This window comes from Urocitellus parryii, chromosome 8, assembly GCF_045843805.1.
Source record: "Urocitellus parryii isolate mUroPar1 chromosome 8, mUroPar1.hap1, whole genome shotgun sequence".
Lineage (NCBI taxonomy): Eukaryota > Metazoa > Chordata > Mammalia > Rodentia > Sciuridae > Urocitellus > Urocitellus parryii.
Genome location: NC_135538.1, coordinates 116670518 through 116800637, shown reverse-complemented (window position 1 = coordinate 116800637; position 130120 = coordinate 116670518). Strand labels below are relative to the sequence as shown.

The 130120-nt window shown below is 44.5% G+C and overlaps 10 protein-coding genes across 14 annotated transcripts; 3 read left to right on the top strand and 7 right to left on the bottom strand.

Moving 5' to 3' along the window:
- Window positions 1-24954: 24954 nt before the first annotated feature.
- On the bottom strand, window positions 24955-42319 carry Vps52 (VPS52 subunit of GARP complex). The gene is made up of 20 exons (XM_026383464.2): window positions 42008-42319; window positions 41060-41144; window positions 40342-40394; window positions 40091-40166; window positions 39835-39902; window positions 39362-39537; window positions 38821-38971; window positions 38490-38590; window positions 38247-38379; window positions 38049-38106; window positions 37398-37531; window positions 36827-36982; window positions 36253-36371; window positions 35884-36007; window positions 35536-35631; window positions 35310-35417; window positions 35036-35101; window positions 26101-26212; window positions 25782-25900; window positions 24955-25594 (listed from the first exon to the last, which is right to left on the bottom strand). The coding sequence occupies exons 1-20, from the start codon at window positions 42095-42097 to the stop codon at window positions 25448-25450; spliced, it is 2172 nt and encodes a 723-aa protein (XP_026239249.1). The 5' UTR covers window positions 42098-42319; the 3' UTR covers window positions 24955-25447.
- Window positions 42320-42421: 102 nt separating this feature from the next.
- Window positions 42422-46659, top strand: Rps18 (ribosomal protein S18). Its single transcript, XM_026383465.2, has 6 exons — window positions 42422-42529; window positions 43022-43120; window positions 45975-46061; window positions 46146-46247; window positions 46337-46428; window positions 46543-46659. The coding sequence occupies exons 1-6, from the start codon at window positions 42527-42529 to the stop codon at window positions 46616-46618; spliced, it is 459 nt and encodes a 152-aa protein (XP_026239250.1). The 5' UTR covers window positions 42422-42526; the 3' UTR covers window positions 46619-46659.
- Window positions 46660-47395: 736 nt separating this feature from the next.
- Window positions 47396-49324, top strand: B3galt4 (beta-1,3-galactosyltransferase 4). The gene is made up of 2 exons (XM_026383602.2): window positions 47396-47483; window positions 47660-49324. The coding sequence occupies exon 2, from the start codon at window positions 47683-47685 to the stop codon at window positions 48829-48831; it is 1149 nt and encodes a 382-aa protein (XP_026239387.2). The 5' UTR covers window positions 47396-47483; window positions 47660-47682; the 3' UTR covers window positions 48832-49324.
- Window positions 49325-49394: 70 nt separating this feature from the next.
- Window positions 49395-59221, bottom strand: Wdr46 (WD repeat domain 46). The gene is made up of 15 exons (XM_026383601.2): window positions 59105-59221; window positions 58795-59007; window positions 58607-58687; window positions 58357-58469; window positions 57882-57969; window positions 57586-57647; window positions 56761-56865; window positions 56504-56654; window positions 56255-56390; window positions 55835-55934; window positions 50591-50904; window positions 50363-50457; window positions 50102-50197; window positions 49859-49972; window positions 49395-49641 (listed from the first exon to the last, which is right to left on the bottom strand). The coding sequence occupies exons 1-15, from the start codon at window positions 59171-59173 to the stop codon at window positions 49537-49539; spliced, it is 1842 nt and encodes a 613-aa protein (XP_026239386.1). The 5' UTR covers window positions 59174-59221; the 3' UTR covers window positions 49395-49536.
- Window positions 59222-59605: 384 nt separating this feature from the next.
- Pfdn6 (prefoldin subunit 6) lies at window positions 59606-60882 on the top strand. The gene is made up of 4 exons (XM_026383617.2): window positions 59606-59897; window positions 60136-60206; window positions 60288-60412; window positions 60665-60882. The coding sequence occupies exons 1-4, from the start codon at window positions 59834-59836 to the stop codon at window positions 60792-60794; spliced, it is 390 nt and encodes a 129-aa protein (XP_026239402.1). The 5' UTR covers window positions 59606-59833; the 3' UTR covers window positions 60795-60882.
- A 154-nt stretch (window positions 60883-61036) lies between these two features.
- On the bottom strand, window positions 61037-69303 carry Rgl2 (ral guanine nucleotide dissociation stimulator like 2). Of its 2 annotated transcripts, none has more exons than XM_026383428.2 (18): window positions 69189-69303; window positions 68768-68964; window positions 67276-67359; window positions 66842-67020; window positions 66643-66693; window positions 66260-66557; window positions 65744-65995; window positions 65560-65663; window positions 65386-65470; window positions 65240-65308; window positions 64970-65044; window positions 64266-64298; window positions 64024-64163; window positions 63840-63935; window positions 63647-63758; window positions 63246-63539; window positions 62703-62817; window positions 61037-62578 (listed from the first exon to the last, which is right to left on the bottom strand). In XM_026383428.2, exons 2-18 carry the CDS (start codon window positions 68921-68923, stop codon window positions 62367-62369), a joined length of 2355 nt encoding a protein of 784 aa, XP_026239213.2. In that variant the 5' UTR covers window positions 68924-68964; window positions 69189-69303; the 3' UTR covers window positions 61037-62366. The 2 variants fall into 2 exon arrangements, with proteins under 2 accessions (XP_026239213.2, XP_026239214.2); XM_026383429.2 differs by having other exon boundaries at window positions 64024-64145.
- Window positions 69304-70001: 698 nt separating this feature from the next.
- Window positions 70002-82455, bottom strand: Tapbp (TAP binding protein). Of its 2 annotated transcripts, XM_026383556.2 has the most exons (8): window positions 82130-82455; window positions 81811-81981; window positions 81322-81582; window positions 73188-73586; window positions 72544-72885; window positions 72378-72467; window positions 72231-72268; window positions 71130-71231 (listed from the first exon to the last, which is right to left on the bottom strand). In XM_026383556.2, the coding sequence occupies exons 1-8, from the start codon at window positions 82164-82166 to the stop codon at window positions 71220-71222; spliced, it is 1350 nt and encodes a 449-aa protein (XP_026239341.2). In that variant the 5' UTR covers window positions 82167-82455; the 3' UTR covers window positions 71130-71219. The 2 variants fall into 2 exon arrangements, with proteins under 2 accessions (XP_077657860.1, XP_026239341.2); XM_077801734.1 differs by lacking the exon at window positions 72231-72268 and having other exon boundaries at window positions 70002-71231.
- Window positions 82456-82538: 83 nt separating this feature from the next.
- Window positions 82539-86059, bottom strand: Zbtb22 (zinc finger and BTB domain containing 22). 2 transcript variants are annotated; one of them, XM_026383555.2, is made up of 2 exons: window positions 85982-86059; window positions 82539-85092 (listed from the first exon to the last, which is right to left on the bottom strand). In XM_026383555.2, the coding sequence occupies exon 2, from the start codon at window positions 85021-85023 to the stop codon at window positions 83122-83124; it is 1902 nt and encodes a 633-aa protein (XP_026239340.2). In that variant the 5' UTR covers window positions 85024-85092; window positions 85982-86059; the 3' UTR covers window positions 82539-83121. The 2 variants fall into 2 exon arrangements, with proteins under 2 accessions (XP_026239340.2, XP_026239339.2); XM_026383554.2 differs by lacking the exon at window positions 85982-86059 and adding an exon at window positions 85747-85823.
- Window positions 86060-86471: 412 nt separating this feature from the next.
- Daxx (death domain associated protein) lies at window positions 86472-90757 on the bottom strand. Of its 2 annotated transcripts, none has more exons than XM_026383476.2 (8): window positions 90668-90757; window positions 89558-89813; window positions 88572-89403; window positions 88253-88461; window positions 87880-88096; window positions 87257-87725; window positions 86880-87102; window positions 86472-86704 (listed from the first exon to the last, which is right to left on the bottom strand). In XM_026383476.2, the coding sequence occupies exons 2-8, from the start codon at window positions 89762-89764 to the stop codon at window positions 86645-86647; spliced, it is 2217 nt and encodes a 738-aa protein (XP_026239261.2). In that variant the 5' UTR covers window positions 89765-89813; window positions 90668-90757; the 3' UTR covers window positions 86472-86644. The 2 variants fall into 2 exon arrangements, with proteins under 2 accessions (XP_026239261.2, XP_026239260.2); XM_026383475.2 differs by having other exon boundaries at window positions 89558-89816; window positions 90668-90755.
- A 4037-nt stretch (window positions 90758-94794) lies between these two features.
- Smim40 (small integral membrane protein 40) lies at window positions 94795-95037 on the bottom strand. Its single transcript, XM_077801644.1, has one exon. The coding sequence runs from the start codon at window positions 95035-95037 to the stop codon at window positions 94795-94797; it is 243 nt and encodes an 80-aa protein (XP_077657770.1).
- Window positions 95038-130120: the final 35083 nt, after the last annotated feature.

Here is a 130120-nt window from a genome sequence, read left to right as displayed (position 1 = left end):
ATGTTCGTTCCTGGGGATTAAACCCAGGGGCTTTCTACCACTGAGCCACATTCCCAGCATCCCCCTTTTATTAGTTTTTCTTTTCGACACAGGGTCTTGCTAAGGCTGACCTCAAACTTGTGATCCTCCTGTCTCAGCTTCCTGAGTCACTGGAATTATAGTTGTGTGCCACTGTGCCTGGCACAACACTGTTTATTTAATGTCCTCTTCACATTGTAGGAAACTGCTTTGGACAAAGACTCAGCCAGTAATTCCCAGGAGTGTCCCCTCCGCATTAGCCCCCATCAACTCAGCCTGGCACTGAAGAAAGAACTATCATCACTGACCCTTGTAAAATGTTCTTTTAGCAGAGTTACTTGGCTTGGACAACATTTGCAGCAAGTTTATTGTTACTGTTCCTGTTATAGGATAAGTGAAACCTTAATTCTTGTATTAACTTGCCCCAAAATGTACTCTAGAACTTGGCATATTTCTTCTTATCAGAGAGGTTGATAATTGAAAAATGCAAAAAAGAATCTACACTATTACTTTTTACTTAGAGATTAAAAAAAAAAAAAGATCACTTGAAAGACCACTAATCAGTTTCACTGTTCCAGGAAGTGTGTCTACCACATATCAAAGACTGTACTGGAACATGCATATTGCAAACAGACATAGATGTGACCCCTGCCTTTCAAAGCTTGCACGTAGGGGTGTCTGGTGTAAGCATCTCCATATTGAGCCCAGCATCTGGTCCTACCAATTTTATGTGCTATTATATATGTCAAGTCTGTCCACCCCCCCATCCCTCTGCCTCCCTTGCCCAGCCACCATCTGGACCATTTGGCTCTCTTCTGCATCATGCAATAGCCACAGAGGCTGGGAATGGCCGTCCCTGATACATGCAGCAGCACAGGAGGAAGAGAGAGCTTTCAAAATACAAATCGGATTGTTTTAGTGGCTTTCCTTTAACACATTCAATGGTTTTCCTTTGATCTTAGGCTAAAGACCCAGGTCCTTAACCTGGCCTCTAAGGCCCTGGGAGGTATGGACCCACCCCTCCATTGTCACCACCCCTTGGCCTCTACCCCGCCCCCACCCCACTCCACCTGCCCTCTCTTTCAGGGTCAAGTTCCCCTCTTAAGAACTCTCACACCAAGGTGTACCTTTCTTTGGAGGCCTATGGTACAGCTGCAGTTCTACATTAGTAGGCTAATATTTGATTGATGTTTGTCTACCCGTAGAATGTAAGCTCCCTGAGGGCAGGGGTAGGACTGCGCGTGCTCACTCTTCCCTTCCCTAGACCTAGCACTGGACATTCCCAAACACTGGGGGCAGAGGACTAGATAGTTCAGGACTTCAGAGGGGATAGATGGAGGTCACCGATACCCGCTCCAGGAGCTGCAGCTCAGGAGTCCCACGGGCCATTACTTGACACCATTACTTTCTCCATATTTCCTGTCCTTATCTGGCTTCACAACCCCGCCTTCCTCCCAGACCTCCTACCTTACCTGAGTCCCTCAACTCCTTTAACGTTTTGGTGCCCCTTTGTGTTTTACCTTTCGGCTTCAGAGGGCAGCGTGGAAGAAATGTGGCAAGAACACAGGATTCAGAAACAGAAAACCAGGGCTAAATAACCAGGTTTAAAGTAGTAGTAATGGACCGCGTGTGGCGGGGCTCGCCTATAATCCCAGCAGCTCCGGAGGCTGAGGCAGGAGGGTCAAGAGTTCAAAGCCTGCCTCAGCAATTTAATGAGGCCCTAAGCAACTCAATGAAAACTGTCTCAATTTAAAATATTAAAAAGGGGTTGGGGGTATGCCAGTGCCCCAGCCCCATTTTAAGCACCCCTGAGTTCAATCTCTGGTACTTAAAAAAAAAAAAAGTAGTGGGGAGGGGTGACTGAGGATATATATATAGCTGAGTGGTAGAGCACTTGCCTAGTGTGTGAAGAAAAAAAAATAGTAGTGGTGGATCCTGACACAGTGGTCACGCCTATAATCCCAGCGACTATGGAAGGTGAGTTAAGAAGTCTCGAAGCCACCCAGCCAGGACAACTTCTGCACAACTTAGTGAGACTCTGTCTCAAAATAAAAAGTTAAAAAATGGTGGCAGTTGAGGGGGTGGTTGGAGATAGCTCAGTGGTAGAACCCCTCTGGGTTTAATCCCTAGTGGGGGAAAATGTACTGGTGAGACCTCCAGCGAGCTGTTAAACCAGTCTCAAGCCTCACTCTCTTGACTATAGAATGAGGACAACTTTGAAATCAAGCAAAGTGGAGGAATTAAAAACTCTGAAAGTTCTCCTCCCCCCATCACCTGGAAATACTGGATAAAATATGAACAAAAATTAACTATGAAAAAATTAATCATGATTACATCTCAAAAGGAAAGTAACATCCTAGGTGCTAGCAACAGAGTGGAAACTAAAAGCTAGAGGATGAGCTGGCTGTAGAGGGAGGGGAGGCAGGAATCGGTTCTGGAAACTAATGGCTTGAGTTTACCTGCCTCCCAAGGACAAGGGATGAGACTTTGGCCCTAAAAAGGAGGAGAAATTAGATGACAGACAGCCAAAGATGACTCAAAAAGAAATAGAAAAAGTGAATATAGATGTAGAAATTCTAAAGAATTAAAAACAAAACAAAATAGTTTGTTTGTTTTGGGTTTTTGTTTTTATACCAGATATTGAATTCTGGGTGCTAAGTTGCTGAGCTAGACTCAAACTTGCAATCCTCCTGCCTCAGCCTCCAGAACTGCTGAGATCACAGGTATATGCCACCATACCCTGCTCCAAAAGAGTTTTACAGGTATATTCCATCAGTGGTTAAATTAACTATTTGTTTATTATATAAACTGTTCCAGACATCAGGAATAAAGAGCCAATCACACTTCTGAAATTAAAAATTCTAAATGACATATTAGCAAACTGAATCCTGTGGAGTTTGTGTACATATTTGCATATATATTTAGGGAAAACATGCAGAGTTTTTCCCAGGAATGCATAGCTAGTCTACTTTAAAAAGTAACTAATGAACCAAGTGCAGTGGCACATGCCTATAATCCCAGCAGCTCAGGAGGCTGAGGCAGGAGGATGGCAACTTCAAAGTCAGCCTCAGCAACTTAGCAGTGCCCTAAGCAACTTAGGGAGACCCTGTCTCAAAATAAAAAATAAAAAGGGTTGGGGATATAGCTCAGTGGCAGAGCATCCTGGTTCAATCCCCAGTATTGAAAAAAAATTGTAATAGTAAAAATCATAAGATGTAATAGAAAAACTGTAAGATATTTAGGAATAAATATTTTTAAATGTATATTTTGGGGAGTTTGGTTTTGCTTTGTTTTTGTACTGAGGATTGAACTCAGGGGCACTTTACCACTAAGCTACATCCCCAGTCCTTTTTAGTTTTTATTTTGAGACAGGGTCTCATTGAGTTGCTTAGGGTCTCGATAAGTTTCTGAGGCTGGTTTTGAACTTGCCAGCCTCCTGCCTCAGCCTCCGAGCTGGTGGGATTACAGGCAAGTGCCACACACCTGGTGCATATGATCTTTATAGAGAAAATTATACAACTTCATTAGAGAGCATAAAAGGATGGAAAGATATGCCATGTTCGTGAAGAGGAAAATTCAATACAAAGCTGATAATTTTTCTCAAATCTATAACTTCAGTTTAATTCTTTAAAAATGTTTTATGGAACTGGACAAGCTGTTTTTAAAACTAAAACAAGTTTGAATAGAAGAAATACCAGAGTACTTGCCTTACCATATATTATGATTATATTTTTTAAAAAGTAAGAATGATTAAGACCCCTGCAGTGGAATGTGCCTTGTAATCTCAGCTACTGGGAGACTGATGCAAAAGGATGGCTTGAGCCCAGGACTTCCAGGCCAGGGGGCAATGTATGAGACCCCATTTCTTTTCTTTCTTTTTGGCATCAGGTATTAAACCCAGAGGCATTTTACCACTGAGCCACATCCCCAGCACCGCCCTTTATATTTATTATTTTTTGAGACAGGGTCTCCTTAAGTTATTGAGGAGACTGACCTTGAACTTATGATCCTCCTGCCTCAGGAGCTGCTGGATTACAGGCCTACACCAATGCAACCTGGGAGACCTTGTTTCTTGAAAAGAAGAAAAATGTGATTAAGGCAGTATTATCCTCCTGGCACGTGGACAGATAAAGAGACTATAAAATTTTTGAAATCAGATCCTGAAATATATGAAACTTAGCATATGATGAAAATGATATAATTCAATTGAAAAATCATACACTATTTGTTCAATGATCCTGGGTTTACTAACTATCCTTCTTTCCCCACAAAATAGATCTCTACATTACAACATATCCCAAAATAAATTCCATATAGCTTATATATGTGAAAACCCAAACTTAAAACTGTTTTAAAGAGAATATAAGTTAAATAAAATTATTTTGTAGTTTGAATTTATAAATATAATATATTGATGGTATCAGTGTAGGGAAGTACTTCTCAAAACAGGATACAAAAAGCTCATAGAATTAAGAACTTGAAAGACAAAAATAATATGATTATATCAATAAGTGCAGGGGGGAAAAGCATCTGAACTGGAAAGGAAGATGTTAAATTGTCACTGTTTGCAGATGACATGCTCTTATATGAAAAACCCTCATAATAAACAAATTTGGTGAAGTTGTACAATACAAAAATAACAGACAAAAAATCAGCAGCATTAAAAAAGAATCGACTATTGAAAAATATCAGTAGCATTTGTATACATTAATAATGATCTATCTGAAAAGCAACAATGGATTGTATCCAGAAATTTTATTTATAAAAAAAAAAACAGATCAATATGAAAAGAACAAGAGAAAACAAGTCAAAGTGATGAGCAGGCAAGTCACAAAAGAGGAAACCAAAATGGCCAGTAAGTATGTGAAGATGCTCAACTTTACTGGTAACATAGAAGTGCAAGTCAAGCACAAGAAAAAAGTTGTAAAATGTCTAAGTAAGTTATAAAAGGCTTTAAAAGGTTAAATTAAAGGTGGTTAAGATGCCTTCATGGCAGAGGAAAGATTGCGTCATTTGAAGCCTAGTTAATCTTAAAAGCATTACTTTAAAAAAAACATGAAAATGGGAAGATAATAGGATAAAAGATATTTAGATAAAGAAGATTAAAAATTTGAAGTGAAAAACTTTAAAGACAGAAGTACAGAAAGGTTAAAAAAAAAGAGAGAAGATGTAGGAAGACAAAAAATTTAAACCCACAAAATAGGAAGCAAAAAAAAAAAAAAAAACTAGGAGGAAAAAAAAAGCAACTAAGGGTGAATGTACAAACCTTAAAAAACTAGAAGATAGAAACAAGATAAAAAAATGGTTAAAAATGTCAAATAAAGATATTTCAGATAAAAAATACAAAAAGCTAAGACAACTATTAGATACAGACATTCAAGATAGAAAAGGTAGAAGAGAGAAGTTTAAAGTCAAATATTTGATAAAATAGAAGAACAAGGAGATTATTAGTACTTTTTTTCAAAAAGCCCATCAACTTTAATTTCTGGTGGTGCAGAAATTAGAAGTCTCAGATGAGGGTGCTAAAATTTATAGACAAGAGCCAATTTAGAAAATGTTAACATTTAAACATAAATGTTAATTTATGTTTAAATGTTTAAAACCACATCAAAAAATTAAAAGGACTAAAGTAATTCTAAAAACTAAGGCAAAATGCTTTTGGAAGACTTGAATTTAAAAGGATCTTTAAATTTCCAAAGGATGCATATAGGATATTTTGGAACATCATCCCTGAAGAAAAATCAGTTAATGTTTTACTTAACATAAATCCCATACAATCCACAGGGACAAAGCAGAGTTGAAAGAGCTCATCAAACTATTAAAATGTACTTATTAAAGCAAAAAGAGGGAATTGGAAAGGGGTATATATCCCCCAAAGATAAACTTAAAATAACCCTTTTTACTCTCAACTTTTTAAATTGGATTCATCAGGGCTTAGTGCTGTGGAAAGGCATATGTGTCCAAAAACTGTACATAAGCCTAAGGTACTTTGGAAGGATATTCTAACAGGACAATGGAAAGGTCCTGACCCAGTGATTGTCTGGAGTCAGGGGTCTGTTTGTGTGTTTCCACAGGGAGAACAGCAGCCAATTTGGATTCCAGAGAGATTAACTAAAGCGATTTCTACAGACCAAAAAGAAGATGATTTGGCTCAAATCCATAACAGCTGATATTCAGAACTCCAGTTTGGCTATTCTTACATCTGCGACAGTGATTCTCCCACACCTGGAGGCTAATGAATAATGAACACCATTAAGGCCTATTTCAAATGTAAGAAACCTTGGGGCTTACTTGTGGGAATACCTTCAGACTCATATGCAAGTTACAGGAAGAAAGATGGGATATCCAAAGAAGAGTCAAACCCAGGTGGTAACCAGGATGCCTTTTTCAATATCTATTTTATTATTGCCCTTTCCCACATCATAAAGTTCTATTTTATTTTTTGAGCTCATACAGACCTAGGTTAATGTTTTTCTGATCAGTTCTATTTTTTGACTGTGGAGTTTTTAAACATTGCAATGGAAATTTCACCTGTGTAAAGCTAGAAGACCTTTACTATTGTCTTATGTGTTGTATGTTATGTGTGCACATTTGTGTTTTGTGTTGTATGTCTGTATGTGTGTATGTCCATATATCATATATGAGGAGCACTCATGAAAAAATGGATCCAAATATTTTTATTATTCATGTGATTTAAATGGTTTAATTTAAATTGGATAAACAGCTGTTAAGGATTGTTTTAATATGTGAACAAAAAAGGAGGTCAACAGATCTGTTTGTTTACTTTCACCTTTCCTTTTCATTATATCTAATTCTATTCAGGATACTAAATTGTTTAGAAAATTGCTTTCTTTTAGTGCCTGCTGGAATGTTACATAATTTTTTTTTAGCCATCATTGCCAGAATTCCTATCTTCATCCCAGAGTTGGTGAAGACAAAGATAAAACCAAACTGCAGCTTCTTCGATAGCTATCACAGTAAACTGTATAAACTGATGCATCAATGAATAATAACTCAACAAGTGATGCTCAATCAAGTAGTCGATTTACTTTGGGGGGAAATGGACATATTAATGGATTCCTCTGCTTTGAACTGCTTGAAGAACTTGCCTGGACTGTGTATCACTTGCATGCATTGTGAACTATCTGTTGGTGCAGTGAATTGTGGTATTGCTGGGGTATCTTTGCTGATGGTGTCATTTTAAAAAGAGCCGTCATTTGGCTTGGTGCCATGGCATTTTGCATCCTCCTCCCTTTCTGCTTGTGATGGTCTAAAATTTGGGGGCCAACAGAGGTGAGGCAAAGAACCTCACCCCCCCACACTGGTGCAAAGGCCTATCCACAAGTATGGCTGTATGCTGGACCGGTAGCCAATGACGGGTAAGATCCAATTATAATGATACCAACCTAAGACAGGAGGCTGATGCCTTGAGGTCAGCTCATCCGATGACGAGTAAGGACCATATGTAGTATTGGACAACCTAAGACAGGCATGGTCCCTAAGCCACGTGCTTGTTGTTTAATTAAACAGAAGAGGGGGAGATGTTAAGAGCCACAGTTTAGTCAGAATGACGCGTGGCATTTTTGCCAGAGGGAATGGTTGAAAGGTGACCCTGCTCAGGGATTAGGGCGGCTCAGGGATTAGGGTGGATCCTGCTGGGATTAGGGCGTATCCTGCTGCCTTGGGCACCGGGCACCCGCTATTTTGGAGTTCCTGTGGAGTTCTCCCCGGGTTCTGAGAGAATTGGTGTGAGGAGCCCAGTGGAGGCAGTGTGTTCCCGGGAAGTGTGTGTAGAGTGCCGGTGAGAGTTCCGGAATAAAGGTTGCTGTTTGAACCTACAAGGCTGTGTGGCGGCTCAGTTATTTTGTGCCCAGCCAGGCTGCAGCACACTATTTTACACATTTTTTTAATATTTATTTTTTTAGTTATAGTTGGACACAATACCTTTATTTCACTTATTTATTTTTATGTGGTGCTGAGGATCCAACCCAGGTCTCACAAGTGCAAGGCGATTGTTCTACTACTGAGCCACAACCCCAGCCCTATTTTACACATATTGAATAACTCTGGAAACATTAAGTGTTGACAAAAATATGGGACAATAGGATCAATGCATTTTGGGTTAGTAAATGAATGGATATTACAAATTTAAAGAGAATTTTGGCAAAACCAAATGCTGAAAATGCACATGCCTTACAATCAGCAGCCTTGTTTCTAATCAGTTCCTTAAATAACATTTCTACATATGTACAAGGAGGGAAGGTGAGGGTGCTCACTGCAGGGTCACTGGACCAACAAGAAAAAGTCGAAACAACCAACCCATCCTATTAAAGCAGAGGAAAGCATAAATAAAATTTGGTTTATTCTCACAATAGGATACTGCACAGCAGTTAAAATAAATGAATTATGGCTATGTTTATCAATATAATGAATAACAAGCTAGACCTGGTGTCAGACACCTGTAATCCCAGTGACTTGGGAGGCTGAGTCAGGAGGATGGAAAGTTCGAATCCAGCCTCAGCAATTTAGCAAGACCCTGTCTCAAAATAATAAAAAATAAAATGAGATGGGAATGTGGTTCCAGAGGCTGGTAGAGCACCCCAGGATTGGATCTCCAGTACCACAAAACCCAAGCAAAACCAACAACTACAAAAAAACAGAACGTGGTGTTGCATATTATTTGAGTTTTAAAATACACAAAGCAGGGGCTGGGGATGTGGCTCAAGCGGTAGCGCGTTCGCCTGGCATGCGTGTGGCCCGGGTTCGATCCTCAGCACCACATACAAAGATGTTGTGTCTGCCAAAAACTGAAAAATAAATATTAAAAATTCTCTCTCTCTCTCTCTCTCTCTCTCTCTCTCTCTCTCTCTAAAAAATATTGTTAAAAAAATAAAATAAAATACACAAAGCAGTGGTATAAATCATTTGAGAAAACAAACATTTGCTGAAAGTACAAAATGCACGTAGGAATAATTCCCAACAAATTCAGAATGACAATCATCACAAGGAAAGAGGGAAATGGAACAGGATCTTGCCAAATCTGTAACTTTTTTTAATGTTTAAAGAAAAAGAGATACAATGTAAAAGAAGTGATGCAGAGGTGAGGATTTAATTGGGTGGTTGCAATAATAGAATGGGTTAACTCCCACTTCAGCGCTAAATGAAAGTTTGTTGCTAATCTCTTTAGAAGAGTAGATCAAAGTGGAGGTTCAGGGGCTGGGGATGTGGCTCAAGTGGTAGCAGGCTCTCCTAGCATGAGTGAGGCACTGGGTGTGATTCTCAGCACCACATAAAAATAAAATAAAGATTAAAAAAAAAAGTGGCCATACAGGGGGAGGGACTTTAGGCAATCACTTATATGCTCAGTTTCCTCATCTAGAAGATGTGTATCCTGTATTTAAAGTGTCTACCTCTGAGCATTATTGTGAGAGTTAAATGTTAATGTGAAGTGCTTAGAACAGTATGTGGCTCAGAGTAACTATTAGAATACTCTCAGGTCGTTTTTTTGTGTTGTTGTAGATGATGATGATGATGATGATGATGATGATGATATTGTTATTTAGTATCACCTCCAGCTGCATATAAATTCTTTTAAAATTTCTTAAGAACCTTAGAACCTTAACTGGCAAAAAAAGTGCCCAAAAACTGAAAAGACTTGGACTTTTCCCTCAAGGAATTAGATCAATCTGCAAACCCAAATTCTTGTAAAGGCCATTCAGGTAACACACAACCACACACCATGCCCTGCTGAGGTTGTAAGCCTCCCCATCCTGAGGGGCAGCAGCTCCCAGTTGGGTATTACCAAGTTCAGAGCTGATATAACCACAAGAAACGGGAGATCCCAATTTTTCTTTAAGATCTCTCCATTTTTAAGTGTTGCAATTAATTCCAAAGAATAATAAAAAATTCTTTTGTCCAATATGCAACCTGATATATATACTTATTTTGTACCATATACAACAGATAAGAGAAAATCCATGCAAACTTAATATTCTTTATTGATTTAATTACTAATCAAAGCAATGAAGATTATGTAGCCTCCATTTATATTTTTTCCCCAGTTTTTAAAAATTTCATCAGGCAGGAGGAGTTGGAGGTGTGACTCAGTGGTTAGGCGCCTCTGAGTTCAATCCCCAATACCCACCCTGACAAAAATTAAGTAGACAGAGACTGAGAAGTTAGCTCAGTGGTGGAGCTCCGTGGATACACTATCTGCAGTACAAAGAAAAAAAAAACTTTTAAAAATAAATGGCTCCTTTGATTTTTTTTAATCATCAGCTTACTTTTTGAGATTCCACATTTATAGTTTTATTTCTACTACATCTCAATTGTGTTCATTTTCAATAATCTTGGATTTTAAAATAAAATATAACTGTAACCAAAGTTTATAAAAATTATATTTCCACCAAAATGCAAATTTTCAAAACTTAAAATCATTTTTTGTAGGTTTACTGAGGTTAATTTCTTCTACAATATTCAAAACAACCTACTGAAATTCAAAGGAAAATACAAATTATAATTAATAAGTATCAATATTTAAGATCAAACTAATTTAGACAAAGCCATCTGTTTATTTTTTGACATTTTTTAAAGGACACAGCCAGTGCATTTTTAATTTTTTTTTATTTTTTTAGTTATAGTTGGACACAATGACTTTATTCCATTTATTTATTTTTATGTGGTGCTGAGGATCGAACCCAGGGCCTCACGAATGCTAGGCAAGCACTCTACTCACAATCCCAGCGTCACTATTTTTTGACATTTTTATTAAATTTTGTTAAGAAGTGCTAGTGGATGCATTTTGAGTTCCTCCAAAATTCATAAAATGATGATGATGATGATGATGATGATGTTGATGATGATGATGATATTGCTATTTAGTATTGCTGTGGGACTTGTGGATGGTGAGTAGGTCATAAGGGCTTTACTCTCAGAAATGCAGTTAGTGCCTTAATAAAAGAAACCCAAAGGTGCTTGCCTGCTCTTCCACTATGTAAGAATGCAGCAAGAAGATGCCATCTAGGGAACACAGCCAATTCCCCCTGTACACGGAATGTGCTGGCACCTTGAACTTGGACTTCCCACTTTCCAGAACTGAGCAATAAATCTCTTGTCATTTTTATATTGCCCAGTCTGAGATATTTGTTTTAGTAGTACAAACAAAGAGAATAGTTTGATAAAAATTAAACTAAAAAAAAATCCTCATAATAAAAATTAAACTATTCATAAAAAATTTAATTATTCATCTAGTAACAATGTCCATCTACTCACCAATAAAGAGAATCAATATTGTACTTCACATAACTTACATCTAGACCTGCACACCTCAAATCTGACAGTAATGAGAATTATTCAATGGAGCAAAATGTTCCTCAGTGATCATTTGCAACTGTTGTCATGCCGCATCAGATGACTCATTACCTCAAGACACAAAAAGTAGCAAGAAAAATGGAAATGCAACAGTAATTAAGAAGTGAGAAGCTATCAGAAAAACTGAGAGGCAATATCTGACAAGTTAATGAATTTGCATCTTCTCTTACCCAAACTCCTCCACTGGTTAAATCCTCCCTACACTCCAAAGCAGAGTCTTGGAATCCAGCAGAGGCACAATCTCAAACTTGAGGAGAATTGCAGTAGTTACTTTTGCTCCCAGGATACAGCACGAGAGATTGCAGAAGCAGTTCCCTGGGGTCTGAATGGTGTTAATTACAAGAGCAGATGTTTAGGGTTTCAGGTTGTGCTGTGCCAGCACTGAGGGCAGGTCCCAAGTGACAGAGGCACCCAATGTCATTTAACAAGTATTGTGTGAGATAGTTTATTTGTGATGGTGAAGTCCCCTAAAATATGGGGGCCAAGGCAGGGCCCCCATGATCCAGATCTGAGGAGGAGGCTATGCTGCCGGTAGGGAAGGGTCATGATTCCTGTTTTAAATATACCAAGTTTGTGGTTCCTTTGAGATTCCAATTAGGGTATGCCAGCTAGGCCGTTAGATACACAAGCCTGGAGATCAGAGGAAAGGCATAAATGTGAGAGTAATCAGTTGATAGGAACTTAAGCCATGAGACAGGTATGATCCCCTGGAGGGAGAGTATAACTTGAGAAGAGAAGGGTCCAGGACCCGTCACCCTACATGAACTCCACTGTGAGCAGGTAGAGTACAATGAGCCAACAGAGGAGTGAAAGAGCAGCCAGAGGGCTAGGAAGAAGCCCAGAGAGGTGTCAAGTTTTGGAGGCCAAAGAAAGACAGTGTTGCAAGAAAACTTTGGTGGCCAGGTGCAGTGGTACATGCCTGCAATCCCAGTGACTCATGAGGCTGAGGCAGGAATGATCACAAGTTGGAGGCCAGCCTCAGCAATTTAGTGAGAACCTCATCAACTTAATGAGTCCCTGCCTTAAAATAAAAAAATAAAAAGGACTGGGATTTTCATGGGAATTGCATTGAGTCTACATGGTGCTTTTGGTAGTATGGCCATTTTGACAATATTAATTCTGCCTATCCAAGAACATGGGAAGTCCTCCCATCTTCTAAGAACTTCTTCAATTTCTTTCTTTTGTGTTCTATAGTTTTCTTTATAGAGGTACTTCACCTCTTTTGTTATATTTATTCCCAAGGTTTTTGTTTGTTTTGTTTTGAGGGTATTGTGAGTGAGATAGTTTTCCTATTCCTAATTTCTTTTTCAGCAGATTCAGCCTTGGAGTATAGCAACACGATTGATTTATGAGTGTTGCTCTTGTATCCTGCTGCTTTGCTGAATTCGTTTATGAGCTCTAGAAGTCTTCTGGTGGAGTTTTTTGGGTCTATCTAAATATAGGATCATGTCGTCAGCAGAGATCATTTGAGCTCTTATTTTCCTATTTGTATCCTTTTAATTTCCTTCTATTGCCCAATTGCTCTGGTTAGAGTGTCAAGGACTATGTTGACTAGGAGTGATGAAAGTGGGTATCCTTGTCTTGTTCCTGTTTTTAGAGGAAATGTTTTCAGTTTTTCTCCATTCAGAATGATGTGGGCTTTGGGTTTGTCTTATAGAGCCTTTATAATGTTGAGATAAGTTCCTTCTATTCCTCGTTTTTCTAGTGTTTTAAACATACAGAAAGCTCAGTAGAGGGAAGGAAACAGAGGGAGGGAGGAGGGGAGAGAAAAGGGAAGTCCTGGGGACTGAATGAGGACAAATTACATTCCATGCTTTTATAATTATGTCAATGAATCCTACTGTCATGTATAATCAAAGAGAACCAATTTTAAAAACAGAATTACATTTTAGCAAATAAAACAAAAACTGGGGCTATAGCTCAGTGGTAAAGCACTCCTGGTTTCAACCCTCAGTACAAGAAAGAAAGAAGGAGGGCCGGGGCTGGGGCTCAGTGGTGGAGTGCTCGCCTAGCATGTGTGAGGCCTGGGTTCGATCCTCAGCACCACATAAAGATAAATAAATAAAGGCATTGTGTCCATCTACAACTAAAAATTATTTTTAAAAAATAAAGAAGGAGAGGGAGGGAGGAAAGAGACAGAGACAGAGAAAGAGAGAAAGAAGAAGAAAAGAGTTGATAACACTGAATATTAGTGAAAGTTCAAGAGGAAAACTAAAAAAATAGATTGAGTGGCATAAAGATCATTGCAAAAACATTTGAGTGACATGGCAGAGGTGAACAACTTCCTGAAAGGTTTGAGCAGTGAGGGGACACAGAGACAATTTTGCTCAATTTTTATTATGGAAAATTTCAAACGTGCAGAAACATTGAAAAAATAAATATAATAAAATTCTTATTTGTATGTATCCACCACTTTACTGAGATATAACAATTGTTGTTTGTGCATATATACAAATATTTATACATTTATATGTCGTTCTTGAACCATGTAAAAATTTAGGAAAGCATGATGCTTTACACATGAGGACTTCAGCATGCATCTCCTACAAATGAGAACATTTTTCCCTCCATAACCCCAGTATCATGATCACATGACAGGGAGGTATGGACACAGATGTGGAGGGGTGTGGATTGAGCGATAGGTGTTGAAGGGTGCACCTCTGATAGCTCCAGTTTTCCTTGTGACGTAAGAGACCATTCACCCAGAATGAGGTGAGAGAGAAAAAAGAGCATCACAGAACCAAGGATCGGGAAGGTTGAAGGTAGCCACTGTCCAGAGGGATGTGGTTGGTTCACTATACAATGCTGAGAGTCTTGTTAGGGTTGGTGACCGTAAATGAGGAGTGGCAATCACTCCCTGGTTGTAGATTTTCCCCCAGTGCTTCTGAGCTATCAGTAAATTCCTGAAGAAAGCAGATCACCAGGCTCAAGCAGGGTTGAGGTTTGGCCAGCTCAGCGCAAAGGATCGAAGAGGAGCAAGTAAGTGAGTTCAGGATGTCGTCAAGAGAGCTGTTGAAAAGAGGTCATGGAGTGGAGGGACTGGATATGGAGGGACTGAGGAGTTGGAGGGGGGAAGCATCAATGACTGACCCTGGAGGTCCCAGGAGGCATGACTGTGTGGGAGCAGACAATGATGGATGGGAGGACAGGGGATGAGGGCTGAGAGGCGGCTGCTTGAATGGTTCCTGAGATCTCCATCCGGTGACAAGGTCAGGAGTGTGATAACAAGGATGGGTGGCTGAGTGAGTGGCAGTGGAGCAGGTCCTCAGGGATAAAGTCACCAAGTTGTTGAGAGGTCAGGGGGGGAAAGCGATGAAGTCGCCCAGTGGGAGGACTGAGGAGAAGACAGACAGTCGGCTGGGGGTCAGCATTCCCTGAGTGGGGAAGAGAGGCCTGGCAGGTGGCAGATGGCAGCAGTGAGTAGGGGAGAGGCAGTTCAGCACAATGGCTGCGTCTTGGAGGCAGAGGGTTCTATTAAGCTGGAATTGGCGGTTGGGGGAGGAGTGGTCTGGAGGCAGCAATCAGGGGTAGGAAAGCACCCTCGCCTGGAAGAAAATAAACAGCTCTCATTTCAGAAGCTTGCGGAGGAGGTGGTGCCCCCCTGGGAGAGTTAAATTTCAGTTAAAGCCAGGCGTGGGGAGAATGCTCCAAGGAGAAATTAAGGGTATTAGGGGGTTGCAGTTCATTAGAGGATGCGGGGAAGGTCAGGGAGGGAAGTGGAGGAGGAGGTCGCAGACAGAGAGTACAGAGCGTGAAGGGACAATGGTACTCGCTGTCTATACCTCGGCGAGGTCTCTGGGCTTCCATTTCTCCTTCTGTAAATGGGGATGACAATAGTATCCCCTCCACAGGGGTTCTGTGGACAATTCAAGACATAATGTGTTGAATTTTAAAATAGAGCCTGGGCAGCTGCCTCAGATACACTTGGTGGGCACTGCCAGGCCTGGCAGAGCAGCCTAGTCACTCACCTGGAACTTGACCCTCATTAGGTAGGAAATATGAGCAGCAGCAATTTGGCTGGGAAGAGTTTGATGGACAGTTGCCACATATGCAAGAATTACATTTAAGTGCTGCATAATGAGGTTTCAGTCAACAATGGACCATGTAGACCACGTTCCCAAAAGAGTATAAGGGAGCTGAAAAATTCCTATTGCCCAGAGTTGATGTAGCCTTCATAACATTGTAGCACAATGATTTTGTGATGTACCTGTGGAGATGCTGGTGTAACAAAGCTACTGCTCTGCCAGGCAACAGAAAAGTATAGCTTATGCCACTATGTACAGTACATAATATTTGATAATGATAACAGATGAATGTAACTGGTTTATGTATTTACTATAGTCTTTATTATTATTTTAGGGCATACTCCTTCTATGTTTTAAAAAAGAGGTTTACCATAACACAGTATGTATGTATCACCAAAAACAGCCTCATACAGTTCATGTTCTCTCTCTCTATATATATATATATGTGTGTGTGTGTGTGTGTGTGTGTGTGTGTGTGTGTACTTTTTTCCCTTGGTATTGAGGATTAAAGCCAGGGGCATTTTACCACTGGGAATGAGGTTCAGTGGTTGAATGCCACTGGGCTCAATTCCTGGTACCAAAAAAAAAAAAAATTGACTAACAATGCATTTCTCCAAATGTATCCTATTGTTAAGTGCACATGTCTGTATATGGAGGCACTAAGGGTGATGACATTCATGAGCTCAGTGGAAAAATGGATTTTTCAGGCAGCAGCCTGCTGATACCCCCTATAAGTGGGATCTGGACAATAGGGCTTGGTTCCCCCCAAGGTCTCAGATTGGAAAGGAAGCCAGGTCACTGAAGGTTGCAAAGTTAAGGGTTTTCGAATGGTGGGACATCTGGCTCTCCTGTAAATGTACAAGATATCAAAGCCAGGAATGCAGAGGAACTCCCTCAAAGAAAACCCCGGAACCTACCAATCCCCAAAAGAAGGGAGAAAAATAAGAATGGAATCAGAATGGTTTCAGGTAGAAGAACATAGAAATACAAAGGTATATATGTCTGGGTCCAGACATTACAGTGAATAAATTTGTACTGCATACTTCCAAATGTTGCATTATTATGAGAAATCTTCAGAAGAATTTTAGGTCAAGCTATTCAAAGATAATCAAAGAAATCTTAAAGGAGGTGGAATTTGCTGTTATTTGAAGAGGAATCCTGCACGACTGGGCATTAAAGCTTTTAGATGAAGATGAAATTAGAGGCTACAAATTATAAGTCAAGGGGGCAAAGTTTCAACCAAAGGGGGAACATAATACCTAAAAATAGAAGTGCAAAGATCAGAAGAAGCTGTCTTGGCAGCAAAAGCAGCTGGGCTGGAGACCTGAGAGGAGAGCTGGGCCATCTGGAAAGCTCCACAAGTAAGTTGTTTTCATCCAAAATAGGTTTCACCCCATGGACCTTAAGAGTGATCCGTGACCAAGAGCAGAGCAGACCTTTGTGTGGAGTGCTCAAAGTGGGGACAAATTAGGAGGTTCTTCTTCTGTGAGAGTCATGCAGACCGTTTGGACTCTGTTTCCCTAAGGAATTCAGAGAAGACTGATTCTTGTATTCAAATCCTCCATGGAAGGTGGTTTGGAATCAGGCTGTGGATGAGACCCTGTGGCTTCACGGAGATGAATCAAGACAACTCAGGTATAAAAATGGACAGTGACACTTCCAGGAAAAATTACTAGAAAGAAAGGGAAGAAACTCAGTGATCAGAGAAGACCTCAAACCAGTTACTTAAACCTTGGAGAGACCCAGAAATCCAGAGTTTTCTTGAAGAATGGGAAATGTGAACTTTAAGAACTATGTTTTTTTTATTATCTACAGACCCTCTTATTGCTTGCCCTGGGGCAACCTCCCTTCACCCAGCCTTTGGCAGACTGCAGCCTGTGTGGCCTAGGTAAGCAAAGAGTCTGGCTCCCCTTCTGGACTGGGGATGGGGATGGGACACCCCCCCCCCATGTGAGCCAGGATTATTTTTCACATAGTAACACAGTTTTGTACAAGAGATGTGTTTCCTAAGTCATTGGTGAGTGAATGAGTAATTGAACTGAGTAATGGTGGAGACAAGAAAATATGGGCAGAAATTACACAAGCAGACATTTAGTTTAAATGCAAAGAAAACCTTCCCAATTACCATGGTTGTAAAATCATACGAAATAGGAAACTTCACCATCTCCTTAGAGCTCTCAGGGTTCTTAGCTTTATGTGCCTTGGATATGCTTTATGGCAGTCTGGTGAAGTCTGTAGAATCTCAGGAAAGTTTACAGCTGCACAAAGTGAAATACAGAAGATTGCAGAGGAGAGTAATTGTATTGAAGTAGTTATCAAAATGAAAACACAAACATGAGAGGGCAAGATGTAGTGGTGGTTCTAACCGTTACTGTTTACTACAAAATAATGACCCATATGCATGACATTTTGAAATCTCTGCAATAACTGGAAAATTACATGAAGTCTGTGAATTCTATTGGCAATGATCACAATTACTGCAAATACTTGCATAGATTTGTGGCTTACATTTATTACTGAGGGAGGATTACAGGCATGAGCCACTGTGCCTGGCCTTGACTTACCCAATCTTGAGGGCTGTGGAAATAGAATGTAATTTTTCCTATCCTTGAACATGGACCCTTTGGGACCCTGGGATAAGAGCCCTGCACCAGAGCCAGTGATGTCTCAGACTGGAAAGGAAGCCAGGTCAAGAGAATGGGTTACTCCCTGCCCATGAGCCTCTGACAGCAGGAGGTGTTCACCAGCTTTACAGTCAGAGACAATCTCCTAGCAGTCTCTTTTCCATCCTAAACCTTTCTCAGGGCTCAGGGAGTGAGCATCATCTACATATCTGTTGTGCTTCCATTTGAACCCCTATAGAAGACCGTTGCATAATCCAAAGTCCCCAAGGATGTGACATTTGGAGAAAAGATTTGGTACGCTCCTAGCAGTTTAGAGGCTGAGATAGGAGGATCACAAGTTCAAAGTTAGCTTCAGCAACTCAGCAAGACTTTGTCTGAGGATGTAAAAAAGGGTCTGAGGATGTGGCTCAGTGCTTAAGTGCTCCTGGGTTCAATCCCCAGTACCAAAAAAAGAAAAAGGAAAGGAAAGAAAAAGAAAAAGATCTGGTACTCAGTCACACAGTGACAATGTTCTCCAACTGTTTGAATCAGTGAGCCACAGCCCTCAAGATTGGGTAATCAAGGCCAGGCACAGTGGCTCATGCCTGTAATCCCACCAGCTTGGGAGGCTGAGGTAGGAGGATCATGAGTTCAAAGCCAGTTTCAGAAACTCAGTGAAACCCTGTCTCTAAATAAAATACAAAATTGGGCCAGGGATGTGGCTCAGTGGTTGAGCGCCCCTGAGTCCAATCCCTGATACCCCTGCCACAAAGTAAAAGAAACACAACATAAAAAGGGCTAGTGATATGGCTCAGTGGTTAAGCAACCCTAGATTCAATCCCTAGTACAAAAAAAAAAAAAAAAAAAAAAAGACTGAGTAAGTCAGGGATAGAAAATGAATTGGCCTTTGGATTCAGCTCTATTATCATCTCTAAGGTAAATGTTTGTTCAGATTGTTTTCTGGCTCACAGGGACAATGACACCATAATGCTTTTCTAAGGTGAGAGTGTCCTAAAGGCAGAGGACATAGGGTGACTTCAGTGGGACACACAGCACTTGTCAGGAAAGCCACCAGTAAGTGACACTGGTCCAGGAAAGCCTTTCATATCACATGGGAACAGAGAGTTAACATTTCCCGAGGATTTACTCTGTGCCAGAGCTTGTACATTTTGTATCTTATATTCATCATAAATTGCAACTCCATCAAAGAGGTGCTTTGTTTTGTTTCACTTTTTTTTTTTAAAGAAAGAGTGAGAGAGTGTGAGAGAGAAAGAGAGAGAGAATTTTTAATATTTATTTTTCAGTTCTCGGCGGATACAACATCTTTGTTGGTATGTGGTGCTGAGGCTCGAACCCGGGCTGCACGCATGCCAGGCGAGCACACTACCGCTTGAGCCACACCCCCAGCCCTTGTTTCACTTTTTTAAAAAATATTTTTTAGTTGTAGATGGACACAATTTCTTTATTTATTTATTTCTATGTGGTGCTGAGGATCGAATCCAGTACCTCACATTTGCGAGGCAAGTGCTCTACCACTAAACCCCAGCTAGCCCCAGCCCTATGTTTCACTTTTCAAAAAGTTTGTTACACGGCAATTGTGTTCCCACCTGCCCATGGGTCGCTCTCTAACTCCAGGGCGGCCACCTCTAGCTTGCCGAGCTCCAGTGAAAGAGAAAGTGGGTAAGGAGGTCTTTGCACCAAGGCGGGTACAAAGTTGACTGCCCACAAATCGACCAGCGGTAAAGTGCCCAGGAAACAACTGGCTACAAAAGTGGCTGGCAAGAGTGCGCCCTCTACTGGAGGGGTGAAGAACCCTCATTGTTACAGGCCTGCTACTGTGGCATTCATTCCGTGAAATCAAAGGTTATCAGAAGTCTCCTGAACTTCTGATTCACAAACTCCCCTTCCAGCATCTGGTGGGAGAAATTGCTCAGGACTTCAAAACAGATGTGTGATTCCACTGTGCAGCTACTGGTACTTTGCAGGAGGCGAGTGTGGTTTTGGTTGGCCTTTTTGAAGACACCAGCCTGTGTGCTAAACATGCCAAACACGTAACAATGATGCACAATGATGCCAGAAGACATCAGCTAGCACAACACATGTGAGAATGTGCTAACGAATTCACTAGGAAGGCCTCTATCCTCCAACATCAAATAGTGCCACATTTTTTTTTCTCTTCTTCCTGTTATTGGTAATTCTGAACATCAGATAATTTCCCCCATGGGGTCAAAAGGTACCTAAGTATATGACTGCAAGTGGAAAAACTGGAAGCAGATACCAGGTTCTGGTCATTTTTCCACTTTCATTTGTGTGTGAATTTTTAATATAAATGTGGGGATTATAATTTTAAAATAAATGCAGTGAATTTTTAATATCGATGCCAGTCAAAATGTTTCAGTGAACAAGTTTCAGCAATTCAACTTTATAACAATTATAAATAAAATTTATTTTTTTCTGGACAATGCCAGTATTTGGATTTTTTAAAAATATTTTTTAGTTGTAGTTGGACACAATGCCTTTATTTTATTTATTTATTTATTTTATGTGGTGCTGAGGATTGAACCCAGCACCTGGCGTGTGCTAGGTGAGCACTCAACCACTGAGCCACAAACCAGCCCCTTGGATTTTTTTAAACAAGTAAATTTCTTATGGACAGCAACTAAATGGTGTTTGTAGCACTTTTATCATACTGTAGCCTTACTATTCATTTGCTATACTTTTCTGAGTTGTCCTACATGTTTTTAATGTAGGACAACTTCTGTGCTGTTAAAATACATTAAAGTATAAAAAATTGTTACATTTATAAAACAAAGCACAGAAATAAAAGCAAAGGCTTGATTTTGCTCCAATATTACATTTCTATTCTTTTTTTTTTTTAAAGCTACATTTTAAGAAATTTTTTTCCAGAGGAGATGGAGGCAAACTTCTCCTGAGAAGGACCTGGTCAAACTTTAGATTGGGGCAGAATAAATGTATTCTCCATAACACACAGTTACTTCTTCTAAGTTGTACTTGGTTCTTCTCCAGTGAATCCTCTCTATATTGTACTTAATATTACTAGTCTGAATTTAAATTGACCAAGACAATGAACTTTTTTTCTTTGCTTTAAAAAAGCTTTTTGAAAAAACAACCAAAAAGCTGCTTGATTTTGACAGCTTTCAGAAAGCAAAGGTAAAGATTAAAGGTAACTATGGTGTATACCACAATGGTGAGATGAAATGAGATTTGATATTAGTCTCATCAACACTTGAATTGCATGCGTATTAGTGATGGAATCAGGATTTGAGCATGTGGCTATTTGTTGGAGTTTGCCACCTAATTTAGTCCTCATTCTTCTGGCCAGTAGGATTCCATTTTTGTATTAAGGCCTCTATTCTCCAACATCAAATAGTGCTGAGGTATATTTGTCAAGTGACTCTGCCATCTCTCAGTAGAAGGTAGGCAATTGACCAAGCTAGGTCAGTCCGAATTTTTTTCCTTTGATTCAAGGTAGAAGCACTGACCCTAGCTACCTAAATGCCGGAACTGTCTTGAGTTCCCTCCTTTCTAAAGACTCCTGTTCATATTTTCCTCCAAATTCTGTGAATGTCCTTCCAATAACTGATTCTTACTAAATCTGTCACTTCTTTACAACTGCTGCCTCCTCAGCTCCATAACTCTCAACCTGGACTCATGGAACAAAAGGTGAATGTGGACAAAAAGTTCAAAACACTGAGTGGCAGTATAGTTTTGGTCTCATTACTTAAAACAAGCAGAACACCTTATAGGGCTGGTGTGTGAATTCAGTGAGACAAAATATATGCTCTAGGAGATCAGGGAGTATGAGTTAGCCTCTGTTGTACCCACAGTGCCTATTGTAGAACAAAGAAAATGGTATCAATAAGTATGCACTGGTTTGTTGAATACTGCTTTTGAAACACTGTCAACTTTAGTATGTAATAGGAAGAGCTGTGTCCTTATGCCCAGGATGACAAGAATTGATTTCTATTCTCTTTCTCCTCAAAAAATTTGTCTTAGTCTTGATTTCTCTTTCTTTTCCTCGAATCTTTTTAAAAATATTTTTAGTTGTCAGTGGACTTTGTTTAATATGTAGTGCTGAGAATCGAACCCAGTGCCTCACATATTCAAGGCAAGTGCTCTACCAACTAAGCCACAACCCCAGCCTTTTCCTTGAATCTTTATGTTAAGTCTGACTACTTTATTTTGGAACCCAATTAATTTGCCTGTTCTGCATGATGTCTAAAATCCTAAAATCAGAAAAGTCACCCTTCTTGAGTGGAGAGTAGGAAGGTCTATATTTACAGGATTGGAGGGAAGGAGAATATGCCTTCTTTCTTTTGTCTTCAGGATACATGTCCCCATTTGATAGCTCTGAAATATGCTAGGGTGGGGATCACCATAGCATACAGTGACAGTGCTGTTGAACATCTAGTAAATGTTCCCCAGAGAGCCCAGCTTGGAAACAACTGGGCAATGTGAGAGTATGAAGATATTTGTATTATTATTACTTATTATTACTACTATTTTGGCACAGGAAATTTAATCAAGGGTCGCTTTATCACTGAGCTACAACCCCAGCCTCCCTCGACTTTTTTTTTCTTTTTTTTTTTTGAGACATAATTTCACTAAGTTGCAGACGCTGACCTGAGCTTGCGATTTCCTTCTCTCTCAGCCACTGAGATTACAGGTGTGCGCCACTTCACCCAGCAGAAAATGATATTTCTTTAAAGGACAGAAATCCCTGAACAGCACTGGGGGTCATTATAGCCCAAAGAACAACTCCAAGTCCCTCTTATGTGACACTAGGGACATAGGTGTCAGATACAGACACCAATCCCAGGGATTAGCAGAGGGAAAGAGGATACTGACCAGCTCAGTCCCTAGAGTGACCCCAGATGCTCCTGGTCTGAGATCAGTGTTTGTTCTCAAAAAAGAAATAGGTGAGAAGTTTTAGAGGTACTGATGTTCCCCACAATTTTCAAGTTTCAGCTGGGGATCACAGGATCCATATAATCACAGAACAGAGGATTTAAGCCTGAAAGGAAAGCCTCTAGCTGCACAGAGGGCTCAGGGTTTGAGGGAACCAAAAACAGCTCCATCTCCTGGTCCATGCTGACCCCTAGAGGTCCGTATGGGTATTGCGGCTCTCTTCTTCGCTGTCCCCATCTTCTCAGTTCTGGATCAACTTATCCTAAGAGACTATTGGGTCAGAGGTTTCCTATGAATCCCGGGGGAGAATTAAATGTCCCCGAAAACCACATTCTTCATTTTCACTTGAATGCCCACCGGATTCCAGAATCACAAGTTTCCTAAACAGTACTGTAGCCCCTCCGTCCACACTCCAGCATTGCCCCTCTGGTTTGCAGAAACCCACGCTTATGGATTAAGTCTGAATATTTGGGGTTGGAGATGGGCAGGGAAAGGAAAGACCAACCTATGAAGAACCACAGTGTCTGCCTGAACAGTCCTCCCCCTATCAGAGCATTAGTTGAAGACTGTTTTCTTTCTGCTAGTTTTGGGATTGAACCCAGGGCCTGATACATACTAAGCAAGCTCTCTACAACTGAGCTACCCCCTCCAGTCCCATTGGATGAGTTTCAGTGAAGTCACCTATCTAAGCCATCTTCTCCGGGGGCTATCCAGGGACCCCTTCTTTGTCAACTCACCTTCTTTGTCAAAGCAGCCTAAGCTCCTCCCATTCCAAATCCCAAACCCTTGATTTTTCTCCTGTCCTCTCCGTACTGAGGATGGATTCCCAAGACTGAAACCTAGAAGGGAGTGGCGGAGGTGGACAAGGCAGGACAAGAGAGGGGGAGGAGCAGAGGATTTCTGCCGGCCAGACACGCTGGGTAAACCTGAAACTACGTCAAGGTAAGAGGCAAAGCCGAGGTATGGCGGGCGAGGTCAGTTAAGAACACAATTCTGGCGCCGCCCTCAGGGCGTTCAGACCAATCAGGAGTCCCCATCAGACTATCCCCTCTTTCTCCACCCCCCATTTGTCCTTCGCGGTGCTTCTGGGCTTGAAGATTCTCAAAGAGGCAAGGCAGAAGCTCTGAGATAGTTTCCAAAATCAACCAAAGGCTGCTCTTGGATAGGGTGGAATCCTAAAAATGCGGGAACAGAGACATGGACTCCAGTGCCCCCTGCCCTGCCCCCTCTCCACGGCAATTGGCAATTCGAACCCACTGGCAGGGATCTGCCACTGCCCACCGCTGATGCGCCACTCAGCCAAGACACGGGCTCCTTGGAGAGGGAGGCCTGCATCCGAGGACCCTAAGGAAGGACCACCAGGGACTTGAGGAGGGAATGATTTCAGGCAGAAATAACAGAGAAAACGTCCCCAAATTACCATTTTTTTCTGGGCAGCATATGTTCCCTTAGGCTTAAAGGCGCTCATGTGTCTCTAGTCGAGTCTGAGTTCAAATGAGGTGTAAGCCAGAGCGCAGGAGGCTCCGAGTCAAACATAGAAATGAGGATATGAATAAATTGAGAACCTGGTCTATTCCTGGCCCAAAGGTGTGGATGTGGGTATGGGTGCAGGTGCTGCCCTCCAATAAAGGGCTATGATAGTCACAAGCAGAGAGATTGCAGGCTGAGAGAGGGAGAGGGCACAATCCCAGAGTTATTTTGGGATTTTTCCCAAGGTAGCCCTCAGGACAGTGCCAGAAGCTGCACGGTCATGCTCCCAGCTGTTGAGGCTTCTACCATTTTAATCAGAGACCACCTTCTTCCATCAGATTGGTTACTTGGGAAACATCCCCTCCCTGAACAATGCAACCTCCTGTTTGGCCTGAAGTAGCTATAGGCTAGAGGTTGCTGTCCCTGCCCCTCTAGATACCCACCAGAAAGATGTAATCCCTGGAAGTACTCTTGCAGGAAAGGTGACTCTGGAGGAAAGATCCAGAGGGAAGGAGAAAGGAAATGAGGGAGGAGTGCTATGTCATATTAAATATTTATTGTTTTCTGCAGACTGACCTTGGAGTGATTCTCAAGCCGGGAAGGGCTGGTTTAGTGTTCAAGTTGCTGAGATCTTAGGCCAAGATGTTACAGAAATTACTTTGAGTCAAACAAAAATCAGTTTGTTATCCCTGGTCACCAATTCCAAGAGTTCAGCTTCACACCATAGGATTCCAGTTAAGTGAACCAGAGGTTGAGGCAGTAAAGTTTTAACCAGGGGAAGAGAGGAGCCTTGGGTGTGTGAGAGGAGGGTGACAAGACTGGAGAAATGATAAAGACCATTATTGAAGCCAAAGGAAGTGGTTTTGGGAAACCTGAAGACGCTGGGAGATTCGAGGGCTGATCCTGTTGAGGCAGAGTCCTGGCAATGGAGATTGGGTGAGTTTGAAGGGGGACCCAGGTGATGCAGGGTACGAGATGGGGTGCAGAAATCCATGGAGAGGATTGGCAGGTCTCAGTGTGGATCTCGGCATATCAGAAATTGGGCTTGTGCTTCTTGAGTTCCACCATAAGGTGGTGAATGTTGATAAGCTCAGCTCTGGCAGGGAGAGCTCGGAGCTGGGGCTGGGACAGCACACGGTGGAAGCGATGATAGAGCTGGATCAGCTGGGTCAGGGCTCCCTGGTCAGAAAAAGTCACAGAGGAATCAGGCTGTGGGGTGGTGCTAATGATTATGATAGGAATCACGTTAGGACGCATCCAGATCTTTAGGCACAGGTAGTAGTTAAAAACAGAGGTTATTTAGATGATACCGAGCCCAGGGAAAAGAGGGGGAAATAATCAGCAATGGGGGATGGGAGCACGTTACCTGAATGATACTGGTTCCATTTCTGAAGTTGGTGAAACTGCGCATTACATCCTGACTCAGAGACTCCACTGATGATTTCCAGGAACTACCAAAGCCACGAATCAGCTGAGTTACCCGGGCTGATGGCAGGGAAGAAAGAGAGAGTGCAGAGAGAGACCAGGCCAGGAGAAGTTCCACCCCACAAAGTCCTCCCCAAGGCAAGCTGTCCTCCTCATCAACCCCACTTTCCTGGTGTTCTTCCAACCTGACCTCTCCTGCTCTGCTCATTCTTCTTACTCACCTTATCACTGAATGCATCATTAACACATTATTCTCATACCTTCTTCACCTCGAAGTCTCTCAGCCTGTCCACGCTCAATCAGAGCCTCAGCCTCCTTTACAAATGCCACCAGACCTCCAAAAGGAGGAGACAGTAACTCTTCAATGAATTCCTGGAGAGACAGACAGGCAAGCATACACACAGGGTCCAGTGTTCTGGTGTCAGTAGATTTTCCCAGTTCTGGCATCATGACTAAGTGCTTAGACACAGCAGAACAACTAAACTCTAGAAAGGTCACACATTTTCAGATATTGATGGTCTCATAAGAGTAGGGGAAATCTCCAAGAATTCTCCTCTTTAAAAACAAAAACAAAAAAAACTCTAAACTAAATTAAACTTAAGCTGGAAGCAGAGCAACAAGGAATTAGTCAAGGCTGGAGTCCAAGTGGGTGGGTAGTTGGGAGAGGCAGGGCCACTAGAAGGCAAACAGCCTCGGCTCCTTTAATATCTGGAAACTGAACCTGACACCAACTTCAGGTGGGGAAGCTGGGCCTGGGTGTCTTGTGAGAGCCTCAAAGAGGCACCAATAGATCCAGATGGATGCATCTTTGAGCTATTGCAAAAGCAGAGGCAAATCCTTCTCAGAGGAAAATATTCTCAATCCTAATGCAGACCCATATGACTCCCACTGATTAAGGTCAAACAATGAACTTGAAGATCATCACATAGATATGGAGGCACGCTCCCAAAAAAGTCAACAAACACAATAACAGTGGAATTAGACGACCAGGCAGCTGGGGTAGAACTGTCAGGTACATAGCAGTTGGATGTGTGTTTTTTTTTTTTTTTTTTTTTTTTGGTACTGGGATTGAACCCAGGGGTGCTTAACCACTGAGCAACATCCCCAGTCCTTTTTATTTATTTATTTATTTATTTATTTGAGACAAGGTCTCACTAATTTGCATAGGGCCTCACTGAGTTGCAGAGGTTGGCTTTGAACTTGCGGATACTCCTGCTTCAGCCTCCTGAGTCACTGGGATTATAGGTCTATGCCAACACACTTGGCTCAGCTGAATATTCAAAAATGAAATTTTTAAATATAAGGATGCAGACATAAAGATGAAAAATTAATAAGAACTCAACTAGGAATTGTCAGATTTGAAAAAGTGGAATTTTTTTTTAGAAATGAAGAATTAATTTTAAAAATCAACAGGTTAAACAGCAGACCAGCTATAACTGAAGAATGACACACTGATATGGAATTTATAATTGAAGAAATGACTCAGAATGCAGCACAGACAAGGAGCAGGAAATTTTTGAGACAGCAAAACATACAGAAATTTAACTAATGGGCCTAGGCAGTGATAACTGATAGCTATTGACATCACAAGAAGAGAGTCAAGATGACATTACAGGATCCTTGATGGAAGCACATACCAGTACCTCTTAAATATTCTTATTAAAAATCTAACTGAAATCTGATCAAGCCTTTCCATCTAACTACATATTTATGAGAAATACACAGCTAGAGGAAGTTTAACCAACCATGAAATTCAATCAGCAAATTCTAGACCATACGTCAGTCTGCATGACAAATGACTCAACAACTCAGTTTCCTCCACAAATAAGTTGTGGACGAGTAGGGGCAAAGATAGAAATCTATAGATTTTTAAAAAGGCATATTTGTGTCTTACAATTGCCCTGATATGAACCATGAATATCATTTATAACAGACACTTTATTTTTTTATTTTTTTGAGGTACAGGGATTGAACCCAGGGCATGAAGTACTTTACCAATAGCTCCATCTCCAACCCTTTTTAAATTTCATCTTGAGACAGGGTCTTGCTAAGTTGCTGAGGCTAGCCTCAAACTTTTTCCTCTTCCTTCAGCCTCCTGAATAGCTGGATTTACAGTTGTGTGCCACCATACCTGGCACACACCTATAAGGACATATGTGAGGACATATTCTGATAGTGATGAAGTGGTAATGATATATAAGATTAATTCAAAATAAGTAGGAGTAGAGAAGGAGGATGAGGATTGGATATCAGTACAATAAAACTGCTGATGAGTTGTTATTGGGTGAAGATCAGTGGAGGTATTTGAGGGTTCATTGTGCTATCCTATAAACATATACATTTGAAGTTTTCCACAATAAAAAGTTAAATTAAAAAAAAAAAAGTGAGGCACTGAGCAACTCAGCAAGACCCTGTCTCTAAATAAAACACAAAATAAGGATGGGGATGTGGCTCAGTGGTTGAGTGCCCCTGAGTTTAAGCCCCAGTACCTCCCGCTAAGTAAGTAAGTAAATAAATAAATAAATAGAAGGGAATTAAAACAGGAGATAAATAAAAAAATTTTAAAAACCTAAAAAAAAAAAAAAAACTAGTCATGGTAGAATGCAACTATATAGTCTCAACTACTGGGGAAAATAACTTAGAAGTTTAAGGCCAACCTGGGCAACAGAGCAAGACCCTTTTAAGAGAAAGAGGGAGATGGCAGAGCACAGTAGGGCACACCTGTAATCTCAGTGACTTAGGAGGCTGAAGCATGAGAACTGCAAATTCAAGGCCAGCCTCATCAACTCAGTGAGATCCTGTCTCAAAATAAAAAATAAGGGCTTGGGATATGGCTCAGTGCTAGAGCACCTGCCTGGCATGTGTGAGGCCCTGGGTTCAATCTCCAGGGTTTGATCCCCAGCATCACCAAAACAAAAAAATAAAAAATAAAAAGGGCTGGGGATGTAGCTCAGCGGTAGAGGACCCCAGGTTCAATTACCAGTACCAACCAATATTAAATAAATAAATAAAGGGGGATTGGGTGGTAGTTAGGGCTGTAGCTCAATGGTAAGTATGCCCATGACCCTAGGTTTGATCCCCAGCACCCAACAACATACCAAACAATAACAATAAGAAAAATCCCAGAGAGCTAAGATATGAACAGATGAAACTACTAGCCCATTTAAAAATACATTACTTGTATCTTTTCCACTCTTCCCTCAAAATATCCATTTATATCCACTGAGGGTTGCCAGGTAACTAATGTGAGACTTAGGGAGACAGACTTCAAGAAAGAATCTTTCTGTAATTAAGCCATCATTATTTACGATGTGATTTTGGACATAGATTAAATAATAAAATTCAACCTATATCACTGCCTAAATGCAATTATTCTCTCTCAATATTATAATAGTATAAGACCCAGGAAGTGGGCTGCAAAGAAAAAATGAGCTAACTTGTGACAAGTCCATAAGTCACAAGCCACTTATTTTACAAAGCATGGGAAATCTGAACTAAAACAAGTAATAAGCATAAAATATGTACCAGGTTTTGGAGACTTTGTACTGGGAAAAAATTTAAACATATTATTACATTTTTTAACTGATTATAGGTTGAAATGATATTTTGATTAGAGTGGTTAAAATAAAAGGTTACTAAATTCATTTCACCTTCTTTTTTTTTTTTTTTTTCCATGTTTTTATTTTTTGCCATGCTGAGAATCATGAGTTCAAATCCAGCCTCGGCAAAAGTGAGGTGCTAAGCAACTCAGCAAGACCCTTTCACTAAATAAAATACAAAATAGGGCTGGGGATGTGGCTCAGTGGTTGCCCCTGAGTTCAATCCCCAGTACTGGATCAAACCCAGAGCTTTGTGCATGCTAGTAGGTACTTTGCCACTGAGCTATATTCCCAGCCCCTAGATTTTTTTAATATGGCAACTAGAAAATTTTAAGTTACTTGAGGTGGCTGACAAATTGGCATGCATTGTATTTTATTGGACAGTACTTTCTATTTGTCCAGACTTGGATAAACTTTAAACTTTCTGTTCAGCAAAAGAGAATATTTGGTAGCAGAGGATTGGCCAGAGGGAAACAGGGCACTGGACTTAGGCTTTCCTACAAAGTACCAAACAGATGACAACCAAAAGACAGGGAGCATAGATGGCAGCTGGCTCCCATACCCAGTGCTACAGTGTGGATTGTGTATGTCCCCAAAAGGTCCATGTGTATGTGTTAAAGGCTTTGTCTCCAGGATGGCACTATTGGGAGGTGGTGAATGTTTAAGAGCTGGGGCCTGGTGGGAAGTCTTTAGATCATTAGGGACATGCCCTGCAAGGGAATTGTGGGACTCTGGGCTCTTTCTATCTCTCTCTCTCTCTCTCTCTCTCTCTCTCTCTTTTTTTTTTTTTTTGCTTCCTGGCCATGAGGTAGAGTCATGTGCTTCTGCCATGATGAGCCTCACCACAAGCCCCAAATTAACAGGGTTAATCAGTCAGACTGTGAGTCAAAATAAATCTTTTTTTTTTTTTTTAATTTTGGTGTTGGGATTTAACATAGGGTGATCTACCACTGAATCACTTCTTTAGTTTTGAGACAGGGTTCATTAAGTTGCTGAGGGTGGCCTTGAATTTATGATCCTCCTTACCCATCTCTCCAATTCCTGGGATTACAGGCATGCATCACCATGTCTGGCTCTTAACTTTTTTGGTGATACTAGGGATTGAACCCAGAACCTAGCACTTGCTAGGTAAGCAATCTACTACTGAGCTGCATCCCCAGGCCTTTTTATTTTTTATTTTATTTATTTATTTATTTACTTTGGTGCCAGGGATTGAACCCAGGGATGTTAACCACTGAGCCAGATCCCCAGCCCTTTTTCTTTTTTATTTAGAGACAGACAGGATCTTGCTAAGTTGCTGAGGTCCTCACTAAGTTGCTGAGCCTGTCTTTAAACTTGTGGATCCTCCTGCCTCTGCCTCCTGAGCTGCTGGGATTACAGGTATACACCACCATACCTGGCTTACTTTTTATTTTGAGATAGGGTCTTGCTAAGTGGCTGGGGCTGACCTCAAACCTGTGATCCTCCTGCCGCAGTCTCCCAAAAAGATGGGGAAAAAAAAAAACTTATGTCCTCATAAGTTAATTGTTTCATCTTGGTACAGTGATGGAGAGTTGACCAACCTGCCTGGCAAATCCAATGGTACCCCAATGTGAAGGTGAGCTGACATTCCCTCTGATCACAATAACTGTTCCAGTGAGTATAAATGTTTCCTTTCTCATCCAATTACATGCTTATAAAAAAGGGAATAGATTTGGAGATCTAACCTAGAACTAATCAGATTCCCAGGAAGAGAAAAAAAGGAAAGGATGCAGGAGAACAAGGTTACAAAAGATATTATGAATTTCTGAATAAATTAAAAAACATAAATTTGGGGCTGGGATTGTGGCTCAGCGGTAGAGCACTCACCTAGCATGCGCAGGGCCCTGGGTTCAATCCTCAGCACCACATAAAAATAAATGAATGGAATAAAGGTATTGTGTCCAACTACAACTAAAAATATAAATATAACCCCCCCCAAAAAAAAACATAAATTCAAAGATACAAGAAGCCACATCAAGACATACTGTAGTTAAACTTCAGAATACCAAAGAAAAAAGAACTTTCAAAGCAGAGACAACAGATTGCCTACAAAGAAAAACATGGCTTCTCTGCAGCAATGATGTAAGCCAGAAGACGGTGGACAACATCTTCTGAGTGTTGAGAGAAAATAACTGTTAACTTAGAATCTGACAGTAAACTAGCAAAAATCTTTCCCTAACAAAGATGAAATACAGACATTTATATAAATACAAAAACAAGGTTTACCATTAACAAATTTCCAATAAAGGAACTTCTAAAAGATCTACTTCAGGAAGAAGAAAAATGATACCCACAGAAAATCTTTTATTTTAAAAAGAAATAGTAACACTGGGCATGGTGGCACACACCTGTAATCCCAGCAACTCAGGATGCTGAGGCAGGAGGATTGCAAGTTTGAGGCCAGCCTCAGCAACATGGTGAGACCCTGTCTCAAAATAAAAATAAAAGGGGCTGGGGGGATAAGCTGGGGTTGTAGCTCAGCAGTAAAGTGCTTGCCTAGCATATGTGAGGCACTGGGTTCAATTCTCAGCACCACCTATAAATAAATAAAATAAAGGTCTATCAACAACTAAAAAAACCAACAAACAAAAAAGGGGTGGCTAGGAGTGTAGCTTAGTGGTGGAACACCCCTAGGTTCAAGCCCTAGTACCACCAAAAAAAAAAAAAAAAAAGAAGAAGAAGAAGAAGAAAAACTGAAACATACACATGAATATCTAAATATTATTAGTATAAAATACAAAATTTTGGGCTGGGGATGTGGCTCAAGCGGTAAGGTGCTCACCTGGTATGCGCGGGGCACTGGGTTCCATCCTCAGCACCACATAAAAATAAAAAAAAAATAAAGATGTTGTGTTCACCAAAAACTGAAAAATAAATATTTTTCAAAAATTATCTCTCTCTTAAAACATTTTAAAAACTAAAATACAAAAATTAAAGCTAGAATAGAAATAAAATACTGGTCAATAATTAGCAATGGAAGGCAGAAAAGAAGTGATTGGAATAGTAAAGCATTTAAAATTTTTTTTGGTACCAGGGATAAAACCCAGAGGTGCTTAACCATTGAGCCACATCCCAGCCCTTTTCATTTTTTATTTTGAGGCAGTGTCTTACTAAATTGCTTAGTATGGGCCTCACTGATTGCTCAGGTTGGTCTCAAACTTACAATCCTCCTGTCTTAGCCTCCTGCATCACTGGGATTACAGGCATGCACTACTGCGCCCAGCTAAAATGTCTATATATTATTATATATATGTCTATATATTATTTTAGAAAGCATTTAATACTAAGTTTAGGTGTTAAGCTAAATGCAAGGTAAATTTGTGTGTGTGTGTGTGTGTGTGTGTGTGTGTGTTGCTGGGGATTGAACCCATGGCCTTGTGCATGCAAGGCAAGGACTCTACCAACTGAGCTTATATCCCTAGCCCATTTCTTTTTCTTTTTTTTTTTTTTTTTTTTTGGTACCAGGGATTGGTACCAAAAAGCACCAGGGGTGCTTAACCACTGAGTCACATCCCCAGTCCTTTTTTATATTTTATTTAGAGATAGGGTCTCAGTGAGTTGCTTAGAGCCTTGCTAAATTGCTGGCTTTGAATTTGCAATCTTCCTGCCTCAGCCTCCTGAGCCACTGGGATTACAGGTGTGTGCCACTGTGCCCAGCATGCAGGATATATTTTAAAGAACAATTCTAAAAGAATAGAGTACAAAATTAGTGAAAAAATAATGTAGTAAGAACTTAGGCAAGATGAAGACAATGGACAAACAGAAAAATAAAGATGATAAATAAAAGTCTAAATGTAACATCAATCCCAATAAACATAAATGAATTTAAATCATAAGTTAAAAGGCAGAGTTAATTCCATTGAATTTTTTAAAACTTCCAGCTATATGTTATTCACAAAATATACTTAACATGTGAAAACACAAAAAGAGGCTGGGGTTGTGGCTCAGAGGTAGAGTGCTCGCCTAGCATGCATGAGGCACTGAGTTCGATCCTTAGCACCATGTAAATGTAAAATAAAGATACAGTGTCCACCTAAAACTTAGGAATAAATATTTAAAAAAAAAAGAAGAAGAAAACACAAAAAGATTAAAAGAATGGAAACATATTAACAAATATTTAGCAAATATAGCTGATAGAGCTATCTTCTTATCAAACATAATAGACATGAAGACAAAAAAAAGTATTAAGGCTACGCTACAAAGGCTCTTATAATAACAATAAATCGTAACAATTCTAAACTTTTTTTTTTAAATACTGGGGATTGAACCCAGGAGTGTTTTACCACTGAATTATGCTCCAATTCTTTCTATTTTTTATTTTATGATAGTCTAAGTTGCTAAGATTGGCCTTGAACTTGTGATTCTCCTGCCTCAGCCTCCCAGGTTGCTGGCATTACAGGCATGGGCCACTGTGCCTGGCTCCAACAATTCTAAACTTTTAAAAATTTACATAAGATAAGCTGAAGCTTATTTAAAAGTAATATTTGATAGAAATATATAGATACAAAGTGACAAATTTATGCATTTTATTTCCCTCAACTATTGATAAGAAAATAAAAATATAACCAAGTGGGGCATAGTGGTAGACACCTGTAATCCCAGATTGAGGAAGGAGGAGACGAATTCAAGGCCAGCCTAGACAATTTACCAAGACTCTGTCTCAAAATAAAAAAGGGCTGGGGGGAGGGGGCTGGGATTGTAGCTTAGTGGCAGAGCATTTGCCTCACACATGTGAGGCACTGGGTTCGATCCTAAGCACCACATAAAAATAAAAATAAACAAAGTAAAGATATTGTCTCCATGTATAACTAAAAAAAAAAAAAAAAAAAAGGCCTGGTCATGTATTTCAGTGGCAGAATGGTAGAGCACTTACCTAGCACACATTAGCCCCTAGGTTCAATCCCAAATACTATAAAAACAAACCCTGTGAATCTGTTTTTATCACACTAAAAAATGTAAATAATTATTATTTTGGCATACATATAGCTACATTTTTATTTTGCTTTTAAGTTTTCTTTTATAACTTTATTTTTAAAGCAAGAGCATGAGGGGGAAATACCCACACAACAGTGGGAATCAAGAAAATTCTAAATACAACACTTGGGTTATATTTGATACCTCTGCATAAGAAGTAGGGGGTGGGGTGAAGAGGAATTCAAATTTTGATATTGATTTTTGCCAAGGTTTGTTGGATTATGTGATGAATTTGTAGTTGTTCATATCATTAAATAAGTAAATTAATTAAATTAAATAAATGAAGTTGGGTGCTATGGTACAGGAGACAGAGGCAGGAGGAACAAAAATTCAAGACCAGTCTGGGAAATTCAGCAAGACCCTATTTTAAAATAAAAATTTACAAGGTTCCAGGATGTATCTCAGTGGCAAACTGACCATGAGTTCTATTCCAGTATCACCAAAAAATTAAAAAATTAAATAGATCAATAACATACTGTGAATCCAGAAGTTTAAATTAAAATTCTACGTACCTGAGGTTCATAATGCCACATACCCCCAACCCACACACTAAACTGAATACATCACACAACACTGTCCCTTCCCTTTCCCCATCCCCCACCTGTGTCCGAGCATTGAGCAGCTGCTGGAAACTCTCCACCTCTTTGCTGTCGTCCGCAGCCCGCTCCTAAAGGAAGAAAAAAATGAAAAGTCCAGTTTGGGAGAGCAGTCCTTTACTACAGGATGGTCCACATTTCAGACACTGTGCCAGACTCCCTAGAGTAAAACATGGAACAAGCACACAGACATCACCTTCTGCCCTTCCAAAGTAAACAGAGCCCTAGGGGAACCCAAACTCTGTGGGTGGGGAAACAGGCAGGAAGAGAATCCATTACCATCAGCACACCCAGCATCATGTCATAGTTGTTGATCAGAAACACAAGCTGCTCCTTCCTCGAGGAGAACTCAGCTGCCACTCGGAGAACAAAATTCTCCACCTCCACCTGAAAAAGTCAAAAGGACACAGTGACACAATACAACAAGGTCATCCAACCCCTCTTCATGCTCCCCCACAGCAGTGGCTTTGCTGCTGGAAAGTCACTCCTGCACTATAGAAGTCACCTGGAGCTGTCCCAGCAGCTGCATGGTCCGTTCATTGGGAATCGTCTGATTGATGCTGACAAGAGCTGAGGAAAACTCTGCATATCGGCGTGTGATCTTAGAGAAAGAGGGGAGAAGAATCACACCAGCCCAACCAACACGACCTCCCCGCTCCTTTCACCAACCAACCTCCATGTGGCTCCCACCTCCAATGCCTCCTACCAACAGTGCCCAACCCACTGTGAGTCTGACCATACTCTTAGACTATCCCCTTACATGGTGTGGTCCACAACTGTGACAGTGGCAGCCCCACAGTAATCTTACAGCCCTGTCCTCTATACCCTCTTTGGTACCCTTGCCCTCCCTCACATAGTGGGGCCGAGTATCCAGACCCCCAAGGCGCTGGGGGTCAGTGCTTCGAACGCTCTGGACATTCATCTCTAATATCAGCTCAAACCGTGGCCACAGTAAGGCAAGCACCTGTTCCCAGTACCTGTGGGCTTAAACAGAATCAGAGGTCAGCTGGCAAGAAATGTTAGGGGGTGGGGAGGGAATAGGGCATCCTTCAGGTTAATGGATATTGGGGTGCCGGGTGTATATGAAAGGTATGAAAATAGCAGTGCTGCCTCTGGAGCAGACAAATGGGAACAAGGATCAATGACACCAGGTCAGGAGAAGCCCAAAGTTCACACAAATAATTCAAGATCTGCAGAGCCTCAAGAACCAGAACTCAGTGACCTGTCCAGGGCAGGAACATCCCTCTTTGCTGCAATGTTGCGGAACCGAAGAACAATATGGATACAGAGGAAAACAGCAATGGCATCGTAGCAGTCAGCCAGATAGGACTCCAGGTGTTTCTGTTAGAAATAAGCAGAGGATTAAGAGAATGCTAGTTAATTTATTGTTCCCATTTGCTATGGACACATAAATATACGTGTCTTTGGGGATGAGGGACTAGGCAGGGAAAGACCTAAGAGGGAAATACTTCTTCCTTGGTTGGCCACTTGTTCACCAGGGTGTCAATCACAAGCCTATCATAGTTCAGGGCTCAGATTGGTTCATCAGAGCACCAACATTTAGAGGCCTCTCAGTTTCAGGGTACAACTGCCTGCCTTTGAATCAGCAGTAGGGGCAGTATCAGAGGCCCAAACTCTTGAGAATTTCTCATGAGAAGTCACATCTGAGTATAAGGCTTAGACATTTTAGAACAAGGGGATCCTGGTTTTAGTCAGTACCTGAGTTATAACCCCACCAGGTGCTGATGAGAACTAAAGAGACAGGGGTTCAAGAGTCAAGGAAATAAGGATCTCACCAGGGTCATGCTGAGCGTACGGCCCATGACAGCATGAAATAGGTCGTGTGCAGCTGGGCCAGACACCACAAAAAATTCACAGATGAAAAGATATTCACGGCAGGAATTGTCTAGGAGGGCATAGTGCTGGCTGCGGAAGAGGGCCTCAAATGGATACTAGGAGGGGAGGACAAAGGAGAGATGGATCCAACACTGACTCTCCACCAACACAGCTGGAAACTCAACAAACCTGGGTGATAAACTCAGCAGACCCTTCCCATCCAACCTCAGTCCAGGCTGGGAAAGACTCTAAACTGGCAGGCACAGGACACAAGAGGAAGTGCTCACCTCACCTGCTTCTGTAACTCCCGCATCCACCTCAACCACTGCCTCAAAACAGTCATTCCCCTTAACCACTCACTCCCTCCACATGCCCTGAAGTCTATGGCTCCCAGCCCCTCTCACATCACAGCAGACCAGAGGGATGGGAGAAGGTCATTCTATACAGGACAAACAGGCTGAAGTTTTGCCCCAGGTCTGGCCTTCCCTTCCCAGAGTCCTCTTCACAACTGAAGCTCATTCCTCTTCATACCCTCTGCTCTCCCCGCTGGGCTGTGTGGGGCACCAGGATGGGAGCCTCAAGCTCAGTAGGAGAGATGACAGAGCCACGGGTGCCCAGGGTGAAGATGGTGTTCCTGCTACGGAGGGATGGCTTGGAGAAGAAACGTGAGAAGGGTCAGAGTCAGGGAAAACAACGGGAGTACAAAGGTGCCCAAAGATTCAGGACCTCTGGGGATGCCAGGCAGCCAGACAAAGCCTACACATCCCTCTTCCCATGCCTGGGGCCCCATTTCAGATGACCTCTATGAATGAGTTTCTACACCTTCTAGAATCAATATGCAAAACTAGGTGTCAAAATGATGTATGGGCTGGAGTTGTGGCTCAATGGTAGAGTGCAGGACTAGCACATGTGAGGCGCTGGGTTCAATCCTCAGCACCACATAAAAATAAATAAACAAAATAAAGGTATTGTGTGAGACTACAACTAAAAAATATATATTTCCAAAAAAAAAAAAAAAAAAAAAGATTATACACATTTTTCTGGGAGGGAGGCCATAGCTTTCATCACATTCTCAAAGGTTTTGCCCCACAGTAAAAAGGTAAGAAGCAGTGCCTTGGTGGCTGGAGCCAGAAGTTTCATGCTCCCAAGGCCTTGCATGAGAGTTCTCAGCTCCAAGGATATCTTTTTTCGCTGTATCTTCCACACCCATTAGATCATCTTTCTCAGCGACTTCCTCATACTAGAGAGAAGAAATAAAAGAGCTGGTAACCATCTCTTATTATAGTGCAAGAAAAAAAAAATCCCTGTCCCTCCTTGCTCAGAGCTGTCCCTGTCTCCCAGTCCATGTGTCCAGAACTGCCTCTTCCTCCTTGGCCTTACCTGCACCTTCATGAGCCGCCCAAGGTAAGAGCGGTAATAAGACAGGTAGATCTTGCTCAGCGTCTCCACATACTCATCCCTGATTTCCTTTGCTGTTGCTCGTTCATTGCCCAGTAGGAACTGATAAAAGAATCTGTAAAGGCCAGAGATAGGTCAGTCTTTCTGTCTTCCCCAAAAAAGACGCCTGCACTGGGCTACTCAAAAGTTCAGAAGCCATCCCATGCCCTTCCTTGGGGTGATGACCTGTACTTCAGTAGGGCTGTCTGAGGGATCTGATAGTTGGTCATTGGTTTCCTGAAGGAATAAATCTTCTGGAGGATGAACTCTCGGATCTTCGTCACTGCCTAGACACAAGTAATCAAACACAGGGCATGAAGTTGTAACCCTTTTAGTGTGCAGGATAAACAAGGGAAAGTGAAAAATACTAAATATATGACAAAGGGCAGAGAATATTTCTTAGTATCCTGTCATATTTCCAGGGAAATCCAGAGAAACAAAGATGAGATCTCCTAGGAAGAGACAAGGTGATGTTTCCAAGGAGGCCAGTTCTAATAGCCTTTGAGGTATCCCCTACCTTGACCCGGAGCCGATCAAGCACACCTCTGACATCTGCACAGGCTGCAGTGCCTCTAGCCTCCTGCTCCCTGACTGCGGCTGCCTTGGCATCCAGCTCCTGCAACTGTTCCAGGAATCTAGGCTCTGTCACTGGAGCCTCTAGAATTGCCCTGGGTAGGGAGGATGGGTGGGATGGATTAGAAGGGAAGTCCAGATGTCTCTAAACCTGACCCAAACAGTACATCTAGCCTCATCCTCTCCACCTTCTTACAGTGTCTCACATAGTCTAGATGTATGTACAACAAAGGTTTCTACTCCTAGACCTCTACTTCATACACACCTAAACCTTGGGCCCCCTTCCTTCATGACCGACCTTGGATCATTCCTAATCTCTGATGCCTAGAACATAAAATGAGGTTAGAAATGACTATCAACCTACTCACTAATTTCTAGGAGGAACAGAATGACTTGAGCCAGGAGACTTAGATGGTAAATAGGGAAGGTCACCCCGGCCCATCTACCTGCTGTAGACATTCTGACCTTTCAAACCAGTGACTCACGTGACCAGAGCAGAGGGCACCACCAGACCATCAACAAGCTCCCCAAGTTTCCCCCGAACTGCCTGGCGGTTTCGAAGTCGAATGTTCATGGCTCCTGACTGTTCCTGCAGTATCCGGATCTCAGAGCTGATGGAGCTGAGGTCACTCTGAAAAGCTCCTAACATCTGCTCCATGCGCTGAGGGAATAGTATAAGATGTGGCTAGAGTGTCACAAGTTTGGTAGAGGACAAGTGGGCCACCTGAGTCTCTTGGTAAATAGTCTAGTATCTACCAGTCCACGAGGGTGGCAGAAGATACTCCAAAGGACACAGGAAAATAACTTGAGTTATAGCAGTAAAACCAAAAAAGTCTATTCGAAGTCATCCTGAAAGTGACCCTCACCTGGGGTCACTGAAGATAATGATCTAAAGAATGGCACAAGAGACCATAATCAGGTTCAGAGTTATAAGAGGTCACAGGCGAAGGTTACTAACCTCCAGGACAGCATCACAGGCTGTGATCTGGTTGTGCAGAGATGCTATATTCTCACTCTCTTGGATATCTAATCCACAAAAGTCAAGGGCCTCACAGTGAAGATAGAGATCCTCAGACCTGTGGTACATCTCCAATTTCTCCCTGAAGTAACTGAAAACCTCAGAAAGAAAATGTCAGCCACAGCTGGGCAGTCTGCACCACACCCACAAAATCCCCAAGTCAATAACAATGTCTTTTCCCTTTGCTGGAGGATACAATCCCGAATGGATTTCTGCTCAATCTGTTGCAGCTCCAGTTCAACCTGCTTTGAGTAGTGGCGTAGATCCACACCCTGGGAGAACATAAATATGACAGGTCAGAAAGAAATCACAGTGAAGGGACACCAGAACAGAATCAGAAAAGGACAAGAGGGTAAGACACCAAGGTGATATTGTAAGAGCAAGAGATTATTTTCTTCTTTGGGGGAGCGAAGAGGGAAGGGAAAGATTAATAGTGTAGATGCTCACCGTTTTGAGAGCTTCCTTCACTAACTCATCCTCCAGATTTGCCTGAATGTGAACTGGAAATAGAAGTTTATCATAAGGTCCAGCACCACAGCTTCTTCTCCCCACGTTGAACATCAGAACATCAGTCCCTGTACTATTGCTTCTAACCCTATGCCTCTCAGATTACAGGTATAACCCTCTCAGATAGTTTCACTTTCTGCTATTTCAGTCTCTTGTGGTCAACCATGAACCCAAATAGAAAATTTCAGAAATAAACAACTCATAAATTTTAAATTGTATGCCATTCTGAGTAACTTAATGAAATCTTGTGCCATCCTGTTTTATTCCAGGATGTGAATCATCCCTTTGTCCAGCGTATCCATGCTATATATGCTACCAGCCACATAGTTACTTAATAGCCTTATCAATTATCAGATCAATTGTCTATTTATGGAAGTACTACATTCAAATAACCCTTATTTTACTAAGTGAAGGCCCCAAAATGCAAGAGTAGTGAAGCTGGTGATTTTATTACAACATAGTTACAATTGCTCTATCATTAGTTATTGTTAATATTTCACTATGCTTAATTTATAGTTATGCATATACAGGAAAAAACATAGTATGTATAGGGTTTGGTACCAGGGCTCATCTACTAGACACAGGGAAGTCCTGTAACATATTCCCAGAGGATAAGAGGAACTAGCGAACTCTGATCCTACCCTATGCCATTACTTACCATCTACTTCATCCAGGATGAACTCATCAGAGGTGATATCCAACTCCCCAAGTTGCAGTGTCTCCTGAAGCCCAGGACCACCCCCCTGGGAAGGGATACAATAATGAGAAGGGGATACAGGAGAGAGGAGAACAAAATATAATTGGATCTCCCTAATCCTTTAAGTGAAGGGAGGGTGTTTTTAGTGGGAAACCGTAAGTACTAAATCAAGAACTTCTAATTTTTACAATATACTCTCCTTTGGGCTAAAGGGTACCAAAAAACCCAAAATTAGGCAATCCATGAAGACAGTGGAGGTGTCCAAAATCAGGAAAAATAGAAATCGCAGAGGAATGAGCAAAACTTGCATTTCACTTTAGTACCCTCAAACTCATATCTCAGCAGTTCTATCATACCTCTGGGGAACCCCAGACTTCCTAGAATTGTCAGCACATAATGTTCACCTGTACACTAGGTGCAGTCTTACACATACTTATTCATCTAATCCTAACGACTACCTATTTGGTAAGTCCTCTTATTTTCTCCACTTTATGGAGAAGTGGTGGAAGGTGATGGCAGAGAGCATGGTTAATTTGCCCAAGAACACATAGTGTCTAAGTAGCAGAGGGTGGAATTACAACCCAGGCAGTCTGGCTGCAGAGGCTATGTTCTTAAGCTTTATACTAGATTGTTTCACTATTCTACAGAAGAAAAAAATTATATATATATATATATATATATATATATATGAATGCGAAATTGAGACTGTGCTCCTGGAACCTGAGTTCCAGACATCCTGGTCCCCACTGAGGCTCGGGTCCTATCCCAAGGATGGGTATGAGGAGCCAAACACATAGCATCACCGGTGGCAGGCAAGCTCCAACCCTTGGGCTTAAACTCGACCCAGATCTTTCGGACACGAGGACGACCGGACGAGACTACGGAGGACCAACAGCCCCGCGCTCTCACCAGCGGGCCCTCCTCTTCCTCCATATCTAAGGTCCCAGCCCGCAACACCATCTCCCGGGCAGCTGCCGCCATGGTCGCCGCGGCGGCCATTCCCCGCAGCCTCACTTCCGGCAGCTGTCAGTCCCAGTGAGGCCGTTCCCGAAGTAGAACTACAAGTCCCAGAGTGTCTTGCAAAGCACAAAATGGTTCCCAGGTATTTGAGTTAGATTGTATGGCTTCAGCTTTCCCCTTTCAGCTCTGACCACTCAAGCGCGAAGAGAAAATTTGGAAATCTTGAGCACAGTCTCGCGCCGGAACTTTCTCTGCTTTTATATTCAGGAACTTCACGCCTGGAAAGGCCACAACGGAAGTTGTGGTACCCAATCCAGACTCTCAGAAGTCAACTCCCGTTGGAGCAGTGTCCGGAAGTGCTTCTCCTATATTGCTCCGCCTCTTCCGTCTAAGAACTATATAAGGTTATTACGTAACTTCCGCTCTCTCTTCCACAGGAGGCCTACACGCCGCCGCTCTGCTGCCGCCATGGTAAGACTGTATTCGGTGCCGGGATCCAGCGACATCGGAACCGGGTCAGGGAAAGTTTGCTGCCAGGATACCAAGAACGCCCTATTTGGGGGGCCTGCAACTTTCTATGTGGAGCCTTGGATCGCAACCCTGGGAAGGGACGCCAAAACCTTGAAATTCCGGGGAGTAGGGTTCGAGGAAGAATCGCTCCCCGGGCACCCAAAGGTGCCAGAGTCTTGGGCGTCTGTGGGGACTCCGGCTTCCCCCAGAGTGTACTTTTAGGAACGGCCGACGTGCAACCTCCTTCAAGAGGTTGCATTTTCCCAAGCTTGAACGATTCACATTCCCGCTCCCTGTGGACTGAGGTGTTAGATGTGGCTTGAAATCTTAAAAAGGGAGGGGGTATTCGCTCTGACAAGCCTAAAGTTCCTTTTGGGGGTTGTTTCTTCTCCTTAGCGACCTTAGGGTTTGATGCTAGTTGACGATGCCTGTATCTCCCCCATATCCTTTCAGTCTCTAGTGATTCCTGAAAAGTTCCAGCACATTTTGCGAGTACTCAACACAAACATCGATGGGCGGCGGAAAATAGCCTTTGCCATCACTGCCATTAAGGTAAAGTAGGGTAAGGAAACCCAAATGCAACCTGGGTAATTAAGACCTTAGCTCTCTAGAAAAGAGGCAAGATTGAGGAGACACAAGTCCGTCTATGTTATTTCAGTTTCAGGGTTAAGAAATGAAAAAGAGAATGACTTTATTCCCTTAACCCTTAGCATATTTCTCACAAAAGGGAATTAGTAAAAGCCAGAATCGAATCCAAATTTTCTTGGATTATCAGTTTGTGAGATCCTTTCTAGATTCAGTTTCTTCAGGACCTTTTCTCTTCCCCAGTGCATTATAATATAATTTCTGTACTGTACATCTTGAGGGGTGAATAGAAAGGTTAACAGATACCAAATGTGAAGTGGGGGTGTGTGTGTGAGCAGGATGCCAGAGGTGAAAAGTACAGCTCCTAACCAGTTGAAGTGGAAACCCATCACTAGTCAATGGCTTGTAAGAATTGAAACAGTGAAAGCTTGGATGTTTCTCTTCACAAAGAATTTCTGATCTTCCAGATGGAAACTTTGTATGGGGTGCACTGGAATTTGAACTTGGTCTGTCACATGCTGTGCACCACCAAACCTCATCCCTAGCCTCTTTTTCCCTGTTTCAGTCAAAACATATATTTAATTGTGGGATTATCTGAATGTTTTTCCTGCCTCCATAGGGGTGGGGCTCAGCATGTCTTAATCACCTACAGCTTCTGATATATGGTAGTTGTACCTGTTGGGCAGTGGATGGTACTTGGGTAAAGATGGGTGTATAGTTATCAAAAAGATAACTTATGGAGTAAGTCTTTATTAAGGTTTGTAAAAATTTTTATTTAATACTTGTGTAGAAAACCATCAAAGTCAGCTAGAACTTTTCCCTGGTGGAAGAACTAAAGATTGTCTATTTTTTAGTTGTCAATGGGGCTTTATTTATATGCGGTGATGAGAATCTAACCCAGTGCCTCACATGTTGGGCAGGTGCTCTACCATTGAGCCACAAACCCAGCCCTAAATATGTCTTTGTGGGTGTGTGGTGTTAGGAATTGAATCAGTGGCCTTGTGCATGCAAGGCAAGCACTGCCAACTGAACTATATTCCCAGCCCTAGAGATTGTCTTTTTAAAGGATTTGTATAGGGGATGGGAAGTAATTGAAAGGATACTGAGAGGTTGGTTATTGGGGGGTGGGGGTCTCCAAAGATGTGATAGCAAAATAAGGACAAAGAAGTTTACATGGACAGAAGAGGGTATTTATTGAGAGACAACATAGATCCTGTGAAATTATTTCATGCCATAATGGCTTCCTCGGTTTTTTTTTTTGTGTGTGTGTGTGTGTGTGTGTGTTTGTTTTTGTTTGGTACCGGGGATTGGGGCTTGAACTCAGAGCACATCCCCAGTCCTTTTTCAGATTTTATTTAGATATAGGATCTTACTGAGTTGTTTGAGCCTTGCTAAGTTCCTGAGGCTGGCTTTTCGGCTTCTTCATTGTTGCTTGTATTCTTTAGGGCTGGCCTATGCCTTCATCCCAGGGTGTTAACTGCTAATTGTTGGCTATTTGGAATTGGAAGATTGGTAGAGGGGAGATTGAAATTAGGAAATGCCCATTATCCTTATTTAAAAGAAATTCTTGTCCTACCCAAACCCCTGTACCCCCCATGAGTGGCTCTGCTTTAAATACTTTGAAAGAGTAATATCAAGTTGGTGTTAACTCTTCTATAATACAGTCAGGCTTTTGGATTACAAAGATGAGGAAATGAAACATTTCATAGTTGTATATTCTAACTAAAAATTGGGCCAGGAGCAGTGGTGCTCACCTATAATCCCAGTTACTTTAGATGCTAAGGCAAGAGGATCTCAAGTTCCAGGCCGTCCTGGGGAACTTAGCAAGACCTGGTCACAAATTAAAAATTAGAAATCTTGTTTCAGTCATACCCATTTTCGTTTTGAAGTAAATATGAGATAATAAATATTTTTAAGTAAATTTGAGAGGCACTCTACACAATATTTGATATTTGGTCCTAAGTCACTTACAGAGAGGAAGTGCCATATGCTTTCTTTTCCTAGGGTTACTATTACAAGTTACTGCAAATGTAGCTTAAAACAACTAATTCCTCTCTATCTCCCATCATCGTCTATCCTATGTCTGTGTGTGCTCATAAGTTCACCAATCATCGGAATTGGGGCCCACCCTGATCCAGTGGGACCTTACTTTACCTAACACTTCTACAAAGGGGATATAGGTCACATTCTGGCAGTCTAAGTGGACAAAAACAGGTGGGGAGTACTATTCAACTCAGTACAACATTCAATATCCAAATTAGTTTGGTTTATAGATTCAAAGAGTTGGGTGCTGGTTGCTGTGTTTTGACAAATGTGAACATTAGTTTTAATTTGGGCAGGCTCCCTATGTACTAGAAACCAGGGCAAATTTTGATTTTGTGAACATGGAAAACTTTGGTCACTGTTGACTTGCCAAAAGAATTGTTAAACTTAGAGATCCTGACAGCTGGCAGTCCAGCATCTTAATCAACCTTGTTAACTCACAGGACTCCAGTTTTGCTATATCAGCTTAGAGAAAGAGGCCTTTATTCTTCATGATGGAGGAATTACAAAGCACACCTACATACACTGGGCAGTGAGGAGGAAGAAAAGGACTCATCTTGGATTTCTTTCTTTGGTCCAGCCCTTACCCTGAATCAAGTTCTTTCTCCTTATTTAATGGTTAGGCTTTATATCTGGGAATGTGAGAGAAGAGTGATCTAGGAAATTGCAAAGCATTAAATTATTGCTTTCCTATCTTTGCTGGCTTTTTTAATATTGGGGCTTTAAGGGAAACCAAAAATTCAGATTCAAATCTAATTCTGAAACCTCTTAACCTCAGGGTGTGGGGCGAAGGTATGCTCATGTGGTGTTGAGGAAAGCAGACATTGACCTCACCAAGAGGGCTGGAGAACTCACTGAAGATGAGGTGAGGACACTGAAGGGGGCTGGAAGTTGGGCCCACCTTAGAAAGGGGACCGGCCATCTAAATTTAATTTGTCCTGCCTACCAGGTTGAACGTGTGATCACCATTATGCAGAATCCACGACAGTACAAGATCCCAGACTGGTTCTTGAACAGACAGAAGGATGTAAAGGATGGAAAATACAGCCAGGTGTGTATTGAGATAGGAGGATTTGGGGGTTCCTATAGAGCTGGGCACAGGTCAGGGAACAAAAATACATCTCTTGTCTCCAAATCTAGGTTCTGGCCAATGGTCTAGACAATAAACTCCGCGAGGACCTAGAGCGACTGAAGAAGATTAGGGCCCACAGGGGACTGCGCCACTTCTGGGGGTAAGTGGGAATGGGGCTTTTACCTCCCTGCCTGCTCCTAAATTCCCACAGCGATGCCTCATTATTATTCCAGATCTTTGTGCTGTGTATGACACTTCTTTTTTCCACCTGCAGCCTTCGTGTCCGAGGCCAGCACACTAAGACCACTGGGCGCCGCGGCCGCACCGTGGGTGTGTCTAAGAAGAAATGAGTCTGTAGGCCTTTTCTGTTAATAAATAGTTTATATACCGATGGTTTCCTTCTTCGTGCTTCTCTTCTGGTGTCACTGATACACTGGGATGTCATGATGATGCTGGGCCCTGTCATTTCTCCCTTTCCACTTAATCTGGAGGTGTCCCCCTCTCCTATTCAAAAGTAGTGGTTGTGCTGTTTATCCGTCGCTATCTGAAGCAACCCTGTTTCCAGCTGGCAGTTAGTTACCTCACCCTGTAAAAGTTTGAGAAAGATAGAAACAGTGAACACTTGCATCCTGGAGGGGGAGCCTAAGCCAGGTTCTGTGGGGTTGGTGAGTGGTAACTGGAGCTGGAGCGTGGCAAACAGCCCAGCAAGCTGCAACTCTGGTGAGTTACTGCCCTTCTCAACCGCCCCCCCCCAACCCAGGCGCCTTTTACCACTGACTTCCAGTCCCAAGTGCTTTTTTTTTTTTGCTTTTGCTTTTTGAGGTAAGGTCTCCTTAAATTGCTGAGACTAGCCTTAAATTGATCATTCTACTTAAGCCTCCCAAGACGCTGGGATTACCGGCATGCACAACTGTGCCAGGCTTGTCTACGGTTTTTAAAGGATGAAATCTTCAATGGGGAAATTGGGGTAACCTGGTACGCCCAAAATCCTGACTTGGGGCAATAAATGGCTGGCGTTTGGGTCCTCTTCCCCCTGGCGCAACGCGTGCCATGCTGCTGCTCCAGACCGGGCGTGTATCCTGTGCACCGCTTCCTTCCGCGGGGGATGATGGGAACGCAGCGCATTACTGGGAGAAAGGCGGGGAAGGGGCGGCAGGCACTGCAGTGGGCCAGCCATGGAGCCGAGCTTGGTGGCGGCGGGGCCGGGGCGACAAGGTAACGGTCCCCACAGCTATAGCAGTGGTCTGCCGCCGGGTTACTTCCCCACACCCCTTGTGGTGCGTTGGTACCTGCCACACGCCCTGCAACCTCCCTACCCCCATCCCCGGCGCGGCTGCGGTTGCTTATCCAGCCGGGCTTTCCACCCTCTAACCGCCCTCCTTTCCCTCCAGATCCTCTCTGACCGCGTCACACCATGCCCCTCAGCCTCTTTCGGCGCTTTCTCCTTGCCACCCTGCTGCTGGTGATCGTCTGGACCCTCTTTGGGCCTTCAGGGGTGGGGGAGGAGCTGCTGAGCCTCTCGCTAGCATCCCTGCTCCCAGCCCCCGCCTTGCCGGGGCCGCCGCTGGCCCTGCCCCGCCTCTTGATCCCCAACCAGGAGGCTTGCAGTGGGCCCGGCGCCCCTCCATTCTTGCTAATCCTGGTGTGCACGGCCCCGGAGAACCTGAACCAGAGAAATGCCATTAGGGCCTCGTGGGGCGGACTGCGCGAGGCCCAAGGGTTGAGGGTGCAGACACTCTTTCTGCTGGGAGAGCCCAATGAGCAGCATCCCAACAGTGGTGCCCAGAAGAATAATCTGGCATGGGAGTCAGCGGCCCAAGGGGACATCTTGCAGGCCGCTTTCCAGGATTCCTATCGCAACCTGACCCTCAAGACCCTCAGTGGGCTGAACTGGGTCAACAAACACTGCCCCATGGCCCGCTACGTCCTAAAGACAGACGATGATGTTTATGTCAACGTTCCTGAGCTGGTGTCAGAACTGATCCTGAGAGGGGGTCCTGGGGAGCAATGGGAAAGGGGTGTGGAGCCCCAGAGATCAGCTGCTGCTGTAAACAAAGAGCCAGAAAGCCAGGCACTGGGGAGTCAGGCAGTGCCACTTCTGTACCTAGGCCGGGTACATTGGAGGGTGAAACCTTCTCGGACACCCGGGGACAGGCACAGAGTATCAGAAGAGCAGTGGCCTCCCACCTGGGGCCCCTTTCCACCCTATGCTTCTGGTACAGGGTATGTGCTGTCAGTTTCTGCTGTGCAGCTCATTCTGAAGGTGGCCAGTCGGACACCCCCTCTGCCACTGGAGGATGTCTTTGTGGGGGTAAGTGCACGACGAGGAGGCCTTGCCCCAACCCACTGTGTGAAGCTGGCTGGTGCCACCCACTATCCTCTGGACCGGTGCTGCTATGGGAAATTCCTGCTGACGTCCCACAAATTGGATCCCTGGAAGATGCAGGAAGCCTGGAAGTTGGTGAGCGGACTGGATGGGGAAAGGACTACACCCTTTTGCTCCTGGCTCCAGGGAGTCCTAGGCATCCTGCGGTGTCGGATGATGGCCTGGAGGCACAGCTGAGTGTGTGGGGCCATGAGGGGACTGAGGAACTGTGGGTCCAGCCAGCACCCCAAAAAATACCTCTTTCCCAGGCCCAAAGCAGGAGCCCTAGTTGGCTGCAGCTAATTAGTTTCCTCATACCCGACCGACCCTCAGTCTGTCACCAAAGATCGTGATCCAGACTAAATGTAGGGGCTTGGTCTGCCAGCCCCAAAGATGATCACCAACGAGAGGGGGAAAATGTTGGTAATTCCCTCCAGCCAGGGCAGGAGAGGCACAAGAGCCCGCCAATAAACTTGTCTCTCCAACTGTTCAAATGCATTGTGTCTTCACCAGGACTCCCAGAACAAAAACCTGGAGAGCTAAGAGGCTCTAAGCCTCCTGGATAAGGACATTCTTAGGGCCAAGGGAGAGAGAGGATGGCCCCTCTGGGGAGGAAAGCCCCTAATAGACAAGGCAAAAGCCACAGCATTCATAAGGTATAGGACAGGGATGGAGGCAGGACACTGACCCCTGAGCCTAGAACAGTCCCACTCTGGACAAGGAAGAGGGGAGTAGGTGCACAGGAAGATCCAGACCCATGTAAAAAAGTCCCACCTTCTTTAATACTTAACCACCCAAGGAGCCAGGTGTCCAACACCAGTAGGGAAAGAGGGCACACTGTCACTTTATTCTAGGGAATAGCCATTTCCATACAGGTGATCCCACGCCACCCTGAAGCCTGGCTCAACGCACAAATCTGTCCAGGGCAGATGGCCGGCTCCCCTTGGGCTTGGCCTTCTCTTGCTTCTGCTGCTTCTGCTGCTGTTCAATGTTCTGCTTGACTTTGTCCTGGGAACAAGAGATGGGTTGGAGCGCGACTGGGGATATAGCTCAGTTGGTAGACTGAGGCCATGGATTCAATCCCCAGCACCACCAAAAAGGAAAAAAAGAGAAGGGGGGTAGAGGACACAGGGCCAGGTGAGCAGTGGTGGACTGACAAAGCCCAAGGTACATGCATGAGGTGGGTGCAGCCAGAGGGAAATCTGGACCCCTCGCACGCTATTACCCTGTGCTCCTTGTCCATGACCTTCCTCTTCCTCTTCACCAGGCTCGCTGTGGAGCTGCGGCCCTTCTGTTTTGGCTTTGGCTGGAAGGCAGTCTTGGCCTCAGGGTCATATCCCTGAGGAAGGAAACAGAAGCAAAATCAGCAATAGCCTCAGACTGAGGGAACCATTTCTGGGGATAGGCCTGTGGTGGGAGAGGAAGTGGGGATGAGGAAGGGCCTGGGCACTCAGGGGCCACTCCATACCAGCCTCTCTATCCGTTCCTTCTTTTCTTGCTCCAAAGTGATGACATCAACCGCTGCCAGGGCTCGGGGGTCCAGACAAATGAGCTCTGCAGGTACCTGGGGGTGTCATAGGTGGACAGGAATGGATAAGGGGTCATAGGATCCTGACAAAAGCCAGAGAAGCTACTATTCCCAAGACCCCTGGTCCAAAAGCACCAAGAAGGTCCTTACCCCAGCCTCAAGCCACATGGGGGACACCTGCCCCAGCAAGGAGCAGCTCACCTTGTCTAGCAGGGCCTTCACCTCCCACTCCTGGCGCTGCTTCCGGCTCCTGTATGGGTTGCTCTCCAGGCCGTCAAAGTTGGGCTCGGCAGCCCCTGGAGGGAGGAGCATGGAGCCATTTATCTCCAACCCAACTTAGTCCCTTGCCTCTCCCCTGGCTGTCTCAGGGCCACCCAAACTTTCATCCAGAATTCATTCACTAAATGCCCCATGCCCTGGCACACTTACCAGGTACTAGCATGCTGGTAATGCCTCCACTGTGCCCCACCCCCAGCACATCTTCAAAGGGGCAGAACTGAAGACCATGCACATGGCCAGAGAGCCGGTGGGTGAGGTATGACTTTTCCAGGGAGGGTGGGCTGGCTTTGCCCTGCCCTGCCCATATGTTAACGACGTCACCCATTCCTGCAGCCAGCAGTCCCCGCTGGGAAAAGGCCAGGTGTCCTGCTCCCTGTGGCAGGGTTCGAGCACTCAGAGGCTGGAATGTCCCTCTCAAATCAAAGATCTTTAGCTGATGATCCAGGCCAGAAGTAGCCATGTACCTAAGGGAGATGGAGAATGAATTTGTCTGTTGTTATGGGTTTACTAAGGCCTGTGGTCAAGTCCAAGTGTCAGATCTGGAAAAGACGGTAGTAACCACTAATATCACATTAAACACTCCATTATGCTTCACACAACTCTGTACTATTTTCCTTTTATAGCTGAAAAAAGCTCAGAGAAAGGCAATCTGTGTTAGTAAATGGTCGGAGTTGGAGGTCAAGTAAGGCCCATTTCTTTTGTGTCTGCTTTCCTTGTACTAGCACCAAACTTCCCTTTCAGGATACATGGATCTAATGACAACAAATGCCAGTATGCACTTAAATGTGGTGTCCCACTGCATAGAGGGCAGTAGAGCAGCTCAGCAAGGGGAAAGAGCATCTGCAGTGGTCAGGGAAGCCTTCCTGGGAAAGGAAGAATTAGCTAGGCTGTGCTAAATAATTCTCAAGAAAGCACAAGAAACAGAACAAATCCAGATACACCAGCACCAGAGTATGCACACAATGAGATGGAAGCAGAGGTTTGTCTTCAGGATTTATGGAAATACAAGGGAGGAAGGGAAAGAGGGAGAAAAGAAAGGGTGGAAAGGAATAAGGTGAGGGAAACCAGGAGGGGATGAACTGTAGGGTTTCCTTAAAGTCAGATTGAAGACCATAAATCATTATCCCAACATTTATCTAGCAGTGCCAGATCACAAGGTGAAGACCACATGGATTTGAGAAAAACCACTCAGAAAGTTGTAAAGTTGCTTTCCCAGCAAGGCTGGTGATCAAGTCCTCTCAAGGAATCATGCACTCCATAAGTTGTTTACTTTAAAAGGTTGGAATTTTCATGTTCATTTTGTTTCTCAAACAGGGAGGCTAAAGGGAGTTCAGCCAGACCAGGGACATATGTTTTCCAATGGACCAAAGAAATTCTTTTTGGCCTTGGCTGTGAACCCAGGAAAAGGAGACTGAAGGTTTCCTATGAGCAGACTTGCCTTGTGATGGAGCCCAATAGAAGCCTAGCTAGACACTTCTGACAACAGGAGCAAAAGACCATTAGTGCAAACCAGGAATGACCAAGGGCTCCTGGGACACAGGGCACGCCCTGAGAGAACCAACAATTCAACTCAGGAGCATATATGCAGGCTCACCACCACCACATACCCATTTATGGGACTCCTGGGTAAATACCAGCCCAACAGCCAGATGGGAGTTTAGGCTACTACTACACTTACAAAAAGCAGTTCAGCCTTCAGAAGCCAAGCCAAGCCAAGCCAAATCTAATACAAGCTTCCAGAAAGCCTCTTGTAGAAAAGGTCAGCTTCACCTTTGGAGCTGTGAGGCTTATCTGAAGAGCTCCTGAGGGGAATCAAAGATAAGCAGTGATGTCCCTAAGATCAAGGAGGACCAGAGTTGTTCAGCACCAAGGTGCTAACTAAAATCCAGGCCTCAGTGAACGAAGTGATCAAGCTCTTGGCAAAGAAGTGGGTGGCCTAGACAGCTCAGGGGTAGCAAGTCACAGGTTAGGCCCAGTGGCCCACAAATGGCAGAAAACCTCAGAAAGGCTCCCTCACTCTCCAGAGCCAGTTTGGCATAGACAGGGAATAAAATGGGCAAAACCAAATCACACTAGTCCACAACAGAAAATTATGGCAGCCAAAGGTGTCGGAGAATCCTGAAGGCTTTCTTAAGGTGGTGACCACTGGGTTTTATCTTTTCCCATGCATTTGCTTACTGATTTCTTTTAAAACAAAAGTAAAGCTATATACTCTGTATTTAATGCAGAAGACTCCTGAGCAGCAATGTAAAAGGATAAGAGCCTGTAGGAAACATCATTCTGACCACAATACCTGACAGGAAGACTACAAACTGGCTATACTGCTCATGCCCACAGGAGACCACAGTATACAGAGAGAAAAACACCCGAGGAGGGCCTTGAGAAAAGTTCATTAGGACTTCGGAGGTGGTCATGAGTACCACCAAAGTGATGCTACCAAAGCAAGTATCAGAGCCCGGGCACCCAGAAAGCATTCAGTAAATAGTGCTTTTGATTTCTTATAATATAGATTGCTGAAGAACTTGGGGGCTGTGTACCTAGCTTCAGGGGTCAAAGAAGTCAAATTTTGGGTGACAACACAAAAATCCTGGGCAAATGGGAGAAGGAACTTTGGGAGTCAGGTGACAATTAAGTGACATATTCAGTGATGGACACATTAAATCTGGTAAGAGAAGGCAACTGAATAGAAACAAAATGCATCGCCTGGTCAATCATTCATAAACTACAGCCACCTGTTTTGTTGTTGTTGTTGTTGTTTACATAAAATGCAAACGGACCACCACCTAGGGCAGGTGCAATGACTCATCCCTATAACCTCAGAACCCCAGCAGAGTCCAGCCCACAACATGTCCTGTGAATGCCTAACCAAGTAAAAGGAATTAAAAGGAAAATACAGATCAGATAGAACAGATGTAAAAATGCAGATGCGCTCTCAGGAACAGCAGAAATCCAAAGCAAACACACCACCCCCACTTCTTACATGACCAGCTAGATCAGAAAACAGTGATCGTTTTTATTGGGGTAGGGGGAGCAGGAATTAAATTCAGGGGCATTCGACCACTGAGCCACATCCCCAGTCCTATTTTGTATTTTATTTAGAGACAGGGTCTCACTGAGTTGCCTAGCACCTCACTTTTTTGCTAAGGCTGGCTTTGAACTCGCAATATTCCTGCCTCCGCCTCCTGAGCTACTATGAATTACAAGCATATGCTACCACATCTAGCAACAGTGACTATCTTTGATGATGTTAAGCACGACACTCCTTATTTGCTAGGCACTGTGCTAAACTTTATGTGTCTAAAGTCTACACCAGCTTTATGAAGTCTTTAAACTAGGGCTCAGCACACTGCCACCCAAGGGGCAGATCTGGCTCACCATCTATACAAGTCATATGCTAGGAACAGGATTTACATTTTTCAGTGGATGAAGAAATCAAAATAATATTTTGAGACATGAAAATTTTATGAAATTCAAATTTCTGTATCCACAAATAAAGTTTTATTGCAGCCAAGACCATTTACTTCAGCATAGCAACTTTCATACTATAACACCACTCAGGGGGTGCTGTACATAACATCTTTTTGTCCATTTTTTTTTTTTTTTTTTTGGTGGTGCTGGGGATTGAATCCAAGGCCTTGTGCGTGCAGAGGAAGCACTCTACAACTGAGCTATATCCCCAACCTGCATCTTTTTCATTTTTTAAAAATATGCCGAGAATCGAACCCAGTGCCTCACACATGCTAGGCAAGTGCTCTACCACTGAGCCACAACCCCAACCCTGTTCATAGCATCCTATTGATTTGCACTGCTGCTCTGTAAACTACAAGTCTCAGTGACACAGTTATAATTCATGGCCTTTGGGCACCTTGCATACATCTATCTCATCACATACCTGTGTGAAAAGATAAATTAGTAGATGAACATTTGTGGTCAAATTTGATGACTTGGAACCAATCTTGAACCTCAATTAAGCAAATATTATCCTCAAAATAAGCAAATATTATCCTCAATTCTTCCCATATAATAGACTTGTAATATAAGAATACCATATTCAGAGCTGGGGATGTAGCTCAATGGAAGAGTATTTGCTAGCATTCATGAGGCCCTGCACCACAAAAAAAAAAAAAAAAAAAAAAAAAAAAAAAAAAACCATTATATTTTTAAATTTCACTGCTTAGAAATTTGTGATAACTATTTTCTCCTCATTAATTATTTAAACAATATCTTTTATTTTAGCTTTTAGTGAAGCAAAACCTAAAATATTTACTATCTAGCTTATTAAAGGAAAAGTTTATTGACCCTGGGCCACACTCACATTCCCACTCTTAGGATCAGTAAACTGTGGCACACAGAAGTACTGTTGTGTGCTCACATTTACATGTCTGGTCAGTAGCAAATCCAGGATGTCTAGCCAGGCAGCCTGAGTCTGTGGAACTAAAGGCATAATGCCTTCCATACCCTTCTGCCCAGCTGTGACTTCTGTTATAGTTTAGAATGTGAGGTGTCCTCCAATAAGCTCAATTCCTGCATTGAATGTTCAGAGGTGAAATTAAGGCAGGAGAAAGGGTTAAAATGAATAGGCAGGAAACTTGGGCTCCTTCAAGGAGGGAGAGAAAATACAGACACAAGTCAGGCCTCATCAAGGTCAGGCTGATTCCTGTTTAGGCAGAAAAAACTGATAGTGGGACATCTGCTGTCTGGTATCTGCACCCCATCAACAAAGAGAGACATCTAATTTGACTGGACCAAAGGGCATGTGAAGAGTTCATGGACACAGTGCCTTTACCCAGGAGTGGGTAGGGAACTAGCTCTTTGAACCCTGTAGAGCTATGTAAACCCCTAGACAATAACCACTCTTTGGAATCTCTCTCTGGAGCCCATCCCTTTGGGAACTCCACTTTCTGTTATTCTAATAAATCCTATTACTTTGCTCTCATCCTTGTGGGTGGATTTCATTCTTTGAATTCACCAAAGAACTCAATTCTATGCTCTGTGCTACAAAATAATTAGATTGTGAGAGATGTGACCTGATCAGTCATCCTAATTTGAATGGACTAACTGGTTGTTAACTATAGGTAGTAGGTTGTGACTAGAGGAAGTAAGTCACTGCGTGCCTTTGGGGTTCATATTTTTTCCCTGGCTCTTGCTTCTCTCTGTTTCCCATCTGCCAGGAGGTGAACAGTTTTCTTCCACAACATCCTTCTGCCATGATGTCCTACATCACCTCAGGTCCAGAGTGATGGAATTGGCCAACCATGGACTGAGACCTCTTAAACCATAAGCCAAAATAAAACTTTCCCTTCTCTAAGTTGTTCTTTTCAGGTATTTTGGTCACAGAAACGAAAAACTGACTGACACAATCCCTAACACCTCATCCCTAAATAAGTGACTTACGTGCCTGTAGAATCCACAGCTACAGCCCGGACCCCTCCACGATGACAGAGAATCTTTGCCAGTGGCTCCTTTACAGCTGGACTCCATAAAGACACAGTACCTAGAAGTAAGAAAAGATCTAGAATTATTAATACAAACCTAACCCTGAAGTTATTAAACCTGGGGAAGATGGGGCTTCAAAGACAAGAGAGAAAAATAAAAAGGATAACTTTAAAGAACTCATTAAAGTATTTTTTTAAAAAGCAGGTCAGGATGGTCAGAAAATCAAAGTTAAGCCAAGAGCTGAGTGCAGTGGCATGCACCTATAGTCCCAGCTATTCAGGAAGCAGAGGCAGGAGAATGACTTGAGCCCACGAGTTAGAGAACAGCCCAGGCAACAGTGATACCCTGTCTGAAAAACCAAGCTAAGTCAGAACTGACCATTGCCATGTCCAAGATGGATGACAGCATTGTAAGGGTTCTGAGCCATGACACTGAGTCGTCCAGCCCGAGCATTCAGAGCTGCCACAATCTTCCCTACTGACACATCCAGGTAGGTCAGAAACCCTGTCTCTGACTGAGAGAGAAAAACAATGAATGAGTGAGTTTTGACTGCCCATGTCTCCCTTAAGAGAATGATGTTCCCAAGGGCTGCCACCCGGTTGGTCCCTGTGCTCTGCAGCCACTCACAGCTGTAGCCAGAAGGAAATGGAAGGGCAGGAACTCAAGCCGGGTTACTCGGTCACAGCGGCGAATGCAGTGGAGCTCAATGCCCTGGTTGTCATAGATGTGGAGCCAGCGATTTTGAGCAACAGCAAGCAATGTCTCAGAATGAAGAAACCTGAGGGAACAGAGGAGTAGTCAATGAGGAATGGGATCAGGGGCTATCATTCAATCAGAAATGGGTTGTCTCACCCCCACTGACCACCAACAGCAAGGACACTGACCGGATATCTTGCACTGCCTCCATGACATTGATCTCACACATGAGTTTCTTTGTCACCCAATCAAGGGTAGCCACATGACCCCGACGCCCTCCAAAAGCCATGTGTCTGTTAGAGATGAAGGAAAGGTAAGGCATTAATGTAGGAAAACACCCTGACTCAGATAATTTTTTTTTCAAATATTTATTTATTTTTTTTTAGTTTTTGGCGGACACAACATCTTTGTTTGTATGTGGTGCTGAGGATCGAACCCGGGCCGCACGCATGCTAGGCGAGCGCGCTACCGCTTGAGCCACATCCCCAGCCCTGACTCAGATAATTTAAGGTGTGCCTCACACAAGCTCCTTCTTTCCAAGTGAGAAGAAATATGTTACGACAAATGTGCACACTCCTCATGAATAACCCATTCATACATATATAGCTGAAGAGGGCACAGGTGGTATAGCTAAGTAAACACATCCATATCTTAATTCAAGAGTCACTGGAGGCCAGGCACAGTGGCACACACCTGTAATCCCAGCGGCTCAGGAAGCTGAGGCAAGAGGATCCCAAATTCAAAGCCAGCCATAGAAACGGCGAGGCGCTAAGAAACTCAGTGAGACCCTGTCTCTAAATAAAATACAAAACAGGGCTGGGGATGCGGCTCAGTGGTTGAGTGCCCCTGAGTTCAATCCTTGGTACTCAAAAAAAAGAGTCACTGGAGCCTAAGAGTATAAAGTATGGTTTAGTGGCACAGCATGGGCTAGACATACATGTATGAGGCCCTGGGTTCAATCCCCAGAAACAAACACACATGCACAAACACCAGTGATTGGAATTCAGTCTCACCTCCCAGTTCGAGAGTAGTTAAGTCTATAGGGTCCAAACTGTCGCAGATTCAAGTCAAAGTGCTGAAAAAGGAAAAGAGTAAAAAAATGTATCCAGAGCCTGGGGTTGTAGCTCAGTGGTCAAGTGCTTGCTCAGCATATGCAAGGCAGCGGGTTTAATCCCAAGCACCATACACAATCAAGAAAATCAAGAAAAAAAATCAGCTCCCCTGGGTAATTTCCTCTGCCAAGTCACCATTCCTCTCTTTTCCTGCACCATCAATCAACCCACTGGCCCCTTTCCCTCCACAAGCTCACCTTGGCTGCACTTGCAATATCCACAGCTTCCACAATATCAGCCTGGCGTATCTTTGCTGTGTCTTCCCCATCCTCCCCTTCCAGAAACCTGAAAGTAATGATTACAATTGCAGCAAAGCTTCCTAATATTAGATGGGTATAAAAACATAAAAATGAGGAATGGAGCCCATTGTGGTGATGCATGCCTGTACTCCCAGCAAGTGGACAGGCTGAAGCAGAAGAATCTAAAGTTCACAGCCAATTTCAGCAACTTAGCAAGGCCCTAAGCAACTTAGGGAGATCCTGTCTCAAAAAATAAAATAAAATGAAATAAAATAAAAAGGATTGGGGACATAGCTCAGTTGTAGAGCTTCAAAAGGATTCAATCCCCAGTACAAAACACACACACACACACACACACACACACACACACACACTGTCAAAGGAGAGTTCTGTAAAGCAGTTGCTAGAGAAGGTCAGGTTGGGGTCCACTCACCCAGGTTCCTCAGCAAGCAGCAGCTGAGAACGAGCAGCTTTGACACTTGTCTCTTCTTCCTCTGCTTCAGCCACCTCAAGTTTGCTTCGGGTTTTGGACTTCAAACGTGTTAACTACAACGTTGATGGGAAGGAACAGGTAAAGAACCAAAGAATAGACAGGTTCACGGGAGACCCAGTCCAGCCAGCCTCCACCCAACTCATAGAGACACTCCCAATCTCAATCCTTCCCCACTGTCTACTGTCCTCACCTTTTGGGATTTGTCAATACGACAGAACTTCCGGGCTACTTCCACAGGGACGGGGGCGGGGCCTGGAAATGGGTCCTGGGCCTGGGATGGGAATGAGGCAATGAGGTACAGGCTCTGTTTGACCCCATACCTCTCACTCTCAAAGCATAAAAGATCTGTCCTGCCACCCTATCAGGTCCTAGGCTCACCCCGGACAAGCTCCGCTGGGGCTCCGGCTTCTTTCGTTCTTGGGGTTTCTTTGGAACCTGAGGCTTCTTGGAGATCCGAGACTTCTTGGAGATGGGAGTGTTCTTTGGCTTCTGGAGGCGGTGCTCCCCATTTCTCTTCTTTTTACGAGGGGGCCCCGGAGAGGCCCCCGCAGCGGTGTGAGCAGTCTCTTCCTCCCAGTATCGCCGCGTTTTCTACGGGCAGATCAAAAGGCCTGATATTCCTCAGCCCAAGCCCTGACTCCCGACCCCGCAGCAAATAACTTATTTTCCCACTCAGGGAGGTCTCTACCTTCCTCTTGGCCTGAAGTTTGTCCTTCTTGAGTGGGACGTCCCTGCCAGGCCTGGGGGCTGTCTCCATCTCGCCCACCCGAACAATCCGCGTGCAAAACTCTTGGCAGTCCCACAGTCAACTTGAGACTTCCGGAAGTCCTTTCTCTTCATCCAATCAGCGCCGGTCATATCTGAAGCCTCTTGGCGCCATCTTGAGTGAGGGCACGTTCTCCTTTGAGGGGCGGAGCAGGTTCTTCCTAAGGGCAGCTTCTTCCTAAGGGCAGCATACCCGAGCAATGAAACAAATGCAAGTGGAAGGCCAAGGACAAAGTAACAATGCATTTCCTTTTCTGTGTTCGGTTCCTCAACTTTTCTAAAACTACCGAGAACAATCATTTTAGCAGAAGACCGCTCATTAAACAAGACAGAACTAGATACTACATTTCCCGGCATGTATTAAATGGTAGCTTCCGGCGCCATGCTTTTCCCAGAATTCCTTGTTTACTTCCGGGTTTATTAATACAGAAGGGAGAACGTGAGTAGGTCAGGGTTTCGATCGAGGGGTTTGGGGTCTCGTTTCACTCTCCATCTCCTGGGACGAGGATACCGTCGATAACCCGGAAAAGGAGAGACTGCCTTTCAAGAGCTGTCATTTTCGCAGGCCCGGCCAGAAAAGGGAGGTCGGGCTTCTTACAGGGCTTGAGACCCAGCCCCCCCAACCAGCTCCCAGCAGGCTTTCGTCCCCGCCATGGCTGAGTTGATCCAAAAGAAGCTGCAGGGAGAAGTGGAGAAATATCAACAGCTACAAAAAGGTAAGGAAGCAGGTTCGGTGTGGCCTCGCCCCAATGCATACACAACCCAGCCATACCAATAAGATTTACCGCTCCATTCGGGCTATGGCGTGCAGGCGCTTCCCCGCCTTAATTTTCTGCCCTACCATTGACCCCATCCTTGTCTAATTATTACATCCATTTTCTTCTGAAAGGGTTGTGGTAGTCAGCAGCATGTTTGATGTCTCTAATCGTGTCTTTCCTCCCTCCCACCCCCCAGATTTGAGTAAATCCATGTCAGGGAGGCAGAAGCTTGAGGCACAACTAACAGAAAATAATATCGTAAAAGAGGTGAGGGACTGGGATTTACGGGCTAAGAAGAGACTTGTATTGGCAGTGGTTCTGATGATATATTTTCCACCCCTTCATTAGGAACTGGCCCTGCTGGATGGGTCCAACGTGGTCTTTAAACTTCTGGGTCCTGTGCTGGTCAAACAGGAGCTGGGGGAAGCTCGGGCCACAGTGGGGAAGAGACTGGACTATATAACAGCTGAAATGTAAGTCTTTGTTCTACCACCCTGTGCCACAACTGACACTGTTGGAGTATAAATGTTGAGGGACCTGTGTAGAGTGGCTCTCCATCATATTCCTCAGTTATACAGTTCTCCCAGCTCCTTCCTCTTTGGTCCCCTTCTCTGTCCCTTAGATCTCAACTTTTCCAACAATTTCTTTCTTTCTTCAGTACCCTCTCAAAATGGTAAGTCCCACTAATTTTTCCTTTTCTGCTTGTTTCTCTTGCATTTCATCAGTAAGCGATACGAATCCCAGCTACGAGACCTTGAGCGACAGTCTGAGCAACAGAGGGAGACCCTTGCTCAGCTACAACAGGAGTTTCAACGGGCTCAGGCAGCAAAGGCAGGGGCTCCTGGAAAGGCCTGACCCCATGGCTGGGGGAAAGGGGATGGGAGGGAATGAGGCAGCTCTAGGGTCTATAGTATTGTAGCTAATAAAATGTAAAAATACTTGACTCTGTTTTTGACCATCCCTTTCTGTCATAATTGTCTCCAACCTTTCCCAGCCCTTTCACCTTATACATACACCTTCTGCCTTACTCCCTTAGGTCCAGATTCTTTTTTTTTTTTTTTTTTTTTTTTAAGAGAGAGTGAGAGAGGGGAGAGAGAGAGAGAGAATTTTTGATATTTATTTTTTAGTTCTCGGCGGACACAACATCTTTGTTGGTATGTGGTGCTGGGATCGAACCCGGGCCGCACGCTTGAGCCACATCCCCAGCCCAGGTCCAGATTCTTGATACTGGAATCTGACAGAGTGAGCCTTCTTTTCTTGAAACTACTCTGAAATGTTTCAAACCTGCTTGCCTGTGTATACAACCATTTACTTTCCTTTATTTTGGCTAGCTTGACCCTTTAAGAAGCCTGAGAAGGATATACATGATATAGCATATTTGGGGGATCAGTTTAATTGAAGAAACTCACATTTTTCTCATCTGGGACCCCAGGACAAAAATGTGTTTAGCCTCCTTGCTATTAATACTTGTCAGCCTCCAAACGGCCCTGGTATCTCTTTTAGTTCTTTTTAGCCTCTTAAAGTTTATCTGAATGTAGCTTAAATTTATTTAAATCTCCTGCAAGTTTGTGTTATCTACAAACTGTTGTTCTTTGATTTGTCCTAAACTTGTTTCTTAACAAATTTGCCCCCAGTAGTTCTCCATACTGATCACTTTGTTTTTGTGGTACTGGGGATTGAACCCAGGGCCTTGCACATGCCAGGCAAGCACTCTACCACTGAGATACGACCCCAGCCCCTTTATACAGATCACTTTAATTTGGTGTCTACCTCTTGATAAGGCCTGACCAGTGAAGAGAAGAATTTTAAGAGTAAATAAAGGAATAAGGGGTGGAGAAGTTCCTGAAGGGAAACAAATCATTCTAAGGAAACCATTTCCACCAATACCTTACTTGCAGCTTTTCATGGGAGAAAACATTGTGTACATCTTCATCAAATTCCCCACCCCCACTACCAGTAGCCAGTTCATATGCACCGCAAGGACGGGGGAGTAAAATTCAGGTAGTGTTTTGGTTTATTATCTTAGTGTTGTCACAGTGACAGGAAGCCCCACAGTGGGAAAAGGAATTCCCACTAGAACCTACTTCTTGCCTTCCCCTCTGCCCTGGGGCTCAGAGCCTGTAGGCCTTTCCTTGGCCTTTCACATGCAAGGATGTGGCAGGAATCAGAAACTGGTGCTCTTTTCTGTGTGCCGTATTCTTGAGAGGTGAGGAGCTGTATACAGGTATCTGACTTGGTTACAAGATTACCAGCTCCCACATGGCTGAATTTCTCTGCTGCCTGATAAATGAGTGGCACTTCACTGCCCCAGGGTGGCTAGCCACCTTTCAGAATTTGTCCCAATGTGATGTAACTGACACCATTCAGGATGGCTACCCACATCTGGTTTGAACACCATGACCTCTGTAAGCCAATAGGGCTTCTTCCTCAGAATAGTGCCCGTGCAATCTTCCTCCCTGTGGCCTTGATCCTGGGAAAAGAGCCCCCTCCACCCTCACTTGGGGGAGTTCCTGAGGCAGAGGGGCCACTGGCAGAACCCGGTGTGGCAGTGGAGGGCTTTCGCCGCTGTCGGAGGAGGAAATCATGAGATGCTCCATCCATAGCATAGAAGACATTAGCTGAAGGTGGAATGGTCAGCTCTGTAGATCAGAGGTGGGTGTCAACATAAATAGTCATCCCCTCCAACAACCACCCAGTTGTTGAAGCATTCTACTGATGGGTACCAGTCCCCCCATAAGTCTCTTTTCCCTCCTGGCCTCTGACCTCGCTCCCCTGGTAGCAGCTGTACCAGCTCAAACTCTGAAGCCACTGCAGAATCACGATTGTTTTTCTTGAGAACACGACTGATGACACTTGGAGCCTTGTCCTGGCTTGTCACCTAGCAGGACAGGAGACCAAAAGAGCAATAAATCAACTATAATGATCCATTTCCCATCCTACCAACCTACTATCTTTCAACCTCCTACCCAACAACAAAAAAAACAGGTTTACCTGTGTCTAACACTTTAAAAATTAATAGGAAACCCAATATGGTGGTTCCCTGTACCCTAAAAACAAGCTCAAATGGTGTCCCATGAGATAGGGCTATTTCCCTGTGGGGTAATTGCTGTTGGTTCTGAAGTCTAAATGACTTTCAGAAGTTCAAGGTAATGCATAGTAGCCTTCAAAATAAACCAAACTGCTAAAACTAAAGGACAAAATTAAAACTACATTCAAATCGATTTAGCTCCCCAAATTTAAGACAACATTTTTGGTTCAACAAAGCACCATCCTTTACCCCCCAGCCCCAGCCCCAGGCTTCCTCACCAAGATGCTCTTGTAGACACTGCCATCTTCCCCCAGTTCCATCTGGACTCGGATGATTCGGCAATCAGAGGCCCCTGGACAAGATCCCCCTCCCCCATATCCAGTTCCCCTGGAGGCTCCTTCTCCTGTACTCCCACTCAATGGGGACCCACAGGAGGCTGAGCGGCGGTGGCCTCGAGAGGGCCTAGGAGAGGAGGCTGGGGGCGAGAGGTGGCTGGGGTCAGCTGGACTATGCAGGGAGGGACTGCTTTCCAGGGCAGAATCCAGAGATGAGACAGATGGCCACTTCATATGCTAAGACAAATGACATGGAAGACTAGCATGAAGACAGGGAAGTTAAGGAAAACACATTTACAGAGTCAGGGTCAGTGTGAAAACCAGAAGTCAAGAGCAGAACTCACCTGGGCTATTCGGGTCAGCAAAGGGGCAGGTGTTCCAGGAACTTCATCTCCCCCTACACCGGGCCGGTCCCAGGATACAAGTGGGGTGGGGCCCCCAACAGAGCCCAGAACCCTACAGTGGCAGGAAATTGGGAGGATCAGAGAAGAATGACAAGTTCCCAAGGAACCACCCCCCAGCTGCTGACTCCCTCACTCTGTCCACTGCGAGATGACTAGTGTTGGCCGAAGCACCCGTGGGGCAGGATGATCACTGGTACCAGGTGGTTCCACCTCACAGGACACATGATGACTGGGGAAGGGAACAAAGGGTAGAGGTCAGGATGTGAAACCAAGCCCCTGTACCTAGACAGAACTCCCAACCTCATCCAGCCAGTCACCTCTGAGCCTCAGTCAGTGGCTGGAGCCCCTGGAGCCACTGTTGGATATCAGGGTCAGGTCGAAGGTCATAGCCACGACATTCATTCTGGAGCCGTTGCAACTCAGAAAGGACAGCAAACTCCTGGGAAGGAGTCCTCAACTGCAGGAGCCAAAACTCTCAGGGACCCCCAATTTCCCCCCTCATTCTCTTCTTGGGACACAGATAAAGATGTCCAACATCCAGCCCACGCATTCCTCTCACCTTCCTACGCTTGTCAAAATTGATGTAACCATTCTGCAAGGACAATGGGATAAGAGTAAAAGTCTTAACCCTGCCTTCCAAGCAACAGAGAGAATGTTCCCTCTCCTAAACACCACACCACCACATCCAACCCATAAACACTACACTCCGCTGGCCTCTTTGACTCTTCCATCCTTCCTGTCCCACTTCCTTATCTCTCTCATGCCCTAAGCACTCCATTTAACCCTTTAAGTTAATAACTCAGGTAAAAAACGTGTCTACTTTACAGATGAGAAAATGGGGCTCAGAAAGGACAAGGAACTTGCTCAAGGTATCTGTTGTTGTTTTCTCAGTGCTGGGGATCAAACTCAGAGCCTAGTGCATGCTAGGCAGGTAAGCTCCTACTGAGCTACTCCCCAGTCCTCAGTACTTGTTTAATTAACAAATTCTATATACCAACATTTCAAGCATGCTATAAGTACCTAACAAATATGAATCCATTTAACTCATAAATAATAGATTGATATAGATATTGCCACTAGTTTCCCATTTACAGATAACAAAATCGTGAAGCATCTTGTCACAGAAACAGAACCAGAGCCCAGCAACCTGGCTCCAGAACCCTGGGCTCAGCTGCTTAGGCCTCCCAGCTCCTTTTGGAGGGAGGTCTACCTGACTGTAAGGCCCCTTGTTACATCATTACAGTGCAAACACAAACCACTGACCTCCAGCTCATCCTTGGAGGCTGCATCCAGCATCACGAGGTCCTTCAGGAAGGTACCAAGGTATGGGACCACACCCTGAAGTTAGACGTCAGGATCAGAGGCCCTGTCTCTGGCCTAAGGATCCTATATCCCTCCATACTTTCCCTCCTCATTGCCTCTGAGAACAACTTTTTATTCTCCTCAATCACCTATGGTTCCCCTTCCCACCCCTCAGACTTCTCCCTATGAAGGCACTCCATACCTCTCCCCAACCCTCTGCTAATCACTCACCCCACCCCGGGAACCAGACCTCGGGGACTTCTTGGAGTGTGGCTCCAGAGGGGGCTGCAGTTTCACCTCCTGGTGGTGACAAAACAAGGAGATATGTGGCAAGTAGGCACAAGAAAGTTTGGGTATGCCAGATAATAGGGCCTCACCTGCAGGAGGAGCTCCCTGCTCTGGGAATAATTGTCCTCCTCAGAGAAAATCTGGCAGAGGCTAGAAAAGACTCGGAGGCTGTCCCTGGGGGAAGGAGAACAAAGGCCCTGAGGACAGGCCTGTCTTAGTCACCCTGTCTTCCCACCCTCAGTCCAGCTCGTTGGCCTCCCCACCTGGCTGCTTCTCCCCAGGCTGCCCGAAGCCTATGGATGGGGCTGGACTGCAGGGCTGACACAACAGCATAAACTGAAGAGAAGTTTCGGAGAAGTCGGCACTCCTGTGGGAGTCCAAGAGGAAAGCCAAGGCTGTGGGACCCCTCTCCACACCATGGTCCCCAACAGGACAATCCTTACTTACGTCTGCCACACGGATCCACTTCTCTAGGAGCCGGGCCCTCTGGGGAGGTCGAAGTGGGCGTATGGTCACCTCCCCAGGTCCCTCTCCTGTTGAGGTGGCCCCCAGGACAGAGCTAACCACAGCCCCTGCCACCTTGTTGAATTGTGTGACAGTTGCTCGGACAGATGGGCAGAGATGGGAATGTCCTGGCCGGTCTCTGTGACCCCACAGGCCCCCCAAGCACTGAGAGGGGACCAGATTGAGAAACAGTTCCTGCAGGGCAGAGGGCAAAGGTTAAAGTTCACAGTCAAGTGAGTTGAGCCTTCCAATACCAGGGATCTGAGGATCTCAGGTGGCCAGGGAACCAGAAGGGTACAGGGTTTGAAAGGGTAACCACCAAGGGAAAAAGTCAAAACAGTAGATGGAGGAGGCTAGGAACTGGATTAGGAATGGGGTGGAAGCAAGGACAAGGATCTGGAGTCAAGGAGAGGTTAGTAAGGGGTCAAGGGACATAGGGATCAAAGGTCAGGGTCTCACCGCATCTAGCAGGGTCAGCTGCTCGGCCAAGTGGTCAGCGAGGAACACCAGGACATCCGTGGGGTCAGCAGGGGGGTCGCCGGGGAGGGCCAGGGGCTTAGGAAGGTCGGGGGCCTGGGGGTCCACCCGGGACCGGAGGTTGCGGAAGAGGTCAGCGCTGCCCCCCCCAACACCCTCCCCAGCTGCATACCCTGTCCGATGCAAGAAGCCCTCAAGCCGGTCAAGCTGACCCTTGACCTCAGAGCCAAAATCCTCAGGGTGAGAGGCCAGCCAGGTTGACAGTACAGAGATGGCTACCCTGGGAGACGGGGAATCAGCCAGGGGTCAGAGGTCCAGCCACAGCTTGGGCAGAGGAGACTGAGGTTGAGAATAGGATCACTCACCCTGTTGTCCTCTCTAGCTCATCAGTAGGATGAGACTCAAGGGCTTCCAGCCTGAGGGGAGAGAACTTATCTGTGCATCTTTCCAACTCCCTCAACCACCTCCGCCCCTGCCCACCCCCTTCATGGCTCTGACTCCTTTGGATGGATGTTCCAGCTTTAGAAAACACCTCCGTGACCTTTGGCTCCTTATGACCCTGACCTGTCAGCCACAAGCCCAAGCAGGGCAGGCGTGGAGGTGAAGGCCCTGTGGGTGGCTAGGAAGGTTGACATGAATGTCATGTCAGCCCCTGATGTCCGGGGATCCAGCAGGTGTCTGACCAGAGCCTCCAGGGTGCCAGCTCGGAGCCGTCGGGAGGACCGTGGTGGAGGTGTGGGGGCCTGGAGGACACAGACAGTTGGTCACTGGCCTTTCCTTCAACACTGCCCCCTAGATATCTGGGGACAATTCCAGACTTAGAAGTTGATCCAGAATCATTTTGATGAGATTCAAAGTGGGCAAAGGACTTAGCCTATGTCACACAGCAGAGTGGTAGGCTCTGGACCTCCAACCCGTACTCTGGTCAGAAAGTCAGCCAGAGGAAAGGGACTGGGACACGAGGGGTCAGAGGTGAGAAGCCAAAGTCATGATCTCACCAAGGGATCAAGAGGCCGATATTGGCGGCTTGTGACAGTAAAGGTGGCACCATCCTCCTCCTCATCCCAGACAGACACAGGGGCCTGGAGGAGCAAGGAAGAGGAAGTCAGATAACTCCATACCATCTCCATTGTCCCTCCCTCTCACCCCAGGCCCTGCTCCTCCCTCTGTACCCCTCACCTGTGATGGAGGGGGACAGTACCAACGAGTGCGAGGGGTGGGGGGGGCTGGTGACCCCAGGTCTCCCCCACGGGGGCCCAGACAGCCCCCCCCCAGCAGCCTCAGGACCCGGTAAAGTCGGGGGGGTTGCAGTGGGGGATTGGATGGAACGCAGAAACCAGGATCCTGGAAATCCCCAATGCCCCTTCCCCCCAGAGCTGAACCCCAGCACAGTAAAAAGCAGGGTACAAAGGGCAGAAGAGGGAAGAGAAACAGGCAGAGAGCCAGAGACCTTGAGAAGCAGAAAAATCAGGCACAGGCACAGCAGCGTGCCCCGCCCTCCCCGCCAAAAACCGGACAAGCCAGAAGAATTAGTCTGTCCCCTTAGGCCCCCTTTCCCCAGGTCTCTCGGGTGGGGCTTCCACTATCCCAGCCCTGAGGACCCCCCCTGAAGGTGGCTGCTCCAATCCCAGTACTGGAAGGAGAAGGGGAAGTGGGAATGATGGTGGGGGAGAGGCTGGTAGACTCAGAGTCACGTGGTCTCAGCCCCTCCCCCTGGCCGGTCCCGAAAAACCAGCCCTGCTAGTCACCCCGCCTTCACCCAGTGTCTGGACCCAGGAGTCCAGGGCTTCTGGGCCTTAAATATAACATCTGGGACTGGAAATGTAGCTCAGTAGTACAGCGCTTGCCTAGCATGCAGAGCCCTGGGTTAGATCCCAAGCACCATCAAAGTGGGGTAAAAATCTAACTTCCTGAAGCTCCAAACCGTGCTTCTAGCCACCACCATTAGTCCCTAGAGAAAACAGATAACCACACTCTACCCAGCTGAGATTGTCCCTCCAGGTCCCAGAACCCAGGCTTCCCGGCCTCTATCTAACATCAAGGGTAGAAGAGGAGGAGAGAGGGAGGGAAGGAGGGAGGGGTCACGAAATCTGAGGGCTCCCTCCCCAATCCCAGAGTCTGAGGAATTGGTTACTGTGGAAACAAACCCCTCCCCTCCAAACAAAAATGAGGAAGACCGGGACCAGGACACAGCTACCCCGGGAGACAAACTCAGGCAGGCAAAGGCAGAGAGGCCCAGAGCCCCGTAGGGACTGCCAGCCAGACGTTCCAGACTGGAACAAGGCAGGTTCCTGCGGGCAGATCCTGAGTCACACTGACAGAGAAGACAGAGACTCCAGGACTCCCCGCTTCAGGAAGACAGATACACAGCAATAGGCGTGAAAATGACTGAGGCAGGGAGGAAGCGCTGTAGGAACCCAGAGACACCGAGAGAAAGGCGGAGAGTCTCCGAAATATGTTTGCCCCTGCTTCCCACCACCCGCGTCTCACCTCTTCTTCTTCCTCCTCCTCTTCCTCCTGCCCCCCGCCCACGGCCCGGCCACCTGGGTCCCCACCCTCTTCGGGATCTCGGCTCCGGAAGCTGCTCAGCACGACTCCCCCGGGGGGGCTCGTGTCCAAAAGCAGCCGCAGGGGCCGCGGGAGCATGGCCAAGTGAAGGAATCAGCGGGGTCGGGCCATGGGGGCGCCTGGGGAGAGACGGGGATGGGGGTGGGGTGGAGTCAGGCGGGCGTGGGGGAGCGGGACAGGGAAAGAATGCGGGTGAGTGTAAAGGTAACCGGATGGGAGTCCTGCAGGAAGGCTGAGGGAGGGAGCAAAATAGGGGTGGAAAACGAGGGCCCTTGGTGCATTTTAGGGATGAGGGGGTCACAAGTACAGGACGGGCAGGGTCATTCGGTGCTCTGGCTCTGACCTGCTCAGTGGGGGCAGCGCGGGTCCCGGGCCGCTGTTCCTGTCGGTCTCCGGCCCTCTACAGAGTCCCTGGACCGAGTCCCCTCCGCGGCTTTTCCGCACCCCCCTACACCCCCCCGCGGGGCTCCCGGGCCCTCCCGCCCTTTCCGCTCCCCCCCGCGTCCGCCCGCTCCGAGAGCAGGAGCCAAAAAGGGAAGGAAGTGAGGACAGGAGCCAGAGCCGCGGACTAGGGGAACGTTGGACGTCCTGGGGCCGAGACGCAGGGGCTCGGGTCCCCACCTCCACTGTCCTCCGCCCCTCCTCTCCAGGATTCTGGAGCTCACATCGCTCCTCACTGAATTGGAATAAAAATTCCAGTCTCCAGCCTCCGGAGGAGGGCAGGAGCAGAATTTGACATTCGTTTCACCAGCAAGAACAAGGCCAACACTATTGCGGAAAGTGCTTTAGCCGGGAAAAGACCCGGTTACTGCACCCCACAAGGTTACACTCCCAGCCCCAACCCACGAGTGCAACGGACCGAATCCACGCCAGGTTTTCTGAGGAGCACTCAGTTCCCGCCCACCCCCTGGGGGCGGGGCAGGAAGCCGCCACATCCGGTTGAGACTCGGCTCTGGGGCCTTTCCGGTCCTCGCGGCTCGTTGGAGGTTCCAGGTAGCGTTTGCTTAAGGCGTCTTTGGAGCCTCTGGGTGTGTGACTCTGCACTGTTGCCACCGGAGATTGGATATCTCCGAGGCGTTTGGGAGACGGGGTAATTGAAAGAGACCAAAGGTGACTGTGCTTGGAAAAGGAAGAGAATGCGACATCCGGTTGGAAGCACTGGAACACTACTTTATTCCCACACTAGACCCGTTCCCCATCCGTCGGGCCGACGACCGTCCAGCCCCTTGTGCTGCGGCTTCCTCGGTTCTAAGTTCAGGAGCTGTTTAATGAGCGCCCTCCAGTGGGCGCCAGTCATACAGCAGAGGACACACAGGCTTGTCACGCTGAGCCACAGGAGCCACAGTCCGGGAGGGTAGACGGGCGTTTAACCACGATTCTCACAATCACTTAACTACAGCTGTGGTGAACCTCACAAGACAGACACGCGACTGTCTGAGGGGAATCACGAGGCAGACCTAAGTCGGGGGCCCAGGGAAGGAGCCAGGCAGAGGGAATCAAGCTGCGGAACACGAGGCTGGTGGGAGGCCTTTGGTTCATCGAAAGAAAGGAATAGCTGTGTGTTAATGAGCATTGAGAGGAGGGCTGGGGAGCACCTGGTAGGACTGGAGAGGTAGGCAGTGTTCGGGCAGGGTGGGGGGACTCACAGGACGGAGCAGGAAGAATGAATTTACCCCAGAGCACTGGTTCTCCAAGGTTGGTTTCTGTCCCAGAGGTCCCCAAGACAATTTCAGTGGGTATTTGAGGTTAAAACTTAACAACTCTATAAAGATGTTATTTGCATTTTTCATTATAATTTTCTAAGAGTGTACATGCGGGGTTTTCCAGAAGCTACATGATATGTATTGACACCATGGCTTTCAAAACTAATAGAATGTGTATTTATGTATTCTCGTGTTTAAAATCTTTCTATTTTAGGTTTTAGTACAATAAATATCAATAGTTATAGCACAGATAACAAAAGCTTTTGAGAGTCTTTGATTTTTGGCCCTGAGGATTGAGCCTAGGGCACTTTACCACTGAGATACATCCCCAGCCTTTTTTATTTTTTATTGAAACTGGGTTTCACTAAGTTGCTTAGGGCCTCACTAAATTGCTGAGGCTCACCTAATTACAGGCATGTGCCAACAGGCCTGACTTTGATAATTTTTAAGAAAGTCCTGATACCAAAAATTTTGAGAACCACTGCCCAAGAGTTTTAAGAAGACAAATGCAATAAGATTTGTCTTAAAAAAAAAAAAAAAAAAATTCCAGCCATCCAGTGTAGGAAGTTTTGAGAGAGTAGGAGCAGGTGATGGGGTACTGTTTGGGAGAGCTGCTACAGTAGCTAGGGCCAGAGATGATGGTAGCTTCCACAGGGTAGTGCTGAGTGCCTTCACTGTGTTTTCTGGAAGAAAATAAGAAGGAAGTGAGGAATTTGGGGGTTTCAGGAGGTGGGGTGAGGTACTTGCCCATGGTCAGTCCAGCAGGTGGGAGAGAGATGGGGCTCACATTTTCTGTCTGCCACTTACTGTACTGAGTGCTTTGTCTCCTGCATTTTCTAACAGATCCTAATCCCCCTAATAGTCATCCAGAGCTCCTCTGTGCAATGTGGTAGCCACCATTTTGTTAGTCAAGGTACCACCAATGTGGAAGCCACATATGGCTACTGAGCATTTGAAATGTGGCTAATGTGAATTGATGTGCTGATAGTTTAAAATCAACTCCAGCTGTGAACACTTAGGTTAGAAAAAAGGCTCTCTCTCCCTCTCTCTATATATTTTTTTTTTCTTTTTGACACTAGTGATTGAATCCAGAGCCACACCCCCAGCCCTATAATTTCTTATATTGTTTATGTCTACATAACAGTATTTTGGATTTGATTAAATAAAGCATCAAATTAATTTTACTTTTTCCTTTTTTGCAATACTGGGAATTGAACCCAGGGCCTATAAACATGCTAGGCAAGCACTCTACCCTGAGCTACACACCCCCTCCCCTTTTTTAAAATTTTATTTCCAGTCAGAGACTTAAGTTGCCCAGGCTGGCCTGGAATTTGTGATCCTCATGCCTCAGCCTCCCTAGTACAGATGTGCACCACCACAATCAACTTCTTTTCACTTTTTTAATATGATTACTAGATTATTCAAATTTTCATATGTGGCTTACATTATATTTCTATTGGACAGCACTGCCTAAGTAATTTTTTTAAATCAAGACATCCAAGGAAACAGATGCAGTTTAAGCATGTTCAAGGGGCCCTACAGTTAGAATGTAGGGCAAGTCTCTGTGAATTCCAAGTCTGATTCTGCCCACCACAGCAGCAGCCTCCCTCCATGGGTGATGAGTTGGGAAGAGAGGGATTAAATAAGGGGAAGAAGATAAGAGGAAATGGAGCACTGTTTACCTTCTCCTTGGAATCCTTATGAATGATCAGGTAGGCAGCTGTGGAGAAAAATTAAGAGGGGTTGGGATGTGGGAATATAGAGGGGGAGGGCAGAGGAATGGTGTCTAGCTCCTGTCCTTCCCATGGTAGGGATAGTGTCACACTCACCGACCCAGCCCAGCACCTTGAAGAGTCCCAGGAGGAGGAAGGCAGACAGGAAGAGCCCTATGCCATCCTCAAGGGAGGGCCCAGAGAAACCTGGCAGATGGAAAAGAGAGTGAACTTCGTGTCTTCCGAGGCATCACCTGGGCTCCACAGTGCCCCTAGGTCTTACCTGCCACCTCCACAGTGACCTCAGCACTGCGCCCTGAGGCGGGCAGGCTGGAGTGGTGGACACGACAGATGTACCGAGCCCCATGCTGCTCAGCAGTGATTGGAGGCAGCTGTAGGTGTCCGGAGAGACTGACAGAGCCATCTGAATGGTGGCGCAGAGAGGAGAGCCACCTCTGCCCCTCAGCCTTCTGAGATCCACTCTCTGAGCCACCCCGGAGCTCCCACTCTACCTCCAGGCCCTCAGAAGGGTAGAAGTGGGACACAAGGCACAGCAACTCTGGAGGTGCCTCCCCTGGGGCAGCCCAAACAAGGGGTGCTGGTGACAGGGACACTTTGGGGGGCTCTGGGGAAAGAGAAGGAAATGAACATGAGAAGTCAGTCCACAATGTCTTACCTCAGCTTACTCTCCAGCTTCCCCCAAAATGACAAGGGGTATTCTCCAAGAATGGGGAACACACTGTCCCCATGAGTGCTTCACAGGAATCTCCAAGCCAAAGTCCATCAGATCCCCAGGGACTCTCCACCCCACACTACTGCTTCTCTGATTCCCAGGGCCCCTCTTTTTCATCACCCCTCCCTCTGTCATTGTATCCTCCTAACCCCAGTGGCCACCCTCTACCCCCAGAGACATCTGGCCCTACTCACTGTGCATAGTAAGCTCCAGGGAGACCTGTCCTTGCAGGTATGGCAGGTGTACAGTGGCCAGATAGGTGCCCTCCTGAAAGGGTCGCACAGCAGGCAGCCAGAAGGTCCCATTCCCAGTCCATGGGCCCCATGGGTCATCATCATCCCAAGCAGCAAACGCCACTGCTCCTTCTCGGGCTGCTGGCATCTGCCCACCCAGCCCAGGAGTTGCAGCCAGGAGCAGGTGCCCCTTACCCAGGTGCTGTCGTCGCCACTCCAGCCCAAAGGGAGGGGGACTTGGGGCCAGAGATGCAGTAGCCTCGAGGGTTGGGGGCATGTAGGCGAAGCTCAAGTCCAATATAGCATCTTGTCCCAGTCGGATTCGGGGGGCAGGGGTGTGGGTGAGGACAGTCAGCACCACTGGGGAAGACAGCGTGAGAGGGGAGGGGAGGAGATATGAGAGAAAAGCAAATTGCCAAAAATAATATGTCATGTGCTATTCTCATCACAATCTCATACCTGTTTACAACTCAGGTACTTTACAACATACATTTGGACAATTACAATAGCCTCTTCTCTGGTCTCTCAATTGTCATTCTCTCCTTCAACCCCTACTTTACCCTGTAATCAAACAGTGTGGCTACATGTCTGCTCAGGTCACTTGCCTGATTAAAAATTCCAACTGCCAACTGGTGCAGTGGTGCTCTCCTATAATCACAGCAACTTGGGAGGCTGAGGCAGGAGGATTGCAAGTTCCAGGCCAGCCTGGGCAACTTAGCAAGTCCTGTCTCAAGAAATAAAACGGGCAGGGAAAGTAACTCAGTGTTGGAGTGCCTCTAGGTTCAATCCCCAGTACCACCACCTCCCCCCAAAAAAATCCCAACTGCCACCTAGACATGTTGACACACACCTATTGTCCCAGCTACTCAGGAGGCTAAGGCAGGAGGATTAATTGAACCCAGGAGTTCAAGGGCAGCCTAGACAATCTATTAAGACACTGACTCAAAAAAGAAACAAAAACCCCTCAAAATCCCAGTTACCAAGGAAGTCAGTAGCTAAAGGTACGCAGGCTAGAGCTACATAACCTGGGTTCAATTTTGAACCCTTCTTTTTATAAGCTATATTCCTTGGTTAAGTTACCTAATTACTCTCAGATTTCTTCATTTGCAACATGGCAATAATACTAACACACCCAGGCTGGGGTTCTGGCTCAGCAGTAGAGTGCTCGCCTAGCACGTGTGAGGCCCTGAGTTCCATCCTCAGCACCACATAAGAGTAAATAAATAAATAAAATAAGGGTATTGTGTCCAACTACAACTAAAAAAGAATTTTTTTTTAATATTTATTTATTAATTTTCAGTGGACGCAACATCTTTATTTTTATGTGATGCTGATGATAGAACCCAGCGCCCTGCGAATGCCAGGTGAGCGCACTACAGCTTGAGCCACATCCCCAGCCCAAAAAAGAAATATTAAAAAAATACTAACACACCCATGTCCTATGACTTTTGAAGAAATAAATAAGATTATGCATATAGGGCTGGGGATGTGGCTCAAGCGGTAGCGCGCTGGCCTGGCATGCGTGCGGCCCGGGTTTGATCCTCAGCACCACATACAAACAAAGATGTTGTGTCCGCCAAATACTAAAAAATAAATATCAAAATTTTCTCTCTCTCTCTCTCTCTCTCTCTCTCTCTCTCTCTCTCTCTCTCTCTCTCTCTCTAAAAAAAATTTAAAAAAATATTATGCATATAAAGTATTTAGAACAGGGCCTAGCATATAGAAGATACTCCACAAATGTTAGCAGTTACTAATTTCACTACCTTCATCATCATCATGGACTTCCTAGATACATCACTTAACCTATATTTTCCTCACTAGTCCCATGAGCCAATTCTTAATATATTTTGTGACAATCAAAGAAAAGAACAGGCTTTGGGGGATAAATGACTCCTCCGCAAAAACAAAAACAACTTCTTATGGTCCACTAACGTCTACAGAATACAACGCAGCCTTCAGGTATTTGAAAACTCAATCCCCAAACGACCTTTCCAGACTGCTTCACATCCTGAAAACTAGTCACATTAGAATCCCTTTCTTTGCTTATACTTCCAGCAGCTAAGGAGGCTGTGGCAGGAGGTTCACAAGTTCAAAGTCAGTCTAAGCAATTTATTGAGGCCCTAAACAACTTAGTGAGACCCTGTCTGAAAATAGAAAATAAAAAGGGATGGGGATGTGACTCAGTGGTTAATGTCCCTGGGTTCAATCCTTGGTACAAAAAAAAAAAAAAAGCCTTTCTTGTGACTAAATTTTAATTGTTGGCCATCTTTTTGCTTTGGTTATGAGGTTCTACAGTTTCTAATGTCTTTTGTTTTATTTTGTGGTGCTGGGGATCCAACTATCCAACTCAGGGACTCAAGCATGCTAGGCAAGTGTCCTATATTGAGCTACATCTCTAGTCAGTATTTCCTCTATTTCTTCAGACATCTAAATACCACTTCATGTCCTTCAAGGCCAGTTCCACTGCTACTTCTTCCCAGAAATGTCTAGGTCCTTGATGTAGAAGTAACTTTTCTTTTCTTATCATGTTTTGGGGTGCTGGGGGTTGCACCCATAAGCACTCTACCACTGAACTATATCCCCAGCCCTTTCTATATTTGATTTTGAGACAGAGTCTCTGCTAAGTTGCCTAGGCTGGCCTCGAACTTGGGATCCTTCTGCCTCAATCTCCCAATGACACTGGGATTACAGGTATGTGCTACTGCTAAAAATTTTTGTTTCCTTATTTACTATTATTTCCTATTTGCTATTATTTACTATTTATGTTTATTATTATTATTATTATTATTATTATTATTACTACTACTACTACTACTAGTACTATTTTGGTACTGGGGATGGAATCCAGGGAAATTTAACCACTGAGCCACATTCCCAGCCCTTTTTATTATTTATTTAGAGACAGGGTCTTACTAAGTTGCTTAGGGTCTCACCAAATCGCTGAGGCTAGCTTTGAACATACAATCCTCTTGCCTCAGCCTCCCCAGTCACTGGGATTATAGGTGAGGGCCACCACACTGGGCACTATTTATTTATTTTTGAGGCAAGGTCTTGCTATTTTGTTCAGGATGTCTTGAATTCCTAGGCTTAAGTCATCCTCCTGCTTCAGTCTCCCAAATAGCTGAAATTACAGGTTCAAGCACCACACCTTGGTTATTTATTTTTAATATTAGTTTCTGAGGCTTATGAAGTTAAACTTTCCTGAAAAGTTTAGTTAAAGAGAGAGAGAGAGAGAGAGAGAGAGAGAGAGACTGACTTGGAGCCAGAGATGCAGTGGCCTCAAGGGTGGGGAGCATGTGGGCAAAGTTCAAGTCCAACATAGCATCTTGTCTCAGTCAATTGTTTAGTTAAAAAAAAAAGTGCAATTTTACTTAATCCTGATTTAAAAAAATAAATAAAAGCAATTCAAAAGTATGTTTCTGGATTTTTCTTAATCCTGATTTAAAAAAAAAAAAGCTATTCAAAAGTAAAACTCAGGATTAGCCAGGTGCAGTGTCTGCATGCCTATAATCCCTGTGGCTCAGGAGGCTGAGACAGGAGGATCACGAATTCAAAGCCAGCTTCAGCAATTTAGCAAGGTCCTAAGCAACTCAGTGAGACCCTGTCTCTAAATAAAATACAAAAAAGGGCTGGGGATGTGGCTCAATGGTTAAGTGCCTTTGTGTTCAATCCCTGGTACAAAAAAAAAAAAAAAGAAAATCAGGATTAATAAATATCTAAAGATTTTACAGTTTAACTCTCAATTTAACAGTGACATTTTTTTTTTTAACTGGGAATTGAACCCAGGGGTATTCTGCCATCCTCCTGCCTCAATCCTCCAGTATAGCTGGTTTTACAGGTATGCCCCACCATGCCCTGCAATAGTGATCTTTAATAAGCACTATGGAAAGCAATTTTAGACCTGCGTCCTTCAAATTGTACTCTGTAGGAATACAGAAGTAAACCCAGCCAGGCTTGGTGGTCTGGTCCTGTATTCCCAGCTATACCAAAGACTGAGCCAGAAAGATCCAAAGTTCCAAACCAACCTGAACAAATTAGTGAGTCGCTAAAAAAGGACTGGGAATGTAGCTCTGTAGATCGCCCCCTGGCTTCAATTCCCAGTATAGCAAAAAAAAAAAAAAAAAAAGTGAATAACAACTAATTATCAAATATTACTGAAAAAAAAAAAATCAAAGCTAGCCAGAGGTGGTGACGCCTGCCTGTAATCCCAGCCACTCAGGAGGTGAGGCAGGAGGATCACAAGTTCAAAGCCAGCCTCAGTAACTTAATGAGGCCCTAATCAGTAAGACCCTGTCTCTAAAATACAAAAAAAGGGTGGGGATGTGTCTCAGTGGTTAAGTGCCCCTGGGTTCAATCCCCAGTACCAATAAATAAATAAACAAACAAATCTAAATCTTTAGATCTACCAATTTATAGGAAATATAGAGGAAAGTGGAATAAGATAAATGACACAGGAGGAAAAAATTGGCCAACTTCAGGATGAAGAAAATTCTACAGAACAAGTGACCACTTTTCCCCCCAAAAATCAATAGGTGTTTGTTTTACAGTTCTGAGGATCCAACCCAGAGCATGCTAGGCAAGTACTCTACCACTAAACTACATCCCCAGATCAAGATGATACTAAGGAATTATTACTTGTTTTGTTGGGTATGATAAACATATTGTGATTAAGTTTTCTTAAAACCCTTATTTAATAGAGATGCATTCTGAAGTACTTATGAGTAAAATAATATGGTGCTTGGAATATACCTTCAAACACTTCAAAAAAAAAAAAAGAGGCTGGGTTGTAGCTCAGTGGTTGAGTCTTGCCTAGCACATGTGAGGTACTAAGTTCGATCCTCAGTACCCGTAAAAATAAGTAAATAAAAAGAGGGAGGGTAAGTGAAACAATTTGATAAAATTTTATAACTCTCCAACTGCATAATGGGTAGAAATGGACATAGAGGAGTTCATTCACCATGTTCTCTAATTTTATGGGGAATTTTGTTTGTTTTGCTTTTGTGGTATTAGAGATCAAACCCAAGACCTTGACAAGCACTCTATCACTGAGCTACATACATCCCCAGCCCTTTTGTGTATCTTTAACATTTACACAAAAATATTCTAAAAGAATGGTGAAAATTAGCCAGGCGCAGTTGTGCATGCCTGTAATCCCAGTGACTCCTGAGGCTGAGGCAGAAGGATTGTGAGTTCAAAGCCAGCCTCAGCAATGGCGAGGCACTAAGCAACTCAGTGAGACCCTGTCTCTAAATAAAATATGAAAAAGGGCTGGGAGTGTGGCCCAGTGGTTGAGTGGGCTGAGTTCAATCCTCCCCCCCCCAGTACCAAAAAAACAAAAACAAAAACAAAAAGGTGAGAATTAAATACTATATACCCAAAATATGCCAAAAAAATATATTTGAGGGGCTGGGGATGTGGCTCAAGTGGTAGCGCTTGCCTGGCATGCATGCGGCCCGGGTTCAATCCTCAGCACCACATACAAAGATGTTGTGTCTTCCGATAACTAAAAAATAAATATTAAAATATATATATATATTTGAGGGCTGGAGTGATAGCTCAGTGGAAGCTCTTGCCTAGCACACATGGTCCCTAGCACCACATGACACGAACAAACAAACAACAACAAAAAAACCCAAGAAAGTGTATTTATAATACATAATGTAGTGGTCTACACCTGTAATCTCAGCTACTTGGGAGGCTGAGGCAGGAGGATTACAAGTTTGAGGCCAGCCTGGACAATTTGGTGAGAGTTTCAAAATAGAAAATAAAAAGGACTGGGGATATAAGTTAGTGGTAGAGCACTCCTGAGTTCAATCCTCAGTTTCACATAATTTTTTAAAAAAAGTAAAAATTAATTATCAATGATATCTGACCCTAAAGAGATTCCATTTCTAATGTTACATCATAATAATAGCTTTTATAGTCCCTAATCAATTAGAAATGTTTTTTTTAGGACTGGGGATGTGGCTCAAGTGGTAGCACGCTTGCCTGGCATGCGTGCGGCCCGGGTTCGATCCTCAGCACTACATACAAAGATGTTGTGTCCGCCAAATACTGAAAAATAAATATTAAAGTTCTCTCTCTCTCTCTCTCCCTCTTTCTCACTCTCTCTCACTCTCTCTCACTCTTTCTTAAAAAAAAAAAAAGAAAAGAAAAAATTTTAAAAAAATTAAAAAAAAAAAAAAGAAATGTTTTTTAGAAGGCCATTAGAAATGGGCCTTCAGTGCATTCTAAGCACTGGCACTAAGTACCACAAAGCTACACCCTCAGCCATACACAAGTCACTTTCTTTCTTTCTTTCTTTCTTTTTTCTTTTCTTTTTTTTTTTTTTTTTTTTTTTTTGTGGTGCTGGGGATAGAACCCAAGACCTTATACATGTGAGGCAAGCACTCTACCAACTGAGCCCCACAAGTCACTTTCTACTTTATGTTAGGATTATCTATGAGAAATCTGAGAACCTCTTTGAGGGCACAATCTACACCTGATAACGTTTGTGACCTTAACAGTATTCAGGACCACCCCACATATTGTTGTTGTTTTTTTTTTTTCCAATGCTGGATTTGGAACCCAGGACCTTAAGCATAACAGGCAAGTGTTCTACCACTGAGCTACACACACAGCTCCCATATATTGATTTAATTTTCCTATAAAGGGACCCAGGTTTTGTTGTGTACACACACACACACACACACACACACACTTTGGTACTGAAGATTGAACCCAGGGATGCTCAACCATTGAACCACATCCCCAGCCCTTTTTATTTTTGAGAGGGCCTCACTAAGTTGCTGAGACTGGCCTTGAACTTGTGATCCTCCTGCCTCAGTATCCCAAGCTGCTGTGATTACAGCAGTGCGCCTCAATGCCCTGTGGTTTGGGGATATTTTAGAAGTTTCCAACATAAGTGTTATTTGCAACCTTATCAAAGAACTCCTGAGCCCTTTTTCTTAGTGCTAACAAATATTTATTCAATCAGTGAATAAATTAACACAATGCTTCCCTTGATAGTCACAACTAAAAGGCAGGTGGGAAATGGTATGCACCTTTTACAGGTGGAAGAACAAACTCAGAGAGAAATATTCTCATCACCACCTCATAGTGAAGCCAGCAGCCCTAGGAAATATTCCTCTGTTGAGCACTACTGTCCCCACAAAGAGCAGTTTTCTTCTGCCTCTGCCCAGTGTGGGAGCTGCTGACACAGTAGAGGTTTTTGGAGTCTCAGACAGTAGTGGGGACAGTAGTGCTCAACAGAGGAATATGTGTGATATTCCTATGTGTGATTCTCTACCAGTGATTAAGGGAAAAGGAAGCGGGGAAGGGAAGCAGGAGCTCCATTGCGGCTGACCTATCTATCAGGTTGGGACAAGATTGAGAAGCCAAGGACTCTACCTGTAACTATCTGGCCTCACAGGGAGAAGAAGCAAGAGCTCATAGACATCCAGGTCAGATCTGCTCCAATCCAGACTTAGAAACCCACTGCCCAGCAAGGTGTCAGACGTCTGGACCCTAGGACCGCACTGTACCACGCCATAGGTGGTCTCCCGCCACGTCCCTTTAGCCCACTAGAGCCCACTGTTTGGGGAATCATAGCACATACCAACGTGCCTAAGGGAAGGAAAATGCACTTTAGAGCAACAGCCATTGCTTTGTTGATTGCCTCATTGGGCTTGTGGGAGCGGGTGAGGGTCGAAGATTGGTATTTGAAACAGGGTGTACCGCAAAGCTAGGGGGTAGCCTAACAAAATACAGACCTGAGAGGAGCGGAGAAAAAAAGTTCCAGCTTCTAAACACCTCCCTACTCCATAACCTTACAAATATCCCAAAATTTGATGCCCAGAAACCTCGCCTCTCCAAAGCCCCGCCCTTCAAAGCACCACGAAGTCCAGCCCCCAAACCGCGGTTGGTTTTTATCTTACTGGTTCAGGGCTAGGAGGAGCACTAGAGGCCGATTAATTCTAGCTAAACTATCTCGCTTTACAAAACGGAAACTGAACCCTGAGTGCAGAAATGATTAGCTTAAGACCATACTGCGAGTCCAGGTAATCAGAATGGTTAGAATTTCCCCCTCCATCTCTTATCTCCCCTCCCCAGCTACCTGTTGCCACGGTGATAAGAACAGGCTCCTGATGAGGCTCTGGCTGGAGACGCAAGAGGCTGGAGAGGCTAAGAACCGAGCTGGACATGCTGACGGTCAGCCAAGCCCCGTCCAGGGCCCGCGGGCAGCTCCGCTCCGGGGTCAGGCCGCTGGCCCAATTTGCGGAGGCAGGGAGCGGGATGTATCGGCTTATCTCGCAGTGTGGTGCGGGGACGCCCCGGGGGTACCTCCTGAAGGCAGCCTGCAGGGTGCCCGTGGGGTCTGTGAGATCGGGGAAGAAATGCAGCTGTAGAGTCACTGCCCGGGACTGGAAGGGTACGGTTCAGTAAACTTCAGTTGAACAGTGTACCTCGTAGCGAGAAGCTTTGAGGTAATCCAGACTCGTTTAGATAAGAGGGAGAAACTCAGGCCCGAGGTCAATGCGCGTTCTAAAGAGGAGGGATTTTCGGCAGAGTACACAGAGATGGGGGCGAGTCCCGGAAGACTCACCGTCCACTTTGAGGTAGAGCTTAGGGTCGAGGTCTGGCCGGGGTGGCGGTCCCTCGGGTCCCTGGCGCAGAAGCAGTGCAGCGGGTCTCTTGGCCAGGCCGCCCCCGCCCACATCCTCCACGAACCAACACTCGATCGCAGATGGTCCTGCTGAGACGGTGGTCGCCAGGCCTGGGGGAGCGGGCCGCGGGTGACTGGGCGGCCGATGTCATATGACCCAACCCCCGCCCCCCACACACACAGTGCCGACGCTCGGTGGGGCTTCCTTCTCCGCTTCCCCACCCCTGTTCCTGGGCGAGAAGTCGCGGGGTTCGCTCACCCAAAGTCACAGCAAGGAGCAGGGACAGGGGCTTCATGGCGCTGCGATCTCCTCAGCCCCGAGAAGCCTTCTCTTCCTCCTTTCACTTTCGCTTTCCTTTCCTCCAAAGGACAGCAGGAGGAGCCGAGGAAATCCCCGCTCAGGTTAGGTGAGGACCGTGGAGGTGGATGTATCCCCCACTGGTCAAGCAGGGATATTCCGGTTACTTCCTCTCCAGGTTTCAGTGGACGCCTCAGCCCTGCCACCACCTCCTGGACTACCCAGCATCGCCGGATTTGAGCCCTCCCCAAACCTAAACTCCCCTCTAGGATCTTCCCCGCACCATGCACTTCCCTGAGAACTATTACTCCCGCTTCGCACACCGGTGTCAGGTCCCCAATAAGCACGTAGGGGTTATAGGGAAGCCAAGTGAAATGACCAATAAATATTTTAATCACTGTTTAAAAAATTAAAAGCTTGTACTACGACTTACTCCCTCCTATTTCCACCCATTCCCTATTGAGAACCAAGTTGAGTGAGGATCCCCAGGGGAGGTGTGTTTGTGAGAGAGCATAGAAATAAGGGTCACATCCTGCAGGAAGGGGTAGGTTCTAGGACAACAGTGGGGCTCAAAGGCCTTGTCCCCACAACACAAACACAGACTTCAGGCACAGACTACAACAACCTGACCCTTGACCCTGTGAATTCAAGATGCTCTACACGCCCCTTTCCCTCCCCCACCATGTTGGCCCTCCTATATGGAACTGGGGCTTTGGAATACCCACCAGAGGGGAAAGAAAGGTGACTTAATTCCGGATACCTTGGAAGGAAGGGGCTAAAGAGTGGAATGGGCTGGCGGTGGTGCAATGTGGTTCCCCCTCCACAATATATACAAGTCCAAAGAGATAAAGGAAGACAGTGAGTGTGATGGGAGATCACCAGGGGGCCATGGTGCCCCTGGATCGTGCTCCCTATTCCCTCTTCCCCCGAAGTAACCCCACTTGCTTGCCCCTTCAGTTTGCTCCGCCGCCCCCATTGAAGCCCATCTCCACCTTGTGGACAGTGGGTGGGGACCAGACTCGTCTGCTGGATGGGGGCGTGCCACTTGCCTCGTCACCACTGCCCCCGCCTGCACTGGCAGACTCTCTCTTGGGAAGCAAGGCTGGTCCAGTGGGCGCTGCAGGTCCAAGTGCCGCCCCGCCCCCACCCATGCGGTGCCGGCGCTCACAGTGTCCCCGGTGACGCATGAAACTGTCTCGCCACATGAACTTCTTGGCACAGACACCGCACTCGTAGGGCTTGAGACCTGTGTGTGTCTTCATGTGTTCCGTCAGGTGGTGTTTCATCTTGAACTTTTTGTTGCACACGGGGCAGTCAAAGGGCCGCAGGTTGAGGTGCATGTTCACATGCCGATCCCTCATACTCTTGTGGGAGAAGGCCTTCCCGCAGTGACACAGAAAGATCTTATTACCGTCCCCGCTGCTGGTCCCTCCAGGGGCTCCACCAGTGCCACCTGGCACACCCAGGCCTCCCCCTGATGTGCCCCCCAGGGTGACAGCCCCGTGTTCTGCCTGGTTCCCTGGTGGCTGGCCCGGAGCCTGTGAGGAGGAGGAAGAGGAAGATGATGGGAAGACCAAAATCTGGTTGCCCTGCATGTCTAAGGGAAGGAGGGGTCTTGGGGGATGGGTGGGGGCATAGGAGGAGGGGGTGGGTCCCCCTGAGTCATCAAGCCCTGCCCCAGAACCCCCACTCTCATAAGGGCCAAAGTCATTAGAGGACTCACAGAAGTTGACCTGCTCCTCGCCCTTGTCTGGGGGCTCAGTCAGGGTCCGGACATCACTGATACTGAGAGTAGCCTCAGGCCCTCCCCCAGCTGGAACCCCAGAGCCACCCCCCAGCTCTTCATCTTCATCATCCTCACAGGTCAACACTAGGTCTTCCTCTTCCTCCTCTTCCTCTAGATCTGGGTCCTGGGAAACCAGGGGTGCTGGTGCAGGGCAATTTCCACCCCGTTTCACATATACCCAGTGTTTCTGTGGCATGACACTGGCAGGTGTATAGGTGGGTCGCCGAAGCCCAGCCCCAGGGACCACCGCCCCCCTCCCATCCCCACCATCATCACATAGCTCGTCTGCCTCCAGCAGCAACTTCCCAGAGGTGGCACCCCCACTGCCAACTACAGGGGCTGGGAATACCGGGCCACCTCCTCGTCGCTCCCCACTGCCCACTGCAGAAGTTGCAAATGCCTCTTGGGTGGAAGATGAGAAATCAGTGGACTCCCGGGGACTGAAGTAGTTGCTGCTGCTGGGAGACTGATTCTCACTGGCCCGGCTGGAGGTATGGGAGCGCACAGAGCCTGTGGTGGTAGGGGCCACAGTACTCCCACTCCCTGATGGGGCCCCAGCACCAGGCACAGTGACAGAAGTGGCTGCAGCAGTACTGATGGTTGTGGTGGCTGATGCTCGGCCCTCTCGGAGGAGTTCAGTGCACTTGTCCACAATGTGCCACATCTGGAGCACAGATCCCACAGTGAGGAAGTTGACAATGTCAGCAGCAGCCATGCTCAGGCGGCCAGTGTAAGCAGAGGCCAGGACAGTCTCAAAGGCACCTGGGTCCATGACGCTGGGCAGTGAGATGGAGGTCATGCCCTTGAGTAGGACCTGGTCGTGGAAGTAAGGAGAAGAGGCAGCCAAGACAGCCCGATGAGCCCGAAACTCCCGGCCTTGCACTCGGATGGATACATCACAGAGCTGGCCCTGAAGCCGCTGCTGATTGAGGGACTCCAGAAGGGCACTGGTCACTTCAGGGAAGGACACGTGTACCACTGCAGCGGCTGGCAGGGGCAGTGGGGGTGGAGCCAGCGATAGAGGCAGGGGGAGTGCTGCCCCACTGGGTGATAGACCAGATGGCTCCATGTTGTGGAGGGAGGGGACACCCCCCCAGCCACTGGAACAAAGGAAGGAGGAGGGCGGCCGGGGGGGTCTCTGGGGAAAAAAAAAGAATAACATTTTATAAAGACACAGACTATCACAGTTTAAAAACATGTTCATGCTGGTCTCTAAGCAACTCCTTACAATACTGGGTAAGGTATACCTCTCAACCCCATTTGACAGATGAGTAAACTAAGGCTCAGGAAGATTAAGAGATTATCCAAGGTCACACAACCAATAAATGGCAGCACCAGAAAACGCAGGTGTCCAGACCCCAAATTTAGTAGCCTTTCCTTGAAGGTTAGAGAAATAAGGGACTCTTAGGGAGTAAGGGTAACTTCATCTTGGAATTACATCCTATTTCCCATTTGCCTGAGAGCCTGACTTTCCAAAAATCCACCTTTTTGGTGTTTTGCACCCATTGCTTGAGGCGGGGCAGGTCTGCTCCTCTACTGAAAACCACCCTTGGCTCCATCTCTTGGGGCTCTGGCCCCCTCTCACAGACCACGCCCCTTTCGCCCCGGCGCACCACTAACCCCGCCCCTTTCGAGACCCTCCCCGTGCTCCGCCCCCACAGGATCTTTCGACCCCGCCCCTTGGCTACCCCCGCCCACATCGGACCCCGCCCCCCCTGCTCCGCCCCAAGCACTACCTCGGCCTCTTCTCCCACCCGGAAGGCGCCCCCCAGTCCCGCGCGCCCCCGCTTACCGGGCCACGCGCCCCCGGGCCCCCCCCGCCCCTCACTCGGCGGCCAGAGCTGCAGCCTGGGCCCCTCCCGCCGCCATCTTGCGCCGACTCCCTCCGCCCTCCGCCTCCGCTCCGCCTCCTGCCCCTCCGACTTTAAAGGCACAGGCGGGCACCCGCCCGTGCCGCTGGGCAATACTCCGCCGACTCAGCCACTTCTCCTTTAAAGAACCGTCGCCGCATTACACCTTAAAGGTACCTGGTTCCCTCTTCTGTTGAAGACCCGGGACTTGGTTTAGCCAAATCCTTCATTCCCCTTTAATTCCATAAGCCACTGGTGACGGGTCCTGGTCTTCGCTCCTGGCTCCGCCCCCAAGCTGTGGCCATTAGCGGCTTTGGAGGATCTAATAACCCTCTTCCCTGCTTCTGACAGTCTCGTTGAAGCCCCGCCCCCTTCCTCCGGGCCTGGATTGGCCATGTAACCTTGAGTCGGCCTCCGATTGGCCTTTTCCTTCTTATAGCTTGAAGTGAGAAAGTACAGTGCGTTAAGGAGGCTGAAGCACTTTTTGTTTTTTTAAGTGCCTAGTGGAGTGCACCAGGAAGGCCTGAGCGCTAGGAAGCCTCAAGAGAGGTGTGCGGGCCAGGGTAAAAAGGGCAAATCTTGCACTACTTGGGGTCCTGGGCTAACCTGAGCCAAAGGGCAGCTGATACCAAGCTGTGACAACAGAAGGACAAGGAAAAGACAGGAATACAATAAGAAAAGAACTTTATTAATGTTTCTGTGTAAAACTTAAGCTTTGTTTAAAAGAATCACCACCAAAAAGGAGATTAGCTCAGTCCATCCCTTCCTCGGTCATCTGCTTCCCACCATCCTCCAAATGCTATCCCAAAACATTTTAGAGGCAGGGAGAGGAGGAGGCAGCTAATCAGAGTCTGAGAGTACGATGATCTCCTCTGGATCACACTGTGTGGCCACACTCATCTGCAGGGAAGTGAGAGAAAAGTCTGGAGTACTGGAGGAGAAGTATGAGGGAATGACTTAGGAGATTAAAAAAAACAGAATGGGAAAAAGGGAAGATGTGGCAGGTGTCATATTTACAGAACTGAAGCAATGAAAGAGAATGAACTGTAAGGGGAAAAACAGCCTCCCCTCTTACCTTGTAAGTGCCAGGCCGGGGAGGTTGTAATTGGGGAATTTGGGACAACCGGGCTGGAGAAGGACTACAGAGGGAGCTGGTCACCAGGCCATGACTGGGAGAGTCCACCCTCGTGGAGGAATCGGCAACTGGGACTGTGGAAGCCAAGGGGGAAGGTGGGCTGGACAGGGTATATATTTTCTTCCCATTCTTCTCATGCACTGCCTTTTGATCTTCTACAAAGCTGAGGACAAAACAAATGCATGAAGAGTGTGAGGACCTAAGGCTGGAGGGAGAGTGCACAGGCTCTCCCAGCAGACTCAGTTCTCCAGTATTTCTCTGAAGAAAGCCCCCGGCAATCCCTCCTCAACTTCTCTTCTTCCTCCTGTTGTTTTTACCTGTTTTCTAATGGTCCAGATCCTTTATGCTTCCTCTCCTTCCGAGATTTCTTGCAGGGGGGACTGGAACCTCCCCAAATATGGGGAGAGACACCTCCATTGAAGGACGTGGAGGTGACCATGGCTGCCCCATTCTCCAAGACAGTGGTGAGGGGATCCTCTGTCTGCTTCCTGGATGAGGAAATATCGCTGCCTTCAGGGGAAGGGGTAGTATCCACGGGCAATGCTTCAATCTCTAGCTCAAAGATCTGAGACATAGGGCTCTCTTCCTCCAGGGGCAACTCTTCAAGATGTTCTCCACTGTTTTCTGCATGAATGCTGGAGGGAGCCAGAGGTTCTTCCAACTGTGAAGCTGGTGACAGTGTGAGTTCTTTGTTTTGCTGCTCCCCTGAAGACCTGCTGATCTCTTTGCCAGATTCCAGCTTCTTTTCATGTGGTGGGGACATGGAGCTCTTGTCTCCATCCTTACCTGAGAAAGAAAAAAAGAAGGGAGGAGTAGTATGAGGACTAAGAGGGAAATACTACTGAAAATAAACTAGGAATAAGAGGAAAGAAAAGAGTCTCAACAGGTGGCTGATGCCCAAAAGAGTAGAACTTACAAGAAGGAGGTTTCTCTTACATACCTGCTCTCTCCTCCTTCTCTTCTTCTTCCTCTTCTTCCTCTTCATCATCCCCCTGACCTTCTGGTATCTGTTCTAGATCCTCCTCTTCTTCAGAATCAGTGACCTCCTCTTCCTCTTCCTCCTCCTCCTCATCATCATCAGTTTCCTCATCTTCTTCATCATCTGTCTCAGCCTTGGAGGTAGCAGGGCACTTTGGAGATGCCATTCCACTAGGGCCCTGAGGGAAAAAGCAGTTTTCCTAAGAAATTCCTTGCCCCAGAGGGTTCAGTTCTTGCATTCCTTCTGCACACCCCCTCTTGGTCACCCTGGAATCCCTGGTGGTTACTGTGGGGGAGAGGATAAGGTCTCTCTTAAGGGTGTATCCCTTCCACACCTCACCAGAATCCAAGGCTTTGCGGGGTTCTGCAGAGGGGGAAGAGGTGCCGGGAAGCCGGGCTCTTCTCCTCTGTCTCTCGCCCTCCTCACTTTTGTCTTGCATCATTGCATATTTGGTAATGACCTCATCCAGCCGGCTCAAAGCCAAGCTTCGGTTTTCCCGAAGGCGCCGGGCCAATGCAGGATCCGATAGTGCAGGATCAATGCCTATGTGGGAAGATATAGTGAGAGCACTCAGCCCAAACCCTGGAAGGAATTAGGGACATGCCCCCTCTGCTACTAAAGAATCACTGATGAGCATCCTTCTAACTCCCTACCTGGCCTATAGTCATCTGTGAGGTGACAGCCAAAGTTGTAGATGAGATCAAGGTGGCGTCGCTCCTGTAACCTGACACCCACATCTCGGAAGGCATCTTGAGCCAGGACCTGGAGCTGCTGTCGTGGAAGTCCAAGACTGTGACGAGTAGCTGCCTTCTCTATAGCCCTCAACACATCTCCATAGTCAGGGAAGGTATCAGGCCCTGGCTTGTTGATGAGCCGCTCAATGCGCCTATTAACCTCTGGGTAGCGAGTACCACGGTAAGGGATGCGCTGCTCTATGACACGGCCTGTCAACGAAGAGCAGTCCTTCAGCTCACACAGACGCCCAAAGAGGCGAATCAGTTTACGCTTCAACCGGGCCTCCTGCAGATATGTGGAGTCTGGGTCATCCAACTCTGAAAGATCCAGCTCTTTCTCCTGCAGTCGACGAATCTCTGCAACGTAGAGTGCCAGCAGCTGCTCTAAGCGCTGGATCTGCCTCCGAGAACCACGGGTCCTTGGGGTCTCAGAAGCAGTAGTTTCAGCATTTGCAGGGTCTGAAGCAGAATCTGTAGGAGGGTTATTCCCAGATGGCTCACTAGAAGTGGTGGCAGCAGGGGTAAGGTTCAGCTTCTTCTTGGATGAGTGGGCCTTGAGAACAGTGCAGAGCTCATTGATGTAGACATAGAGCTTAGATGGCCGGTTCCGGGCCCGAGATAAGACCCGAGAAAGGATGTTGCAGAACTCCGCAGAAGCCAAAAACAGAGAGTGGGCACGCTGCTGCCGGTTATAGAGGAATGGGACCACCTCAGGGTGGTCCGATGTCTGTGTCTTACACAGTTCAAGGAACTAGACGATTCAAGGAAAAAAGGGAAGGGGAAAGAAACAAGGGAGAGGGTTGAGAGAAAGAAGGCAAGTTGGGGTTAGTGAGGAAGACAAGACAGGAGAGCCAGTCAGCCATCCCCCTCCCTAGGGCACAAGAATCTTCTCCCCTAAAGCTCACCTCTTCAAACAGCTTCTCATTCTCCAACTTGTAGCATTTCTTGCCGCCCGAACTACTGCTTCCTCCGGCCCCATGGGGCTCAGAGGAGCCAGGGGCTTCTGGCCGGGGTGAGGTCGAATTGGGGAGTGGGTGGGAGGGCCCTGGCTGAGCAGCTGCTTCATCTTCATCATCATCATCCAGCACAATGATGCTATTAGCGGTGGCCATGGGGGATCAAATCCCCAGGAGGGAGGAAGTGTTGGGGATTTCGGAATTCCTGCTGGAAGGGGATGGGGCCTCAGAAAGAACCCCTCCAGCATAGACAGCCCCATCCCTTCAGCTCGCACATATTCCAATCACCTTACGTTTCAGTACCTCCTAGCTCTGCCAAAAGTGTCCTCACTGCCTATCTTCAGCAACTTTACATGAGGGCAAACCTCTTCAAACCTTAAGGCCCCGCCCCCAGCTCCACCCCTCATGTCAATTTCCGGTCTTTCAGTTCCATTTCCCCACTTTTTCATAGTTGGCAATTCTTACTCTCAATTCTAGTACCACCTCCTACACTGCATCCCAAGTTTCCCTGAAACCCGCTTCCACAGGGAACAACCCCTCCTGTCAATGCCATCTCACGTGTTTACCCCTCACCCTCAAACACGCCAAACCCACACTCCATCCCGAATGATCACCCCAACTTCTAGACTGAGTGAAAGAGGTCCCTCCCAACAACCCATTCTCCTTTCCCCTCCATTTATTATCTTCATATTTCACCTTCTAATTGGTTCCTCTCAGGTTCTAAAGAACCTTTAGGTTGGAGATTTTTCAACAAGTCCCCTCCCTCCCACCCCACCCTAATTTTCCCCATTCTCTCAGTGACTAGTAACCGACTGTGAGCACCCAGCCTCCAGGCTCTCCTGATTCCTCTCGGACTCCAACACTGAGTCAGGCCGGGTCGGTGTATGAGCTTCCCGCCAAGTACCCCCTCCCCCAGTTCGGGCCCCGGCCGCCCCACTCCCCTTCAGGAACGGGAAGGTACTATAGCTTGCTCCTCAGACTCAGTACCCAGGTTTCCCCAATACCTCTTCCTCTATATCCCCGCCCCCGCCTTAACTCCCCGCATGGTCAGGCCCCCACCTCAAAAACGGTCTCTCCAGGCGACCCTCGCCGCTGATCTCAGAACCTCGCATGGTTCCCTGCGCCTTTCTTCCCCCTCCCACCGCAGGCCCCACTCCGGACCGGAAGTCGCAGAGTTTCCGCCTACATGCAACCAAGCGCGGCCATATTGTACGGAACTCAGGCTTCCAGTGGCCGGAAGTGGCTGTAGGCCCGCCCACATACTCTAAGATTCTCTTCCCTTTAACCTGTAAGGGGCGGGGCTTGTCCCCGCAAGGCGTCCCAAAGTACCTGGGAACCACCATTTTGCCGTACGGCACTGGCTTCTTGGGGACTGGGGCCTGCAGCCTTGGAGCTCTTTTCATCCGGTGCTTCTACGACTTGACCAATCAGAAACTTCCTGGTCTCGGGCCCAACCGCCCGCGAGTCGCGTGCAGGGAGGATTAAACCACCTTTCCACGGAGGGGAAGAGGGCGGTGCAGGGTGGATAAAGCATTGGGCACTCTAAGGCTGTGCAGCGTTTCCTGAAAAGGCTGGAGTGTCTGAAGTGGGAAATAAAATCTTTTCCTTTCGCTGGGCTGTTGGCACGCCTTCCGGCCCCGCTTTCCCTTCTCGGAGGCACCTGTTTCCACCGCTTAATCGACTGCGCTTGCCCCTTCACTACAAAGGCAGCGCGCTGCTTGCCGCTGTCCAGCAGCTACCTTCCCTGCCGGAAGCTGGGTCTCTGATTGAGAAATCATCATACATACAAATGAGCACAACGCGCTACACAGATGGGTTGTGCTTATTATTGCTATTGCTGATTTGCTGTTCAAGCTCCACTAGAGAACTACAGACCAACCAAGCTGATGGGGCCCGAGTGGCTCTTCTCTGAAGGACAAGAAGGGCCGGCGGTGAAGACCAAGACCCTGCTTTGTCGTGGAGGTCCAGAGCCCGGAGGGCGGGTGATGAAGGGGCTGGGACTTTGAGAAGAACTCGTGCAAATTGCCGCCAGGAGAGCTGGGAGACGGAATGAGGCTCATAAAATACCGCAGGTCTCGTCTCCTCTTCTTGAGAGTCCAGTAAAGAACGAAGAGGGAAGAAATCGGGTGTGATGCCCGCCTCGCCCAATTTAGGGAGGTTGAAGGGGCTCCTGGAGGCAAGGCTGGGTCGAGAGGTGAGAGATGAAGAAACCAGAAAGGTTAATATGGTCCCAGTTACTGAGAGCCCCGCCTGTTCATTCTTCCGCATTCCACAAGTGGTGGGCACCTTGCCAAAATCCAAGACCGCAGACCTTACGTTCCTGTCACTCTCAGGACTCCCAGAACCTCAAAGTCACCCTTCAATTGAAGAATCCCACATCGCTTCTCTACATTGTCTAAACCTACAGCCTTCAAATTGGGGAACAGGAAAACCTTCCAAAAAGTTGAGACTTGAGATATAAAGAATTTAATTTTCAGATTCTCGATTTTCCTGAAACTGGTCTTCCTAAATAGACGCGGACATTAGATTCCCCCTTTCCCCTTCCTTTTCATGATGGACCTTCTTCCTCTTAAAAAGAAAAAAAAAAAAAAGAGAGAGAGGTAGTTCTCAACTATGAAATCCTCTGGGGCAATCTTACCTCTTAAATATAGAAGCATGTAGCCTATTTCTTTCATCAAAGCTCTGTGAACACTACCTCTTCTAATTTATTAAAATTTCGCTTTAATTTAAAAATTTGCATATTTTTTACGCTATTTAATAGTTTTTTTTTTTTTAACCCGGGATTGAACCCAGGGCCGTTTAACCAAGGAGCCACATCTCCAGCCCTTTTATATATTTAGAGACAGGGTCTCATTGAATTGTTTAGGGCCTCACTAAATTGCTGAGGCTGACCTTAAACTCAGGATCCTCCTGCCTCAACCTCATGAGCCTCTAGTATTACAGGGGTAGACCACTGGGCCTTGCGGATTACTATAATGATAACACAAAAATTTTTAACTGGAGTCCTACAATCATAACAAAGAGTTTGCTTCTCAATATATATGTATATACAGAGAGATATGATTGGTCAGTATAAAAACTACAGGGCTAGGGGCTAGGATATGGCTTAGAATCCCCACTTAGCATGTGCAAGGCCATTGGTTCAATCCCCAGCACAAAACAAAAAACTTTCAAGTATAAAAACAGACGGCCTGGGGCTGGGGATGTGGCTCAAGTGGTGGCTTGCTTGCCTGGCATTCACACTGCTCTGGTTTCATCCTCAGCACCACATACAAATAAAGATGTTGTGTCCGCCGAAAACTAAAAAATAAATATTAAAAAAAATTCTCTCTCTCCCCCTCCCTCTCTCCCTCCCTCCCCCCCCCCTTTCTCCCTTAAAAAAAAAAAAAAAAAAAAAAAACAGACGACCTGGCCAAGCCGGCACCGTGGTGCTGAGGCAGGAGTTTTGAGTACAAAACCAGCCTCTCACAAAAGCAAAGTGCTCAGCAACTCGCTGAGACCTTGTCTCTTAAAAAAAAATAAAAAATAGGTCTGGGGATGTGGCTCAGAGTGGTTGGGTACCACCCCCCTCAAAAAAAAAAAAAAAAAAAAAAACAATTGTCAAGAAGTGAAATGGTGGGCTGGGGATGTGGCTCAAGCCGCGCTCGTCTGGCATGCGTGCGGCCCGTGTTCGATCCTCAGCACCACATACCAACAAAGATGTTGTGTCCACCGAGAACTAAAAAATAAATATTAAACATTCTCTCTCACTCTCCTCTCTCACTCTCTTTAAAAAAAAAAAATTCTAAAAAAAAAAGTGAAATGGTAATAAGAGTTCAAGAAGAAAAATTGATGAAAGAAAGGGATGTGTTCTGGGCTGGGAATATAGCTCAGTTGGTTGGGTGCTTGCTTGCATGCACAAGGCCCTGGGTTCAATCCCCAGCACCACAAAAAAAAAAAAAAAAAGGAATGTGTCCCAATTCATAAGTGATTATTTTAAATGGGTGGTGGTAGGTACCAAGATGCTGTGGTATTTTAAACCCCCTGGACTTTCAAAAAAGCAATTTTTCTTATCTTAAAACATGAATATTTTTAACATGCCAGGAACTACAACCTTGAAACAATTTTAATTGATAATGAAAAATTTTGGATGCCTACTTTGAAATATATGAAGGTTCCAGCACAGCAAAGGGAACATCCAACAGAGTGGACAGACAGCCTGCAGAAACAGCAGAAAATATTTGCAAACTATCATCCATCAAGGGATTAATATCCAGGATATACAAAAATCAAAATACAGAATCAGGGCTGGGGTTGTAGCTCAGCAGTAGAGTGCTCACCTAGCATGTGTGAGGCGCTGGGTTTGATCCTCAGCACCATATAAAAATAAACAAAAATAAAGGTATTGTGTCCAACTACAACTAAAAAAAATTAAAGATACAGAATCAACATTGGTGTCCATGAATAATGGATGAATGGGTGAAGAAAATACCAAAATACCATGTATATATCCATATATATGGATATATATATATATATATATCCATAAATATATATATATATATATATATATAGAGAGAGAGAGAGAGAGAGAGAGAGAGAGATCAGCCATAAAAAGGCAACATGAATGAACCTGGAGGACACTATGTTAAGTGAAATAAGTAATGAACAAATATTACATGTTCTCATATGTGGAAGCTTAAAAAGTTGACCTCATAGAAGTAGAGAGTAGAATAGTGGTTGTCAGAGGCTGGGAAGGGTATAGGGGGATAGAGAGTTTAAAAAAAAAAGGATTATTAAGTTCTAGTGTTCTATAGAATAATAAGATGACAATAGTTAATAATTTATTGTATATTTCAAAATAGCTGGAAGACAGGACTTTGAATGTTTCAACACAAATGATAAATATTTGAAGTGATGGATGTGATAATTACTCTGATTTGATCACTGCGCATCATAAATGGGTCAAAATAACAGTGTTCCTTATGAATATGTACAATAATTCTGTGTCAATTTAAAAGTTTTACAAAATATGTAAGGGAGCATATACTTTAAACAAATTGTTACCCAGACTGTAGGTGCAGAAATTTTAGACTGCTGACATAAGCTGTCCAGTATCCCCACCACAGGCCCCAACAGTCCTATTTCCCTCCTGTCTCCCTTCTCACCTCTGTGGCAAGGAAAGAGGAAGTTTATAGGAATGGTGGTCACAATTCCAGCTCCTCCTCTTTCTGAGGTGTCCCTAGGAGCCAGTCCCCCAGTTTTGCGCATGGTAGAATCCACAGCAGCTTATAAGCAGCCTCCAACATCAGCAGTGTCAAGAACAGAATCAGGAAAATAAGGAAGGCTTTGTCCGAAGCACGTTGCAGGGGACTCCTGGGAGGAGAGGGACCTTGAGCAAATGCCAGGAACACATCTCCCTCGTCCACATTGCCTTCCTCCTGTGCCATTTTCACCCATAGTCTGACCAGCAGCTGGCTGGATAAGTGGGCCTGGGATGGAAGCCTTGGCTCAGCACTGCCAAGATTAAGGGACGCGGCAGTGGCAAGTCCTGCACCTGCCGTTCTTGACCCTAATTCTGACACCGGAGAGAAAGGAGAAAAGGGTCTCTGAATCTTGGGAGCAATTATTCAATCATCCAGGGTGAGGTGACAGGCCTACAGTAAATGATTTCTCAACTCTGATCAGCTTTACCATAGTATAATCCAGTGATTTGAAAACGGAGGGACCAACCTAGAGACATAAACTGCAACTGTCCATCATTTTGAGTCTAGGCTCAAGGGTCAGTCTTGGGCCCCCACAGTGAGCAAGATGACCTAGTGTGAGCCGCGGTCAATCAGGCAGCTATAGCCACTTCCGGCTTTCTGGCGGGTAGCCACCGCGTTAGGTGGTCTGGGCCGAGCCACTGGGTAGGGAAGGCGCGGAGGGCTCGGAGGCAGGGGGCGGGGGCGGTGTCCCAGTTCGCGCAGGCGTGGTGCTTTCGGGTTCTGTGGGTGGCTGAGGGTGGGACTCTTTAAAACCAAGAGGACTCCCTAATTCCTGTTACCTGCGATGCCCCGGGAGGATTATAACTGGACTGCCGGAGTCAAGAGAAGTTCTTGAAGTAAGAAAGAGCGTGATTGGTCAGCGGGGCGAGGGCGTGTGTCTGGAACTCGATTATTGGGGAAACTCTAAGGAGGACCGAGAGTTTGCCTGCGGAGCGCTGTGCTCTGAGCGGTAGCTGATGGAGAAAACCTGGAGGGAGTAAGTTGTCACTGGGGCACCAGAGCTTATGCTAGTGGGGTGACTTAGTGGGACCCCTAGTTAGCCTGTGGAGTCTGGTCTCCGGAAAGACCAAGGTTTCAGTCCCATCCACCAACTTCAGGGAAGGGAGGCGGGCTGGAGATTAAGCTCCATTTAAAAACTCTGGAGACAAGATTTGATGAGTTTTCCGGATGGAGAACGATCCATCCCAACTTCACCGGGACAGAAGCTCCCTGTCCCTTTCCCTGCTCCTTTCCAGATCTTGCCCTGTGCACTTTTCATGTGGCTATATCTCTGTATTGAAATAACCTTTGTAATAATCAAGAAACGGCTGTCCTTAGTCCTGTGAGCTCCAGCAAATTAATTTAACCCAAGGAGAGAATTGTGGGAACCGGGTTTGTAACTAGTGGGTCAGAAGTATAGGTGGTACTCCACTCTTTTCCATTGATACTACAGGTAGAGAGCAGTCTTGTGGGACTGAGCCCACACCCTATAGGATCTAACTCCAGGTAGTTAGTGTCAGAATTTAATTAAAGATGCCCAATAGCTGGGCACTATCGCTCACGCCTGTAATCCCAGCAGCTGCTTGGGAGGCTGAGGCTGGAGGATCACAAATTCAAAGCCAGCCTCAGCAATTTAGTGAGGCCCTAAGCAATTTACCGAAACCCTGTCTCAAAATAAAAAATAAAAAAGGACTGGGGATGTGGCTCAATGATTAAGGGCCTCTGGGTTCTATCCCTAGTGCCAAAAACAAAAACAAAAACAAAACCACCCAGTAGATGTCTATTGGAGAATTTCTTGGTGTGCGTGTGGTGGGGGGAGGGACCCCATAAAAATCTGGTACCAGAAGAGAGCGGGAGTAGGGGGAGAAAAAAATTGGTTCTTTGCCCCTCACAGGTACACAATTAGAAAAATATTTAAATGATCACATTTTTTAAAATTATTGCATGTATTTAGGAATTCTGAGGGTAGACCAGATATGGTTGAATGAGTAATAAAACAGAAGCACATTATTTATAAATACACACACACACACATATACACACTACAAATTTGTTTTTCTTATCTTCATTTCAGTGAAGTTACTAATTATGTTGCTATAATCAAGATTTTCACATAATCTGTGTTCAGTTGATGGTAATGAACTAAAAAATTAAAAAGTTAAATCCAACTATGATCAAACGTTGCATAATTTGTAGCCAGGCATAATGGCACACACCTGTAATCCCAGTTACTGGGAAGGCTGAGGCAGAAGGATTGCAAATTCAAGGCCAGCCTCAGCAATGTAGTGGGACTCTGTCTCCAAATAAAAAATAAAAAGGGCTGGGGATGTAGCTCAGTGGTAAAGTACCTGATCAGGCCCTGGGTTTCATTCCCAGTACCACAAAAATAAAAATTAAAGTACAAAATTGCAAATTATAATTAATAGATATTAGAAGTTAAATTGTTTACAGAAATCTGACATTTTATCAAAAGTTTTTAGAAACTACATGTAATTCAAGCTTTGGTCACCCATCTACTGGCTAGTGTAACTTCAAGAGTCATGCTTGTTATATCTAGGTTTATGTATACAGACAGTTCTGACTTATGGTTAGACTTACAGTGTTTTCCTTTACAATGGTACAAAACTGATACACACTCAGTAGAAGCTACACCTTAAAATCTCAATCTTGATCTTTTCCCTAGTTGGTGATATGTGGTATTCTTTGCAATGCTGTACAGTGGCAGAGAGCCTCAGGGCCCAGTCACCCACATAATCACAAGGGTAATACACAAGGATAATAAGTACTCTATAGTGTACTGTGTTGCTAAGCTATGGCATTTGATAAGTTGGGTGTATTTCTTTTCTTTTTTTCTATACTGGGGATTGAACCCAGGGGCTCTTTACCACTGAGTTACATCCCCCAGCCCTATTTATTTTTTATTTTAAGATAGGGTCTTGTTAAGTTGTTGAGGCTGACTTCAAACTTGTGATCTTCCTGTCTCAGTCTCCCAAATAGCTGTTATTACAAGTGTGTGATACTATGCCCAACTGGTTAGATACATTAAATGCATTTTCAATTTACAATATTTTCAACTTCCAATGCATATAGAGAGATGAGACCCCATTGTAAGAAAAGAAGCAACTATGGGGCTGGGGATGTGGCTCAAGCGGTAGCGCGCTCGCCTGGCATGCGTGCGGCCCGGGTTCGATCCTCAGCACCACATACCAACAAAGATGTTGTGTCCGCCGAGAACTAAAAAATAAATATTAAAAAAAATTCTCTCTCTCTCTCTCTCCCCTCTCTCACTCTCTCTTTAAAAAAAAAAAAAAAAAAAAAAAAAAAAAAAAAAAAAAGGTATTGCATTGCCTATTGACTGAGAATGTGGTTTTGGAAAGTTCATTAATTTGTCTTTCTTCTTCCCTATTCAGTTGTATTGCTCAAATTCTGCCTTGAATTTTAAACAAGGGTCTTTCTCTAGAGTCAGCAGCAGAACAACCCATAAATCTTCACAGCATTTGGTCATTTTTTTGTTTCAACAACAGGACAAGAGGTATGGAGACACATTTCCCTAGGTTCTGAGTAGAATCAATTATCAACTTCTGTTTAGATTGCCATTGCATATTGTAAGCAGCCTTCTAAAATGGTTCCAAGCAATCCTCACTTCCTGGCTTTATTCATGCCCTAAGGTAATCCCCTCCCTTTGAGTGTGCACTGTACCTCATGACTTGTTTCCAACAAACAGAATATGCTAAAAATGATGGATATCACTTCTAAGATTAAGGTAAAGTTATAAAAGATATGGCTTTCATCTTGCTGGAACTCCCAGTTTGCTGTTATTGTTTTGACTAGGGATTGAACCCTGGGGCGCACTACCATTGGGCTATATCCCCAGTCCTTTTTATTTTTTATTTTGAGACAGCTGTCTTGCTAAATTTCCAAGGCAGGGCTCAAACTTGCAGTCCTCCTGCCTCAGGCTCCTGGGTCACTGGGATTGCAGACCAGCACCACCACACCCTGTGAACTATCTGTTGGTGCAGTGACTTGTGGTAGTGTTGGGGTATTTTTGCTGATGGTGTCATCGGTGGTACAATTTTTCCAAAAGGAGCCGTCAATTGGCTTGGTGTATCTTCCTCCCTTCTGCTTGTCATGGTCGTTCAGCTAAAATTTGGGGGCCAACAGAGGTGAGGCAAAGAACCTCACCCCCCCACCCCACCCCCACTGGTACAAAGACCTATCCACAGGTGTGGCTGTATGCTGAACCCTGACCCCCTTTGTCTACCCTACTGGTCTTCCTTTTATTTTCATAAGATGCCCCTTTTTTTTTGGGGGGGGGGCTGGGGATGTGGCTCAAGCGGTAGCGCGCTCGCCTGGCATGCATGCAGCCCGGGTTCGATCCTCAGCACCACATACCAACAAAGATGTTGTGTCCGCTGAGAACTAAAAAATAAATATTAAAAATTTTCTCTCCTCTCTCACTCTCTCTTAAAAAAAAAAAAAAAAAGATGCCCCTTTTTGCTTTTTTCTCTCTAGCTTCCACATATGAAAGAAAACATATGACCCTTACCCAGGTATGGTGGCACAGGGCTATAATGCCAGCAACTTGAGAGGCTGAGGCAGGAGGATCACAAATTCAAGGACAATCTGAGCAATTTGGTAAGACCCTGTCTCAAAATAAAAAGGATTGGGGATATAGTTCAGTGATCAAGCATGTGGGTTCAAATCCCAGTACCATAAACAACAACAAAACCTTGATTTTTTTTGAGTCACTTATTTTGCTTAACATGTTGCTCTCCAGTTCCATCCATTTTCCTGCAAAAGGCATGATTTTGTTCTTCTTTATGGCTCAATAAGATTTCATTGGGTGCCAGGAGCAGTGGCGCATGCATGCCTGTAATCCCAGCTACTTAGGAGGCAGAGGCAGAGGCAGGAGGATCACAAGTTCCAACCCAGCCTCAGCAATTTAGCAAGGCCCTGAGCAACTCAGTGAGACCCTGTCTCTAATAAAATATTAAAAAATGGGCTGAGAATTTGACTTGGTGGTTAAGTACCCCTGGGTTTAATCCCTGGTACCAAAAGAAAAAAAAAAAGATTTCATTGTGTATACATACCACATTTTCTTTATCTGTACCTAGGTTGGCTTTTGTGAATTGTGCTGCTATAAACAGGTATGCATGCATCTCTACAGTGTGCTGACTTTAATTCTGTAGGATAAATACCAAGGAGTGGAATAGCTGGGTCACATGGTGGTTCCATTTCTAGTCTTTTGATGAAACCCCATACTAATTTCCATAGTGGCTATACTAATTTACAATTTTTACAATCCCACCAACAGTATATAAGAGTCAGTTTCCTGCCCCCCCCCACATTCTTGCCAGCATTTACTATTGTTGGTGTCCTTGATGACTGCTTTTCTTTTTAAAGAAGGTTTTTTTTTTTTTAAGAGAGAGAATTTTAATATTTATTTATTTTTTAGTTTTTGGCAGACACAACATCTTTGTATGTGGTGCTGAGGATCGAACCTGGGCCGCACACATGCCAGGCGAGCGCGCTACCTCTTGAGCCATATCCCCAGCCCCTGATGACTGCTTTTCTAACTGGACATTAGAATTTCAGTGTTTTGTTTTGTTTTCTTTTCTTTTTTACCAAGGAATTGAACCCAAGGACACTTAAACACCAGGCCACATTCCAACACTTTTTACATTTTATTTAGAGACAGGGTCTCGATTGCTTAGGGCCTCACTGAATTGATGAGGTTGGCTTTGAATTTTTTTTTTAACTTGCTAGTGCTCTACCACTGAGCCATAACCCCAGACCCCCACCCAGACCCCCATCCCCACTGCTTTGAATTTTTAATCCTACTGCCTCAACCCCCCAGAGAGTGGGATTATAGGCATTGGCCATCTGGCCTGGTTTCAGTGTGTTTTTGATTTGCATTTCCCAGATGACTAAAGATGTTGAACATTTTTTCATATATTTGTTAGCCTTTATACTTCTTTTGAGAAGTGTCTATTGAGTTTATTTGCTCATTTACTGAATGGGTTATTATTATTTTTTTAACATGAAGACTTTTTAACTCAAATGTCTAGAGCCTCAGTTTGGAGGGCTTGAATGGCTGGGGGGTGACTGGCACTACTCATCTGGGTCACAGAGGAGCCTCAGACAGGAATGGAGATAAAAGTAGGAATCAATACCTGTTGTTTTTGTAAAATGTCCTATAAAATGATATGACTTTTTGTTCTTTGGTTTCTTCATTGATTTTTTTTATTAAAATATAACATGCATACTCAAAGCATACATAAGTATACAACTTGATTTTTTTTTTTTTTCCAGAAAGTGAACCCAGCCTGGTAATTACCACATAGATGAAGAAACAGACCTGGGCCAGGCATAGTGGCACATGCCTGTAATCCCAGTGATTTGGGAAGCTGAGACAGGAGGATAGAAAGTTCAAAGCCAGCCTCAGCAAAAGTGAGGGGCTAAGCACCTCAGTGAGATCCTGTCTCTAAATAAAATACAGAATAGGGCTGGGGATGTGGCTCAGTGGTTGAGTGCCCCTGAGTTCAATTCCTGTTACCAAAAAAGAAAGAAACAGAGCTTGGTACAGTGGCATTCACCTGTGATCCCAGTAATTTGGGAGGATGAGGCTGGAGGATCATAAATTTGAGGCCAGCCTCAGCAACTTAGTAAGGCCTTGTCTCAAAAAATAAAAAGGGCTAGGGATGTAGTCCTGTCTTAGCAATCAATAAGTAGACAGAAAATCAGCTGAAGATATGGAAGACCTGAAAACACTATCTAATTGACATTTATAGAGAATTTCATGCAACAACAGAACACACATTCTTTTCAAGGGTACATGGAGCATTTGTCAAGATAGATTGTATTCTGGTCCATAAAGCCAACCTCAACCAACTTAAAATAATTATAATAATAAAAAGGATATTCTCTGACCACAACTGGATTAAATTAGAAATTAATATCAGAAATGTCTGGAAAATCTGCCAAATATTTGCAAGTTAAGCAACACATGTATGAATAAGCAATGGGTCAAAAAAGTCACAAGGGAAATTAGAAAATACTTTGAATTGAATAAAAATGAAAACATAACACACAAAAATCTGTGGAACATAGCCAAGATTGTACTTAAATGGTTTTTTTTTGGTTTTTTTGTTTGTTCGTTTTTTGTTTTTTCAGTGCTGGGAAATGAACACAGGGCATTCCACATGCTAATCAAGTGCTTTACCGCTGAGTCACATCCCCAGCCTTTAAATGGGAATTTAAACATTACATTAGAAAATAAGTTTCAGATCAATGACTAAACCTTCTACTTTTAATAAATCAGAAAAAAAGAACAAGGTAAATCCAATAAGAAAGAAGATTAAAGCAGAAATCAATGAAATTGAGAACAGAAAAAAGAGAAATATCAATGATAAACAAGAGCTTGTTCTTTATAAAATGATCATTAAATCGATTAACATCTAAAAAAAGCAAAGAAAAAAATCAATTCATTTCTAAACAGACACATAAATAGTAAAAACTATTTTGAAAAATCTATAAAGAGAGAAATCAGGTCAGAGTGCATCAAGATCAGCAGGTTGCAAATTGGGGGAGGGGACTGAGTGTAAAGAAACAGAAGGGAACTTTCAGGAGCTAGACAGGCTCTACATCCTGATTCGGATGATGTATATGATTGGGTACATTTGTCAAAGCACAGAGAACTATTTATCTAAACAGAATGAATTTTATAGTATTAAATTATCTCTCAGTAACCTGATGATAAGGAAAATATAAAGGCCAGATGGGGTGGCACATGCCTGCAATCTCAGCCACTTGGAAGGCTGAGGCAGGAGGATCCCAAGTTAGAGGTCAACCTCAGCCACCTCCCAAAGCCCTAAGCAACTTAGTTGGACCCTGTCTCAGAATAAAAAAGTAAAAAAGCCGGTGGATGGGGGATGGGGATGTGGCTCAAGCAGTAGCGCGCTCGCCTCGCATGCGTGCGGCCCGGGTTCGATCCTCAGCACCACATACCAACAAAGATGTTGTGTCCGCCGAGAACTAAAAAATAAAATATTAAAATTCTCTCTCTCTAACTCTCTCTCACTCTTTCTTAAAAAAAAAAAAAAAAAAAAAAAAAAAAGCTGGTGGATGTAGCTCAGTGTAAAACACCCTTGGATTCAATCCCCAGTTCCTCCCCACTCAAAAGAAAAAAAAAAAAAAAAAAAAAGGAGAGGGGAAGATAAAAAGAAAAAACAAGAGGGCATTTTAGTATTTTATGTAGAAGGAGTTTTATTTTTCAGTGCAGGGGATTGAAACCAGAACCTCAGTATTGCTAGGAAAATGCTCTACCGTTAAGCTACATCCTCCATCCTACAGTGTATTTTTTACTCCATGAATTGTGGTTTAAAGAAGAAGGAAAACCAGTGCTTTAGAACATTTCAAGGTCTTTCCTGTCTCTGGACTTTGCAGTAACTGCTTCTTCCTCTGCCTGTAATGCTGGGACATTCTCCTGCTTCAAGCTGCTTCCTTAGGGAGCCCTTCCCAAACTATTCTGAAATCTATCTTTGTTTTCCATCTATAGGAGGACTTTGAAGCTCTGGACTTGGAGATTGCTATCATCTAGGAGTTCTTAGCACCCCGCCCTCTGCCATCCCTCACCCAACAGTAAATCAGCCCTCAGGCTGGTGGCCTAGCTCAGGATAGAGCACTTGCCTAGTTTACTGGAAGCCCTAGGTTCAATCCCAGGCATTACCACCACCACCAAAACCCTAAAACCTCCTAACTTAGAATGAAGTGTCTTTTCTTATCCAGCAAAGACTGGCTTGACATGGGCAAGTTGCAGGCTATCTCTTACCTCCACTCCCAAGGTTTCAATTTGTCTAGGTGTTAGACAATAAACCTGGGTGCAGATTTATTAATTTTCAGTGGGCCAACCACCACCAGGCCTGGGAACAGGACTGGTCAGATCTGAAACAGATACTCCCTTCCTGGTGGTAAGTGGTTTCCCTCAGGAGACCAGACTGTTTATCAGAGTGTGTGTAGGAGAAATTCCAGCTAGCTATTCTAGAAGATCACCACTTCAAACCCTAATTCTTTTGATCAGGTCAGAAAGATTTCAGATAAGTCATTCTGAGTAACAGGAATGAGTTTATCAAAGGGATAGGAAAAGCCAGCAAACAAGTTCAAGCAAGTTTTATGGATGATAAGATATGTGGTTCAGGCAGGCCTTGCAATCCCAGCAACCTCTAGAAGCAGAGCTGTCTAGCTGACCAGCAGCTGACTACTAAAAGGGAGAGAGTGGGTCCTCTCAGAGAGGAGAGGGCTAATGTGCCTCTCCTGCACTCCAGTTGTACTGGGATCCCAGAGAAGTTTTCAGAGAGTCCCACCCAAACCCACCTCTTAACTTTTGACTAAAAGCAAGATGACATCAGATTTTCAAGTACTCACTGCCATGGCAACTCTAGGTCACTTTGGCCCATACTGGCCTGTTCTGATTGGATTCTTAACCACATATTCTTACAGATTTTATGGTTAGGAGAAATTATCCTTCTTTCCCAGAGTTTCAGGATCTGGTCACAAAAGTCTCTGCCTTCAAGGTAATTTGAGTCCCTCTTATACACATCATCTTGGGCCTGCATTTCTCCTAACGATAACAAATAGTTCTCAGAGGAATGTGACTCAGCCTGTCCACTTAGGCTAGGCAGAGCTACAGGTAAGTTGCCTCTTGGAAAAGAAAGTATGTAGGGGTCAGCACAGGGGGTCCATTTTATAGAATCATTCCCTTAGCCTCCTGTTCCCACCATTTACACCCGTCTGTCTCCTAAAGCTCCCATCACAAGGTAGTTTGTTCTTCCATCCCTTCACCTTTATTCTTTTTTTCCTTTGAGATAGAGTTTTGCCCAGGCTGGCCTTGAACTCCTGAGTTCTCTTGATCCTCTTGCCTCAGCCTCCCAAGCAGCTGGGGTGAGAATGTGTGCCACTATGCCCAGCTTGCTCTGCATTTCTTGAATCTGGATTGGCCTTGTGACTTGGATTGTGCCATTGAGCGTGGCAGAGCAGCACTGTGCTGGCTCTGAGCCTGGGCCTGGGGAAACCTTGTTCACTTTGCTCTCTATCCTGGATCACGACGGCCAGCAAACAAGTTCAAGCCAGTCTTGCGGAGGATAAGATATGTGGTTCAGGCACACCTAGTCATCCCAAAACCTCTGGAACAGAGCTGTCTAGCTGACCAACAGCTGACCACTAAAACCTTGTTGAGATGAAAAGAACTGCCTGTGGGAGCCCAGCCCATACTGTTGACCCATAGAAGCCTAAGCTAACCGGGCACGATGGCACATGGCTGTAATCCCAGTGGCTCAGGAGACTGAGGCAGGAGGATCATGAGTTCAAAGCCAGTCTTAGGAACTCAGAGAGGTGCTAGGTAACTCAGCGAAACCCTCTCTCTAAAAAAAAAAGGGGGGGGGGTGGCTGGGGGTGTGGGTACTTAACCACTGGTACCAAAAAAACAAAAACAAAAACAAACAAAAAACAACTCTTTCAGATCAACAAGAAAAAGATAACCAATAGAAAATTGACAAAGCATGTAAGCTATTCATAGGAAAGGAAGTTTGAATGGTGAAAAACCAAGAAAAAAAATAAAAGGCTTAAGTTTTCATTTCCCCTCCATGTTGATCTTACAGCTCCTCCTTTTTGGTTTCTCATAATACCCTGTTTTTGAGTCACTCTCACTCTGAGGAAGTTTGTTAAAGTTGATGTCAAGTGTTTGTCTTCTGACTGTCTCTCTTTCCTCTATCTTGATTTTTACATGTAATTCTGGGTTTTTTGCTCATGTCTTCCTCAAATATCTGGTGGTCCTTAATGGAAGACTCACACTTAAGAGACAGCCACCAACAGATTGATGGGCTGCTCTAGCACCTGGGCAGAAACCTAGTGGCCCTCACTATAATGGGATTAAGAAAGAACCTTTTTTTTTTTCCTAAGAATTACACCCAAATGTCAATTTTTGAAGGTATTTTCTCTTTTCTTTTCTTTTTTTTTTTTTTTTGGACTGGGTCTTGCTAAGTTGCCCAGGCAGGATCCTTCCTGCCTCAGCTTCCCGAGTCGCTGGGATTTACAAGCATGTCCCCCACTGCACCCAGCTCCTCTAGGTATTTTTCCTAGGTGAGGTCAGTTCCTCAGAGGTTCAGAACACAAGGAGGGAAAGATGGATTGCCAACCTTCTGGAAACCAGTTCGAAAGGGGTCTGCAGAAGGCTTCACTGCCCGGCACACCTTTACTAAGTTCCCTGTTTTCAGTTTGGAGCCTTATTTTGTCTTTCTGCTGGGCTTGATGTCCCCAAAGCCAGACTATCTGGTTTGTCCTTTCCCACCCACTTCTCCCATGTGACTAGGTGGGGTGAGGGGAGTGCTGCCTTGTCATCCAGTGTGGGGGAGTGTGACTAGCTCTGCAGGCATCTTGATCCCTTCAAGATTTTAAGTCCATCTTCCTATTGCGACACTGCACTCCTCTATCAAAGGAAATGGGGCCTTGACTTCTGTGCCTTCCCCCAGTTCTGCCTTTAGAATGGACTTGATTTTCTTTTATCTTTTTTTTTTTTTTTTTTGGTGGCGCTGGAGATCAACCCAGGGCCTCATGCATACCAGGCAAGAGCTCTACCTCTGAGCTGCAACCCCAGCCCCAAAGCCCCAGTCAGCCTGCTTCTTGTTGCCTAGCAACCACTCTCCCCACTCAGGTTTTGTTTTCTCCAGTGGAGAAGTTGGTTAATACTTTTCTCTCACTCTGAACTCTCTCCTTCTAAAAGTTGTCCTTTCTTGTCTGATGTTGATCTCTTCTGCTGTTCTCTTTGTCCCTGTAGGTCTGTGCCTTTTTTTTTTTTTTTTTACATCCTTACTATCCCCTTTAGGGAGGTTTGAGGCAGGATCTCACTGAGTTGCTTAGCACCTTGCCATTGCTGAGGCTGGCTTTGAACTCAACATCCTCCTGCCTCAGCCTCCCAAGCCTCTGGGATTACAGACCATGCCTGACAATTATTTTGAGACAGGGTCTTGCTAAGTTGCTGAGTCTGGCCTGAAACTTGTGATCTTCCTGTTTCAGCCTCCCAAGTGGCTGGGATTAGAGGCCTGTACCATCACACCTGGTTCTATATTATCCTTTATTTCTCCTTGTCTTTTTCCTAAAACTGATTTGTCTGGGAATTGTTGTGCAGATCTGATATCTCTCCTTGACTTCTATCATTGCCCCATTCTCTCTCAAGGTAGGAAAATGTAAAAAACACGTGGGTTGCCAAACAAAAATGCAATTTGAAATATTGGAAATACCGCTTTTGAAAGTGAATGAGTCTAATGATTGAGTAATGAGCCCTGTTAGCAAGTCAAGTGGTTTCCAGATTCTTTGCTTTCGAAGATGTTGTAGGAGAATCTAATTGAGTTGTCAGCTTAAATATGATTAAAAATAATTTTAATGATAGCTCACAATGTGATTCTTGACATATACTTCAGAAGGAGTTCAAAGAAGGGAGTGTCATTGATAGAATAAAAATCTTTCCGTTGCCAGTTTTTTATGTGAGCAAGGACTCAGCCCTTATAGTAATAAAAAAGAAAAAATTCAGAGAATTGATATTAAATGCCATGTCATTGAGCAATACAATCAAATGACACACAAACTACTTGAAACTGACAACAAATGTACTTCTGATAAAATTTTGAATTTATGTTGGATAATTATTTATAAACCATTATAGTATTCTTGATTTTGATCAATTTGTGCTACTAATGATTCCATACAGAAGAAATTTGTTTGGTAGTGGAGACTGAACACAAGGATGCTTGCATACTAAGCACATTATCTGCTACTGATCTAGCTATACCCTTAGCCCAGAAGAAAAATTTAAGCACTTAAAGAGTGTTACAGTTAAAAAAAAAATTTAAAGTGCTAATGATTTATTTATGTTTTGGTATCAAGCATTGAACCTAGGGGTGCTTACTCACTAAACATATCCCCAGCCTTTTTTTATGTTTTATTTTGAGACAGGGTATCCCTAAATTGCGTAGGGCCTTGCTAAATAGCTGAGGCTAGTTTTGAACTTGCAATCTTCCTTCAGCCTCCAAAGTAGCTGGGATTACAAGCATGAGTCACATAGTGCCTGTCTTTCCAAAATGTTTTTAAGGAGCATGCGTGCCAAAAATTTGAAGACTGATGAATTAATCCTAGTACAGTTCTTATACTGCATAGGAAGAGACTTGCTTTTAGCCCCACAATTTAGAAGGCCCCAGGTAGCTGGGTGTGGTGGTGCATGCCTTTAATCCCAGTGACTTGAGCCTGAGATAGAAGGATCTCAAATTCAAGGCCAGTCTCAGCAATTTAAGGAGATTCTTAGCAATTTAGTAAGACCTTATCTCAAGATAAAAATTAAAGAGGGCTGGGAATGTGGTTCAGTGGTTAAGTGCCCCTGAGTTCAATCCCCAGTACCAAAAAGGAAAAGGAGGAGGAGGAGGAGGAGGAGGAGGAGGAGGAGGAGGAGCAGCAGCAGCAGGAGGAGGCAGCGAAAAGGGAGACAGTAAAATACCAAGTCCCTGAATCCTGTCTCTCTGTTCCTCAAAACCTAGCCAAGTTAAGGAACACTGAGAGCAATCTTGAGCAGGAATTCAGATATATATTATCTTGAAAGACAATGACTTTCTCTTATACACACTGGAAAATAGGGAAAGTTGGTGTTATCTCGTAGAGAGCTATTTTCTTGCATCTACAAGAGGACAATTTCTCCTTGGGATGCAGGTCCTACAGGCATATTAAGCACACTAATGTCACTGCTTCTGCAGCCTCACATATAAAACCCCCCTCAGAGTGGGATAGGCAACAGAATTGAAAACACTGTGGAAAGGATATGTATCACTTGTCCAGCTGACCCCTCTGGACAGGGCACCGTGAGAGAAAGGAGGCACTGCTTGGGAAAGCATGGTGAGGGATGGAGATGCCATCTGTCTACCTGTCACTCCTGAATTCTTCTTGGAGCAGTCACTGATCTCCTGTAAGTGTTCCTCAATAAACCATGTCTTCCAGACTGCCTTGGGCATTCATTTTATTTATTTATTTATTTATAGTTGTAGATGGACACAATGCCTTTATTTATTTATTTATTTGTTTGTTTGTTTGTTTGTTTTTATGTGGTGCCGGGATCGAACCCAGTGCCTCATGCATGCTAGGCAAGCACTCTACCACTGAGCCACAACCCCAGCCCCCATATTTTTAAAATTACTTTCCTGCAACCTATCCCATTGCCCTAGCACAACTGGAGTGAAAAGATGTGGAGATTATATATATATATATCAGTATATCGAAGTGCTCCAGTGTTGACTGTAGCACTATTCACAATAACCAAGATATAGAATTAATTGAGGTGTCCAATGATGGGTGAATGGATAAATGTGATTTATCTATCTACCTGTCTATCTATTCATCCATCCATACACACACACACACACACACACACAGGAATATTATTCAACCACAAAAAGGAACGAAATCTTGTCATTTGCGGCAATGTGGGTGGAACTTGGAGGACACTATGTTAAGTGAAATAAACCAGGCAAATGCAGACAAATATGGCATGCTGTCACTCATATGTGGAAGCTAAAAAAAGCTGATCTCATAGAATTAGAGTAGAAGAGTGGCTACTAGAGGTTAGGAAGGGTAAGAGGGAGAGGGGGTAGAGGGAGGGAGGTACCAAAGTACAAAGTACCAAAACACAGTTAAAGAGAAAAAATAGACTTTTTTCTTTTGCAATATTGGAGATGGAACTTAGGGCCTGCAAGAATGCTAAACAAGTGCTCTACCATGTTAGTCCAGTGAAAAATAAGTTCTACTATTCTGTAGCACAATAGCATGATGATTACAGTTCACAACAACTTACTATACATTTTACAAAGAACTATAAAAAAAGGAGTTTGAAACTGCCTAACATAAAGAAATGATAAACATTTAAGAAGATGGAAATGATAATTGCCCTGATTCGATCATTATACATTGCATAAACAGATCAAATTATTATACTGTAACCCACAAATGTGTACAAATATTACATCAGTTTTTTAAAAGAATTTTAAAATTGAATTAACAGTCAGAAAATATAATTTTCACCAAAAGTTTCTCTCAAAAATTTAAAACTGATTAAATAAAATACATGTGAGGAAATAACATGTTTGGAAGAAGATATTAGTAATATTCAAAAAATTTACAATCATCACTGTTTTTCTACTTTAACCCAGTTAGCACTTTCCTCATTTTTTCTATAAAAAAACAAGCATGTTTATCTAAGAATTTGTGTTCAATAATATTCATTTAGGTCTTATTAGACATAATAACAAATGGGAAATAACTTTTCAGTCCATCAGGAGAATGGTGACGTTAATTATGGAACATACATCCTCTAGATAAAAAACACACAGAGGCCAGGGGTGTAACTCAGGGGTAGAGTGTTTGCCTAGCATGTGTGAGGCCTTGGGTTGGATCCCAGCAATAAACAAACAAACAAACAAATAAATAAAATGGGTAAGCAATAAAAATGATGGGGGTGGGGAGCAGACATGCCCTGAGGGCAGTAATGCACATCAGTAATCCCCTTACTTCAGAGGCTGAGACAAGAGAATCACAAATTCAAGGTTGCTTCCTCAGGCAATTTTGGAAGTCTGTACCAAAACAAAAAGGGGCTGATGAAGTAGCCCAATGGCAGAGTGCTGGCCTCACGTGTGTGAAGCCTGAGTTTGATCCCCAGCACCAAAACCAAAACCAAATCCCTGTTATCTCATGGTTTTGTGTGTCAGGAATCTGGGTGAATCTTTTTCTGGGTCCATCTTTTACTGGCTCTTATAAAACTGCAGTCAAGAGATCTCATCTGAAAGCTCAAAAGGGAAAGAATATGTTCTTCTTCTTCTTCTTCTTCTTCTTTTTTTTTAAATATCTTTATTCTATTCATTCATTTTTATGTGGTGCTGAGGATCCAATCCAGGGCCCTGAATGTGCTAGGCAAGGGCTCTACCACTGAACCACAACCCCAGCTCCAAGATTCTGTTCTTAGCTCACTTAAATATTGGCAGGATTCAGATCCTTAAGGGTTCGATCTCAGCTCTGCTACCAATCAACCTAAGGTTCTTTTTCTCAATTTGAGATGAAAATCATAAAAAGGCAAGCAGTATCAACCAAAAAGGCTTTATTGGGTCTTATGCTTGAGTTCAAGGAAGACAGCATAAGGGATAGGGTTCCTGAACTGGCTCTCAGAGGAGACTTTAGGGCAAAGTTTTTACAGCTCTGCTTGTGCAGGTGTACTTGGTGGCTATTGTACAAGGTCCAGGATTTCTGCACATGTCCTGTCTTCGCGTAGCTCCAAGGCTTGCACTTGTAAAGGTGATCTGCTCATGCACATTGGGTCCATAAGCTCTTGACTGGTAAAAGATGGCAGAGGTGCTTACTACTGCCACCCCAGGAAGGTTACATAGCAGACAAAGCCAGGCATTCTGGGCCTAAGGAGTTGCTGGACCATCTATTTACAAGCTGAGAGGGGAGTTGATTGTTGCAACATAATTATCTGGAGAACATAAAACCTTGGTAGGTGGAGAGGTTGGGGAGTGAGGGGGTGGGGATCAGAACCTCTGGATTTAGTCTGGATTCCATATTGCATGTTGTCTTGAGGCCATGTTCAGTTTCTTGCCAAGTAAGCCTTTCCCACTTGGCAGATTGTTTCTTCCAGAGTCAAGTGTTGCCGCAGTCTGGCTGGGCACAATTCAGGAGCCACTTGTCAAAAGAAACGAACTTTATTTTTAGAACCCCAACACTACCACACAGCTCCTCAGGAAAAACCCTCAGAGCCCAACTGCCACCACCGGCTTCTCCCAAGCCTCTCCATCTCCCCCACTCCTCCTGCTCTTGAGGCCAATTGGCTGGGTTGTGTGGGCGGAGCCAAAAAAAGTCCCCCAATGAGCAGCTCCGTAGTCTGAAAGGTTGGGGAAACAGCCCAATGAGCATCACCACAGAGGAGCCAATCAGCTAGAAGTTGCTGGGGCCGCTGTGAGCCAATCATCAGCCGGCAGCTGGAAGTTTGCTGGCAGCTGGAAGTTTGCTGGGGCCCCTTCGGCTGTGGCTCTCAATATCTCCCCCTCTCTGTTTAAACAACAAGCATGTGGCTTAGGGACCGTGCCTGCCTTAGGTTGTCCAATAGTACATATGGTCCTTACCCGTAATCGGATGACTTCAAGGCATCAGCCTCCTATCTTAGGTTGGTACCATTGCAATTGGATCTTACCCGTTATTGACTACTGGTTCAGCATACAGCCACACCTGTGGATAGGTCTTTGTGGGGGGGGGGTGAGGTTCTTTGCCTCACCTCTGTTGGCCCCCAAATTTTAGCTGAACCACCATGACAAGCAGAAGGGAGGAAGATACACCAAGCCAATTGAGGGCTCCTTTTGGAAAAATTGTACCACTGATGACACCATCAGCAAAAATACCCCAACACTACCACAAGTCGCTGCACCAACAGATAGTTCACAGGGTGTGGTGGTGCTGGGTCTGCAATCCCAGTGACCCAGGAGCCTGAGGCAGGAGGACTGCAAGTTTGAGCCCTGCCTTGGAAATTTAGCAAGACAGCTGTCTCAAAATAAAAAATAAAAAGGACTGGGGATATAGCCCAATGGTAGTGCGCCCCAGGGTTCAATCCCTAGTCAAAACAATAACAGCAAACTGGGAGTTCCAGCAAGATGAAAGCCATATCTTTTATAACTTTACCTTAATCTTAGAAGTGATATCCATCATTTTTAGCATATTCTGTTTGTTGGAAACAAGTCATGAGGTACAGTGCACACTCAAAGGGAGGGGATTACCTTAGGGCATGAATAAAGCCAGGAAGTGAGGATTGCTTGGAACCATTTTAGAAGGCTGCTTACAATATGCAATGGCAATCTAAACAGAAGTTGATAATTGATTCTACTCAGAACCTAGGGAAATGTGTCTCCATACCTCTTGCCCGGGTTCGATCCTCAGCACCATATACAAACAAAGATGTTGTGTCCGCCACTAAAAAATAAATATTAAAATTCTCTCTCTCTCTCTCTCTCTCTCTCAAAAAAAAAAATTAGTTCCTATAAGGTTGAAAAATCTTTATAGAGCCTTCAACATATAGTGCTAACACATTTTCTCTTAAGAATACTATTGTAGGTAAAGGATGGTGAGGTTACCAGTCATGGATGAGAGTTGGAATCCTACCTCTTTCATTCTGTGTGGCCCTGGAGAAGTTAGTCAACCTTTCTCAGCCTGTGTTCCCTCATTCCTAAAAAGTGAGTTCGGCGATGCCTACCTTGCAGGATTACCTTGAGGAAAATGAGGTGATGGATATAAAAGTGTATCATATATTGCCTAGCATATCACTGACACTCAAAAATAGCTTGGTTTTATTTTCCTGCATTGGCAGGCTGTTCCAACCATCGTTATGATTCAGTCAATGGCTGTTTGTTTGGGTTACCATTGTTCTCTTTCCATCCCTTCTGGGGTTGAGCCTAGAGAGAGAAATTTTGTTTTGATACTGGAAATTGAGCCCAAGAATGCTTTATCTCTGAGCTGGGTTCCCTAGCACTTTTTATTATTATTATTTTCATGGTGCTGGGGATTGAACTGAGGGCCTTGTGCATTCGAGGCAGGTACTCTACCAACTGAGCTATATCCCCAGCCCACACTTTTTATTATTTTAAGACAGAGTCTCAGGGCTGGGGTTGTGGATCAGCAGTAGATTACCCACCTAGCATGTGTGAGGCACTGGGTTTGATCCTCAGCACCACATGAAAATAAATAAATAAACTGAAGGTCTTGTGTCCAACTACAAATATATATATAAAGACAGGGTCTCACTAAGTTATTCAGGCTGGGATTAAACATGTGATCCTCCTGCCTCAGCTCCTGAGTTGCTAGGATTTCCTCTGGAATCTCTAAATTATAGGCATGTTCCACCACGCCCAGCTCAAAAGAGAATATTTTTTTAAATATTTATCTGTGGGGCTGGGGTTGTGGCTCAGTGGTGGAGCATTTGCCTAGCATGTGTGAGGCACTGGGTTTGACTCTCAGCACCATATACAAATAAATAAAAACTAAAGGTTCATCAACAACTACAAAATATTTTTAAAATATTTATCTGGTAGTCTCTGTTTCCTGTAACTCTTCTCCTTACCTCCCATAACAAAACATACACATACACATACACACACAAACACACACACACACACACACACACACACACTCACACACAAGAATTCTGGCTTTATTGTCTAAAGAAATGGCAGCAGACATCAATTATAAATGAGTCAAACTATTAACTTTGGAGTTTTAAAAGCCAAGGACTCATTATGAATACATACAGCTTTGGAAGAATAATTGAGTTCATTTTTCTTAACATTGTCACATATACACTTATGTACACACTCTCACACATGTACCTGTATACATTGAAAAACTAGATAAAAATTCTCCAGACTTTGGAGTGGGGGAAGTCTGATGGAAGCAGGTAGTTGGGATAGAAAATGTATGAAGGGACTATTTTTTCATTTGCCCTCAGCAAATAATAAGTTCCCCCTTATTTGGCTGTAGCATCCATTTGTTTCTGAGAATCAGTTTGTTTTAGAAGCAAAAAGAGAAGGAAAAAAACCTTATATGCATCTACTAAAATTCAAAATAGGGGTTTGCACAAAGACAATAGATCGAAAACCGAACTCTGTGAGAAAGAAACAATTTTCTGCATTCATTAAGCTCCCTTTTAACATAATCAAGATCCAGATCTAGAATCAAGTTTCTCCCAAAGGAGGAGGTAATTGACTCTCTCATCTCTGATTTCCAATCTGTCCATGATGAGGATAGTAACACTTACCTCAAAGGATTGTTTCTAAAAGGAACCTTTGTCTGCTGAACGGGCCACTATAGCCAGGAAGCTGAAGATATGATGTGAAAGCAGTAAAAGCAGGTTCAGGGTGTGGCTCAGAGGTAGAGTAACTGCCTGCTATGTGTGAGGCTCTGAGTTCAGTCCCCAGCTTGTGTGTGTGTGCGTGTGTGTGTGTGTGTAAGAGAAGCCTACCCTACCCTTTCTTCTTCTTCTCTAGGATTGACTGGGAGGTTCAAGTAAGATAGCCATCATTGGGCCCTAACTTGGGAAGTGCCTTCAGAAATATCTAGAAAATTCAAGAAATTATTGAAGCTAGTAAAACATTTTGCCTGGTACAGGTAAGTGGGCACATCAGGATGAACTGGCTGAAAAAAAGGGTCTAGTTTCCTTTTCCAGCCCTTCCCCAATGGTGAGTCTACCGTGGAGTGTGGTGTGGCAGGAAGACTGTGACCTTGTAGCAGAGGCATGTAATCTCATAATTAGCCAGAGTCACAGAGTCTGACAAAATCTGGAGTCCAGAATATCCTGTTTGCCCAGTGAGGGCCTCTGTCCAAGGCACTGCCTAGTATTGAGTTTACATTCTAAATGAGGTGGTTGTTGAGCATGAGTTAGAGAGGCAAGGTCATGGTGACCTGCAGAAGCCATTGACTCATCCTGGCTTTGAGTGGATTTGGGAGTTTTGGGTTTCATTTGTGGTGCTGGAGATGGAACACAGGGCCTCTTCCATGCTAAGCACCCTACCACTGACCTATACACCCTACCACTGACCTATACCCCCAGCCTGGATTTGGGAGGTTTTTTTTTTTTTTTTTTTTTTTTTTTTTTTTTTTTTTTTTTTTTGTGTGTGTGTGTGTGTGTGTGTGTTGCTGGGTATTGAACCCAGGGCCTTGTGCATGTGAGGAAAGCACTTTACCAACTGAGCTATCTCCCCAGCCCTGGATTTGGGAGTTTTAAAAATGTAATCTAATCCACAGGCTTGGATACAATTTGACCGTAAAGTACAAAACAAACACACAAAAAACACTTAAGCTGATATTTGGGGCATGGGGGACCTGCACTATTAAGAGAAATCTAGCCCCGTTCCAGCCCTAATCTCTGTGAAGGGAATCCCTAGGAAGCTCTGCTGTGGGCCCCATGACCCTGCATTGTTGTCCCTCCCAGGTGGCCTGATGAGTCCCAGACTCTCTTAAGTGTTTAGCTGTGCTGCATCTGCTGAAATTCCTTGATGTCCCTGGCCTCCAGTGATGATGGGGTCCCTGTTTTTATACCACACTCCTGTACAGAGGGGTCGGGACCACTCATTCCTTCCACAGGCCTCTGCTCTGCAGAGAGGCTGCAACCTGCCTGGATTCTTGTCTTCTCCCTTGTTCTGAAGCAGGAGGCCTTCACAGGGAGCGAGGTTTGCCCGTATGGAGGGACAACTTGATTTATGTCCTCTTTTGAGGCTGTTCCTTTCATTCATTCACTCAGTCAACACATTTTTATCGATGGCCAACTTGTGACATCAACATGGTGAACACTGGGCTAGTGGTGAACAAACATTAGGCCCCTGCCTTCCTGTAGCCTTTGGTCTGGTTAAGATTACCAATGTTTAGTGATGCGCACCAATGAAATGCAGAGCCAGGACCCAGGAAATACAGTGTGCCATCAGCGTGAGGAACAGGAACACTGACGCCAGGGCAAGAGACAGCAAAGATCTTTCTGAGGATGTGAGGTTTAAATGAGAACTGAGGGATGAATAGAAATTAGCCCAGAGACGGAGCCGGGGAAGGGAGGCTCACTGATTTATACAAATTGCTTTCAATAGCATAGAAACACTTCATGAGACTATTATCCCCTCACCCAGAGTTATAATCAATGTTAAAAAAAAATTATAATAAACAAACAAACAAAAAAAAGACCAAAAAATACACCTTTCCATAAAAGCTTAAAGGAAGTATACTTTCAAGCTATTTTATAACACAGTTTCTCCCACCCCCCTAAAAAAAAAAAACAAAAAAGAGGTTTGAGGGAATAGAGAGAAAGAGGAGAGAGAAGGGCTGGGGATATGGCTCAGTGATAGAGCACTTGCCTAGCATTTGTGAGGCCCTGGGTTCAATCCCAACACCACCACCACCACCACCACCCCCAAAAACAAAAACACAGTTTCTATGTTAGAAATTTAGTTTGTCTTTATCTTCCTGGCTAGAGTTTGATCAGAAGAGAATCTTTGTCAGTCATATGCACTTTTGTTGAACTTTTTTGAAGATCCTGATTATCTTTTGGCACCTTTTGAAATACGTGTGTACAGGTGTGTGCATTTTTTTTTTTTTTTTTTCTTTTCAGTGCTGAGGATCAAACCCAGGGCCTCTCACATGTTAAAGGGCTTTACCGTAGAGCATCATGACCAGACCCAGGTGAATGTACTGATAATGCAAAAATTAAAAATTAAAATGAAAGGCACAGCGTAGTAAACACCATATATGGCATTGTTACGGGTTGGATCTGGAATGACCCCGAAATCTCATGTGGTGAAAGCGTGTTCCTCAGGGTAGCAATGTTCAGAGCTATGGATTTGAGGAACCAATTACATCATGAGGGCTCTGACCTCATCAGTGTATTATTTATTGCTTAATTTAGAGACAGAGTCTCACTAAGTTTCTTAGTGCCTTGCTTTTGCTGAGGCTGGCTTTGAACTCGCTATCCTCCTGCTTCAGCCTTCTGAGCCACAGGGATTAGAGGTATGGGCCACTGTGCCCAGCCCCAGCCCTTTTTAAAATTTTGAGAGAGGGTCTTCCTATATTGCTGAGGCTGGCCTTGAACTTGAGATCTTCCTACCTAGAAACTATTTTTAACACCCATAAACACAAAAATAGATACTTTATTTGTGGTATATTTATATAATTGGATATTATAGAACTGCACTGTCCAATATGGTTCCACAAGCTACATGTGGCTATTTAAACTTAAATCTAATTAAATTTAAATTCATTAAAATTAATTCTATGTTTTAAATTTTAAATTCAGTTGCTGAATCACATTAGCCACATTTCACATGCTCAGTAGCCACGTGTGGTTAGTGTGTACCATAGTAGACAATGCAGATATAGAACATTTCCATCAGTGCATAAAATTCTATTGGACGGCACTGCTAGGGAACAAAATGAGCCATCTGGATCTACATATTTCAAAATATAGGTCTCAGAAATATAAAGCTGGTTGAAAAAAGTAAGCAGGTTTCAGAAGTATACTTGGAATATCTTCACATTTAAATAAAGTTTGGAAGGAACTGATAACATTAGTTGCCTTCAGGGGAAGGAAGTATGTGGATGAGGGACAAAGTGGCAGAGAAACTTTTTACATACACCATTTTGCATCTTTTAATTTTTTTTTTTCTGAACTTGTGGACTCAAGTGATCTTCTGCCTCAGCCTCCCAAATTGCTGGACTATAGGCTGTATCTTTTAAATTTTGAACCATGCAACTGTATCATCTATTCAAAAATAATCAAATAAATTCTCCTAACCTCAACCAAGTCCAAGAAAAAGAGCCAATGCTTGCACAGCTTTTTTGGATTTTATCAAAAACATTTTTATTGGTATTTATTGAAACCCTTTCACCACGTAAAAGAAATCTTGTTTTTCTTCTCAGTGATGATTTTATACTGTCAACGGAATATGAATTTTTAAAAATATTTATTTTTTAGTTTTAGGTGGACACAATATCTTTATTTTTATGTGGTGCTGAGGATCAAACTCAGTGCCTCATGGATGCTAGGCGAGCACTCTACCACTGAGTCACAACTCCAGCTCCCAGAATGTGATATTTGAATATTTGCACCCAAACTTCTACAGCAAACTCTTGCTCAGTTCTCTGCATTTGTTTCATATGGAAATGAAAACCTTTGGGTATAGCCAAAAGTCTTAAAAGTGCTTGTAAAGGAAGAAGGAACAGACAAATATAATTTGAATACAAAATTAAACTTCGATGTGTTAGCTCATAAATAAATCCATTTAAAAATGCAATGGTTGAGTGTGTACCTGTAGTCCCACTACTCAGGAGGCTGAGGCAGGAGGATCACTTGAGTCAAGGAGTTCAAGGCCAGCCTGGGTAACATAGTGAGATCCTGTCTCCTTTGGGGAAGAATTGACAAGCTTCCTGTTTGTGAACATGTGGATATACTGGGAAGGTGGCATGACTAGAGAGGGCATGAAGACTGGGAACCTCTGCTGCCTCATACCTCCCCCTACACACCTCTCCTATCTGATGGTTCATCTGTATCTTGTAAAATATCCTTTATACTAAACCAATTAAAATGGTGCCCTGGGCTGGGATTGGGGCTCAGCGGTAGAACGTTCACCTCCCAGGTGGGAGGCCCTGGGTTGGATCCTCAGCACTACATAAAAATAAATAAATAAAATAAGTGTATGTGACCAACTACAACTAAAAAATAAATATTTTTTAAAAATGGTAGGGGCTGGGGATGTGGCTCAAGCGGTAGCGCGCTCGCTTGGCATGCGTGCGGCGCAGGTTCGATCCTCAGCACCACATACCAACAAAGATGTTGTGTCTGCGGAGAACTAAGAAAAAAAAATATTAAAAAAAAATTTCTCTCTCTCTCTCTCTCTCAAAAAACAAAACAAAACAAACAAACAAAAAAAGTGCCTTTAGTTCTGTGAGCCATCTTGGCAAATTGTGGAACCCAAAGAAGAAGATTGTGGGAATGCTGATTTATAGCCAGTTGGTCAGAAGCACAGGTGACAACGGGAACTTTTTTTTTTTAATATTTATTTTTTAGTTGTGGTTGGACACAGTACCTTTATTTCACTTATTTATTTTTTTATGTGGTGCTGAGGATGGAACCCAAGGTCTTGCACATTCGAGGCCAGCGCTCTACCACTGAGCCACAACCCCAGCCCAACAAGAACTTTTGATTGACTTCTGAAGGGGGCGGGCAGTCTTGTGGGACTGAGCTCTTGCCCTGTGGAAGCTGACACTATCTACCTGGAGATCAACTGAACTGAATTAGAGGGCACTCAGCTGGTGTCCACTGGAGAACAGTTCAGGAACCCCCTCCCCCACATCTGGTCACAGTATTCTGTGTCATGTGGGAGCTTAGTAAGAGAAAAACAGTTTGGTTTTTCCTTTTACAGTTGGATAAGAGGATGGAGGCTCAGACATTCCTTAGAGCTATTCTATAGTTTTCTACTTAAGTATTTTATAATTCCCAAAGCGAAAGAGATGGGAGAACTTTTTTTTTTTTTTTTTTTTTTTTTTAGTTTAAGCATGAAGGCCTGGATGTGAGAGAGAATGTGGCATTTTGGAGGAATTTGGGAAAAAAAAAAAAAAAAGCTTCTATGGCTGGATTTTGCTATGAGAAAACTTGCCTGGCAGAAGTCTGGCTATGGGGGTACAAATCATCTGGTACTGAGGATTCAACCCAAGGCACTCTACCACTGAATTACATCCTAGCCCTTTTTATTTTGAAACAGGGCCTTGCTAAATTGTCCAGGCTGGACTTAAACTTGTAATTCTCCTGCCTCAGCCTCCAAAGTCATTGGAATTATAGGCCTGGCTAAGGCCTTCTTTTAAAAGAAAATATAAGATCAGATATATGAATTTTCCTTTGAAGAGTAGAAGTATGTTTTTAATTAGCAAAAGGATCATTGGCTAGATTTAGGAAACCTGAAAAAGCTAAAAAAGTTTTCAAAGCAAATGCATTTTTTTTCTTGGATTGCACTCACTGCTCTCAAGATCCTAGTATCCAAGGGGAAAAAAAAAATAAGAATTATCAGGGCTGGGAATATAGTTCAGTTGGTAGAGTGCTTACCTTGCATGCACAAGGCCCTGGGTTTGATTCTCAGCACCAAAAAAAAAAAAAAAATTACAATGTTTGGGGCTGAGGCTGTAGCTCAGTAGTGGCAGAGCACTTGTGTAGCCTGTGTGAGGCACTGGGTTAGATCCTTAGCACCACATAAAAAATGAAACAAATAAAAGCATACTGTCCATCTACAACTACAAAAAAATAATAATAATAATAAAAAAGAATTCTCCTAGGGCTGGTAATTTGTGAAGACCTGTTATTATATGATTCAGTTGTTTCAAATGCTTCCAGCACATTGTTTAGAGAAATTATAAGGGTGTCTGTGAAATTTAATGGTGGTTTAAAAATTTGTGTTAGTTAATTAATGAGGCATAAGTAAATTTACTAGGTTTTCCCCAAAATTGTGCTATTTTTTTAAAGACAAAACAAAAACTGGTGATAAAAGTAGTTAAAGACTACTTTTTTAAATTTTTTTTTGTCCATCAGTGCATTTCATTGTGTGTAATGTATCAACTCCCTAGAAAGAAAATCCTGAGATTTTCCTTTCTGTGGGTCTTTGTCTTGTTTTTTTGTGGTCCAGGATACCTTGAGATTGTCAGTACAATGAAATCAAACTGACAGGATGGGAGTAGATTATTCTGCCATTTTTCTAGGTCTTTGAGTTGCACATTAGATCTGGAGCTGATCACTCCATACTACCAGTGAAGTTCACGATTTCCCCACCTTTGTGATAATCAATAATTTCAAACTTGCCAATATAATCATGTTTTATCATCACAATTAGAAATCAGACAATAAATTTAGACATGACCTAATAATAACTTGGTGTTTGCCTCTTTTTTTTTTTTTTTTTTTTCAGCATTGCTGATTCTCTTGACAACAGCTAGGATATTCTTGACACCCTATAGTGACATGGAAAGATGGAGGACAGAGCTCCATGCAGTAAATGTTTAACCCCCTGAATCCCAAACGTGGTACAATGCTTTTTTTTTAGTTGCAAATGGACACAATACCTTTATTTTATGTATTTACTTATTTTAATGGAGTGCTGAGGATCAAACTCAGTGCTTCACTCCTGCTAGGGAAGCATTCTACCACTGAGCTATACTCCCAGGCCCTTGGAACAATGCTCTTTAGTACTCTCTTTTAAGCCCTGTTAAGAAGTTTGGACTTTACACTTTAGCCATGAGAGGCAATGCTCTTAATCCAGGGTCAGATGTTGTAATAGGTTGGCAAGAATTAGGAAAGGATGAGGGGAATCAGGATGCTACTGTAGTCATGCAGATGAGAGGAAAAAGAAACCTAGATAAAGGTGCAAGCTTGCAGATTCAGAGAGGTCAGAGATGCGGAAGGAAGCTTAGTAGGTAGAACCTGCAGAACTTGGAGATGGATGAGATTTGAGGCGGGTGTTAGAGGAGAAAGCATAGTTGGAGGGGGAATGTTAAGTTTCTAGATTGAGAAACTGGGTGGCAAAGTTCATCACTGATGAAGGTCAAGGCCTATGTGAAGTATAGTGATGTATTGAAGAAAGTCTAGATTAATGGGTAAAAAGATGTACTTATGCATTTCTAATTGTCTAATTAATGCACATGAAGATTGTTTGAAGATAGCATCTCTTCCCATTCTGGTTCAAGGACCATTGCTTCATTTTCTTTATTGTCAAATATGCTACTCTTGGATAATTTCATACCTTCTACCAAAGGAAACAGACAGCAATGATATTATCATGCACAATGTCATGGCTCTTTGTATGAAATCATATAAATTTCTTACTTTTGCAGTCCTCTCATACCATTTACTTAATGTTAATATGTCATTACTCATGACCCTGCATCATATTATGATTCTTGCTTCTAAACACTCTCAACAGTTATCACAGAGCTTCACTGATATTGACCACAATTGCAAGTCTTATGCAGGGTATGCAGGAAAATGTAAGGGATAATTGTTTGTTTGTTTTTTTTTTTTTTTTGGTCATGTTAAGTTTGTTATGTGGAATTTGATAATGTAGACATAGAATGACCCTTTTCTCCCATTTATTCTCTTGAGGTTATAGACCATAATCACTGCATTCCTAGAATATGACCAGTTTCACTGATGGTGGCATTCCTGCCTTTCCCACACTGCCAGCAGGGTGGATAGGAGATGGCTGGGCTGGTAAGTGGAGTAAGAATAGTCCCATTTACACAAGGAATGCCCAGCCCTTGGCCTACATAGCTAAAGACTAACCCAGCTCTGAGAGCTTGGAGTCACCATATCAATTGAAGGGAACAAAGGACATTATTGGGAAGAGCATGTTGGGTTGTGGAACAATTATCCTGAAAGTTCTGAGAGGAGACTGGCAGAAGACAGCCTACCATGTAGCACAGAGACTTGGGGGGTACTTGTGGTGATTTCCCTGGATGCCAGCAGAGCCTATGGAGTGATGCCAATAGTGGGGGGCACACAGGGTATGTCAACCACCTGCCACCCTAGGGTGGCAGAGATGCAGAGAGCTGGGATCGGGAGCCAATGCAAGGGCTGACACACAGAGCTCAAGCCCAAGGTCAAGGTATACCATTTAGTAGCTATTTTAGTCATCCTTTTTTGCTGCTGTGACTAAAAGACTGACAAGAACAACTTTAGAGAAGGAAAAGTTTATCGGGGAGCTCACTTTTAGAGGCCTCAGTCCACAGACAGCTGACTACATTCCTCCTGGCTTGAGATAAGGCAGCAAATCATGGTGCAAGAGTGCGGTGGAGGGAAGCAACTCACAGGATGATCAGAGTGCAGAGAGATCCTAGTTTCAGCTCACCAAATATATACCTGAAAGGCACGCCTCATGGACCCATGTCTCCAGCCACACCCTACCAACCTTTAGTTATCACTCAGTTAATCTCCATCAGGATTGGGTTAAGGCTGTCATAACCCAATCATTTTACCTCTGAATGTTTTTGCATTGTCTCACACAGGAGTTTTTGGAGGACACCAAATATCTAAACCATGACATTAGCCTGATAATGTATGATCTATGAACAAAATACTACTCCGGACTGCAGGACCAGAGTGGTTCTGTGGGGTTACAGAACCCCATAATCACCCCATGGAAGTGAATCCTATGCTGGCCTAGGCTGATTCCAAGCTCTGTAGGTTTACTTAGGAAATGTCAAGGAAGATAATCCAAAGTGCAGGGCTCCCTGAAGCACCTGGTTAGGGGCAGTGGCCAACACTACTTAGGTCTGAGGGTGGTATCACCGTGCTGAGCCACAGCAAGAATGGGTGTCTAGGCCTGGGGTTGTGGGTTAATGCTAGAGCGCTTGCCTAGCATGTACAAGGCACCGAGTTCGATCCTTAGCACCACATAAAAATAAATAAATAAAATAAAGGTATTGTGTCCATATATAACTAAAAAAATATTAAAAATAAAAAAGAATAGGTGTCTAAAAGAAATCTGGACATAGATGTTAGAACTCAGAAGTTTGTGCTGGATGGAGATTCGGAATCATAAACATACAGAGACCATCAAAGCAGAGGATTGGATGTGATCATCTAGAGAGAAAGACCAGAAGAACTAAGAAATCAGAGCTGCTAGAAGGACAGGGGGAGGATAACAGCTTGAAAATAGACTCGGGGACATCATAGAGATAAATTATTGAAGATTTCAAGAACAAAGGTATGGTCAGCAACTTCCTTTTTGCTGAGAAGTCTAGCAGGAGGAAGATTCCAACTGCTACTGGCTTCATTGACAGGCAGGTGGCAGGGGCAACCTTTGCAATCCCAGTTTTAGATGAGAGCTGGGAATAGAAGCCCATGAGAGTGAGGAGGGAACCGGCAAGCGGAGACAATGCAGACACCTTGCTGTATAAGTCTGGACATAAAGGGACATAGAAGTAGTAAGTGGAGAGGATGAGGAGTTGAAGCAGGGTTGATTTTACTGACTCACTCACTGGCTGAAAGCTGATCCCCAGGGGCTGAGGTGGTTAGTTGGGAGTTCCTTTGTCAACATGTCCTGGACTGAAGTTCTGGGAGGTACCAGAGGTCACTGGCAGCTTTAGCTACAAACCGATGCAGTGACTGGAATCTTGTACACCCTGAATAAGTTCTAATTACGCCTACATCAGATAGGACTGGTTCAGCAGCATGTGACAGAGAACCTCAAATAACAATGGCTTATACAAGAGAGAAATGAATTTCAGGAAAGTTCAGGAAATCTGAGGTGATTAGCCTCCATCTGGTGTGGCACCTCCAAGATCATTAGGGAGGCGAGATGTTTCTAAGTTGTTATTCTTCCATCCTCAAAAAATGGCTCATACCTCCTGTTTGTCAACTGTATGTGCACAGAACACAGGAGGAGGGCACATCCTGCCTTCAAGAGCCCTCCCTGAAATGTAAATAAATGATTTGTATTTGTATTTGTATTCTGTGGGCCAGAACCCAAATCACTGTCATACCTAGTGTCATGGAAGACTGGAAATTGGGGGTCTTTTCTTGGGGGTGGAGGTATCTGAAATTGAATTCAGGGACACTCAACCACTGAGCCATATCCCCAGACCTTTTTTGTATTTTATTTAGAGACAGGGTCTCCCTGAGTTGCTTAGGGCCTTGCTGTTGCTGAGGCTGGCTTTGAACTCATGATCCTCTGGCCTCAGTTTCCCAAGCTGCTGGGATTACAGACGTGCACCACAGCACCCAGTAAGGTTCTTTTTAAAAAATAGGTGTCTTGTTAAAGATTCAGGATTTATTAAATGGAAAAAAAAAGTGAAGCAGACAAGGTTGATGCACAACTGTAATCCCAGCTACTCAAGAGGTTGAGGCAGGAAGATTGAAAGTTCAAGGGTAGTCTGGGCAACTTTGTAAGACCTTGTCTCAAAATAAAGAGTGTTTGGGGATGTAGCTCAGTGATAGAGTACTTACCTACCATGTAGGAGACCCTGGGTTCAAAAAAAAAAAAAAAAAAAAAGAGGAATGTTCATATATGAATACATGACCATTATAACTCCACATCATGTACCACCACAAGAATGGGAAGTTGTACTCCAATGTATGTATAATATGTCAAAATACATTTTACTGGCCTAGGCTATAGCTCAGTGGCAGAGCACTTGCCTAGCATGTGTGAGGCACTGGGTTTGATCCTTAGCACCACATAAAATTAAAAAAAAAAAAGTTATGCTGTCCATTTATAACTACAAAAAATTTTTTTTTAAAAAATACATCCTACTGTCATGTGAAACTAAAAAGAACAAATAAAAATTACGTATCTGGGGATGTAGCTCATCAATGGATTAAATTAAATTAATTTAATTTCTTTAATTAAATTAAAGAAATAATGTGGAGGTGGGGAGCAGGCCCAGAAGCTTCTCCCCAAGGCAATACTGCTGTGGTTTTCATAAGTATTAGCCCAGTATAAAACATGGGCCGAAGGTTGAATGATTGGGCCAGAAGTAACCCTGGACACCAGGCAGCCCAACCACATCTGAAGTGTCCCATCAGGAAACTTTGCCCAATGGGCCTTTCCACTGGCAGATGGTGGCAGATTGCTTCCAAGTAATGTAACTGCTCAGTGCATACGAAGAGGAGCATTTACTTTTGCATAGTCTTTGTCCCTGTAAAGTTTCATTCTTCCCCAACCTGGAAGTAGGGGCCCACGCCTACTGGAAGCTTTATAGATGACTTCCTCTACTAACTTTTTTTTTAGCCTAGAATTCCTCACCTCAAGCAATCCTACCTCAACTTCCCAAGTAGCTGGGAGTATAAGAAGGTGCCACCACGTCCAGTCCTCTACCACCTCTTGCTCCTATCCCCAGGTAAAACCTTCATGGTCTGCCCACTCCTGCTTAACCCTCCATCCTCACCTCCCCAAATTGTCTGGTGCTTTAGCCCCTCCAGTTCTGCATGCTGGATGAGCCTGGTTCTGATCTACCCCACTCTGCTGTAATTCAGGGATACACATGATTGAACTAACTGTGCTAATAACTTCCGATACATGGATACATGATCTCTCTTACAGTTTGGGGGGAATCTTAAATATCCCCCAAAGGTCCATATGCTAAAGGCTTGGTTGCCAGCCTCTGGATGTGGGACCTAGTGGAAGCAACTTAGGTCACTGGGGGTGTGCCTTTGAAGGGGATATTGGGACCCCCAGCCATTCTCTCTCCTTCATTTACTGGTCACCATGAGGTGAACAGACCTCCTCCTCCAGTGCTCCCACCATGATGTACTGCGCTGCCACAGGCCCAAAGCAACAGGGCCAAGCAACTTTATGGACTGAAACCTCTGAAATTGTGAGCCGCAATAAACTTTTCCTTTTTTAAGATGTTTCTCTTAGGTATTTGTCACAGTGATGGGGAGCTAACTGACAATACATTTCTATCATTGCCTGTCTTCTGACTGTACTCCTCATGGGGCAGGAACTTTGAGAAAGGGAGACCTCATGTCTCTCCTATTCACTGCTGTATTCCCAGCATCCAGCACAGTGTGGTGCTTTCACAGAGCCCTGGCTCCAGCCAGCTGGCATGAGATAAGTGGTTCTTACATTGAATTTGCATCTTGCATAAAAATGAAGCAAGATGTTATTAAGCATAGTCACCCCCGCCCCCATTTCATGACTAATTTTTCCTGAGCAGCAATGACCACAGAAAGGAAAAGGTTCATTAGACTCCCTCTGAAGGACATATCTTTCCTGGATCTTTGAGATTTTGGAGTGATAATGAACCTTACACAAAGCCATCTTCTGAGAGCCCTGTCCACACAGATGGAGGGTGTGGTGGTACTGAGTAATGTCTCCCTGACAACTGGGATTGGGGACTGTAGAGGAAGATCTTTGTGTCTACAGGCAGGAATCTGGGAGAAGGGGTTTATTATGGTTTGGATCTGAATGTCCTCCAAAAGCTCATGTGTTGAAAGCACGGTCCCCAAAGCACCAAGTTTCAGAAGTGGGGCTTTTAGGTAATGATTGGATCATGAGAGTTCTGACCTCATCAGTGGATTAATTTACTTGAATTAACCCCTTGATAGCTGAGGAGGTGGGAAATAGTTGGAAGAAGGAGGTCATTGGGGGCATGCCCTGGAATAGTTTATCTTCTCCCTGGTCCCTTCCTCTCTTTCTCCTCCACCCTCTGCTTCCTGGCTGCTTTGAGCTGAGCAACTTTCTCTACCACACCCTTCACCCATTATGTTCTATCCCACTTCAGGCCCAGAGCAGGGCAGCTGGCTGACCATGAACTGAGACCTCTGAAACTATGAGCCAAAATAGACTTTTCCTCTTCCAAGTTGTTCTCGTCAGCAATGCAAAGCTGACTAATAAGGGAGTGTGTGCATAGACCCTCTTTTTTTTTTTTTTTGTGGTGCTGGGGATTGAACCCAAAGTCTTGGGCATGGGGGGCAAGCACTCTACCAAGCAAACTATATCTCCAGCCACAGACCTTTTTCTTTCTTTCTTTTTCTTTTTTTATTCAAAATCTTCCATTTTCCATCAAAGAAATGACAATTTTTTTCCCCTAATTCAATCCCTGGCCCATTTAAATGACCAGCTATTTCCAAGTCTAGATTTAAATTTTTCCATCATGAGAGACTCTCCAGGACCTTCAAATGACCAGTCCTGTTGAAGCATGGAATTTGTGATATCTGCACATGGTTAGAAATAACATTCCTGCCACAATTTGAAATGAAACACAGATGACACCTGGCCTCTGAAAGTGCCTTCAAACTTGATGTCACACAAACTTTCTCAGCCCAACTTGCTTCTGCCTCCTATTCCAGTTGGCACCTTTAGCTGCATTTGAGTAATCTGGGAGAACCTGGGGAGGAAGGGCGAGATGGCAAAAGCTTGAAGCCATCTGTTTGGAGTTAATGTTAGGAGCTCTCTTATCTTTCCGAGAACTGGAAAATCCTGAGGGAAATAAGTAATACATGGACTAAGAAATCTCTATTGGTCTTTTTTGGTAAGAAAATAAAAAGTGGAATTTTCCAATGTCCCCTCTCTGACCTTTGTGTCCTCAAGAGCATCTCAATTGGTATCACTGGTCTGGAGGAAGATTTACTCCTTGGTTTCAGGGAAACCTTTCAAAAATATTTCTTAGGGCTGGGGATGTAGCTCAGTGGTAGAGTGCTTTCCTGGCTTGAGCAAGACCCTGGTTTCAACCCCCAGCAACACACACACACACACACACACACACACACACATCATACCTAGTGTTATAACTATACTTAATAAAATTTGAAAACAGTGAAAAAATATTGCATTTTGATTATGTTTTCCCACTCTTTTTATTTTTATGTTTTCAGTGCTAAGGATCAAACCCAGGGCCTTGTGCATGCTAGGTAAGCTCTTTACCACTGATCCGTATCCCCAGCACTCCAAATGCATCTTTTCTTTTCAAACATATCTGGGGAAGGGAGCCAGTGGGGGTATGACTCAGTGGCAGAGTGCTTGCCTAGCATGTGTGAGGCCCTGGGCTTAATCCCCAGCACTGCCATACAAACAAATAAGCAAAAAGAACAAAACCAAGCAAAACTCACCCCACCCCCCAAAAAAAGAAAAAAAAATTTGTTTTGCCCTGCTGTCTTCTGCCATGTAAGGACCTAAAGCTTGCATGCTTTCTGGAGGATGCAGCAACAAGGCGCCATCTAGAAAGGAAACGTCAGATCCCTCAATAGACACTGTACCTGTTAGTGTCTTGGTCTTGGACTTCTCAGTCTCACAATCTATGAGAAACAAGTTTCTATTGTTATAAATTACCCAGCATCTGGTCTTTTGTTATAGCAGCATAAACAGAATAAGGCAAATACCATTTTATTTTACTTATATGACCCATGTCATGGTTTGGATCTAGAATATCCTCCAAAAGCTCATGTGTTGAAGGCCTGTCCCCAAAGCAGCAATGTCCCAAGATGGGGCTTTTAGGAAATGATTAGATCAAGAGGGCTCTCACCTCATCAGTGGATTAATCCATGGATAGCTAAATGAACTACTGGGATGTGGCAGAAAACTGTAGGTCATTGCAGCCAGGCACATGGGGACTACTTCTTGTCCCTGGCCCCCTTTCCACCCGCTCTCTGCTTCCTGGCTGCTATGAGCTAAGATGCTTTCCTTTACCATGCCCTTCTGCCTTGATATTCTGCTTTACGTCAGGCCCAAAGCAATGGAGCTGGCTAAACAAGGACTAAAACCTCTGAAACTGTGGGCTAAAATTAATCTTTTCTCTTCTAAGTTGTTCATATCAGGTATTTTGGTCCCAGTGATGAAAAGCTGACTAACACAACCCACAATGAAGGAAACTCTAGATTTGGAATCTAACTTGGCAAGATAATATTCAGATGATTACAATTGTGTCATTTAACAATGGGGATGTTTTAAGAAATGTATTGTTAGATGATGCCATCGTTGTGAGAACATCATAAATCACACTCACACAAAATTAGGTGGTAGATGAGGTCCATCATTTGACATGGTGTATCATCCGAAAAGAAGGGTAATAGACATCACGTTCCTGGAATGCCACTCTAGTTCCCAAAAACCTAGCCAAGTTGAGGGAACAAAGAGAAAAAGCCTGAGCCAGGAATGCCTAGATAAACCAGAAGGACACTGACTTTGTCTCATGTATGCTGGGAACTAGG

Excerpts from the sequence above, each read along its gene's own strand:
- Vps52 (XM_026383464.2), bottom strand. The coding sequence starts at position 42,097 with ATGGCCGCCGCGGCGACCATGGCGGCAGCTGCCCGGGAGATGGTGTTG. Across the intron at positions 38,591-38,820 it reads TTGATCGGCTCCGGGTCAAG|GCAGTGACGAAGATCCGAGA; the intron begins GTAGGGGATACC and ends ACTTGTGTCTAG. Across the intron at positions 36,983-37,397 it reads CCCAGCGGGGAGAGCAGAGG|TATCCATTTGAGGCCCTCTT; the intron begins GTATGAAGAGGA and ends CTCCCCTCCTAG.
- Rps18 (XM_026383465.2), top strand. Across the intron at positions 43,121-45,974 it reads TTGCCATCACTGCCATTAAG|GGTGTGGGGCGAAGGTATGC; the intron begins GTAAAGTAGGGT and ends TCTTAACCTCAG. Across the intron at positions 46,062-46,145 it reads GAGAACTCACTGAAGATGAG|GTTGAACGTGTGATCACCAT; the intron begins GTGAGGACACTG and ends CCTGCCTACCAG.
- B3galt4 (XM_026383602.2), top strand. The coding sequence starts at position 47,683 with ATGCCCCTCAGCCTCTTTCGGCGCTTTCTCCTTGCCACCCTGCTGCTG.
- Wdr46 (XM_026383601.2), bottom strand. The coding sequence starts at position 59,173 with ATGGAGACAGCCCCCAGGCCTGGCAGGGACGTCCCACTCAAGAAGGAC. Across the intron at positions 50,198-50,362 it reads TGAAGGCCCTGCTAGACAAG|GTACCTGCAGAGCTCATTTG; the intron begins GTGAGCTGCTCC and ends TGACACCCCCAG. Across the intron at positions 49,973-50,101 it reads AGGAACGGATAGAGAGGCTG|GGATATGACCCTGAGGCCAA; the intron begins GTATGGAGTGGC and ends TTCCTTCCTCAG.
- Pfdn6 (XM_026383617.2), top strand. The coding sequence starts at position 59,834 with ATGGCTGAGTTGATCCAAAAGAAGCTGCAGGGAGAAGTGGAGAAATAT. Across the intron at positions 59,898-60,135 it reads ATATCAACAGCTACAAAAAG|ATTTGAGTAAATCCATGTCA; the intron begins GTAAGGAAGCAG and ends CCCACCCCCCAG. Across the intron at positions 60,413-60,664 it reads GACTATATAACAGCTGAAAT|TAAGCGATACGAATCCCAGC; the intron begins GTAAGTCTTTGT and ends GCATTTCATCAG.
- Rgl2 (XM_026383428.2), bottom strand. The coding sequence starts at position 68,923 with ATGCTCCCGCGGCCCCTGCGGCTGCTTTTGGACACGAGCCCCCCCGGG. Across the intron at positions 67,360-68,767 it reads AGGAGGAGGAAGAAGAAGAG|GCCCCTGTGTCTGTCTGGGA; the intron begins GTGAGACGCGGG and ends TTGCTCCTCCAG. Across the intron at positions 67,021-67,275 it reads ATCGGCCTCTTGATCCCTTG|GCCCCCACACCTCCACCACG; the intron begins GTGAGATCATGA and ends TGTGTCCTCCAG.
- Tapbp (XM_077801734.1), bottom strand. The coding sequence starts at position 82,166 with ATGAAGCCCCTGTCCCTGCTCCTTGCTGTGACTTTGG. Across the intron at positions 73,587-81,321 it reads TCTTATCACCGTGGCAACAG|TGGTGCTGACTGTCCTCACC; the intron begins GTAGCTGGGGAG and ends TGTCTTCCCCAG. Across the intron at positions 72,468-72,543 it reads GGTCACTGTGGAGGTGGCAG|GTTTCTCTGGGCCCTCCCTT; the intron begins GTAAGACCTAGG and ends TCCATCTGCCAG.
- Zbtb22 (XM_026383555.2), bottom strand. The coding sequence starts at position 85,023 with ATGGAGCCATCTGGTCTATCACCCAGTGGGGCAGCACTCCCCCTGCCT.
- Daxx (XM_026383476.2), bottom strand. The coding sequence starts at position 89,764 with ATGGCCACCGCTAATAGCATCATTGTGCTGGATGATGATGATGAAGAT. Across the intron at positions 87,726-87,879 it reads AGAGAAGGAGGAGAGAGCAG|GTAAGGATGGAGACAAGAGC; the intron begins GTATGTAAGAGA and ends TTTCTTTCTCAG. Across the intron at positions 87,103-87,256 it reads TCTGGACCATTAGAAAACAG|CTTTGTAGAAGATCAAAAGG; the intron begins GTAAAAACAACA and ends TTTTGTCCTCAG.
- Smim40 (XM_077801644.1), bottom strand. The coding sequence starts at position 95,037 with ATGGCACAGGAGGAAGGCAATGTGGACGAGGGAGATGTGTTCCTGGCA.